The sequence below is a fragment of the Ornithorhynchus anatinus genome, chromosome 4, assembly GCF_004115215.2.
Source record: "Ornithorhynchus anatinus isolate Pmale09 chromosome 4, mOrnAna1.pri.v4, whole genome shotgun sequence".
Lineage (NCBI taxonomy): Eukaryota > Metazoa > Chordata > Mammalia > Monotremata > Ornithorhynchidae > Ornithorhynchus > Ornithorhynchus anatinus.
The window spans coordinates 98752974-98897152 of NC_041731.1; the positions used below are offsets into that span (position 1 = coordinate 98752974).

The window sequence follows — 144179 nt, forward strand, 5'->3', positions numbered from 1 at the left end:
TTTTTCCAGAAACATCAAGCTGGCACTCAACTAATCCCTATTACAAACCGTGGAGTCTCTTTTGACTGCAATTCTTCCTTTACAAATAAAATCTGCTACGATTAGGCCCTCAGAAAATCACATTTAAAAGGCATTTTTCTAAAGATAATTAGGTCATGAAAGCTTGCCCTGAACAACTGAATCTATTTTCCCCTCCATTGTTCTCTAAAAATGTGAATCTGGCCTTCCAGTTAACGAGAAAGATGTTGTGACAGAATACGAGGCTATTAACTTCCAGCAGATGGTCACTCAACCCGAAAACACGGTATGCATCAACGTTTAATGATATGGGTGTGTGCACAGAGACTAATGTATTTTCCATCTCTACGGCGATAGGCCCTCTAAAGAGAAAGGATGAATCCTCCATGAACTTAATCAAACACAAAAGTGAGCCTCTTAGACATAGCGAGGGCAAGTTTGGCTTAGCTCAGCTTTACAAATGATAAAGGATTGAAGCTTATGGAAATGAGGTCAGAAATCTTTTCCGGTATGCCTTAACTGGTAGAGATGGTTCCACGTGACCCTGGACTCATTAAATTCATCTCCTCTGACTCCGCGGGATCATACGCATACATCGTCGACCTTGGGATTTGATATTCCTGCCACGGATGCTGACGCTAACGATGTTACTACGAACATGAATGCACGCCCTGCAATCTTCTGTGCACGTGAAATGTGAGCAGTGCTTGAGGTTTCGTTTAATGTTGGAATTTGTTAAGCGCTTACTATGTGCAGAGCACTGTTCTAAGTGCTGGGGGAGATACAGGGTAATCAGGTTGTCCCACGTGAGGCTCACAGTCTTCATCCCCATTTTACAGATGAGGTAACTGAGGCACGGAGAAGTGAAGTGACTTGCCCACAGTCACACAGCTGACAAGTGGCAGAGCCGGGATTCGAACCCATGACCTCTGACTCCCAAGCCCGGGCTCTTTCCACTGAGCCACGCTGCTTTTGTTTGTAAGAACAGCCACTACTGGTGATTTTGCCCAGGTTTGTCTCGGTTCACCCAGAACGGCCTAGTGGAAAGGGCCCTGGGCTGTTGGCAGAAGACCCGGGTTCTAGTCCCTCCATCACTTTTCTGTTCTGTGACCTTGGGCAAGTTACTTAAGTACTTCAGTTTCCCCAACTGTAAAATGGGAGTAAAATACCTGTTCTTCCTCCCTCGTAGACTGGGAGTCCCTAACGGGTCAACGTCTTGCTCAGTCTGATTCTCTTTTACCTAGTCTGGAAGTTGGCACATAATATGTGCTTAATAAAGGTTTTTACTATCATTACCGTTAATCACAGGTCTGGTCAGCCCATCGGCAATGGTTATTTCCCACCAGCCAATGTTAGTGGCACACTATTTATTATGCTTCAGCTTGCCCAGCAGGGCCTAGTGGAAAAAGCACCAGCCTAGAAGTCAAAGGTCCTGGGTTCGAATCCCAGATCTTCCACTTGTTTGCCGGATGACCTGGGACAAGTCACTTCACTTCTCTGTGCATCATTTTTCTCAGCTGTAAAATGGGGATTCAAAGTTTGTTCCTCCTCCTACTTAGGCTGTGAGCCCCGTGTGGGACAAAGACTGTGCCTGACCTGATTATCTTGTATCTCCCCCTGCGTTTAGAACACTTTTCGACACAGTAAGCACTTAAGAAGTACCATAATTGTTATCCTCATGATTTCTTCAGTTTACCAGGTTTGCTGTCACCCCGTATCAGGTTCCCCAGGCAGATGACTTGTCCTGCTCAAATTCATCCTTAGCACATGGAAAGTCCTTGTGGAACTGCGCACCCGTTTAACACAGCTTCTGTGATGAGCTGTTCTTCCCGGCAGTTGATTTCCTTTAAAAAAACCAAACCAATTACAGGGCATTCGTTAAGCCAAGGACTGTTCTACGCACTGGGGTAGATGTAATAATCAATCAATCAAAAGTATCTTCTGAGTGCTTAGTGCACCCAGAGCACTGTGCTAAGCGCTTGGGAAAGTACACTGTAATAAGGTTCTTAGATATGATCCCTACCCACAAGGAGCTTAGAGTTAATAAGAGGAAAAATATGATAGATCAGACACATTCCCTTTTCAATCTAACGAGGAGGGAGGAAATGTATCTTATCACCACATTTACAGTTGAGGAAACTGAGACACAGAGAAGTTAGGTGATTTGCTCAAGGTCACACAGCAGGCAAGGGATGGAGGTGGGATTAGGACCAAGGTCTTCTGGCTCTCAGGCCCAGGCTCTTTCCACTAGATCAGGCTGCTTCTCATCATCTGGTGCTGTTGAGGAGCCTCTCCTAGCAGCGTGGCTCAGTGGAAAGACCCTGGGCTTGGGAGTCAGAGGTCATGGGTTCGAATCCCAGCTCCTCCACCTGTCAGCTGTGTGACTGTGGGCAAGTCACTTCACTTCTCGGTGCCTCAGTTACCTCATCTGGAAATGGGGATTAACTGTGAGCCTCACGTGGGACGACCTGATCACCCTGTATCTACCCCAGCACTTAGAACAGTGCTCTGCACATAGTGAGCGCTTAACAAATACCAACATTATTATTATATTCCACCTAGCTTTCCCTTGTTGTAATGATTTTGGAATTATGGGCAAACACAACCTTTACCATTCTGAGAAAACTTCTTGTTATGTAGAGAACTTATCCATCAACTCTGCTGTAGCGCACTCTCCCGAGCTCTCAGTAAGCGCTCAATAAATACTATTGATTGATGGATTGATTGAGTTCTGGCCTCACCACTTTCGGTCAGTGAAATTGGGTTAGGTGGCAAAAATGAGGAGAAGCAGCGTGGTCTAGTGGATAGAGCATGGGCCTGGGAGTCAGAAAGACCTAGGATCTAATACTGACTCTGCCACTTTTCTGATGTATGACCTTGGGCAAGTCATTTAACTTCTCTGTGCCTCAGTTACCTCATCTGTAAAATGGGGATTAAGACTCTGAGTGCCATGTGGGACAGGGACTGTGTCCAGCATGATTAGCTTGTCTCTACCCCAGTGCTTAGTAAAGTCCCTGGCACATAGTAAGCGCTTTACAACGCCCATAAAAAATCACTCCCTGAACAAAGTGCTAGAATTGCTTTCACCTTTTTAGATCCAAACGAGAATACAGTCACATTTCTTTAACAATCTTGGCCTGATAAAATAGGATTTCAGTCACCCATAACCATCTGTCACTCGCACTTCTGCAGCAATGGCTTTCACTGCTTTGCCGATAGCAAGAGACAGGGGTTTGCCGGTGTATAAGTGCTTAATACAGTTCTCTGCCTACTTTAAGCACTCAATAAATATCACTGATTGACCGGTTGGATGTAATCGGCAGCTTCCCTCTGTGCAGAGGGACAGAATCTCAGTCCCAGCCATCCTAACTCAGTGATAGCTGTCATCTGGACAACTAATTACCTTGTATCTACCCCAGTGCTAACCAGTGCTTGGCACATAGTAAGTGCTTAACAAATACCATTATTAGTAGTAACTCATTCAATCATAGTTATTGAGCACTCACTGTGTTCAGAGCATTGTATTAAGCCCGTCGAAAGGCAGGGACTGTCTCCATCTGTCGCCGATTGGTACATTCCAAGCGCTTAGTACAATGCTCTGCACATAGTAAGCGCTCAATGAATACTATTGAATGAATGAATGAATATTAAGCACTTGGAAAGTACAATTCAGCAATAGAGACACACCGGGCTTACAGTCTAGAAGGAGGTAGTGATACCGTGTCTACCTCCATCTGACTCCCTGCTCTAGGACTCCTGGGTTCCCAGGCTCCTGGACTCCAAAGCTTTTCTCATAGCATGGAGTGGGGGGACATGTGGTCTTCTTCCTCCGGTCAGAAATCCCCGTATTTTAATCCACATTCCTCTGAGCCCTCGGTTCTAAAGCAAGAGATTAAAAGGTCACGGGCCTTGGGTTTCTGATCTCCAAAGATTTAAATAGTGTCTATTGCCATGGCACCTGAACTCCTTACCTAGAGATCCCACCCAAGAACAAATCAGCAGCAAATGGTACCCCTGAGCGCTAACCACAAAGTCTCGATATAGAAAAGATTAAAGAGAGCCGATACAAAGGAGCCGCCCAGACACACTGAGGATCTCTTGGAGAATCATCACTGATAGCAGTCAGTCAGCCAAGCTTATTGTGTGCAGCAGCAGCGGGCCTTATTGGATAGACCACAGGCCTGGAAGTCAGAAGGCCCTGGGTTCTAACAATAATAATAATAATAATAATGTTGGTATCTATTAAGTGCTTACCATGTGCCCAGCACTGTTCTAAACACTAGGGTAGATACAAGTAGTCAGGTTGTCCCACGTGGGGCTCACAGACAATCCCCATTTTCCAGATGAGGGAACTGAGGCCCAGAGAAGTGAAGTGACTTGCCCAAGGTCACACAGCAGACAAGTAGCGGAGCCGGGACTAGAACTCACGACCTCTGACTCCCAAGCCCGGGCTCTTTCCACTGAGCCACGCCGCTGCTTCTCTAATCCAGGCTCCACCACATGTCTGCTGTGCGACCGTGGGCAAGTCATTTAATTTCTCTGGGCCTCAGTTACCTTATTTGCAAAATGGGGACTAAGAGTGTGAGCTACCTGTCGGGGGACAGGGACCGTGTGCAACCTGATTGACTTGTACCTACCCCAGTGCTTACAACAGTGCTTGACACACGGTAAGCGATTAACCAGAACCAAAATTATTATTATTGCAGAGCTCTGCACTTAGCATAGTATAATACAACAATAAACAGGCACATTTCCTGTCCACAATGAGTTTGCAGTCTAGACATTAATATAAATAAATGACGGATACGTACATAAGTGCTGTGGGACTGGGAGGAGGGGTGAATAAAGGGAGCAAATCGGGGAGATGCAGAAGGCAGTGGAAGAAGGGGAAAGGACGGGTGAGTCAGTTAAGGCCTCTTGGAGGAGATGGGCCTTCAATAAGGCTTTGATTGGCGGTGGGAGGGGAGTAATCGTCCGTCGGATATGAAGAGGGAGGGCATTCCAGGCCAGAGGCAGGATGTTGGTGAGAGGTGAGCAGCGAGATAGATGAGATCAAGGCACAGTGAGAAGGTTAGCGTTAGAGAGTGAAGTATACAGGTTGAGTGGTAGTGGGAGAGTAGTGAGGTGAGGCAGGAGAGGGCAAAGTGATTGAGAACTTTGAAGCTAACGTTGAGGAGTTTCTGTTTGATGCAGAGGTGGGTGGACAACCGTAGGAGCATTGTCTTTGATTATGAACCAAGGGCTGAAACTTAACGTGTCAAAAGAGAGCTCTTTAACTTCCCACCCAAACCCTGCCTTCCCTTTGACTTTCCCATCACTGTAGACGGCACCACCGTTCTTCCTGTCTCAAAAGCCCGTAACCTTGGCGTTATCCTTGACTCCTCTCTCTCATTCAAACAAGACATTCAATCCGTCACCAAATCCTGTCGGTCTCACCTTCTACAACCTCTATGCGTTTGATACCCAAATCTACAAATCCAGCCATGATCTCCCCTCTCTGCAGTCTCACATTTCCTCTTGCCTTCAAGACATCTCCACCTGGATGTCCTGCCATCACCTCAAGCTTAACATGTCCAAAACAGAGCTCCTTACCTTCCCACCCAAACCCTGGCCTCCCCCTGACTTTCCCATCACTGTAGACTGCACCACCATCCCTCCTGTCTCACAAGTCCATAAACTTGGTGTTATCCTTGACCTCTCTCATTCAAACAATATATTGAATCAGTCACCAAATCCTGTCAATCCCATCTTTGCAACACCGCTAAAATCGGCCCTTTCCTCTCCATCCAAACTGCTACCACGTTAATCCAAGCACTCATCCTATCCTGCCTGGATTACAGCATCGGCCTCCTTGCTGACCTCCCGGCCTCCTGTCTCTCCCTACTCCAGTCCATACTTCGCTCTGCTGCTCGGATCTATTTTCTATTACATGTCATCCGCCTCCTCAAAAAACTCCAGTGGTTGCCCATCCACTTCCAGACCCAACAAAAACTCCTCACCATTGGCTTTAAAGCAGTCCATCACCTCATCCCCTCCTACCTCCCCTCGCTACTCGCCATCTACAACACATCCCATGCACTTCACTCCTCTAATGTTAACCTTCTCACTAAGCCTCCATTTTGTCTGTCACACCACCAAACCCTAGCCCATGTCCTGCCTCTGTTCTGGAACATCTTCCCTCCTCTTATCTGACAGACAATTATTCTCCCCTGCTTCAAAGCCTTATAGAAGACGTATCTCCTCCAGGAAACCTTCCCAGACTAAGCTCCACTTTTCCTCATCTCCCAGTCCTTCTGTGTCTCCCTGACTTGCTCCCTTTGCTCTTCCCCTTTCCCAGCCCCACAGCTCTTATGTACATATCTGTAATTTCACTGATTTGTTTTGATATCTGTCTCCCCGCATGATACCGTAAGCTTACTTTATTGTACTTTCCCAAGAGCTGAGTATAGTGCTCCACACATAGTAAGCATTCAGTAAATACGACAATGAATGAAGGAATGAATGAACGGTCGCCAGGAGAAACAAAACTGGGTTTAGTGAGGGCCTGCTTTGGCAAGAACACGTTCTGCCACGTGTCACAGACCAGGGAATCACAGAGGGAACCGTGTCCTTCCTGCCGCTCCGAGGGGCAGAATCCATTTCTGACCCACAGCTGCCTCAAATCTGTCAGTCCATCAATAGTATTTATTGAGCGCTTACTGTGTGCAGAGCACTGTACTAAGCGGTTGAGAGAGTATAATACAACAATAAACCGATGCATTCTCTGCCAACAATGAGCTTACCGTCTAGCACATAGCCTGTGTGCTTCATTCTGGCTAATGAGGCCTCCTTACATCGTGAACTCCATGTGGGTTGTGGGCAGGGAGCACGTCTACCAACTCAGTTGAATCATACTCTCCCAACCCCTTAGTACAATTTGTCTTTGTTTTATGCCATCTAGTTGTCTCTGACCTATAGCGACGCCACGGACACATCTCTACCAGAACGGCCCACCTCCCTCTGCAATCGTTCTAGTCGTGTAACCAGAGAGTTTTCTTGGTAAAAATACAGAAGTGGTTTACCATGGCCTCCTTCTGCGCAGTAAATTTGAGTCTTTGCCCTTGATTCTCTCCCCATGCCGCTGCTGCCCAGCATGGGTGAGTTTTCATTCAGTAATATTTATTGAGCGCTTACTATGTGCAGAGCACTGTACTAAGCGCTTGGAGTTTTGACGTGTAGCAGATTGCCTGCCACTTGCTAGCCCCTGGCCAAGCTAGGAATGGAATGGATAGGCCTCTGCTTGACTCTCCCTCCTGTAGTCAAGATTGGTAGCGTAGTGGGAACTCACCAGGTGTGACCCTGAGAGGGGGGCTTAGTACAATACTCTGTACACGGTATGCGCTCAATAAATGCTGTAGATGATGAAGATGATGTAGGACAGGGATTGTGACCAATCTGCCAATCATCATAATAATGTTGGTATTTGTTAAGCGCTAACTATGTGCAGAGCACTATTCTAAGCGCTGGGGTAGATACAGGGTAATCAGGTTGCCCCTTGTGAGGCTCACAGCCTGAATCCCCATTTTACAGATGAGGTAACTGAGGCACAGAGAAGTTAAGTGACTTGCCCACAGTCACACAGCTGACAAGTGGCAGAGCCGGCATTCGAACCCATGACCTCTGACTCCCAAGCCCATGCTCTTTCCACTGAGCCAAGCTGCTTCTCTACATCATTTTTCTACACCAGAGCTTAGCCCAGTGCTTGGCAGTTAGTAAGGTCTAAACAAATGTCAATATTTCAGTCAGCCAGGCAATTGTATGTATTCATTCATTCAATCATATTTACTGAGTGTTTACTGTGTGCAGAGCACTGTTCTAAGCGCTTGGGAGAGCACAAAATAATAATAAACGGACACATTCCCTGGCCACAACGAGCTTACGGTCTAGAGATGAGCTTACTAAAGTTTGGGAGAGAACAATATAACAATGGACAGAAACAGTCCCTTCACAACAAGCTTTCAGCCTCGACTGTTGTCCATACTGCATTGAACTGGGCTGGAACAACTGTAATAATATCAATTGTGGGGTTTTTTCAGCACTTAATATGAGGCAAGCACTACGCTAAGCACTGGGGTAGATAGAAGTAGAAGAAGCAGTGTGCCTCAGTGGAAAGAGCACGGGCTGGGAAGTCAGCGATCAGGGGTTCAAATCCCGGCTCCGCCGCTTGTCAGCTGTGTGACTTTGGGCAAGTCACTTAACTTCTCTGTGCCTCAGTTACCTCGTCTGTAAAATGGGGATTAAGACTGTGAACCCCACGTGGGACAACCTGATCACCTTGTATCTGCCTCAGAGCTTAGAACAGTGCTTTGCACATAATAAGCACTTAACAAATGCCAACATTATTATTATTACAGAAGATAATCAGGTAGGACACAGGAAGATAATCAGGTAGGACACAGCCCCTCTCCCAAGAAGCAGCGTGGCTCAGTGGAAAGAGCCCGGGCTTTGGAGTCAGAGGTCATGAGTTCAAATCTCAGCTCTGCCACTTGTCAGCTGTGTGACCGTGGGCAAGTCACTTAACTTCTCTGTGCCTCAGTTACCTCATCTGTAAAATGGGGATTAAGACTGTGAGCCCCCCATGGGACATCCTGATTCCCCTGTGTCTACCCCAGCGCTTAGAACAGTGCTTGGCACATAGTAAGCGCTTAACAAATACCAACATTATTATTATTATTAATTTAAGTAGACTAGAGAACGGGTAAACAAAATTCCCATTAGTTAACTAATTAACTCCCATTTTACAGACGAAATAACTGAGGCACAGAGAAGCGAGTTGCCCAAGGATCCAGAGCAGAGGAATAGAGGAGCTGGGATTAGAAGGCAGGTCTTCTGACTCTCAGGCACATGTTCTCTCCTCTAGGTCGCACTCCTTCCCAAATTTACCCCAGATCCTACTACCGGTCAGAAAACCAATGAAACCCACCTCAATTCCACTTTGAGTAGTGGGTGGGTGGGCGGGGGAAGCCCAACTTGGTGGAAAGCAGCACGGGCAAGGGGAGTTTGCAGTATCAATTGAGAGCAGCCCCAGTGGCCCGCTAGGAATTCCCGCCTCTGTCTCGGTCTTTGTCTCCGTCTGCCTCAGACGTGATGAGCTCTCTCTGGTTTCTGCTCTAAGCCGCTGCAGCAGGAAGTTCTCTTACTTCCTGCCAGTGTGCCTCAGCTCTGGGCCAAACCTGAGTGAGAAAAGTGGAGTCAATTCAAGGTGTAGCACTTGCCTGCTGGGTGACCTGGGGCAAGTCACTGAACTTGTGGCTCAGTGGAAAGAGCACGGGCTTGGGAGTCAGAGGTCATGGGTTCAAATCCCAGCTCCGCCGCTTGTCAGCTGTGTGACTGTGGGCAAGTCACTTCACTTTTCTGGGCCTCAGTTACCTCATCTGGAAAATGGGGATTAAGACTGTTAGCCTCATGTGGGACAATGTGATTACCCTGTATCTACCCCAGCGCTTAGAACAGTGCTCTGCACATAGTAAGCGCTTAACAAATACCAACATTATTATTATTATTAACTTCTCTGTGCCTCATTTTTCGCATCTGAAAAATGGGGATTCACTACCCATTCTCCCTGGGAGCTCCATGTGAGACGAAGATTGTGTCCAACCTGATTATTCATTCAATCGTGTTTATTGAGCACTTACTGTGTGCCGAGCATTCTACTGTGTGCAGAGCACACAGTATCATTATTCATTCGTTCAATAGTATTTATTGAGTGCTTACTAAGTGCAGAGCACTGTACTAAGCGCTTGTAGTGTACAATTCGGCAACAGATAGAGACAATCCCTGCCCAATAACAGAGTCACAATCCAAACGGGGGAGACAGCAAAGCAAAATAGAGCAAAACAAAACGAGTAGTCTGGCATCAATATCATCAAGATAAGTAGAATCATAGAGATATACACATCATTAACAGTCGTGTTTATTGAGTGCTCACTGTGTGCAGAGCACTGTACTAAGTGCTAGGGAGAGTACACTATAACAATAAACAGTCACCGTCCCATGTGCCAGTCTCCAGATATTGTCACATTACCGGCCAGAGCAGGGTGGGGAACGGCAGAAGAGCAGCCTCAGCAGCAGCAACCCATGAGCTACGCCCTTCCAGGCTCTCAGACCCCCGAACAAATGCCACTAGAGCCCAGGCCTGGGAGTCAGAAGGTCATGGGTTCTAATCCCGGCTCTGCCATTTGTCTGCTGTGTGACCTTGGGCAAGTCACTTCACTTCTTTGTGCCTTAGATACCTCATCTATAAAATGGGGATTGAGATTGTGAGCCCCATGTGGGACAGAGACTGGCTCTAACCTGATTTGCTTGTATCCACCCCAGCGCTTAGTACACCTTCCCCACCACTGCAGACCCTGCCAGCTATGACTGCCGGCCTGAACTCCGCTCCTCTTCTCTCCCTCACCCGATTCAACCAATCGGTCAATCTTATTTATTGAGCATTTATTGTGCTCAGAACACTGTATTCATTCATACATTCATTCATTCAATCGTATTTATTGAGTGCTTACTGTGTGCAGAGCACTGTACTAAGCGCTTGGAAAGTACAATTCGAGTCGTCTACAATCGATGCCTAGAATTCCTTAACTCCCATTCTCTCCTAGACCCCCTCCAATCTGGCTTCCGTCCCCTCCACTCTACCGAGACTGCTCTCTCTAAGGTCATCCATGACCTCCTCCTTGCCAAATCCAATGGCTCCTACTCCATTCTGATCCTCCTTGACCTCTCTGCTGCCTTTGACACTGTCGACCATCCCCTCCTCCTCCATACCTTATCTCACCTTGGCTTCACGGACTCTGTCCTCTCCTGGTTCTCCTCTTACCTCTCTGGCCGATCATTCTCGGTCTCCTACGCTGGAGCCTCCTCCCCCTCCCATCCTTTAACTGTTGGAGTTCCTCAAGGGTCAGTTCTTGGCCCTCTTCTGTTCTCCATTTACACTCACTCCCTCGGTGAACTCATCCGCTCTCACGGCTTTGACTACCACCTCTACGCAGATGACACGCAGATCTACATCTCCGCCCCTGTCCTCTCCCCCTCCCTTCGGGCTCGCATCTCCTCCCGCCTCCGGGACGTCTCCACCTGGATGTCGGCCCGCCACCTAAAACTCAACATGAGCAAGACTGAGCTCCTCATCTTCCCTCCCGAACCCGGTCCGCTCCCAGACTTCTCTATCACCGTGGATGGCACGACCATCCTTCCCGTCCCGCAGGCCCGCAATCTCGGTGTCATCCTTGACTCGTCCCTCTCGTTCACCCCACACATCCTATCCGTTACCGAGACCTGCCGGTTTCACCTCTACAATATCGCCAAGATCCGCCCTTTCCTCTCCACCCAAACGGCTACCTTACTATTACGGGCTCTCGTTATATCCCGGCTAGACTACTGTGTCAGTCTTCTCTCTGACCTCCGTTCCTCCTCTCTCGCCCCGCTCCGGTCTATTCTTCACTCCGCTGCCTGGCTCATCTTCCCGCAGAGACGATCTGGGCATGTCACTCCCCTTCTTAAACAACTCCAGTGGTTGCCTATCGACCTCCGCTCCAAACAAAAACTCCTCACTCTAGGCTTCGAGGCTCTCCATCACCTTGCCCCTTCCTACCTCTCCTCCCTTCTCTCTTTCTACCGCCCACCCCGCACGCTCCGCTCCTCTGCCGCCCACCTCCTCACCGTCCCTCGGTCTCGCCTATCCCGCCGTCGACCCCCGGGTCACGTCCTCCCGCGGTCCTGGAACGCCCTCCCTCCTCACCTCTGCCAAACTGATTCTCTTCCCCTCTTCAAAACCTTACTTAAAAACCACCTCCTCCAAGAGGCGTTCCCAGACTGAGCTCCTCTTCCCCCTCTACTCCCTCTGCCATCCCCCCTTTACCTCTCCGCAGCTAAAGCCTCATTTTCCCCTTTTCCCTCCGCTCCTCCACCTCTCCCTTCCCATCCCCACAGCACTGTACTCATCCGCTCGACTGTATATATTTTCGTTACCCTATTTATTTTGTTAATGAATTGTACATCGCCTCGATTCTATTTAGTTGCCATTGTTTTTACGAGATGTTCTTCCCCTTGACGCTGTTTATTGCCATTGTTCTTGTCTGTCCGTCTCCCCCGATTAGACTGTAAGCCCGTCAAATGGCAGGGACTGTCTCTATCTGTTGCTGACTTGTTCATCCCAAGCGCTTAGTACAGTGCTCTGCACATAGTAAGCGCTCAATAAATACTATTGAATGAATGAATGAATGAACAACAGATAGAGATAATCCCTATCCAACAAGGGGCTCGCAGTCTAGAAGGGGGAGACGGACGACAAAACAGAAAAGTAGGCAGACTGTATTAAGCACTTGGAAGAGTACGGTATAACGGGGTTGTGTTCCATGCCCGCAATTCATTCATTCATTCATTCATTCATTCAATCGTATTTATCGAGTGCTTATTGTGTGCAGAGGACTGTACTAAGAGCTTGGGATAGTACAATATATCAATAGACTGACACAATCCCCTCCCAAAATGAGTTTACAATCTAGAGGGGGAATTTAGACTGCAGAGGGGCAGGTAGATATTAAATTAAATTCTGGATATGTACATAAGTGCGTTGGGCCCGAAGGTGGGGTGAATATAGGGTACAAATCCAAGTAGAAGGGTGATGCCAAAGAGGGAGGAAGAAGAGCAGATGAGAGTTTAGTCCCGGAAGGCTTCTTGGAGGAACTGAGATTCAAAGACCTTCTCCTTCCAGAGCAACTTGTCCCAAACCATCTTCATTACTTGTCCTTCCGGGGCCTCTCCAAGGCCCCCATTTCTTGTCCTTTGTTGGCAGCACTGACTTTCTCCAGAACCAACGATCTGTTCAGAAATCCGGTATCTGGTTTCCTCGGCCTTGCACAGCCCAAAGCCACTGGGAGAGCCAGGCTCCTCGCTCAGCTGCAGATTTGGAAGCCATCTGCTGCTCTCTAGTGGATTCACAGTGTGAAGAGCAATGCTGTTGTCACTTCATGGGGAGGAAAGGTTGGAGGTGTTTAGTTTAGTTTTGGGGGTTTTCTTAATAGTATTTGTTACTATGTGGCAGGCACCATGAAAAGCACTGGGGTATATTACAAGGAATTCAGCTCGGACACTGTCCGTGTCCCTCATGGGGTTCACAGTCTTAATTCTCTTTTTACCCGAAGTAATCGAGGCACGAATAATAATAATGATTGTATTTGCTAAGCACTTGCTAGATGCCAGGTGCTAAGCACTGGGGTGGATACGAGCAAATCGGGTTGAACACAGCCTCTGTCCCACATGGGGCTCACAGTCTCAATCGCCATTTTACAGATGAGGTCACTGAGGCTCAGAGAAGTAAAGTGATTTGCCCAAGGTCATACAGCAGACAAGTGGCAGAGCCGGTATTAGAACCGAGGTTCATTCATTCAATCGTTTTTATTGGGTGCTTGCTGTGTTTAAAGCACTGTTCTAAGCGCTTAGGAGAGTACAATATAACAATAAACAGACACATTCCCTGCCCACAACGAGCTCACGGTCTAGGTCCTTTTGACTGCCAGGCTGGGCTCAATCCTTCAGACCACTCTGCCTTCAGCATCCCCCCAGAGACACCCTGTAGGAGCACACGTGACTCCCATAAAATGGAGCTCGTCATTTCCATCAATCAATCTTTTTTATTGAATGATTATTTATACCACATCATGTTATGCTGTGTGCCTGTGTAAAGTGCATAATGTCACATTTATTACACTGTGTTTTTTTAAGCTTTTACCATATGCCTAGCTCTGTCCTAAGATCTGGGAAAGATACAAAACACAAAATCAGTCAGTCTCTGTCCCACGCAGGGCTCACCTAAGTAGGAGGGAGAACTGCAGATGAGGAAACTGAGGCACAGAAAGGTTAAATGACTTGTCCAAGGTCACACAGTAGGCACGTGGCAGAGGCAGGATTAGAACCTAGGTCCTCTGACTCTCAGGCCCAGGCTCTTTCCACTAGGTCATGCCCCTCCTTGTCAGCTATTTCCCACTGCTGCCAGAAGTAGGAGGAAGAGATGTAATATCAATCAATCAGTATCAATCCATCAATCAATGGAGATGGTCTTCTTTTCCTCTTCCTCCTTCTCAACAGTGGCATTTATTGAGCACTTACTATGTGCAGAGCACTGTACTAAGTGCTTGTGAGAATACACTACAACAGAATTAGCAACCAATAAATCATATTTACTGAGCATTTATTTTGTGCAGAGCTCTGAACTAAGTGCTTGGGAGAGTACAGTATAATAATAAAACAGACAGCAGCGTGGCTCAGTGGAAAGAGCCCAGGCTTGGGAGCCAGAGGTCATGGGTTCAAATCCCGCATCAGCCACTTGCCAGCTGTGTGACCTTGGGCAAGTCACTTAACTTCTCTGTGCCTCAGTTACCCCATCTCTAAAATAGGGATTAAGGCTGTGAGTCCCACGTGGGACAAACTGGTTACCTTGTATCTCCCCGAGCACTTAGAACAGTGCTTAACACAGAGTACACTCTTAACAAATACCAACATTATTATTATTATTCCCTGCCCATAATGAGATGAGATGGGGGAGACTGACATTAATATAAAAAATAAGTAATTTACAATATATAATTTAAAGATCGGTACGTTGCAGTGTGGACATATAGCATTTACTGAGCCCCTTTTGGTACCAGGTTTAGAAAAGTACAGTGGACACTCTAACCCAGTGAGATTTATACCTTCATTTAAAATTGGTGCCGCTGCTATGAATTGCCTAACATGATGCTCTAGGGACAAACGTTCGTTGTGGGCAAGGAACGTGTCTACCAACTCGGTTGCATTGTATTCTCCCAAATGCTTAGTACAGTGCTCTGCACACAGTGAGCGCTCAATGAATACCATTGATTGATCGGTCGATTGACTGAAGCATTCAAACCGGGCTCCCTCAGCAGCCGGGGACCTTTTGGGAGGCTTTTCCTTTGACTGCGGCCTGTAGGCTTTTTTCCCAGAACACCCAGTCAGGTTTTCCTCTGGCTGGTTAGGAGCAAACTTGATTCCCTCCAGCTGGCTTCCAATCCTGTGAAAGGTCTGCCAGTCTCTGGCCCTGTTAGTGATTTTCCTGTCCCTCCCTTTCTTTTCATTTTCAAAGTGCAAGTCAGGGGAGAAGAAATTATTTTTCTTGGAAGTTCCAGCTCGTCCATCTCGAGGTACCTCAGACTGAGGTAAGGTTGTTCCCTAGAGATTCCAGACGTGAAGGTCTCTTGTTCTTCCCTCCAAGATTCCCATCATATAGGATCCAAGGCCAGCCTGGATCTTTGCTCTTCTCTCCAAGATTCCTACTGACCAATTTTTTCCAGTGCCTGATTTAGCTCTGCTCTCCCTAATCCATGGAGAGAGAAAGCTAAGACCCCTGTTTGAACAGCAGCAGCCTGTGCCCAGGTAGTAGAGTAAGGTAACGGCTACCTTACTATTACGGGCTCTCGTTATATCCCGGCTAGACTACTGTGTCAGCCTTCTCTCTGACCTCCCTTCCTCCTCTCTCGCCCCGCTCCGGTCTATTCTTCACTCCGCTGCCCGGCTCATCTTCCCGCAGAAACGATCTGGGCATGTCACTCCCCTTCTTAAACAACTCCAGTGGTTGCCCATCGACCTCCGCTCCAAACAAAAACTCCTCACTCTAGGCTTCGAGGCTCTCCATCACCTTACCCCTTCCTACCTCTCCTCCCTTCTCTCTTTCTACCACCCACCCCGCACGCTCCGCTCCTCTGCCGCCCACCTCCTCACCGTCCCTCAGTCTCGCCTATCCCGCCGTCGACCCCCGGGTCACGTCCTCCCGCGGTCCCGGAACGCCCTCCCTCCTCACCTCCGCCAAACTGATTCTCTTTCCCTCTTCAAAACCCTACTTAAAAATCACCTCCTCCAAGAGGCGTTCCCAGACTGAGCTCCTCTTCCCCCTCTACTCCCTCTGCCATCCCCCCTTTACCTCTCCGCAGCTAAAGCCTCATTTTCCCCTTTTCCCTCCGCTCCTCCACCTCTCGCTTCCCATCCCCACAGCACTGTACTCGTCCGCTCGACTGTATATACTTCCGTTACCCTATTTATTTTGTTAATGAATTGTACATCGCCTTGATTCTATTTAGTTGCCATTGTTTTTACGAGATGTTCTTCCCCTTGACGCTGTTTATTGCCATTGTTCTTGTCTGTCCGTCTCCCCCGATTAGACTGTAAGCCCGTCAAATGGCAGGGACTGTCTCTATCTGCTGCCGACTTGTTCATCCCAAGCGCTTAGTACAATGCTCTGCACATAGTAAGCGCTCAATAAATACTATTGAATGAATGAATGGAGAGATATCTGGAATTTACTCCTAATAATAATAATGGTACTTATTAAGTGTCTACTATGTACCGAGCACTGTTCTAAGCACTGGGATAGACACAGGTTAATCAGGATGGACACAGTCCCTGTTCCACATGGGGCTCACACACTTACCCCTGTTTTATAGATAAGGTAACTGAGGCACAGAGTTAAGGGAGTTGCCAAAGGTCACACAGCAGACAAGTGGCAGAGCCAGGATTAGAATCCAGATCCTTCTGACACCCAGGCAGTGCTCGGCCCACTAAGCCACGCTGCTTCCCATAGAGGGTTTCAGATCCATTTGACTCTCTCTCTCCCAGTTTTTCTAGTTCTCTGTTCCAGATCACCAGGAATCAAGAGTCCTTTCTGGAGTCACATGCTATCAGAGCTGAAAGGGAATGGCAACGTGAAACCTCTAGACCCAAACTGGAGCCTTGAGGCTACCATTCATTCAATAGTATTTATTGAGCGCTTACTATGTGCAGAGCACTGTACTAAGCGCTTGGGATGAACAAGTCGGCAACAGATAGAGACAGTCCCTGCCGTTTGATGGGCTTACGCTCTGAGCATCCTAGGTAGACTAGGAATCAGCCATTCTGGAGCTCAGGAACCCACGCAGATTATTACTCATTCAGGCCCCATTCCCTCATGAATACGGCACTTAAGTCCATATCTGTAATTTATACATTTATATTAATTTTTATACTGTGAGCCCGATGTTAGGCAGGGATTTTCTCTATCTGCTGCCGAATTGCACATTCCAAGTGCTTAGTACAGTGCTCTGCACACAGTAAGTGCTCAATAAATACGATTGAATGAATGAATGAAGTAATTGATGTCTGTCTCCCCCTTTCTAGACTATAAGCTCCTTGTTGACAAGGAATGTGTCTTTATTGTGGTATTGTATTCTCCCAAGAAGCTTAGTACAGTTCTTTGCACACAGTAAGTGTTTGAGAAATACAAATGAATGTATCTATACCCAAGACCTGGGTCAATTGGGGAAGCAGCCGTGCAGAATGTTATGTGCATTTTCAAGATGATGGTCACACATGGGCGGGGCCAACCTGGACTCAGAGTTGCTTCTGGGTTGGAGAGAAGCATCTGGACTTAGTGGCTAGAACACAGGCCTGGGAGTCAGAAGTACCTGGGTTCTAATTCTAGCTTTTCCACTCGTCTGGTGTGGGACCTTGGGCAACTCAATTTCTCTGGGCCTCAGTTACGTCATCTGTAAAATGGGGATTAAGAATGTGAGCCCCATGAAGTCAGGGACTGTGTCCAACCTGTTTAACTTGTATCTACCCCAGTGTTTAGGACAGTGCTCGGCACATAGTAAGCACTTAACAAGTACCATGATTATTCATTCAGTAGTATTTATTGAGCACGTACTATGTGCGGAGCTCTGTACTAAGTGTTTGGAATGTACAATTCGGCAACAGATAGAGACAATCCCTGCCTCATGACGGGCTCACAGTCTAAACCGGGGAGACAGACAGCAAAGCAAAACAGAGCAAAACAAAAACAAGACCACATCAAGATAAATAGAATCAAGGAGATATACACCTTGTTAACAAAATAAATAGGGTAATAAATAATATATACAAATGAGCAGAGTGCTGAGGGGAAGGGGGAGAGGGGAGCAGAGAGAAATGGGGGGCTCAGTCTGGGAAGGCCTCCTGGAGGAGGTGAGCTCTCAGGAGGGCTGGGCAGAAGGCCCTAGCCAGTATCTATTCATATTAAAGTATTTTATTCGTATTACTGTCTTTCATTCATACTAATGTCTGTCTCCCCCCACTAGACTGTAAACTCATTATGGGCAGGGAATCCACGTGACTGCTTGTACTGTAGTATTCTGCACAAAATAAGCACTCAGTAGATATCACTGACCCATTGAACAAAGGATGGAAATAGGAGGTGTCTGGGGTTGTGGCCTTAACCCTAATGCTAGCCCTAACTCCTAGTCATGTCAGTGGCTGTGGGAGGAAGATTAGAGGAAGGAGGTGTGTACCAATCCCTGGCTGCCACACTGTGGCTTTGGTTTAATTGCCTTTTGGGGGTCCAGAAAGGAGGTACCCTCTGAGGGTGTCTGGGCCTCAGGGCTAATAGTAGGTGGCAGAGGCCAGGGGCTTGGCGCAGAGAGGGTCTGGGCAGTGGGTTTCTTAGCTGTAGAAGGCAGCCGCCTCCTGAATTGTCTGTGATTGGGTACTTTGGGAAGATAGCAGAGAATTCCCAAAGTGGCATTCCCCCAGTGCTGATAGGAGCGGTCAGAAGCTTGCCTGCTGCAGGGGATTCTGAGAAATGCTGCTCCGCCATCGGGATGGAGCCGCACCCAGACGTCCTACTGTCCTCCTCGCCGCAGCCAGGACTCCTGGCTTCTGCTCCCTCAGTGTGGGCACACAGATCTCCTCCTGGGAAAGTGCCAAGCCACCCAGATGTGCCTCTCAGACTATGCCCCCGTCACTGCTCCTGCCTCATAGCGTGTCATTTCTCCCGTCCTCCGGGGCCACGCTACAACTGGCTTCTGGGAAGGTGGGAGAAGAGAGGGCTGAAGGGGGGTCCATCAGCAATCTCACAGGGCCCAAAGTACAAAAAAAAAACCAACAAGTCTTGAAGCAGAATTTTTTTTATTTCTAGGGACAGTGGGAGGGGCAAAGTGGGCAGGGTGGAATGGCAGAAAAATGAAACAGAGATAATAATAATAATGTTGGTATTTGTTAAGCGCTTATTATGTGCAGAGCACTGTTCTAAGTGCTGGGGTAGATACAGGGTGATCAGGTTGTCCCACGAAAGGCTCACAGTCTTAATCCCCGTTTTACAGATGAGGTAACTGAGGCACAGAGAAAGTAAGTGATCTGCCCACAGTGACACAGCTGACAAGTGGCAGAGCAGGAATTCGAACCCATGACCTCTGACTCCCAAGACCGGGGTCTTTCCACTGAGCCAGGCTGCTCTTCTTGCGCAACAAGGGCTTGGGTGCCATCTTGCTAATAATAACAATAATAATGATTATGATTACTGTAGTATTTGGTAAGCACTTACTATGTGTCAGGCACTGTACTAAGCACTGTGGTCGACACAAACAAACCCGGTTAGACACCGTCCATGTTCTACATGAGGCTCACAGTCTCAATCCCCATTTTACAGTTGAGGTAACTGAGGTCCAGAGAAGTGAAGAGAGTTGCACAAGGTCACACAGCAGATAAGTGGAAGAGCGGGTTTAGAACCCAGGTCCTTCTGACTCCCGGTCCCATGTTCTATCCATAGTGTCCCAAGCAGTGGCCAGTATGAGTGGGCACACCCCTTCTACCTAAATCAGAGAAGCAGCGTGGCTCAGTGGAAAGAGCCCGGGCTTGGGAGTCAGAGGTCATGCGTTCGAATTCCTGCTCTGCCCCTTGTCAGCTGTGTGACTGTGGGCAAGTCACGTAACTTCTCTGTGCCTCAGTTACCTCATCTGTAAAATGGGGATTAAAACTGTGAGCCCCACCTGGGACAACCTGATCACCCTGTATCTACCCCAGCGCTTAGAACAGTGCTCTGCACATAGTAAGCGCTAAACAAATACCAACATTATTACCTGCCTTCCTGAATTAGCATTTGCCTTGCTTGGCAATCTGAAGCCGGCTCAGGGAAGTGCAACAGAAGTCAAACACTTGATCAGCAATCAGTGTCCTCCAAGAGCTTACAATAGGATGGGATGGACAGACAAAAACGAATCACAAATAGTGGGAGCAGGAGGAAAAACAAGTTTATGCTGTAATCAGAAGTAACACGAATGAATCAGGATGAAAGAACTGAATAAAGACTGGAATTGAATATACAAGTAAATCATCATAATAATTGTGAGATTTATGAAGTGCTTATTCTATACCAATCACTGCACTGAACACTAAACTCATCTCCCACTCCCCACTTTTCCTCATTTCCCTCGTCTTCTGCTTCGCCCTGACTTGGCCTCTTTGCTCATCCCCCAACCCTCTCCGTTTCACAGCGCTTATATATAGATCTGTAATTTGATTTATTTGTATTTACGACTGTCTCCCCCCTGCTAGACGGTGAGCTCGTTGTGGGCAGGGAACGTCACTGTTTGTTGCCGAATTGTACTTTCCCAAGCACTTAGTACAATGCTCTGCATCAAGTAAGCTCTTAATAAATACGGCTGAATTGAATTGGGGACCTGGATTCTAATCCCGGCTCTGCCACTTCTCTGCTGTGTGTCTTCACTGCACTTCTCTGTGGCTTAAATTACTTAAAGTAAAATGGGGGTTCAATGCCTGTTCTCCCTCTTAAATAGTCTGTGAGTCCTTTGTGGGAAGGACTGTGTCTGCCCTGATTAACTTGCAACCACCCTAGTGCTTCAAAAATTATTGACACATGATAAGTGCTTAACAAATATTATTATTATTTGCTAAGGAGAGGAATGAAACATGTAAATTCTGGAGTCTGCAAACTCCCTGTGGGTAGAGAATGGGTCTATCAACTCTCTTGCATTGTACTTACCCAAGCATTTAGAACAGTGCTCTGCACACAGATAATATTCAGTAAATATCACTGATTGATTGATTACTCAGGTGGGTGTTGGGTTAAAATTGATCAGAGAAGGTTTTCCAGAGAAAGTGGGATTTTAAATCGCCATTTCTTTGAAATATAATCCTGAGCTATGCTAAATGTAAGGTTAAATGCATCTCATTCATTCATTCAATTATATTTATTGAGCACTTACTGTGGGCAGAACACTGTACTAAGCGCTTGGAAAGTACAATTCAGCAATAAAGAGAGACAATTCCTGCCAACAGGCTTACCTCCTACATCATGGATTCAAACCTGTACATCTCCGTGGTCTTGAAGGCAAAATATTTCTCATATGCCAGCAACTCGACATAACTTAGGAGAAAAACAGTAGCATGAGGGGTAGTTTTTTAGGGCTGGTCTATCTCAGGTATAGTTCAATCTAAGACGATAAAGATTCAGAGTAGTTTTCTAGTAAAGCTAGGGAGACTAGGAAAGTACAAAATGGAAGGGTATTGATTCCAGGAGTACTCTGAGAACATTCCCATATCAGGGCCGACATGAAGAAGCAGTGTGGCCTGGTGGATAGAGCATGGACCTGGGAGTTAGAAGGACCTGAGTTCTAATTCCGACCCCGCCACCTGTCTACTGTGTGACTGTGGGCAGGTCACTGAACTTCTTTGGGCCTCGGTTACCCCACTGTAAAATGGAGATTAATACTGTGAGCTCCATGTGGAACATAGGCCGTGCCCAACCTGATTAGCTTCTGTCTACCCCCGTGCTTAGTACAGTGCCCAGAACATAGTAAGCACTTAACAAATACCAAAAAAAAAAAATGAAAACAACAAGCATGAATTTTCACTTGAAGGATAAAAGAAATTCCCAGAATTGGGAATCGGAATAAAATGTCATGGTAAACAGATGTCCCTTTCCTGCTGCGGGCAGGGGATGTGTCTGTTATGTTGTTATATTGTATTCTCCCAAGCACTTAGTACAGTGCTCTGCACACAGTAAGCACTCAATAAATACGATTGACTGGCTGAATAAATGAAAATAAGTTTTTTAAGGAAGGACGGGGAAAATGCCTGTTTTGCAAACCAAACTGGTAACTGGCAATGTGGCTTCTTATTGGTACAGGGCTCGGCTCAGGACTGACTCACGGGGAAATGGCAATCTCAGCTCAAGGCAACACGGCTCACTTGTAAAATGTGAGGGATCGCAGCAGCCCGAGCTGGCACCCGGCCATCTTGCCATTGCCCCCGGTGAAACATATCTCAGTCCAGGCAGCCGTAGTCAGCTCCCAACAATTACCGCAATTCATCCGGAGAAAAGCCGCCTCTTCAACCCTGCTGCCTGTGGGAGAGCCACCCAAATGCTTTATCTCGCAAAACATTTTTGGTCAAAAGGTCCCTTTATAGCCCCAAATACAAGTACCAATTCCAAGAACACCCCACAAGGGAAACAGAGTGGCCTAATGGGTAGAGACTGAGCCTGGGAGACAGAAAAAGCAGAAGCAGCATGGCTCAGTGCAAAGAGCCCGGGCTTGGGAGTCAGAGGTCATGGGTTCAAATCCCGGATCCGCCGCTTGTCAGCTGTGTGACTTTGGGCAAATCACTTCACTTCTCTGTGCCTTAGTGACCTCATCTGTAAAATGGGGATGAAGACTGTGAGTCCCACGTGGGACTGTGTCCAACCTGATTGGGTTGTATCTACCCAAGTGCTTAGTATAGTGCCTGGCACATAGTTTAACACATACCATTAAACCCACACACACAGAGACACACAATTCTCTCATTCTCTCTCTCTCTCTCTCCCTCCCTCCCTCTCTTGATCCTGGGCTTGTCGGCCTGTGTTGCACCGCCCCCCCGTAGAGAGAATGATACCTCATCTGGCCGAGGCAGGAGCCAGGAGGCAGGAGAAGCAGCACGGTGTAGTTGATAGAGAAGAGTCCTGAGAGTCAGAAGATCCTGGGTTCTAATCCCAGCTCGGCCATGTGTCTGCTGTGTGACCTTGGGGAAGTCACTTCACTTCTCTGGGCCTCAGTTCCCTCATCTGTAAAATGGGGATTGAGACTGCGAGCCCCACATGGGACAGGGACTGTGTCCAGCCATTTTATAGATGAGGTATCTGAGGCCCAGAGAAGTTGGCTGAAGATAGAAGGAGGATGGAGTCAGTGAAGCCAAGGTTGGATAATGTGTTGAGGAGAAGGGGATGGTCGACAGTGACAAAGGCACGCTCCAAGCCCTTGCCCAAGGTCATACAGCAGACAAGTGGTGGAGCTGGAATTAGAACCCAGGTCCTTCTGACTTTCAGTTTGGTACTTTCTCCACTAGGCCCCACTGCCTCCCACAGTCATTCATTCATTCATTCAATCGTATTTATTGAGCACTTACTGTGTGCAGAGCACTGTACTAAGTGCTTGGAAAGTACAATTCAGCAACAAATGAGAAAATCCCTGCCCACAATGGGCTCACAGTCTAGAAGGGGGGGCGACAGGCATCAAAACAAGTAAACAAGTATCAATAGCATCAGTATAAATAGAATTATAGATATATACACATCATTAAAATAAATAAATATAATTATAAATATGTACATATATACACAAGTGCTGTGGGGCAGGGAGGGGGTAGAGCAAAGGGAGCCAGTCGGGGCGATGAGGAGGGAAGGGGCAGCAGAGGAAAAGTGGGGCTTAGTCTGGGAAGGCCTCAAGAGGAAGAAGGGCATTCCAGGCTAGGGGTGGGATGTGAGCCAGGGGTTGACCGAGGGACAGGTGAGAATGAGGCACAGTGAGAAAGTTAGCACCAGGGGAGTGGAGTGTGTGGACTGGGTTGTAGAAGGAGAGAAGGGAGGTGGGCAAGGGGATGGAGACCTTTGAAGCCAGTAGTGAGGAACTTTTGCTTGATACGAAGGTTGATAGGCAACCGCTGGAGATTTTTGAGGAGGAGGCTGACATGCCCAGAACATTTTTTGAAGAAAGATAATCCGGCAGCAGAGTGGAGTATGGACTGAATGGGGAGAGACAGGAGGTTGGGAGGTCAGAAAGGATGCTGATGCCGTAATCCAGTCGGGATAGGATGAATGGTTGTACTAATGTGGAAGCAGTTTGGATGGAGAGGAAAGGATGGATCTTGGAGATGTTGTGAAGGTGAGATCGACAGGTTTTGGTGACAGATTGGATATTTGGGGTGAATGAGAGAACAGAGTCAAAATTGACACCAAGGTTGCGGCCTTTGGAGATGGGAAGGATGGTAGTGCCATCCACATTGATAGGGAAGTCAGGGAGAGGACAGGGTTTGGGAGGGAAGATAAGGAGCTCAGTCTTGGACATGTTGAGTTTAAGGTGGCAGGAGGACATCCAGGTGGCGATGTCCTGGAGGCAGGAGGAGATGCGAGCCTTGAGGGAGGGAAAGAGTACAGGGGAGGAAATATAGATTTGGGTGTCATCCACGTAGAGATGAGAGTTGAAGCCATGGGACAGGATGAGTTCACCAAGGGAGTATGTATAGCTGGAGAACAGAAGGGGACCAAGAAATGACCCCTGAGGAACCCCTACAGTTAGGGGATGGGAGGGGGAGAAGGAGCCCATGAAGGAGACTGAGAATGAACAGCCAGAGAGATAAGACGAGAACCACGAGAGGATGGAGTCAGTGAAGCCAAGGTTGGATAATGTGTTGAGGAGAAGGGGATGGTCGACAGTGTCAAAGGCAGCTGAGAGGTCGAGGAGGATTAGGATAGAGTAGGAGTCACTGGATTTGGCAAGAATGAGGTCATTGGTGAACTTTGAGAGGGTGGTTTCAGTGGAGTGGACGGGATGGAAGCCAGATTGGAAGGGGTCCAGGAGACAGTTGGAGGAGGGGAATTTGAGGCAGGGAGTGTGGATGACTCACTCCAGGAGTTTGGAAAGGAAAGTTAGGAGGGAGATGGGGTAATAACTGGAGGGGGCAGTGGGGTCAAGGGAGGGGTTATTGAGGATGAGGGGAAACGTTGGCATGTTTGAAGGCAGAGAGGAAGTAGACATTGGAGTGGACAGTTGAAGATAGAAGTTAAGGAGGGAACAAGGAAAAGGCTGAGAGTTTTAATAAGGTGGGGGGGAACAGGGTCTGAAGCACATGTGAAGGAGGTGGCACTTGAGAGGAGGGAGGGGATCTCCTCTGAAGATACTGCTGGGAAGGATGAGAAAATCGAAAAGGGGATCGAAAGGATGGGGGTTGGAGAAGGGGGAGGGGTGATTTGGGGGAGCTCAGACCTGTTGGTGTAAGTTTTCCTAATGAACTCGGTAGCCAGATCACTGGGGGTGAGGGATGGGGGAGGGAGAGAAGCAGTGGGCCTGAGGAGAGAGTTAAATGACTGGAACAGCTGATGAGGGTGATAAGCAAGGGTGTCAATAAGGAGAGAGAGATAGTTTTGCTGGGCAGAGGAGAGGGCAGAGTTAAGGCAAGAAAAGGTAAACTTTAAATGGACAAGGTTGCCCTGGTGTTTAGATTTCCACCAGCAGCGTTCAACAGCTCGAGTATAAGAGCGAAGGAGGCGGTCAGTGGAGGTAATCCAGGGATGTGGGTAGTGGTATGTGAGCAAAGAAGGGTTGGGGAGTGAGTGAGTTGAGTTGGATAGAGAGGGTGCAGTTGAGAACATCTATTTGGTCATCAAAAGTGGGTAGAGTGAGTAAGGAGGTTAGGTGGGGTGTGATGCACTGAGAGGGATGCACGGAGTCGAGATAGCGGAGGTCTCTGTGGGGGAATAATACAGATTTATGGAGGGAAGGAATGTGAGAGAGGAGGCAAGTGAGAAGGTTCTCACTTGCGGTCAGAGAGAGGGATTTCAGAGTTGGTGAGGGTGGAGACTGTGCAGCGGTCAGAGTTAATGAGATTGAGTGTGTGACCAAGTCGTTGAGTGGGTGATGTGGGCTGGAGCAAGAGGTTGGCGGAGTCAAGGAGTGATAGAAGATGGGCGGCAGAGGTGTCACCAGGTACGTCCATGTGGATGTTGAAGTCTCCGAGGATCAGAGTGAGCAGAGAGAAGGAGAGAAAGAAGGTGAGAAAGGGGTCGAAATGGTTAAAGAAGTTGGAGATGGGACCGGGGGGTGGTAGATGACGGCTACAAGAATCTGGAGGAGGTGGTAGAGGCGGGTGATATGGGCTTCAGAGGAGGGGAAGGAGAGGGAAGGGGGAGGAAGGATGGTGAGAAAGTGGCATCGGGGTGCGCGACGGAAGGCGACACCTCCTCCTTTCCCCGTGAGTCTGGGGGAGTGGGAGAAGGAGAGGCCTGCGCTGGAGAGAGCAGCGGGAGAGACTTGTCTTCAGGGGTGAGCCAGATTTCAGTGATGGCGAGGAGGAGGAAAGAGCGGGACAGGAACAGGTCAAGCATGAAGGGGAACTTACCCATAATGGATCAGGGGTTCCCCAGGCCACACTTGGCAGCAGCTGTGGAGGGAGGGGAGAGATGGGGAAGGGCGCAGGGGGGTGGGGAGGGTTTGGATGGGAATGAGTTGGCAGGGGCCTGGACAGTGGGAGGGGGATGAGGGGTGTGGCTGAGACAGGAAGACAGGGATTGGGTGCGGGTGGGGGGAGGGGAGGGAAGGGGTTGGATGGGAGGGGTTTGGCGGGGGCCTGTGCAGGGGGAGGGGGACCAGCGTTGGCACAGCTAAAGAGGGATTCCAGGGATGGGGAGGAGAAGTGGAATGGGGGCGGAGCAAGAGGAGGGGAGGAGCTGGGTGGGAGTGGGGATGGGGAAGGGGAAGATTCCAAGCGCTTAGTACAGTGCTCTGCACCTAGTAAGCACTCAATAAATGCTATTGAATGAATGAATGACTGGGATGGGCAGATTCATTCATTCACTCATTCAATAGTATTTATTGAGCGCTTACTAGGTGCAAAGCACTGTACTAAGCGCTTGGAATGTACAAATCAGCAACAGATAGAGAAAATCCCTGCCCACTGACGGGCTCACAGTCTAATCCTAGGAGCGGGGCAATTGAAAGGTCATAGTGAGATAATAATAATAATGATGGTATTTGCTAAGCGCTTACTAAGTCTTCGTGGACAGGGAATTTGTCTGTTATTTTGTTATACTATTTTGTTATATTTTCCCAATCGCTTAGAGCAGTGCTCTGCACACAGTGCTATGCTATTGAGGCCTGTTTACTTGTACCTGCTTTGTTTTGTTTTGTTGTCTGTCTTTCCCCTTCTAGTCTGGTCAGTAAACACAGCACTTTAAGCCCGTCAAACGGCAGGGACTGTCTCTATCTGTTGCCGATTTGTTCATCCCAAGCGCCTAGTACAGTGCTCTGCACATAGTAAGCGCTCAATAAATACTATTGAATGAATGAACAGCACTTAGAGCAGTTACCAATTACATAGTATTTGAGGAGCAGCGTGGCGCAGTGGAAAGAGCACGGGCTTTGGAGTCAGGGCTCATGAGTTCAAATCCCAGCTCTGCCACTTGTCAGCTGTGTGACTCTGGGCAAGTCACTTAACTTCTCTGTGCCTCAGTTCCCTCATCTGTAAAATGGGGATTAAGACTGTGAGCCCCACGTGGGACAACCTGATTCCCCTGTGTTTACCCCAGCGCTTAGAACAGTGCTCTGCACATAGTAAGCACTTAACAAATACCAACATAGTAAGTGCTTAACAAATACCATAAAAAAGAAATATTTCTCTAAAGCCAAAAGATAATTATGGTATTTCTTAAGCGCTTATTATGTGCCAAGCACTGTTCTATTCATTCATTCATTCAATAGTATTTATTGAGCGCTTACTATGTGCAGAGCACTGGACTAAGTGCTTGGAATGAACAAGTTGGCAACAGATAGAGATGGTCCCTGCCGTTTGACGGGCTTACAGTCTAATCGGGGGAGACGGACAGACGAGAACGATGGCGATAAATAGAGTCGAGGGGAAGAACATCTCGTAAAAACAATGGCAACTACATAGAATTGAGGTGATGTACATTTCATTAACAAAATAAATAGGGTAATGGAAATATATACAGTTGATCGGACGAGTACAGTGCTGAGGGGATGGGAAGGGAGAGGGGGAGGAGCAGAGGGAAAGGGGGAAAAGAGAGTTTAGCTTCGGAGAGGTGAAGGGGGGGTTCTAAGTGCTGAGGGGGGCATACAGGGTAATCAGACTGTCCCTCGTGGGGCTCACAGCCTTGGAGAAGCAGTGTGGCTCAGTGGAAAGAGCCCGGGCTCGGGAGTCAGCGGTCAGAGGTTTAATTGGTATTTGTTAATGGCTTGCTATGTGCAGAGCACTGTTCTAAGCTCTGGGGTAGATACAGGGTAATCAGGTTGTCTCATGTGAGGCTCACAGTCTTAATCCCCATTTTCCAGATGAGGTAACTGAGGCACAGAGAAGTGAAGTGACTTGCCCACAGTCACCCAGTTGACAAGTGGCAGAGGCAGGATTTGAACCCATGACCTCTGACTCTCAAGCCCATGCTCTTTCCACTGAGCCACGCCCTGCTCTGCCACTTGTCAGCTGGGTTACTGTGGGCAAGTCACTTCACTTCTCTGGGCCTCAGTGACCTCATCTGGAAAATGGGGATTAACTGTGAGCCTCACGTGGGACAACCTGATTACCCTGTATCTACCCCAGTGTTTAGAACAGTGCTGTGCACATAGTAAGCGCTTAACAAATACCAACATCATTATTATTATTATTATTAATCCCCATTTTACAGATGGGAGAACTGAGACACCGAGAAGTTAAGTGACATGTCCAAGGTGACACAGCTGACAAGTGGCAGAGGCAGGATTAGAACCCATGCCCTCTGACTCCCAAGCCCGGGGTCTTTCCATTGAGTCATGCTGCTTCTCTAACGGGTCGAGGGTCTCCAGTTTTCACTTTCTCTTTCAATTTGCCTTATGCTGTTTTGCATCCATCCTTGTTTCCAGAGTTACAGGAAAGTGAAACTGGCTGTGGAGACAGAAAAACACCCGCACCCCACACTATAAAAGAGTGGTGCCTGACAACAGTGGAAGCAGTGAAAGCCTTCTTGAAATAAAGGGAAGAGAATTCTTCGGCTTGAAACAGTGTTCAGCGGGTAAGGGCATTTCTTAATCTTCTCCTCAGACTTTAATATTGGAGATCGGGGGGGAAAGGGAAACTGGTCTCAAAAGGACTTGAAAGATGGTGGTCAGTTTTTGATGGGGTTCAGCGAAATCAATCAACCAATCTCTAACCTCAATCAACCAATCTCAGTCAATCAGTTTCCACCAGTGTAATTGTTTCTGGGGCTTAATACAGGGCAGTGCTCACCAAATGCCTAATAAATACTGCTAATACTATTTCTACTTGCATCCCCCCGGTGCTTAGAACAGTGCTTCGCACATAGTAAGCGCTTAATAAATGCCATCATCATTATCTTTATTACTAGTCAATCGTATTTATTGAGCTCTTGCAGAGCACTCTACAAAGCTCTGGGGAAAGTACTGTAGGACAGAATCAGCAGACACGTTCCCTGTCTGCAATGGATTTATCGTCCAGAGGGGGAGACGGACATTATTTTAAATACATAAATAATTTACAATATATAATTTAAAGACAGTTTTCACAAGTGCCCGGGGGGGTTGGGGGGGGGGTGAATAGCAAATATCCAAAAGTGACAGATCCAAGGGCAGAGATGATGCAGAAGGGAGAGATCTAGACTGTAATAAGCTCGTGGACAGGGAATTTGTCTGTTATTTTGTTATGCTGTTTTGTTCTACTCTCCCAGTCGCTCACAGCAGTGCTTTGCACACAGTGCTATGCTACTGATGCCTGTTTACCTGCTTTGTTTTGTTGTCTCTCTCCCCGCTTCTCGACTGTGAGTCCGTTGTTGGGTAGGGATTGTCTCTGTTGCTGAATTAACTTTCCAAGCGCTTAGTACAGTGCTCTGCACACAGTAAGCGCTCAATAAATACGATTGAATGAATGAATGAAAGTAAGCGCTCAGTAAATAAGATTGAGAACAAGCCGGGGAAAGGAGGGCTTAATCGGGGAAGACCGCCCATCTAAACCCTCATTTCCTCTTTTTCTCACTCCCTTTTGCATCACCCTGATTTGCTCCCGTAATACACCCCTCGTTCAGCCCCACAGCACTTATGTACATATTCCTAATTTATTTATTTCAATATCTGTCTCCCCTGTAGATGAGGAGCAGGGAATGTGTGTACATTATTGTATTAGACTTTCCCAAGTGCTTAGCATAATGCTGTGCACACAGCAAGCACTCAGTAAATATGATTGATTGATTGATTGAGATATGACCATTCTACAAGAGGATTAGTGCATTGGAGGCAGCAATTGAGTGACTCCCAGTAAATTCGGTGTGGGCAGGGAATGTGTCTATCGTTCTACTGTACTCTTAGTACAGTGCTTTGCAGGTAGTAAGTGCTCAATAAATATGAATAAATGAATGACTTTCCGTGGGAAATCAGGGTGGTTGTTGGGAGTGAGAATGGGAAGAAGTTAAGGACCATAAAGACAGTGTGATTCATTCATTCATTCAATAGTATTTATTGAGCACTTACTATGTGCAGAGCACTGTACTAAGCACTTGGAATGTACAAATCGGCAACAGATAGAGACAGTCCCTGCCCACTGACGGGTTTACAGTCTAATCGGGGGAACTTCCCGAGTTCCCGACTGATAGGAACTTCCCACACTTCCTGGGTTCTTCTCTTGCAATCCTTGCCTCACCCGGCTGGCTGGGGGGATGATGGGGACCTCCCCTTTCCCCCCATCCCTAAGAATTCCCCGGGTGAAGATGCTTTAACCCCCGAGACCCTGTCTCTTCCCAGGGTTACATGGGATCTGATACCTGGGTAAGTTGGCTAAGAAAGCTGTCTTGAACCCAGGCACTGAGACGGCCAGGATCTCTGCCTTAAGATCTATGGGGGGAGAGAGAGGGAGAGCCCAATAAGGAACTGAAATGTGCACCTGACCACTGGACAGTTGGCAAAGTTTTGACTCCAGCAGGAGTGAAAGCAGCTTTCATCAAATGTCAGTCAGTTTGTTTGATGGTACTTTTGAAGCACTTAGTATGTGTCAGACACTGTACTAAGTGTTGGGGTAGGTACAGAGAAGCAGCGTGGCTTGAGAGGATAGAGCACGGGTCTGGGAAATAGAAGGACCTGGATTCTAATCGTGGCTCTGCCACTTGTCTGCTGTGTGGCCTTGGGCAAGTCACTTGACTTCTCTGGGCCTCAGTTACCTCACCTGTAAAATGGTATTAAGACTGGCACATAGTAAGCGCTTAACCAATACCACAATTATCATTATTATTATAAGTTAATTAGGCCAGACACAGTCCCTGTCTGGCATGGGACTCACAGTCTGTCATGGCACCATTAAAATAAGTATGCAAAAGCCACGAGAATCATGGCACCTTTAAAAGAAGCAGGCAAAAGTCACAAGAATCTGCAGGATTTGGGGGGATCTGGAGTGTAGGGTGAGCCCCACGGGTTGTTTATGAAGAGTTTAGCCTCTTTGTGGCATCATTCAACAAAATTTTACATATTTATTTTTCACTGTAATTCTTTGTCCAAGCTAATATCAGTGGTATTTATTAAGGGTTCACTGTGTGCACATCACTGTACCTAGACCTGGGAGAGTACAATACAAGAGAGTTGGTCGACATGTTCCCTGCCCAAAATGAGCTTAATTTTGATTCTAATCCCCATAATTCTATTCATTAGCATCTCCGTCTTTTACTAAACATAAGCACTCAACTGGATAATATTATTGTGCTTTGTATTAGCAAATTGGCATAGGCACTTCAGGAATTAAAATATTTTTGTAAAGGACAAGATGATTTCTGTCAGATGAGTCCTTCAATGTGCTTGCAGAGAAAAAATATGGCCTAGTGGAAAGAGCACCAGACTTGAGAGTCAGGAGACTTGGGTTCTAATCCTGGCCCCTTGCCAGCTGTGAGACCTTGGACAAGTCATTTAATGTCTCTATGCCTCAGTTTCCTCATCTGTAAAATGGGGATTTAATACCGGTTCTCCCTCCTAATTAGACTGTCAGCCCTGCCTATATTGTATCCACCCCAGTGATTAGCATAGAGCTTGGCATGTGGTAAGCACTTAACAAGGACCGCAATCATTTACTAAACCTCAGTAAATACCAGGGCACCTCTCAGAGTTACACCAGGAGAGTTTCCAGTACTCTACCAGTCTTGACTACGGGAGGGAGAGTCAGGTAGAAGCAGATCCATTCCATTCCTAACTTGGGCAGTGGCTAGCAAGTGGCAGGGAATCTGCTAAAGTCAAAACTCACCCGTGCTGGGCAGCAGCGGCATGGGAGAGAGTCGAGGGCAGAGACCCAGGTTTACTTGGTGGAAGGAGGCAAAGGTAAACTGCTTCCGTATTTTTACCAAGAAAATTCTATGGATCCACTACCAGAACGAGGGCAGATGGAGGTGGGTCGTTCTGGGAGAGATGTGTCCCTGCGTCGCTATATGTCGGACACGACTCGACAGCAGAAGACAACCACAAGACAACAAATACCAGGGAGGTTACTTCTTAGCAAGGATGCAGATCTTGAGTACCATGTCTATCTAACTCTAGTAGCTAACACAGATCCCCATTTGCACTAATTGAATCTCAAAGAATACAGAGAGAATCGGTCTTCCTAACCGGTGTTGATGCTGCTCCCGGAATATTGGGTGAGAGTGAAACCTACAGGGCCAAAGCAGAAGCTAAAGTGCTGACTACACACGCGCACACCACACACCCACCGAGAACGCACAAAGATGCACGTTCTTTCATTGGTGGGCCGCCGAGTCTGTCATTTTCGGTATCTGCTGCTGTTTATGCTTTTGCAAAATACCGTCAAGGAACTTGGAAGGATGATGTCCCCAGACAGCTCTAATCAAGGACAGAATGATAATTACCAGCCATTTCCAATCTCCCCAGTTCTGAATTACCCCCCGAGGGCTGTGATACCCTTTGCCCCAGAAAACCCCGATCTGAGGACCCTCTCCACCTGTCCCTCGGTCTCTTCTAGAATCCCCAACAACTTCCCTCTTTTCTTAACTCAACTCCCTCGCCTCTTCATCCCTCTATATTGCTTGCATTTTCATCAGCTCTGGGTCCTACCCTGAGCTGCTGCTTCTATTCCAGCACTTTACGCACCTGAACGCTGTCGGTGGAAATCCAGAAACCAGGTTGACTTCTGACACTTCAGATCTACCCTATCCTGATATAAATTTGCTCTTTCATCTGCTCAACATTACTGTTCATCATCATTAATGGTATTTATCCAGCACTTACTCTATGCAGAATATGGAACTAAGTGGTTGGGAGAGTTCAATACAACAGAGTTAGCAGACTTGCTCCCTGCTCACAATTAGCTTACAGTCCAGAGGAGAGAGAGACTTCAATATAAATAATTCATTTATAATATATAATTTATTCCTTCCACACAGACATCCGTGAATGTTTGTTGAATTATTTTATTCCAAATCTTAATGATTTATTGTCTCTTTGTTTAATCTGGTTGTTTGCGAATCTAATATTTTTCTTCGAGTTCTAATTGCGGGCTGTAAGGTCGTTGTGGGCAGGGAATGTGCACAGCGTAGTGGATAGAGCACATGCCTGGAAGTCAGAAGGTCATGGGTTCTGACTCTGATCCCGATTCTGCCACTTGTCTGATGTGTGACCTTGGGCAAGTCACTTCACATCTCTGGTCCTCATTTATCTCATCTGTAAAGTGGGGATTAAGACTGTGAGCCCCATTTGGGACAGGGACTGTGTCCAAACCGGTTTGCTTATATCTACCCCAGTGCTTAGAACAGTACCTGGAACATAGCGCTTAACAAATACAGTAATTATTATTATTATTATTATAAATCTCCCAAGCACATAGTACGGTGCTCTGCACCCAGTAAACACTCAATAAATTCCACTGATGATGTTTATTATCTTTGTCTATCGGTCTCCATTAGAATTTAAGCCCTCAAGGGTAGGTGCTGTGCCTTCTGATATTATTCTAGGCTTGTACAGTGCTCTGCTCATTGTAAGTGCTCAGTGAAAGCTGTTCAATCACATTTTTTGAGCATTTACTGTGTACCCAGCACTGTACTAAGTAAGCTCTTACTGGGCAGGGAATGTGTCTTCTAAATCTGTTGTATTCTACTCTGCTGAGTGCTTAGTACAGTGCTCTGCACATAGTAAGAGCTGAATAAACACCACTGATCGATTACTGAACTGTTGATACGGTGATGATGATCATCACCTCTTGAACACAGCCCTTTCTGAACTGGCAGGAAGTCACTGACCTCACCAGCCTGTTAGAAGTTTGTGAATTTTTTCCACATCCTGTTCTCCCATCTCATTAATAATAATAACAATGATAATGGCATTTGTTAAGCACTCACTTTGTGCCAAGCACTGTACTAAGCACTGGGGTGGATACAAGAAAATCAAGTTGGATGCAGTTGGAGAGAGAGAGAGAGGCCCACAAGCTCTGGAAACAAGTTTAAATCCTTGCAGGCTGTGGTGTTTTGAAGGTGGGGAGAGTAATTGCCTGTCAGATATGGAGAGGAAGGGCGTTCCAGGCCAGAGACAGGATGTGGGTAAGAGGAGGGAGGAGAAAGAGAAAAGACTGAGGCAGAGTGAGAAGGTTAGCATTAGAAAAGCAAAGTGTAGGGTCTGGGTTGAAGTAGAAAAGTAGTGAGGTGACATAAGAGGGGTGAGTGATTGAGTGCTTTTAAGCTTTAAAATGCTTTAAAGTTTCTTCTCTGTAATAGAAACTCGTCTTACCTTGAATGATCAGCAGTGTGGTCCAGTGGAAAAAAGCACAGGCCTGGAAGTCAGAGGACTTGGGTTCTAATCCCAAGCTTTGCTACTTGCCTTGCCCTGTGACTTTGGGCAAGTTACTTCATTCAGTTGTATTTACTGAGTGCCTACTGTGTGTAGAGCACTGTACTGTGTGTAGAGAAGCAACGTGGCTTAGAGGAAAGAGCAGGGGCTTGGGAGTCAGAGGTTGTGAGTTCTAATTCCGGCTCCGCCACTTGTCAGTTGTGTGACTTTGGACAAGTCACTTAACTTCTCTGTGCCTAAGTTGACTCATCTGTAAAATGGGGATTAAGACTGTGAGCCCTGTGTGGGACAGGGACTGTATCCAACCCAATTTGCTTGTATCCATCCCAGAGGTTAGTACAGTGCCTGGCACATTATAAGTGCTTAACAGATACCATAAGTATTTATTATTCTCTGTGCCTCAGCTACTTCATCTGAAAAATGGGGATTCAGACCGTGAACCCCATGTGGGACAGGGACCAATCTGATTAACTTGTATCAACCCCAGTGCTTAGTATGGTGTCTGATACATAGGAGGCATTTAACAAATACTGTAAAAAAGTACATAACAGCATGGCTCAGTGGAAAGAGCCCGGGCTTGGGAGTCAGAGGTCATGGGTTCAAATTCCGACTCTGCCATTTGTCAGCTGTGTGACTGTGGACAAGTCACTTAACTTTTCTGTGCCTCATTTACCTCATCTGTAAAATGGGGATTAACTGTGAGCCTTACCTGGGACAACCTGATGACCCTGTATCTACCCCAGCGCTTAGAACAGTGCTCTGCACATAGTAAGCGCTTAACAAATACCAACATTATTATTATTACATAAAGCCAGTGCAGTGCCCTGGAGAGAGTTGGGCCTGTAGTTTCTGTGCTTTGACATTTTATTGAAGAATGACTTTCTGGAGCGGGTCCTTTTCTGAGCAGCTGTTCTGGGTTTGCAGGTTATTGTCGTGAGGACCATGGCCCCTGGAATGCTAATGTCCGGCCCTTTGTGCCTGCTGGAGAACAGCAACGGGAGAATGGTGCTGAACCAGGAGGCGTTGAAGATCCTGTCCGACATTTCCCAGCCTGTGGTGGTGGTGGCCATGGTGGGCCTGTATCGCACTGGGAAATCCTACCTGATGAATAAGCTGGCGGGACAAAACAAAGGTAAGTGTCATCCTGAGAGCCTTAACACTCACTTCCTTCATCTGCCTCCTGTGTTCCAGACGTTGGGGTAGAAGGAAGGAGCCACGTTTTCAGAGGTGAGGCCTGGAGCCACAAAGAGAACCACCTCTATGTCTAAACCCAGGTGGAAATTGTCTTTCTTTCCCTGTAAATCCTGGCATTTGGCTTCAAAGGGAGCAATCTGGATGCCCTTCCAGATGGGGAAAAAAATGAGATTATCTCCTGGATAATATTGTTCCAAACTCGACGAATGGGATATGAGGGAGGAATACAAAGTTTCCTGGGGCTCCATGAAGGCTGGTGGACTGATTGGCGCTGCCTGGTCTCAGAGCTGGTTCGCCCTCAACAGTCTGAGTGGACTCCTCTTCCAAACTTGCCTTCTAATTCAGGGAGGCCAAGCCCCAGCTGGTGAGTAACGGTGGCTCTTTTTCCGGGCCCTGGTGAGCCATGGCAACTCTTCTTCCCTGGACTTGGTGAGCCAATGTCGAATCTTCTTCCCCGGCCCTGGTGAGACACAGCAACTCTTCTCCCCCGGCCTTTGTGAAGCAGGGTAACTTCTTCCCCAGCTCTGGTGAGCCACCGTGACTCTTCCTCCCCACCTCTGGTGAGCCACCGTGACCCTTCATCCCCAGCTCTGGTGAGCCACCGTGACTTTTCTTCCCCAGCCCTGATGAGCCACAGTGACTCTTCTTCCCTGGCCCTGGTGAGCCAAGATGGAGTGTCCCCCTCCCAGACACGTGTGCCCTGTCCTCTCTTTCCTCCCCCACCCCCCACCTCGTATTGCTCCGGGCAGTGGCCTGAGCCCAGGTAGAAAGGGGTAGCAGCTGCTGGGCTACTGATTTGAAGGGCGGGGGAAGAAGGAGGACTCTGCAAAGAGTGTCAGCTTCACTCTCTGTCCCCACCCCAATTTAAGTCAAGCTTCCTGTCGCTGCCCCTCAAGAATCTCCAGTGGTTGCCCATCCACCTCCGCATCAAACAAAAACTTCTCACCACTGGCTTTAGAACACTCCATCACCTTGTCTCCTCACCTCTCCTCGCTACTCTCTTACTACAACCCAGCCCGCACACTTCGTTCCTCTAATCCTAACCTTCTCACTGTACCTCGATCTCTGCCTTGCTGCCGATCCCTCGCCCACATCCTGCCTCTGGCCTTTAATGCCTTCCCTCCTCATACCAGACAAACAGTTGCACTTTCCTCCTTCAAAGCCTTATTGAAGGCACCTCTCTTACAAGAAGGCTTCTCTGATTAAACCCTCCCCTTCTCTTCTCCTTTCTCCCTTCTGTGTCACCCTGACTTGCTCCCTTCATTCGTTGCCCCCTCCCAGCCTCATGGCATTTCTTTACTTATGTATTGGCTTAGTTGGTTAAAGTGCCTGTCTAGTAAACAGGAGATCCTGGGTTTGAATCCCAGTGGGGCCTGGGTTTATGGGGCGAGTCCTCTGTTGATTCGTGCTTATTAGGTTTCATCCCATTTGCGTGGCAAATAGGTTGATCACATTGCTTCTTGATTCTATTTAGTTGCCATTGTTTTTATGAGATGTTCTTCTCCTTGACTCTATTTACTGCCATTGTTGTCTGTCTGTTTCCCCCCATTAGACCGTAAGCCCGTCAAATGGCAGGGACTGTATCTGTTGCCGACTTGTTCATTCCAAGCACTTAGTACAAATACTATTGAATGAAATACTATTGAATGAATATTTACTTATGTATATTAATATCTGTCTCCCCATCTAAACTGTGAGTTCGCTGTGGGCAGGGAATGTGCCTGTTTATTGTTGTATTGTACTTTCTCAAGCGCTTAGTACAGTACTTTGCATGCAGTCAGCCCTTAATAAATAGCAGCGTGGCGCAGTGGAGAGAGCACGGGCTTTGGAGTCAGGGCTCATGAGTTCAAATCCCAGCTCTGCCACTTGTCAGCTGTGTGACTGTGGGCAAGTCACTTAACTTCTCTGTGCCTCAGTTACCTTATCTGTAAAATGGGGATTAAGACTGTGAGCCTCACGTGGGACAACCTGATGACCCTGTATCTACCTCAGAGCTTAGAACAGTGCTCTGCATATAGTAAGCGCTTAACAAATACCAACATTATTATTATTAATAAATATGATCGAATGAATGAATAAATGCTCCTAGCCCCAGCAGAGCCCTGGTACAGTCCTGAAACAATCTCAGCAGTGGAGTAGTCCTCTCAGGGTCCCGGCAAAGCCCCGAAACAGGCCAGGTCCAGTTCTGACACAGCCCCAGTGCAACCCTGACATAACCCATAAGAGCTCTGGCGTGGCACAGCTCGGAAACAGGCGCAGAATTGGCACGGTCCTAGCGTGACTCAGGCACAATCCTGAAATAGTCCCAGCACAGACGGGTAACAAATGCCATTTATAAAAATAAAAAGGCCCAGTAATGGCCCTGGTACAGCCCTGGCCAGGCCCTGGCAAAGCCCTGAAGACAGATGCCTGAATATGGAGTTTGTCATGGGTCGTGGAGCAGCTGTCACGCCTTTGCCTCCACCACCCCTCTCTCCTGGCCCCAGGGACACCAGCTCTCTGGTTTGAGATCGATCGACAGATCGATTGGTTTGCAGCTTTTCTTGGGCACCCTTGTTCAAACTCTACCTCATTCTTGACTCTCCCTCCTCCAAGCTTTCATTCCTGTTGTCCCCCTCCAGCCAGAAATTCCCTCCCTTCCCTAATCTTCCTGATGATTGTTCTCCCCTCCTTCAAAGACATCTTAAAATACTACCTCCTCCGGGAGGCCGTCCCCAGTTAATGTTCAACACCTAGACACAGCGATCCGTGGGCCTGGAAATCAGAAGGACCTAGGTTCCAATCCTGTCTCCGCCACTTGTCTGCTGGGTGACCTTGGACAAGTTACTTCACTTCTCTGTGCTTCAGTTACCTCGTCAGTAAAATGGGGATTAAAACTGTGAGCCCCATGAGGGACAGGGACTGTGTGGGGATTAAGACTGTGAGCCCCACGTGGGACAACCTGATTTACCTTGTAACTACCTCAGCATTTAGAACAGTGCTTGGCACGTAGTAAGTGCTTAACAAATACCATCATTATCATTATTATTATTAACCTGTGTCTACCCCAGTGCTTTAAACGGTGTCTGGCACAGAGTAAGTGCTTAACAAATACCATTAAAAAGATCAAAGTTACACTTAGCACTCATATATTTTATTTCTATCCTCAGCACTAATCCTGATCGGGTATGTATTTATGGTTTTCATTTTTATATTCAATTATTTATTAAGCAGTTTTCCTACTGACTCATTTCTACCTACTTCCTGTTATATCTTTCTCCTGCTCCCACTGTTTGTAAATAATTATATTTTTTTGTCTATCCTTTCATCCCATGAGGTTGTAATCTCTGGAGGGCAGTTATCCCGTCTTGCTTCTGTAATTCTCTTTTAAGGGCTTAGTATATCACTTGGCTCACAAAAGGCACTCAATGAATAGCACTAATGATGATAATTGGCCCACCTCCTGCTCTATCCCCTCCCTAATTTGGGGATAATGAGGAGAAGCAGTGTGGCCTATTGGAAAGAGCAAAGATCTAGGAGTCAGTGGACCCAGGTTCTAATCCCAGCTCTGCCACTTGCCTGCCTTGTGACCTTGGGCAAGTCACTTTCATCTCTGGGCCTCAGCTCTCTCATCTGCAAAATGGGGATTCAGTACCTGTTCTCCCTCCTACTTTGAATATAAGCCCCAAGTGGGACCTGATTATCTTGCATCTACTCCAGTGCTTAGTACTGTGCTCAACACGTAGTAAGCGTAGGGATTGTCTCTATCTGTTGCCAAGCTGTACTTTCCAAGGGCTTAGAACTGTGCCCTGCGCACAGTAAGCGCCCAATAAATACGATTGAATGACTGAATGAACAAATACTACAGTTATTATTATCGTTGTTGTTAATATTCCCACCTTCTCCCCATGGAGCTAGGCCCTTAGCAAACTGCTCAGGCAGGGGCTGACATATTCGAATGGGAATGATCTCTTCCCTTCTTCCCTTGACAGGATTCTCTCTGGGCTCCACAGTGCAATCCCATACCAAAGGCATCTGGATATGGTGTACCCCTCACCCCAAAAAGCCGGACCAGATTCTGGTTCTGCTGGATACCGAGGGACTGGGGGATGTGGAGAAGGTGAGTCAGGGGTCTCCATTCGTCCGGCCCTTCAGTTTCACTCCTCGGTTAGAGGGCTTCTCCAGAACTCTCCCTCTGAAGCCTGTGAGCTAACCAGCTCGCTATCCTGACCATTCTGTTTCCTCTCGGCACATGGCCCGTGAGTGGCGAGACGACGGGCCCACCCTGTCATCGGGGATGAATAAGGAGGGAAGAACAGACTTCCTGTTTTCTCCCTAATGGCTTCATTAGGATTAAGGTTCCCTAAGTTTGCACATATAGCTATCGGTCTGCCTCTGTCCACTCTGGAGGAGGGAGTCTCAAAGATTCCCGTATAGCTTAATTCCATATGACATTCCTTTGTTCGTGGCCTCTCTTTAGACTTTGATGTAACTATTCTCTTTCATTCCAGAAGAGGCCATTTTAGCTACACTGGCTTTATCTCATACTGAGAGATCAACAGTTCATGTTCTCCTTTCCAAGCTCTGGGTTATGTCCCCTTCGACATCGGTGCCTAGCTGTCTTCTGCGCTGGGTGGCATTAATTGAGTGTTTGCTGTGTGCAAAGCACTGTACTAAGTGCTTGGGAGAGTACAATACAACAAGAGACACATTCCTGCCCACAATGAGCTCACAGTCTAGAGGGGGAGACAGACAATAATATAAGTAAATAAATAGATAAATAGATGAATAAATTACAGATATATACAGATACACACATACATATATATGTGTTTATACATATATACATATATATATAATACACACCCACACACCCACATGCACATCCGGACACCCCCTCAGAGCTCTGATCCCCTTGTTTTTGCTATCATTACAACATCCCCAACTCAACAAGACCACCCACCTTTAACACCCTGTTGTGTGATTACAGAATGTGGGGCACCTTTATGTTGATCATATATCCATCTGCTTCATCTCACCTGTCAAACTGCAGATTTTTTGAGAGTCGAAAGCATGTTCCTTGATTAACCCAAACCCCGGGGGCGGTGGATGCAGTGGACCCTTGGGAAAGAGTTACGTTTGCCTAAAATCAAGAGTTCCGATCTGTCTTTTAGGGCGACTCTACGAATGACTCCTGGATCTTTGCCTTGGCGATTCTGCTGAGCAGCATGTTTGTGTACAACAGCATGGGCACTATCAATCAGCAGGCCATAGAGCAGCTCCAGTATCCTTTTCGTAATCCGGGAAATCACCAAGGAAAGAGATGACCGTCTCCATTTGCATTCCTTCTCTTCTTTGTCCTCTTTTTCCTCCTCTTTAAATCCACTAGGTTGCAAGCTCCTCCATTAGATTGTAAGCTCCTTACAGGCAGGAATCTAATTCACCAACCCCATTGTACAAAAGTGCTTAGGACAATGTCCTGCACATAGTAACGTTCAGTAAGTGCCACTGATCAATTGATTGCAATCATCATGATCATCATCGATTCAGACTTTTATTTTGAGTTTGGCAGCAAGGGCCAAGTGCATCAACACCCTCCTTTTTTTTTCCAGTGGTACCTGTTAAGCGCTTACTATGTGCCAGGCACTTACTAAGTGCTGGGGTAGATGATTATTATTATTAATCATATTTATTGAGTGCTTACTGTGTGTAAAGCACTCTACTAAGCGCTTAGGGGAGTAAAATATAACATCAAACACATTCCCTGACCACAAAGAGCTCACAGGTTGGACAACTTCCATGTCACAGTCTTAATCCCCATTTTACAAGTGAGGTAACTGAGGCGCAGAGGAAGAGAAGTGACTTGCCCAAGCTCATTCAGTAGACAAGTGGTGGAGCCAGAATTAGAACCCAAGTCCTCTTGACTCCCAGGCCTGTGCTCTGTCTGCTACACCACACTACTTCCGTTCTCTCCCTCACCTTCCCAGACTTATTTCTGCTCCTTTTCCTACACCCTGGGCTGCTCTAGTCTCCTGTTTTCCCAGACCCTTCCCGACCGGCCTCACAGGCTCAACCCAATTTCTGCTCACAGGGCCCCGTGGTATATTATTCTTCAGGACCATCTCCTTTCCTCATTCTTCATCCCTACTCCCCATCTTTTTTTAAAAAAAAATAGTATTGTTAAGCATTTATTATTTGCCATGTGCTATTTTAAGCCCTGGGGTAGATACAAGATAATCAGGTTGGACACAGTCCGGATCCCACATGGGGCTCACAGTCTTAATCTCCATTTTACAGATGAGGAAACCGAGCCTCAGAGAAGTAAAGTGACTTGCCCCAGGTCACCCAGCCGAAATTAGAACCTAGGTCCTGTGACTCCCAGGCCTGAGCTCTTTCCACTAGGCCGTGCTGCTTCTCAATCTCCTTTTTCTTTTCCTTCTTCTCCTCCCCTTTCCCGCTTCTGACACCTCTTCTAGAGAGGCAGAGGGAGGGACCAGCAGGGAGAGGTCAGTGAGGAGGAAGAGTGGAGATCTGGGTGTGGAGGTAAGAGACTCCCATCCCACTTGCCCTGGGTGTGTCCATTAGGGTATGTGTCTGTCTGTGGCTGTGTTGTACTTTCCCAAACGCTTAGTACAATGCTCTGCACACAGAAAGTGCTCAATACATACAGTTGATTGGATGAATGTCGACTTCTGGGAATGAAAGAGTTATTTTGCCTCCTTTGCACCCACGAGCATAATCTACTGAGCCCTGAACCAATTCCTTGCCAAACATCTTTTCCCAGGGTCCGTTTCCCGTGATAAGAGAGTAATAATAATAATAATAATAATGGTATTTGTTAAGCGCTTTCTATGTGACATACACTTTACTAAACACTGTGCTGGTTACAGGTGAATCAGGTTGGACACGGTCCCTGTCCCAAATGGAGCCCAATTTAATGGCAAGAGCACAAGCTTGGGAGTCAGAGGATGTGGGTTCTAATCCCAGTTCTGCCACATATCTGCTGTGTGACCTTGGGCAAGCTGCTTCACTTCTCTGTGCTTCAGTTTCCTCATCTGTAAAATGGGGATTAAGCAAGGTAACCTGAAAACCTTGTATCTACCTTGGTGCTTAAGTTTGTTAGCACTTAACAAATATCATAATAATTATTATTATTGTTATTATCAATCCCCATTTTACAGATTAGGAAACTGAGGCACAGAGAAGTGATGTGATTTGCCCAAGGTCACACAGCAGATATGTGGCAGAGCTGGGATTAGAACCCACTAGCTTTTGACTTCCAGGCCTGTGCTCTATCCACGACACCATGCTGCTTCCCAATTGCAGCAGGATGAAATCCCAAGGGAAATAGAAGTGCAGGGAAGCAGACAGAATTTTCCTTTTCCTTAGCCAGGAATCTAGCTTCGTGTCAGAGCTGACAGAGAAAATCAGGGTGAAATCCTCTCCCCGAGATGATGGCCTAGAGGATTCATCAGATTTTGTGAGCTTCTTCCCAGACTTCGTGTGGGCTGTGCGGGATTTCAGTCTGCTACTCGAGATGGATGGACATCACATCACTGAGGATAAATACCTGGAGAATGCCTTAAAATTCAAACCAGGTGCCAGAGAAATGGCTGCCACACCTGGGCAGAGTGGGTGGAAGAGTTGACTGGCTGGTCCTTCCAGTCGGGAGCTGGGGTCAGTTATTCTTTTCTGAGAGTGGGATGTAGCTGAAGCGTGAGAGGAGCTAGAGGAATCCAGGAACTTTGGACGTAGGATTCTCCGGTCCTAAGAATCTCCCCAATCATCAGTCAATCAACAGTATTTATTGAAAGCTAATGGTGCGCAGAGCGCTGTAATAAGCACTTGGGAAAATAAAATACCACAGAGTCCGAAGACATATTTCCTGCCTATGGCACTTATCCTGAACCAACCAAGTGCTTGCTACAATCCCTATTCTTTCTTTTCCTTCCATACTGTCCTTCAGGCAATCACAGAAGAGTTGGAGAGGCCAATATGTCTCGGGAGTGCATCAGACTTTACTTTCGGAAACGGAAGTGCTTCGTGTTTGACCAGCCGACATCAGAGAGAGACCTCTTGGCTCACCTCGAGGATGTGCGGGAAGACCAGCTCAGTCCTCAATTTCGGCAACAGGTTCAACACTTCTGTTCCTACATCTTCACTAATGCCAGGATCAAGAGCCTCAGTGAGGGGATCCAGGTCAATGGAACCCGTGAGTCTGTTTTCGCTCAGTATGTTCCTCCTCTTGATTCAGCTCACTAGTTCATCGTTTGTGTGAGTAGCCGTGTGTTAGCCATTCAGGGTCATCTTCCATGTGGTTATGCATGATGATGTGCCAACCTGTGTGTCAGATCGTATGTTTCTTTCCTAATAATAATAATAGTAATATTTGTTAAGAGTTTATTATGTGCCAGTAACTGTTCTAAGCGCTGGGTTCTTCAAAGCCTTATTGAAGGCACATCTCCTTCAAGATGCTATGCCCTCCTTTCCTCTTCTCCCACTCCCATCTGCGTCACCCTGATCGCTCCCTTTATTCATCCCCCCCTCCTAGCCCTACAGCACATATGTAAATATAAAGCACTTAGTACAGTGCTCTGCACACAGTAAGCGCTCAATAAATATGATTGAATGAATATCTGTCACTTATTTATATTAATGTCTTTCTCCCCCTCTAGACTGCAAGCACATTAGGGGCAGGGAATGTGTCTGTTTATTGTTACAGTGCACGCTCACAAACACTTAGTACAGTGCTTTGCACACAGTAAGCACTCAAATATGATTGAATCGAATCAAATACGATCAATTGATTGAGCACTTACTGTGTGCTAAGCACTGTATAAGGCACTGGGGAGAGAACAATTCAGTGAAGTTGATAGATGTGTTCCCTGCTCTTGAGGTTCTTAGGGTCTAGAGGAGAACACAGACACTGAATGAATGAATGAATGAAATTTACATAATTTATCTACATATATTGACATCTATCTCCCCTCCTCTAGACTGTAAGCTCATTGTGGGCAGGGAATATGTCTTTTTATAGTTGTTTTGTACTCTCCCATGCGCTTAGTACAGTGCTCTGCACTCAGTAAGCTCTCAATAACTACTACTGAATGAATGGAAGATAAATGAGTCCTAAGGAAAAGGAGAGGATATGGTACAAACATTTGCTCCCTCCGGGTAGGGCTGGGAGAGCTGGCAAAGACCTATGTCGATGCGATCGTCCGAGGAGATATGCCCTGTCTGGAGAACGCAGTGCTGACCCTGGCCAAGCTAGAGAACGCAGCTGCCGTTGAGAAGGCTACCGATCACTATGAGCGGCTGATGAACCGACAGGTGCAACTGCCCACGGAAACCCAGCAGGAGCTGCTGGATTTGCATGCGGCCTGTGAAAAAGAGTGTCTCCAGATTTTCATGAAGCATTCTTTCAAGGATGACAAGCGGGACTTCCAGAAATCTCTTGTGGTACTTCTTCTCTGATATTCCGTTTCTTCTCCGTTCTGATGGTGCTGACCTTTAGGCGGTTTGGAAGTCATAATCAGCTCCAAATTGGGCTGACTGGGGTGTGGGGTGGTGGTTCAGGATCTTTAATGACAAATGGGTATGGAGGCCTAAATTAATCATCCCATCCAGTTAACCCCATGTACTTTCCTTCTGTTGCTCACATTTCCTTTGTGTGAAGCAATGAATTGATTAATCTGTAAAATGGGGATTAAGACTGTGAGCCCCACGTGGGACAACTTGATTCCCTTGTGTCTGTCTACCCCAGGGCTTAGAACAGTGCTCGGCACAAGAGAAGCAGCGTGGCGCAGTGGAAAGAGTATGGGCTTTGGAGTCAGGGCTCATGAGTTCGAATCCCAGCTCTGCCACTTGTCAGCTGTGTGACTGTGGGCAAGTCACTTAACTTCTCTGGGCCTCAGTTCCCTCATCTGTAAAATGGGGATTAAGACTGTGAGCCCCGCGTGGGACAACCTGATTCCCCTGTGTCTACCCCAGCGCTTAGAACAGTGCTCGGCACATAGTAAGCGCTTAACAAATACCAACATTATTATTATAGTAAGCACTTAACAAATACCAACATTATTATCAATCTCATATTTATTGAGCATTTATTGTGTACGGAGAACACTCTACTATGTGCTTGGGAGAGTACATTATAATGAAGTTGGTAGACATGTTCCCTTTCTATAACAAATTTACAATCTAGAGGATGGGTTTAATGTCTCTGAAGGGTAATCTAGTGGAAAGAGCCTGGGCCTGGGAGTCAAAGGACCTGGGTTACAATCCCAGCTCTGACGCTTGTCTGCTGTGTGACCTTGGACACATCATTTAATTTCACTGGTCCTGTTTCCTTCACTGTAAAATGTGATTCATTACCTGTCCTCTCTGCCCATGTGGGACAGGACCTATATCTGACCTGATTAATTTGTGTCTATCCCAGTGCTTAGAAAAGTGCTTGATGCAAGGTCAGTGCTTAATAAATATCATAATTAATAATGATAATGTTGGTATTTGTTAAGCGCTTACTATGTGCAGAGCACTGTTCTAAGTGCTGGGGTAGTTACAGGGTGATCAGGTTGTCCCACGTGAGGCGCACAGTCTTCATCCCCATTTTCCAGATGAGATAACTGAGGCACAGAGAAGTGAAGTGACTTGCCCACAGTCACACAGCTGACAAGTGGCCGAGCTGGGATTCGAACTCATGATCTCTGACTCCCAAGCCCGGGCTCTTTCCACTGAGCCACACTGCTTCTCAATTAATAATAATAATAATTATTATTATTCCTACCCCAGGCACCCTTCAGGGGACCAGTTCTGACTTCCTGAAATGTCCCTACACACTCTGCAGCCTCTCCTCGCACTACTCCTAAGAGGTCTCTTTTCTGCCACATTCCCATCCTACCCAGCTTAACATGCCCCAGCCTCCTGAATTCAACTCCAAAGGGTAGAGCTACTTTCTCCAAGCCCGAACTGAAGGCCAAACTTCCACTCACGCCTCTCTCTCTCTCCTCTGGAAACTCCTAATTCTCCTTTTTCTCTGATTAGTAACCTTTCATGCCCACTGCAGGAAAAATTACAGAGGATAAAAGAGGATATCATGCAGAAGAATGAGCTGGTGTCTTTTGAACGCTGTAACGATGAGATCAAACGACTCTCAGAATCACTAAAAAAGCATATATCTCAGGGGAATTTCTCTGTGCCTGGAGGGTACAAATGCTACCTGGAGGAGAAGAAAGCAGTTGTGGATAAGTATCAAAAAGTGCCTGGGAAAGGGATAAAGGTGAGTAGGATCGCACTTGAAGCATTATGACTCTCTAGAAGTCTCCACGGCTCTTTGGGTGTGTCTGAAAAAACATGCGATCCATATCTCCCCACTCCTCGAGAACTTCCAGCAGTTGCCCATCCACCTCCTTAGCAAACAGAAACTCCTTACCATCGGCTTTAAAACCCTTAACCAACTTACCCCTCCTACCTTACCGCACCGAGCTCCTACTACAGTCCAGCCTGTACATTTCACTCCTCTAGCTCCAGCTTGCTCACTCTGCCTCAGTCTCGGACTATCTCATTGCCAACCCCTTTCCCACATCCTCCCTCTGGCTGGGAACTCCCTCTCCCTCCATAAATGCCAGACCACCACTCTCCTCACCTCCAAAGCCTTATTAAGGTCACATCTCCTCCAAGCTCCTTTCCCCAATTAACCCCTCTCTTTCCCGACTCCCTCTCCCTTCAACCTTCGATCTGTATTTGTTATTTTGAGCACTTGTTATTTTCTTAACACTCACTGTATGTACCCATAATTGATGTATTCATGTTAATCTCTTTCTCCTCTAGACTGCATTGTATTCTCCCAAGTGCTCAGTATAATGCTCTGCACACAGTAAGCACTCAATAAATATAATTTATTGATTGGGCAACAAACCTGGATAGCCAACCAGCAATGGAGATGTACTAACCTCCTAGTCCCGTACGCATGTTGCAGGAATGGATCAGCTCTCTCCCTCTTGCTGTGGGAAAGAACATTGACTAATAGAAGAGCATGAGACTAGAAGTCAGGAGACCTGGATTCTAGTCCCAGTTGTGCTCCTGACCTGCTGAAAGACCTTGAGCAAGTCACTTAACTTCTGTAGACCTCTGTTTCCTCATCCGTCCACCCTCCCTCTTAGATTATGAGAACCAAGTGGGGTACTGACTGTGTCTGATGTAATTATCTTTATTATTATTATTATTATTGTTCTTATATGTGTTAAGCACTCACTATGTGTCAAGCACTGTTCTAAAGGCTGGGGTAGATACAAGTTAATTAGGTCAGATGCAGTCCCTGTCCCATGTGGGGCTTACAGGCTAAGGAGGGAGAATAGGCATTAAACCCCATTTTACCGATGTGGAAACAGAGGCACAGAGAGGTTAAGTGACTTGCTCAAGGTCACACAGTGGGTAAGTGGCAGATCCAGGAGTAGAACCCACATCCTCTATCTCTCAGGTCCATGCTCTTTCAATTAGGCCATGCTGCTTTGTAACTATCTACCCAAGCACTTGGTACGGTGCTTTACACTTAGTCAGTGCTTAATAAATACTCTGACTGAGAGAAGACTTTGGAGTAAAGTGACATACGATCCTTTCAGCAACTGCTCTGTGTATGGGGACAACAGGGTGTCTCTTTCTTTGGTTGCCCAGGCAGATGAAGTCCTTCAGAACTTTCTAAAGTCAGAAAGCACAATAGAAGAGGCCATCTTGCAGGCGGACGAAGCGCTCTCTGAACAAGAGAAGGCCAGAGCAGGTACGGGTAGCATGGATATGGGAATGATATCACAGGGGGAAATCCATGGCTTTGAAAAAAGATGTCAGGAATGCTACAGATGATCTTCTTGTTAGAGTAGGCTTTGTTTCACACTCCCTTCAGAATCCTTGTTTGGACTCTGAAGAGAAAGTGGATTCATAGCTGAAAAACAGCCCAAATTCATTCCTACTCATCCCTGCCAAGGTTGCCAAGAATTTAGGTCAGTTTCTCATCCATCCCTCATAGCCAGTTTACTCTCTAGGACAGTGCTAAATGCATATGGATAATAATTATGGTATTTGTTAAGTGCTGAATATGTGTCAAGCACTTTTTTAAGCACAGGGGTAGATACAAGTTAATCAGGTCTGACACTCACCATATCCCACCTGGGTTTCACAGTCAAAGTAAGAGGAAGAACAAGTGTTGAATCCCCATTTTACAGTTGAGGAAACTGATACCCAGAGGAGTTAAATGACTTGCCCAAGTTCACCCAGCAGGCAAATAGCAGGGCGAGGATTAGAACCCAGGACCTCTGACTTCCAGGCCTGGGCCTTTTCCACTTGGCCACGCTGCTTTTTTTCTTTTTTCATGGTATTTGCTAAACGCATACTCTGTGTCAGGCACTGTTCTAAGCTCTGCGCTAGATACAAGTTAATCAGGTTGGACACAATCCCTGCCCCACATAGACCTGACAGGTTCAATTCCCATTTTATAGATGAGATAAATGAGGGACAGAGAAGTGAAGTGACTTGCCCAAGATCACACAGCAGACATGTGGCAGAGCTAGGATTAGAAGCCAGGTCCTTTTGATTCCCAGGCTTGTGCTCTATCCACTAGGCCACACTGCTTCTGACGTTCTATAAATGTGTTAGGTGATTGAGACTAGCCACACTCTCGACCCCAGAAGAGGCCGATTAATCTCCTTCCCCCTGGTATAATCTCTCGCTCTCCTTATCCACAATCCTTCACTGGGCAGCTGAGCGTGCCCGGAGGGAAGCTGCTGAAGAGGAACAGAAACTGCTGAAGCAGCAACAGGAGGAATTACAGCAAAGATTTAAAGATCAGGAACGGTCCTACAAGGAAAACATTAATCAGTTAAAGATGAAGCTGGAGGAAGATAGACGGCAGTTGCTGAAGAGTCAGGAAGAAGATCTCCAACATAAACTCAAGGTAAAGCTGGTTTGAAAAAGGAAATGGTTTACTGAGAAAGAGGTGCCTGAAAGGTCGAGAATAGCAAAAACTATGCCCCCAGAGAGCAAGGGTGTCTGAGTCCCTGACTCAAGTCTCCAAGATACGAGCAGAGAGGAAAATTCATTCTTTATTGCCCATCAGACCATCCATGAGTTCAGGACCAAAGGTTGGCCACTGTTTTTCCGTTGTTTGTACCCAAACTGCTTAGAACACTGATGAAAACCTGAGGTCCATCCAGTTTGCTTTCACAGCAACAACCCATTTAGTCCATTCTTTCTCTCCAGCTCTTTCATCTCTGAGAGGTGCTCCAGGGAGGATTTAGAGAAAATGTGAATCGCACGTAGTGGAAGAATGTTTCATCTTCAGAAGAATATTTCTCAAGGGACAACCTGTCCCTCGCCTCTTACCCGATCCTCACATAGATAGGATTCAGCCCTAAAGCAGGAAAAATGGGCAGATGCTTCACTGCAAAAGCTGATTCACAGTAAAAAAAAAAATAATAAAAATAAATCCCAAAAAAACCCTTTCATCCTTAGCAGACGTGGGATTTATGAAATATTTTATCTGTTTATTTCCCAAGGCCCTAGAGGATATGCTGAAGGAAGGATTTCAGAACAAAGCTAAGACACTGCAAGCTGAGATTGACAATCTGAAAAAGCAGCAGGAGGAAACTAGGAAGCCTTCTTTTATCTCACATTTCCTGGACATGCTTGGTTCGGGCATGACAGTGGTGCTGCCTGGTGTGGGTAAACTGGCTGGTCTCGGTTTAAGTGCCATCAGCCGTTGGCTCAGATAGCCATAAACATTCCAGGCCTTGGACTAGGCAGTTCGGCTTTGGGGAAAATTATGAGGGGTTTTTTTTTTTTGCTTGCTTCTTTGTTTTTTGTGGTATTAACTGAATGTTTACTATGTGCCAGGCACTGTACTAAGCACTGAGGTAGGTAGATGCTATTCAGGTTAGACACAGTCCATGTTCTGCATGGGGTTCACAGTCTTAATCCCCATTTTTCAGAGACGGCAACTGAGGCACAGAGAAGTTAAGGGACTTGTCCAAGGTCACACAGCAGAGCGTTGCAATGACTTTCCCATTGGAGCACAGCAGGGTGTGTGTTTTGTGTAGGGTTCCGCTTTGGGCTTCTCTTAAAATGGACAGGGAAGTTCATATTGAGATCAATTTCTTCAGTATTATCGGCCAGGGTTGAAACCCAAGGGGTCTCCTGCTGCTTTAATGTGGAAACTGACCCCTGGGACATGGCGGATGAGAGGAGCTGGTGGAACTGTTCAAATAAATAATAGTAATAATAGTGCTATTTGTTAAGCGCCAGGTGCCAGGCATTGTACTAAGCGCTGGGGTGGATACCAGTAAATCAGGTTGGACACAGTCCCTGTCCCATGTGGGGCTCACAGTCTCGATCCCCATTTTACAAATGAGGTAACTGAGGTGCAGAGAAATGGGGTGACTTGCCCAAGGTGTCACAGCAGATGAGTGGCGCAGCCAGTATTAGAACCCATGAACTTCTGACTCCCAGGTCCATGCTCTATCCACTACGCCATAAATAAAGAGCAACTGTAACCAGGGACTGGGTCTAGAAGGCTCTGCTTGTGATGGCCTTGATGGGGATGTGGATTTAGCAAAGTGCTAAAGAACAGACAGCTGCCGCCCCGGCCCAGTTTCTGCGCAGAGTCAGAGAAAGAAGGAGTATGTTGTACTCCCAATCTGTCATGGCCTCGTTTTTTGGCCTTATCCCCTAGTTCAATCAATCAGTCAATCAAGGGTACTTACTGAATGCTGACCGTGTGCAGAGAACTGTACTAAACACTGGGGGAGTACACTAGCATCAAGTTGGTAGGCATGTTCTTTAGCCACAAGGAGCTATCTCGACATAACCTACCTCATCCTCACTGACCTGTTGTCATATTAAGATCATAATGCTCAGGCACTAGTAAAGGACAGTTCTAGTGTTCATCATTCATTCATTTATTTAATCATATTTATTGAGCACTTATTGTGTGCAGAGCACTGTAGTAAGAGCTTGAGAGAGTACAATATAACAATAAAGAGATAGGCTCCCTGCCCACGACGAGTTTACAGTCTAGAGACGAGCTTACCGACAGCCCTTGGGGTCTTTGGACGCCCTTCCTGCATATAAAGTGCCCTTCCCATCAACCACTCCTTTTCTCACTGCATCAGAAGTGGAACGATGATTACAGAATCAGAGTTAGAGGCCACCTCCAAGAATCCCCCAGCCCCCTCCCCTTTCCATAGACGAGACCACCCCAATCTCATTATCATTGTTATCATTATTATTTTGATGATCATTATGTTCATCAAGCTCTTACTATGTATCAAGAACTGTTCTAAATACCACGGTAGAGACAAGGTGATCTGGTTGGATGCAGTCCCTATCCCAGGTAAGGATCATAGTCTTAATCCCCATTTTACAGCACGTAGTAAGTTCTCAATAAACACGTCCGTTAGGTTGATTGATCGATGAAGCCCATACCGTAAATCTCATCGAGAAGGAAAGCTTACTGTGGGCAGGGAACGTGTCTACCAACTGTTTTCTCCCAAGCGCTTAGTTCAGTGCTTTGCACACAGTATTAAACTCAGTAAATGATGATAATGATGACGATGATTAGGGCCACTGCCTATGCTGTCTCCCCCTTCCTCGCATCCTCTAGCTCTATTACAGGATGATCTGCTCCCCCCACTCCTTCCCCTAATATGTTCACCCTCACCCCCCATCAACGCAGCCCCTCACAATAAAGGAATGTCCTAAAAAGGTCTGAGCCGTGTTAATGTTATTCATTTATGTGTGTATTTATTTAAGCATCAAGGAGCTGCTATATTCAGTGAATGCTGCTAGCCTCGGCCCCCGGAGGTAGCAGGGAGCCACTTATTCACAGGGGGAACCCATAAGTCCTGGCTCGCCTTCCCCCAGCCCAGGGATGGATGGCAGTGGACAAATGGCCCGGAGGAACTGGGCATTCTGGGGGCACAAGAGGTGGAATCTTCCAGCCTCACAAATCAAACGGTCGGATCCAGACTTCACACCTTTGGCTACTTGGCTTTTGCCACAGTGGGACACTTTGTGGGGCAAACCGGCAAATAGGTATGGAGTGAAGAAGAGGCCATCTGGTTTTCCAGCTCTGCCACCTGTCCCTCCCTGCCCCAAATACCAGCTTGGCTTAGTGGTAAGTGTGTGGTCTTGGGAGTCAGAAAATGTGGGTTCTAATCCCACCTCTGCTGCTTGTCTCTGTGACTTTGAGCAAGCCACTTCACTTCTCTGTGCCTCAGTAACCTCATCGGTAAAAATAGGGGTTAAGATTGTGAGCCCCACATGGGACAGCCTGATTACCTTATATCTTCCCCAGTGCTTAGAACAGTGCTTGGCACATAGTAAGCCCTTAACAAATACCATTAGTATTATTATTATTATTACCATCCCAGCTGCTTTCTCGCCATTGTGGCCCCCTCAGTTACCCCACCCACACAGTATTCACGAGATTTGCTCTGACCTTCCTTTCTCTCTCTCGTTCTCTCTCCCTTGACTGTAAGTTTGTTGTGGGAAGGGAATATGACTGTTCATTGTTGTGCTGTACTCTCCCAAGCCATTAGTACAGTGGCCTGCACACAGTAAGCGCTCAATAAATATGATTGGCTGACTGTCTCTCTCTCTGTCTCTCCTTTAGACCCAGGCCCTCAGTTTCTGAGGCTGGAAGCCCTAACCCCTTGGTTACCTGGCCCTGGGCATGTGCAGCTCCAGAGCGGGGCCCAAATCTTTCATCTCCCCACCTTATCCCCCAGCCCTCGTGGCCACCCACTGTCTCCTTGGCACTAATGCACTGAAATACCCTCACTCCCCTTACCACTTATGGGGTACACAACAGGGGTGCATTTTGCGTGAAATGTCCCTACTTTTAAATGGTATTTAAGTGCTCACTACATGCCATGAACTGTACTAAGTACAGGCTAAGTACCTGTACTTAGCCTGATTACAAGCTAATCAGGGTGGACACAGTCCATGTCCCACTTGGGGCTCCCAGTCCTAATCCTAATTTACAGATGGTATAACTGAGGGCCAGAAAAGTTAAGTGATTTGCCCAAGGTCACATAGCAGACGTAGTGGAGCCCAGATTAGATCCCAGGTCCTACTAACTCCTAGGTCGGTGCTCTATCCACTAGGCATGCTGCCTCTCACTTGGCCACTAGTTGGATTGGATTATGAATGTATCTGGGAGCTCAAGAAACCTACACACCCCTTGTAGAATGGGTTGCACTATGACCCAATAAAGAGCTGTGTGTCCTATGACTGAGATCTGCGAGTCACACAATGCAATCTGACACTGGCTTGGTGTCCACTTCGCTGTCCGCTCTCCACCCCCACAATCCATACACGTCCCCGGGGAAGGAAGCTATACTCTAGAGACCCCGCCCTAAGTCTGAACCGCGGGGCCTCGTTCCCCACCATCCACCATGGACATCAGCCCAGGAGGAAGGGCCTGGGAGGCCTCTCTCCACTATGAGGGTCAGCTTTGGAGAATGACCCTGGGCAGCCTCTCTCCGATGCCCCAACCACAGAGGTCAACTTCAGAGGATGACTCTGGGGTGGCCTCTGCTCAGCCCCCACTGTGGGAGTCAGTTTCGAATCTGGAAAACCCTGGGTGACTTCTCTCCACTGTCCCAACTATGGAGGTCAGCTTTGGAGGATGACTCTGGGCATCCTCGCCCCTCTGCCTGTGCTGAGAGGATCAGGTCTGGAAAAGGACTCTGGGAGGCCTCTCCTTGTTGCCCCGGCTGTGGGGATCAGTTCTGAAGGGCCATTTTGGGCGGCCTCTCCCCACTGCCCCTGCAGATAGGATTGGCTCTGGAGGAGGACTCTGGGTGACCTCTCCCTTTTGCCCTGACTGCGGGGGTCACTGCCCCTGCCTGGGAGGTCAGCTCTGGAGGTGGGCTCTGGGTAACATCTCCCCAGGCCTCTACCATGGGGATCAACTCTGGAGAAGGGCCCTGGGTGGCCTCTCCTGATTCCCTTCCTGCCCCTGCTGCAGAGATCAGCTCCAGAGGAGGATCCTGAGCATCCTCTCTCCCATCCTAGGGATCACCTCCAGACCACACCCTGAATGGCTTCTCCCCACTACCCCCACCATGGGGGTCAGCTCCAGAGGAGGAAACTGGGTGGCCTCTCCCTGCTTCCCCTGCTGCCCTTCCTGCCCCTGCTGTGGAGATCAGCACTGGAGCAGGACCCTAGGCAGAATCTCCTCCGAAGCTGACCTCCAAGGTAGGGTGGTGTTGGAAGAGAGTCTGGTTGCCTGGCCCCTAACTGCTTCCCCTCCTGTGGAGAGCAGCTCTGGAAGAAGACCTGGGCAGTCTCTCCCCCAACATCACATTGCCATGGAGGTCAGCTCTGGGGGAAGGCCTCTCTACCTCCTTAGTAATCAGCTCCAGACAAGACCCTGAATGGCCTCTCCACATTGCCCCCCACCATGGGGGTCAGTCAGCCCTGGAGGAGGGCCCTGGGTGGCCTTTCCCCACTGCCCTTGCTGCGGAGGTCATGCCTGGAAAAAGACACCTGAGTTCTCCTAGAAGGGTGGGATCCCAGTTTGCTAAAGTCCCAGTCTTCCCTCATCAGAAAAATGGGGATCCAATCCCCATTAGAGAAGCACTGTTACCTAGTGGGTCTGGAACTCAGAGGACCTACATATTAATCCTGCCTCTGCCACATACTTGCTGCATGATTTTGGGAAAATCACTGAAATTCTCTGTGTTTCAGTTGCCTTAACTGTAAAATGGAGATTAAGACTGTGATCCTCATGTGGGACATGAACTGTGAAAAAACTGATTACCTCGTATTTACTCCAGTGCTTAGTACAGTGCCTGGCACTTAAGTACTTAAATATTATTTTTAAAAAACAAAAAAGGCCCTTGTTTTCCTGCTTACTTCAACTATGAAGCCCATGTGGGATATGATTATCTTGTATCTTTGTATCTATCCCAGGGGTCTAAGTGGATAGAGCATAGCGACCCATAGCGACTCCATGGAAACACCCTCTCCAGAGCAAGAGGGTTGCTCATAAACCCTCATACCAGAACAACTGTCATAAAGTTGTTCTGGTATATGTATCTGTAGAGTTTTCTTGGTAAAGACATGGAATGGGCTTCACCATTCCCTTCTTCCACTCAAAAAAAAACCTTGAGTCACTGCCATTATCTTTGACCAACATTTTGGTCACTTAATCATCCTCCTTTGACTCTTTCCCTTGCTGCTGCTGCCCAGCACAGGTAAATCGACTTTGAGGCTTCGGCTTAGAGCTATGCCATATAGGACTACTCATAACGGCAAGGTCTAAGCCGAAGCCTCACATGCTCCTGCCATGATAAGGCATCAATTCATAGGAGAGTTAAAGGGGACACAAGTAAGAAAGGGACACAGAAGGGAGAGGGAGTAGGGAGAAATGAGGGCTATCCCCTATTTTCACATCCTCCACCAGCCCTCAAAAGGAGCTCCCCCACCCGCTCTCAAAATGGAACCCTGTCACCTGTACCTGTGGCCCCATCCTTTCTCACCTTAGAGCACTTGCACCCACTCTTCTTCCCTTCCCAACTGCCATCTTCATCTTCTTACTCTCTGATGGTTTCATGTTCTTTGCTTTCAAATACATCGGTGTCTCCTCTGTCCTAAAAATAAGTCTCTCAACTCCAGTGCGCCATCCGACTACCGTCCCATCTACCTCTCACCATTCCGATCCACCCCTCCTGCCTCCACTTCCTCTCCTCCAACTCCCACCTTGATGGTCTACTATCTGGCTTCCACCCCCCTCACTCCACAGAGACTGCCTTCTCTAAAGATGACCAATGATCTTCTAGGAAAATCTATCAAGATAATTCTGTCCTAGTCCTCTTTGACCTCCTGGCTGTCTTGTCTTTCTAATACAGTTCTCTTCTGGTTCTCTCCTTAACACTCTGCTCCTTTCACTAACTGTTTCTCTGATTCCCACTCCTACCTGGTTTCATGGGGGGCGGGGTGTGTGTGTGTGTGTGTGTGTGTGTAAGTGTTTTCCCAAGGCTGCACTCACTCCCTTGGGGAACTCATCCATTCTCCCAGCTTCAACTACCACCTTTATGTGGTTGACTCTCAAATCTATTTTTCAAGCCCCAACCTCTCCTCTCTGCAGTCTTACCTCCAGGACAGCCCTATATGGTTGTCCCTCTGGGAATTGAAGTCCAATATATCTAAAACTGAATTCATCTTCCCAACCAAATCGTCTCCTCCACCTCACTCTCTCATTACCATTGACACCACCACCCTCCTCTTTGTCTCTCAGGTCCACGACTTTGGCAACAACAATAATAATAATAATAATAATAATGTCGGTATTTGTTAAGCGCTTACTATGTGCAGAGCAATGTTCTAAGTGCTGGGGGAGATACAGGGTAATCAGCTCGTCCCACATGAGGCTCACACTTAAATGAGGTAACTGAGGCACAGAGAAGTTAAGTGACTTGCCCACAGTCACACAGCTGACAAGTGGCAGAGCCGGGAGTCAAACCCATGACCTCTGACTCTCAAGCCCAGGCTCTTTCCACTGAGTATCCTTGACTCCTCCATCTCTTTTAACCCCACATTCAGTCTGTTCCCAAATCTTGTTGGCTTTTCTTCCACAACATTTTCAGAACTAATCCCTTCCTATCTAATATAAATGCCCACCCTTCTAGTCAAGACATGTGCCGGTCCCATCTTGACTATTGCATCAGCCTCCTCACTGTTCGCACTGATCGCCCACTTCGTACTTCAATCCGTTGCCCAAATTATTTCTCTAAAAAGTGATACTTCACATATCTTCCCATCCACAATTTGCACCCCTCAGCCGGCAGCTTCACCCAACTGTGGGTTGTTGCTTCACTGGAGACAGGCCACCAGACCCCACATCCCACATCCCTGGGAATTCCCCTCAGCCTCCTCTTCTCCCGTCAGGAGGGTGAGGAAGAAGAGGTAGCATGGGCTCCCCAGTTCCACAGCACTTACTCATTCATTCATTCATTCAATCAATTGTATTTATTGAACGTTTACTGTGTACAGAGCACTGAACTAAGCGCTTGGAAAGTATAATTCAGCAACAGAGAGACAATCCCTGCCTGCAACAGGCTCATGATCTAGACTGGGGGAGACAGACATTAAAACAACTAAATGAGGATCAATAACATCAATATAAATAAATAGAATTATAGGTATGTATACACCATTAATAAAAATAAATCAAATTATAATTATAAATATGTACATATATACACAAGTGCTGAGGAGCAGGGAGGGGGGTAGAGCAAAGAAAGTGAGTTGGGGCGATGGGGAGGGGAGAGGGAGTAGAGAAAAGGGGGGGGCTTTGTCTGGAAAGGCCTCCTGGAGGAGGTGAGCTCTCAGTAGGACTTTGAAGGGGGGAAGTGTGCTAGTTTGATGGATTCGAGGAGGGAGGGCATTCCAGGCCAGAGATAGTACGTTGGCCAGGGGTCAACGGCGGGACAGGTGAGAACGAGGCACAGTGAGAAGGTTAGCATCAGAAGAGCATGTGGGCTGGGATGTAGAAGGAGACAAGGGAGGTGAGGTAGTAGCAGGCAAGGTGAAACAGAGCTATGAAGCCAAGGGTGAGGAGTTTTTGCTTGATAGGAGTTTTTGCTTTATAAGTGAAGAGTTTTTGCTTTTTTAAGGTCTTTCTTCCCTTTTAGCCCCTGTGAGCAAGGATTGTCTAAACTTACTCCGTTCTATTGTACTCTCCCAAGCTTAGTACATTTCTCTGCACACAGTAAGCTCTTAACAAATACCACTGATTGACCGATTCACTGGATGACAGAGGCCTGCCTGGGACTCTCTACCACTTTATTTCCAACAGTCCCCAGCTCTCTTCATTTTGAGAACCCTTGTGCGATCACACCTCCTAAGGCATACAACCATGCGTCCGGCAGGTCCTTCCAGAAGGCCACAAAGGATTCTGTCTTCCAGAAGCCCACGAAGGAGACTTAGAATGAGCGGCCAGAGAAATAGGAGAACCAGGAGAGGATCGTGTCAGTGAAGCTGAGGTTAGATAATGTTTCCAGGAGAAGGGGGCGGTCAACAGTGTTGAAGGCAGCTGAAAGGCCAAGAAGGTTATCGACCTTTGTCCTTGAAATTTCACCATTAATTACCCCACACTCACCTCCACTGCACCGACATACAAATGGTGGAGCGGGGTTAAGAACCCCGGTCCTTTTGACTTCTAGGGCCTGGCTCTATCCACTAGACCATGCAGCTTCTATATGCGACTTATCTGCAGTGTGACCTTGGGCAAGTCACTTAACTTCTCTGTGCCTCAGTTATCTCATCTGTAAAATGGGGATTTAGAGTGTGAGCCCCATTCATTCATTCATTCAATCGTATTTATTTATTGAGTGCTTACTGTGTGCAGAGCACTGTACTAAGCGCTATGTGGGACAGGGAATGTGTCATTCATTCATTCATTCATTCATTCATTCAATCGTATTTATTGAGCACTTATTATGTGCAGAGCATTGTACTAAGCGCTTGGAATGTACAATTCGGCAACAGATAGAGACAATCCCTGCTCAATAACAGGCTCACAGTCTAAATGGGGAGATAGACAGCAAAGCAAAATAGAACAAAACAAGTAGTCTGGCGTAGATATCATCAAGATACATAGAATCATAGATATATACACATCATTGTATATATCAATGCGTCCATCCCGATTAGTTTGAATTTACCCCAGCACTCAGTACAGTGCCTGGCACATAGCAATCGCTTAACAAATACCATAAAAAATAGTACAGTAGTAAACTAGAATGTACAGGAGTGCTATGAGTCACTGCAATCTCACATATGACTTGGAAAGAAGAAAATTAATTAGGGAAAGACTTTTGGAAGAGATGAAATTTAAGAAGGGTTGAAAAAATAAGGCAAAAAGTGGCCTAGTAGATTTGAAGGGGTAGTGTTTTCCAGGCAGAGGAAATGGCTTGAGAGAAGAGCCAGACAGAGGAGAGAGCAAGGAGCAGTGAAAAGGTTTACTTGGGAGGAGAATGCAGTGAGCTGGAGAAAAGATTGCTGGCAGAGGACCTTGAAAAATAATTGTGGTACTGATTAAGTGCTTTTCTGAAATGAGCACTAGGATATATACAAGATAGTCAGATAGGACACACTGTCTATATAGTATCTCATTCCCATTTTGCAGATGAGAAAACTGAGACCCATATCATTCATCGATTTGTTCCAGGTCACACAACAGGCCAGAGACAGAGATGGACCAATATCTCCATTTTCTTTAAACTAAGCCACACAAGGAGAGTATGGGAAGGCTTTTGGATTTTGGGGTAGAATACAATTATCATTACTATTATCATTATTATTAATGATAATAATAATTATTATTATTATAGTAAGTTGTAGGAAGATGATTTGAGCTGCAGGGTATTGTATAGACTGAGGAGGGAAGAAGTTAAAGGCAATGAGACCAGGGAAGAGGCTGCACACGAAATCACTCAATAAACACCATTGATTGGTTGATTGAGAGATACAATCCGTGGACCTCCACAGGGTTTACAATCTAAAAATAACTGACAGAGAGTTTAGATGAATAGTAGATGAAATAGCCTGAGAGTCAGAAGGACCTGGGTTCTAATTTTAGCTCCGCTACTAGTCTTCTCTGTGGGCTGGGTGGTAGTAGGAATTCAGTGAGACAAATTAGGAGTGGAGAGAGATGCAGCATGGCATAGTGGATAGAGCACGGGTCTGGCAGTCAGAAGGTCAGGGGTTCTAATCCCAGCTCCACTACTAGTCTGCTGTGTAACCTTGGGCAAGTCACTTCACTTCCCTGGGCCTCAGTGTCCTCATCTGTAAAATGGGGGTGAAGATTGTAAACTCAAATTGGAACATGGATTGCATCCAAACTAATTTATCTTGTATCTAAATCTGATTTATCTTTTATCTACCCCAGTGCTTAGAACAGTGCCTGGCTCTTAGTAAGTACTCAACACATAGCATAATTATTATTAGATGACTGAGTGCAGTCTTATTCATTCATTCATTCCATCATATTTACTGAGCACTTACTGTGTGCAGAGCACTGTACTAAGCCCTTGGAAAGTACAATTCAGCAATAAAAAGAGATAATCCCTGTCCACACCGGGTTTACAATCTAGAAGGGGGGAGATTATTATTTTACTCTCTTATTATCTTGCTAAGCACAACCACTAATTTGGGCTGTGCCCAGAGTAAATCCTGAGCTGCCAGCCAGTGCCCAGTCAGATGAACAGCAAGATATGCTAGGTGAGGGGAATGGGGCCCGAGATGCAAACATCCCATAACTGATCTGTTTCTCCTCACCATCAGCTGTTTTCACTTTCAACTTGACTCAGTTGTTAACAGAAAACAATTCTGACTATGGTCACAGAAATAATGGGCAGGGAGGGATTAATGTTGATATCATGCAGGCTTTAATACCAGGCCTCTGGTTTCCTGGGATCTCAACCAGCCTTGAAAAGTGCATCACCTTACACACATGACCTTACAGAGATAAGTTATGCAAGGCCAAGAGGGCCATGTTTTGGCTGTTAAAGGGGATGCTGCCCTTTAAATTGCAGGGAATGAGCAATAGGACAGAGGAGTCTGACTGTCCTAGAGTTCATGGGGACTGGGGAGGGAGGCCGTGGTGGGCAGGAAATGTGTCAGTTTAATGTTTTATTCTCCCAAGAGCTTAGCACAGTCCTCGGCACACAGTAAGTGCTCGATAAATACAACGGAATGAATGAATGAAATTCAATCGTATTTATCGAGCGCTTACTGTGTGCCGAGCATTGTACTAAGCGGTTGGGAGAGTACAATTCAACAAAAAATTGACACATTCCTTGCCCACAATGATCTTACAGTCTAGAGGGAGGAGACAGATATCAATACAATTAAATAAATTACAGATTTGTACATAAGTGCTGTGGGGCTGGGCGGGGGGAAGAACAAAGGGAGCAAGACAGGGTGATGCAGAAGGAAGTAGGAGTTGAGGAAAAGTGGGGCTTCATCTGGGAAGGCCGGACGGAGGAGATGCGCCTTCAAAAATGCTTTGAAAGATGAGGGACAGCAATCAGATTTGAGGAGGGAGGACAGTGCTGATCTGAGGCAGGATGTGGGCTAGGGTGTGGCAGCGAGATAGACGAGATAAAGACAGTGAAAAGGTTAGCACTAGAGGAGTGAAATGTGCGGGCTGGGTTGTAGAAAGAGAGTAGTGAGGTGAGGTAGAAGGGGGCAAGTTGGTGTGATGCTTTAAAGCGAATGGTGAGGAGTTTTTGTTTGATACAGAGATAGATGGGCAACCCCTGGAGCTTTTTGAGGAGCAGGGTGACATGTCCTGAACGTTTTTGTAGCAAAATGCTCTGGGCAGCAGAGTGCAGTACGGACAGGAGTGAGGACAGGCGGGAGGCTGGGAGGTCAGCAAGGAAGATGATGCAGTAATCCAGGTGGGATAGGATGAGTGATTGAATAAACGTGGCAGCAGTTTGGATGGCGAGGAAAGGGCGGATTTTAGGGATGTTGTGAAGGTGTTACAGACAGGATTAAGTGATGGACTGAATATGTGGGTTGAATGAGAGAGAGGAGTCAAGGATAAACCCTAGGGGACAGGCTTGTGAAACAAGATGGATGGTGGTGCTGTCTACAGTGATGGGAAAGTCAGAGGGAGGACAGGGTTTGGGTGGAAGGATAAGGACCTCTGTAGTGCACATGTTAGACTTAATAATGTTGGCATTTGTTAAGCGCTTACTATGTGCAGAGCACTGTTCTGAGCACTGGGGTAGATACAGGGTAATCAGGTTGTCCCACATGAGGCTCACAGTTAATCCCCATTTTCCAGATGAGATAACCGAGGCGTAGAGAAGTGAAGTGACTTGCCCACAGTCACAAAGCTGACAAACAGCAGAGCCAGGATATGAACCCATGACCTCTGACTCCCAAGCCCGGGCTTTTTCCACTGAGCCACGCTGCTTCTAACCACATCCTGCCTCAGATCCGCAGTGTCCTCCCTCCTCAAATCTGATTGTTCTCCCCCATCTTTCAAAGCACTGTTGAAGGCTCAAGTTGAAGACTTGAGGTGACTGGAGAACATCCAATTAGAGAGGTCTCAAAGGCAAGAATTCTTAGATAGTTTCTTTAAAATTGCCTCTTCTGTCTCCTCTTCCTTCTTGGCCAAGCCTCCCTCCATCCCCAATTAATAAAACTAATGATGACATTTGTTAAGCACTTACTGTGTGTCCAGCACTGTTCTAAACTCTGGGGCAGATGCAAACTAATCAACTTGGACAAAGTCCCTGTCCCACATGGAGCTCACAGTCTTAATACCCATTTTTCAGATGAGGGAACTGAGGACCAGAAAAGTGAAGTGACTTGCTCAAGGTCACACAGCAGACAAGTGGCAGAGCCAGGAATAGAAGCCAGGTCCTTGTGACTCCCAAGCCTGTGCTCTATCCATTAGACCACACTGCTTCTCTAAATCCCCAACTTGTGCTAATTACCACCCTGGCTCTGCATTTCATGGGTCCATGAGGAATCTGCATTATTTCTTGATCAAGGTAGGTCATTAACAGATAATCAATAGAAAGAAAAAGTAGATTTAGTGTTTGAAGAGGCAGTCTGGAGACTGAGTGAAGAGTCAGACGTCTTCCCTTGGAGCAGAGGCAGCTGTGGAGTGTCACTATGACGGGGCCGGGGGGAAGAGGGACTCCTGCCACCCTACCCTTCCTCAACCACCCAACCCCCGACAGCTACCTTCACTTTAGGAAGGAAGTGGGGAGGAGAAGCCTGTCAGGAAATGGTCCTCTGCCACTGCAAATGCCCCCCGCCCCCAGCTACCAAGGCTTCTCCTCTGTCTTTGCAGCCATTCTAGACAGATCTAGTCTGTCTTGTCACCGACCCCTCGCCCAGTCCCTCTGTCCTGGAACGCCCTCCCTTCGCATATCCAACAGATAATTACTCTACCCCTCTTCAAAGTTTTATTGAAGGCACACCTCTTAGATGATCCATCAAAGGCCCACAGCCCTGAATATAGCTGACCGTGGTTTAAGAAAAGATTAAAACCTCGAGTATTGTAACCGTTTGAGGGAATTCTCTTCTTAAGCTATGGGTACCCCACTCTCTCTCCTATGAATCAATGCCTTATCGTGGCAGGAAAGTTTGAGTTGCTGATGAAGTTTGGAGCCATGCCATTGAGAGATGCTCTCTCCCTAGGATTATACCTAATGGAAAGGTCTAAACGAAGAGTCAGACAGAGTTGATTCATCTATGCTGGACAGCAGCGGCATGGGAAAAAATCTAAAGTGGATGCCCAAGTGATCAAAATGTTGATCAAAGACAACAGCAGAGACTCAAGTTTTTTACAGCACGGAAGAAGGCAGTGGTAAATCACTTCCGTACGATTTACCAAGAAAACTCTATAGATAAACATACCTGAACGACTACAGCAGAAGATAGTATATTCTGGAGAGGATATGTCCCTGGAGTCTCGATGAGTCAGAAACCCCTGGACGGCATTTGAAGAAGACCCCACCCTTGGCCATGATAGGATGTCAGTAGCTATTAGACCTCAAAGTGAAGGGAGCTGCAAATTCTTTCCTTTCTCTGCAGTTTCTCTCTCTTTATCTACTAAGTGTTGGGGTAGATACAAGCTAATCAAATTGAACACAATCCATGTCCCACATCGGGCTCACAGTCTCTATCCGCATTTTACAGATGAGGTAACTGAGGCTCAGAGCAGACAAGGTCACACAGCAGGTATGTGCTGGTGGTGGGATTAAAACCCAGGTCCTCTGACTCCCAGGCCATGCTCTTTCCACTAGGCATCACTGCTTCTCATCCAGGTAATTATTCCACAGAATTGGTGAGATAACTCCCCCAAATCAAATCTACAGACCACAGGCCTTGCCATATCCAAAACCCTCTCAAAAGCCCATTCCCTCCAACATGCCTTCCCTGACTAATTATTGGCTTCCCCAGTCATAGACTCATTAGCCATTTCTAGCATTTATGTATTTATCCTCAGCACTTCTGTATGTTTATTTGATTGTACATTCAATTACTGGGTTCTATTCCCGGCTCAGCCACTTCTCTGTTGTGTGACCTTGGGCAAATCACTTAACTTTTCGGTGCCTCAGTTACCTCATCTGTAAAATGGGGACTGCGAGCCCCATGTCAGGTACGGACTGTGTCCAACCTGATTAGCTTGTATCTCCCTCAGCCCTTTAGTACAGTCCCTGGCACAGTGTAAGTGCTTAACAAATACCATTAAAAAAGCAAAACAAAACAAATCAAAAAAGATTATTTTGTTTCAATTTTTTTCCTTTTATTCTGTCACGCATGTTTCTGCATCTACGCTGTAGTCCCTGTACTGTTCACTGGCTTAAAGCATGCATCTAATTTACTCTCAGTTTCACCTTCCTCTCAAGTGTAACTGTCATTCAGCTTTGAAATCCTGAAAGGACTCATGACAGAGGGGCAGTCTTCAGAAGCAGAACAAACAAAGAGAGTGAAGGATCTCCAAGACTGGAAAGGAAAAACAAAGTGTAAAGAAAGCAAGAGGAGCAAAAATCCATTGTGGAAAAGGCCTGTGGCTATGAGGAAACAATCAGTTTGAAGCAAAGTGGAACTGGTAGGAAATGCTTTCTAATTTCTCTAAGAAACTTTCTAAACCAGAGGCTTTCCTTTCTTCTTCTGTCTCCTACGCTTCGATTTCCTTACCCCCGCCTTACCTTCCCAAGTCCAAGTCTTTTTCAGGGAAACATTATTAATCACTGCCCAAACAGCCTAAGAATGATTGGTTGTCAATTTTTTTAAATGGTATTTCTTAAGTTCTTACTATGTGCTGTACTAAGTCCTGGGGTAGATACAAGCTAATCAGGTTGGATACAGTCCCTAGGCCACATGGGTCTCACAGTCTAAATAGGAGTGAGAACATGTATTAAATCCAGTCAATTAATCATATGTATTACTCTGCTGCCTAGATTATCTTTCTGTTCCTCTGGTGTATATATCTATGATTCTATTTATCTTGATGGTACTGATGCCCGACTACTTGTTTTGTTGCCTGTCTCCCCTTTTAAGACTGTGAGCCCGTTGTTGGGATCGTCTCTATCTGTTGCCGAATTGTACATTCCAAGGCTTAGGACAGTGCTTTGCACATAGTAAGCGCTCAATAAATATGATTGAATGAATGAATAAATGAATAAATAATAATAATAATGTTGGTATTTCTTAAGCGCTTACTATGTGCAGAGCACTGTTCTAAGCGCTGGGGTAGATACAGAGTAATCAGGTTGTCACACGTGGGGCTCACAGTCTTAATCCCCATTTTACAGATGAGGTAACTGAGGCACAGACAAGTTAAGTGACTTGCCCACAGTCACACAGCTGACAGGTTGCAGAGGTGGGATGAAATGGTGCTAACCTTCTCACTGGGCCTTGATCTTGCCTGTCCCACCATCCACCCTTCCCCCTTTCCTTCAAAGACCTACTGAAGGCTCACCTCCTCCAAGAAGCCTTCCCGGACTAAGCCCCCCTTTTCCTTAGCTCCCTCTTCCTTCTGCATCACCTCTACTCGCTCCCTTTGTTCTTCCCCTCTCCCCACCCCACTGCACTTATGTACATATATATATATACAATTTTATTTATTTATGTTGATCCATGTTTACTTGATTTGTTATGTATATCTCTATAATTCTATTTTTTTTATATTGATGTCTGTTTACTTGTTTTGATGTCTGTCTCCCTCCTTCTAAACTATAAGCCCGCTATGGACAGGGATTGTCTCTACTGCTGAAATGTATTTTCCAAGCGCTGAAGTACAGTGCTCTGCACACAGTAAGCACTCAAAAATTCAGCTGAATGAATGAATGCAGAGCAATGTACTAAGCACTTGGGAATGTACAATATAACAATATAACAGATACATTCCCTGCCTACAACCAGTCTACATAGGGAGAGAGACATTAATATAAATAAGTAACAGATAAATAACGAATGTGTACATAAGTGTTGTGGGGCTGAGGGGGGATGAATAAAGGGAGCAAGTCAGCCTTCTGTGAAATGGTGGCAGAGGCTGCTGTAAAATGGCTGTGAGGAGCAGAGGTTTCTGTTACCCAATGTCGCTATACAGAGGGTGTAAAATGGAGTTTCAGAGTCTCCTGCCTTTGGGCAAAGCCTCAAACATGAGGGAGGTTAGGTCTCAGGGAGTTTAATAGAGTCAAAAAACTCTCTTAGGTCTGAGACGGGCACTCAGATTTATTGAGTGCTTACTGTGTGCACAACACTGTACTAAGCACTTGGGAGAGTACAATACATCAATAAACAGACCCATTCCCTGCCCACGACAAGTTTACAGTCTAGAGGGGGAGACAGACAGTCATATACATAAATTACAGATATGTACAAAAGTGCTGTTCGGCTGGGAGGAGGGATACATAAAGGGATCAAGTCAGGGCTACGCAGAGGGATCACGAGACGAGGGAAGGGGGCTTAGTCAGAAAAAACCTCTTGGAGGACATGAGCCTTCAATAAGGCTTTGAAGGGGGTGGGGGAAGAGTGATTATCTGTCAGACTTGGGTGGAGGGGGGTTTCCAGCCCAGAAGAAGGACGTGGGTGAGGGGCAGGTGGCGAGATAGATGAGATGGGGTTACAGTGAGAAAGTTAGCATTAGAGGAGTGAGGTGTGCACGTTCTGGGTTGTAGTAGAAGCATAAAGTGGTGTGGGAGAAAGGGGAGAGGCGATTGAGTCCTTTAAAGCCAATGGTGAGAAGTTTTTGTTTGATGCGGAGGTGGATGGGCAACCACTGGAGTTTCTTGAGGAGATGGGAAACATGTCCTGAACGTTTCTGTAGAAAAATGATCTGGGCAGCAGAATGAAGTATGGACTGGAGTGGGGACAGACAGGTGGCAGGGAGGTCAGCGAGGCGGCTGATACGGTAATCAAGGCGTGAGGGGTTAAGTGATTGTATTAACATGGTAGCCATTTGGATGGAGAGGAAAGGGCGGATTTTAGCCATGTTGTGAAGGTGGAACTGACAGGATTTTGTGACGGATTGACTACGTGGGTTGAATGAGAGAGAGGAATCAAGGATAGAGCCAAGGTTACAGTGGTGCTGTACAGATAGATGGTGGTGCTGTCTACAGTGATGGGAAAATCACAGGGAGGACAAGGGTTGGAAGGGAAGAGAAGGAGCTCTGTTTGGGGCACATTAAGCTTGAGGTGATGGGAGGACATCTAAGTAGAGATGTCTTGAAGGCAGAAGGAAATGCGAGACTGCAGAGATCAGGGTTGGAGATGTAGATTTTGGTGTCATTCGCATAGAGATAGTAGTTGAAGCCAAGGGAATGAATGAGTTCTCCAAGGGAGTAGATGGAGATAGAGAATAGAAGGTGACTCAGAACTGAACCTTGAGGAACCAACACAGGTAGAGGGTGGGTGGTAGAGGAGGAGCCCATGAAGGAGATTGAAAATGAGTGACCAGAGAGATAAGAGGAGAACCAGGAGAGGACAGTATCAGTGAAGCCAAGGTTGGGAAATGTTTCCAGGAGAAGGGGGTGGTCCACAGTGTCTAAAACAGCTGAGAGGTTGAGGAGGATTAAGATGGAGTAGAGGCCGTTGGATTTGGCAAGAAGATCATTGGTGACTTTTGAGAGGGTGGTTTCTGGGGAGCGAAGGGGACAGAAGCCAGATTGGAGAGGGTCGGGGAGAGAACTGGAGGAGAAGAATTTGAGACAGCAGGTGTCGACAACTCTCTCAAGGAGTTTGGAGAGAAATGGTAGGAGAGAGATGGGATGATAACTGGAGGGAATCGTGGAGTCAAGGGAGGGTTTTTTTAGTATAGGGGAAACAAGGACATGTTTGAAAGCAGTGGGGAAGAAGCTTTTGGAGAGCAAACAGTTGAAGATAGTGGTTAGGGAGGGAAGAAAGGAGGGGACATTTTACAACCGAAGAAACTGGGGCATAGAGAATCAGTCAATCAATCAACGGTATTTATTGAGCACTTACTATATGCAGATCACTTGAGAGTGTAATAATAATAATAATAATTATGGTATATGTTAAGCACTTACTATTTGCCAGACACTTCACTAAGCATTGGGGTAGGTACAAGATAATTGGGTTGGACACTTCACTCCTCCCTTCCTGTCCCACATAGGATTCATAGCCTTTATCCTCATTCTACAGATGAGGGAACTGAGGCCCAGAGAATTGATTTGGTCAAGGTCACACAGCAGACAAGTGGCAGAGTTGGGATTAGAACCCATGACCTTCTGACTCCCAGGCCCGTGTTCTATCCACTAGGCCATGCTGCTTCCCTACGGAATCAGCAGACGTGTTCTCTAACCACAAGTCCCACAATAAGAGGCAGAGGTTGGATTAAATTCCCAGGCCCATGCTCTGTCCATTAGGTCACACTGCTTCCCAATAGAGTTGTTAGGCACGACCCCTGCCTTCAAAGAGTGACATTCTAGTGGAGGAGACAGATATTAAAAACAACTGTAGATTGGGAAGCAGTAGAAATCTACATAAGTGCTGTGGGGTTGGGGAGGGAGTGGATATCAACATGCTCATTAGGAACAGAACCAAATGCATAGCTGGGAGAAGAGCTGGGAAGATGAAGCTAGTTAGGGAAAGATTTCTGGAGGAAATATGATGTTTATAGGGCTTTGAAGATGGAAAGACTGGTGGTCTAGTGAATATAAGAGAAGCATAATGGCCTAGTGGATAGAGCTGGGATTGGGAGTCAGGAGAACCTGGGTTCTAATTCTGGCTCTGCCATTTGTCTCCTGGGTGATCTTGGGCAAGTAACTTACCTTCTCTGGGCTTCAGTTCCCTCATTTTTAAATGGGGATTAAGACTGTGAACCCCATGCGGGACAGGGACTGCTTCTAACTTGATTAGCTTGTATCTGCCCCTATGCTTAGACCAGTGCTTGACTCATAGTAAGCATTTAACAAATATTACTATTATTATTATAATTATTATTATATGAGGGGGTGGGGAGCTCCAAACAGGAGGGAGGATATGAGCAACAGCTGGATGGCAAGAGAGATGAGATCAAGGCACAGTAAGTAAGTTGGTGTTAGAGGAGTGAAAAGTCCAGGCTGGGTCGAAGTGGGAGGAGAACCAGATTAGCCAAGAGCATATCTGCTGGGCTACACTATGATGTGTGATCTGAGAGAGCAAGATGGCCTGATGAAAAGAGCATGAGCCTGAGAGTCAGGGGATATGGGGTTCGAAACCCAGATCTACTACTTTCCTGTTGTGTGACCTTAACAAATCACTTAACACTCTATGCCTCAGTTTCCTCAGGGGTTAAATAAGGATTAAATATCTATAATCTCACCCGCCTAGACAGTGAACCCCATGAGAGAGCTTGGAACAATGTGGTAGCAGTTTGGATCGATCGATGGATCAATCGATGTCATTGATTGAGCACTTACTGTGGGCGGAGCATTGTCCTAAATGCTTGGGAGAGTATCATATAACAGAGCTGGTAGACAGATTCTCTGCCCACAGAAAGCTTACAGCCTAGAGGGTGGAGAGAAAAGGGTGGATTCTACAGCTTTTGCAGAGGTAGAACCGACAGGATTTGGTGAATCTTACCAGCAAAAGAAAATTTGGATTAAATGAGAAAGATAAGTCGAGGATAGTGCCAAGATAAGATGGGCTTGTGATACGGTGGGCGGGGAGAGGGTAATGTCTACAATACTGGGAAAGCCAGTGGGAAGAGCAGATTTGCGTGGGAAGGTGAGTTTTCTTCTGCCCATGTTAAGGTTGAGGTGCCTGTGGGACATCTAAGTAGAGAGATCCTGAAGGCAGGAGGAAATGCAAGAAAATGAGAGAGAAATCAGATCTGGAGAGGTAAATTTGGGAATCATCTGCTTAGAAATGGTCGTTGAAGCCATGGGAGAGAACGAGTCCTCCAAGGGAGTGGGTGTCTATGGAGAATAAAAGTGTCTCATAAGTGAGCCTTGAGGGACTCCCATTGATTGAGGGCAGGAGCCAAGGAGGAGTCTGCAAAAGAGACTAAAAATGAGCAGCCAGAGATATGCTGAGATAGGATGAGAAGCAGCATGGCCTAGCAGAAAGAGCATGGGCCCGGAAGTCAGAGGACATGGGTTCTAATCCCAGCTCTGCCACATGTCTACCGTATGGTCAAGTCAATTAACTTCTCTGTGCCTCAGTTACCTCATCTGTAAAATGGGGATTAAGACTGTGAGACCCATGTGGCTCACAGAGTTTGGCAGAACAGTGTTTGGCACAAAGTAAAGTGCTTAAGAAGTACCACGATCATTATTATTATTAGGAGGAGGAGAACCAGGAGAGGACAAGTGTCAGTGAAGCGGAGGTTAAGTGAAGCCGAGGTTACATAATGTTTCCAGGAAAAGGGGGTGAGAATTCGAGGAGGATTAGGCTGGAGTAGAGGCCAGTGGATTTGGAAAGAAAGAGGCCATTGATGACCTTAGCAAGGGCAGTTTCTGAGGAATAAAGGGGAGGGAGCCAGATTGGAGGGGATCAAGGAGAAAATTGGAGGAGAGAAAATGGAGGCAGCCCATGTAAACTTCTTGTTCAAGGAATTTGGAGAGTAGTGGTAGGAGGGGTGCAGTAGAGTCAAAGGAAGTTTTAGGATAGGGGATACCTGGGCATGTTTGAAAGCAGAGGGGAAGGAGCTACTGCACAGTGAGTGTCTGAAGATGGTGATCAGGGAAGGAAGAATTGAGGGGGCAAAGGTTTTGAGGTGTGAAGGGATGAAGTTGGAAGCACAGCTGGACGGGTGAACTCTAAGAAAAGGCCAGAGATCTTCTCTTGAGATCAATTGATCAATTGCATTTATTGAGCACTTACTGTGTGCAGAGCACTATACTAAGCACTTGGGAGAGTACACTATAACAATGATAGGCATGTTCCCTGACCACAGCAAGTCTAGAAGGGGAGACGGACAATATAAATAAATTACAAATATGTACGTAGGTTCTGTGGGGCTGAGTATGGGGTGAATGAAGGGTACAGATCCATGTGCAAGGGCGATGCAAAAGGGAGCAGGAGAAGAGGAATCAGCATGGCCTAGTGGGTAGTGCACAATCCTGGGAATCAGAATATCTGGGTTCTACTCCCAGCTCCATCACTTGGCCGCTGTGAGACCCTAGGCTATTCACTTGACTTCTCTGGGTCTCAGTTACCTCTTCTATAAAATAGGGATTAATACTGTGAGCTCCATGGGGAACGTGGACTGTATTCAACCAGATTAGCTTGCATCTGCCTCAGTACTCAATACAGTGCCTGGCACATAGTAAGTGCTTAACAGATGACACTTTTAAAAAAAAAAAGGAAATGAGGTCTTAGTTGGAGAAGGCCCGTTGGAGGAGATATAATTTTAATGAGGTTTTGAAGGTGGGGAGAGTGACTGTCTGTTGGATATAAAGGGGAAGGGAGTTCCCGGCCAGTAGCAGGATGTGGGCAAGGGGTCAGCAGTAAGATAGATGAGATCTAAGTACAGTGAGTAGGTTGGCATTAGAGGAGTGAGGTATGTGGGATGGGTTTTGGTAAAGAATCAGAGAGGTAAGGTAAGGAGGGGGAAAGCAGTGTTGCCTAGTGGATAGAGCACAGCTCTGGTAGTCAAAAGGACCTGGGTTCTTATCCCGGCTCCGCCATTTCTATGCCGCGTGACTTTGGACAAGTCGCTTCACTTCTCTGGGCCTCAGTTACCTCATCTGTAAATTGGGGATTAAGATTGTTAACAAGAATTGGGCCATGGACTGCATCCAACCTGATTTATCTTGAATCTACCCCCCACCGCCCCCCCCCCCCCCGCTTAGTACAGTGCCTGGTACATAGTAAGCACCTTAACAAACACCATTTTTTAAAAAAATCACGACTACATCATAAGCAGCACATTGTCACTCTACATAGAAATGCATGGAAAACATAAAATAGAAATAAAGATGCGGTCACACCCTTCAAGATCTTGCAGTCCAATTTGACGGAAAATGAGGAGGGAAGAGACTGGAGACTATGGGATATTATTTTGCATTTCCCTACACAAAAAGCGACTCCTACGTTGACCCACGCACTGAGAGTCACAAACCTCAGGAGGAATATGGCCTGGGAATAAACCCGGGTAATGAATCGTTAGTGCCGCTTCCTAATCTGAGCATCTCCTTTGTGTTTCCAGGTTACCCATCCCATAAATCATGGCCACCAAGGAGATCATGCCCGCTCCCCTGTGCCTAATTGAGAACTCCATCAATGGCCAGCTGACAGTGAATCAGAAGGCGTTGGCCATCCTGTCTGACATTTCCCAGTCTGTGGTGGTGGTGACCATCGTGGGCCTGTATCGCACTGGAAAATCCTACCTGATGAACAAGCTGGCAGGACAGAAGAAGGGTGAGTAGCCTGCTCAGCTACAGCATTCTTTCACTCAGAGATCTCCTGAAGGGCCTCAGCCATCTGGAAAACAAATAGTAACAGACAGTTCCTCCTTACCCTTAGCTTCAGATTTTGTTAATAATTATGGTGATTGTTAAGCAATTACTGTGTGCCAAGAACTTTACTAAGCACTGGGGTAAATACAAGATAATCAGGTTGGCTGCAGTCCCTGTCCCACATGGGGGTCACAGTCTAATTAGGAGCAGGATTTAATCCCCATTTTACAGATTAGGCTCAGGGAAGTGAAGTGACTTGCCCAAGGTCATACAGCAGAAAAGTGGCAGAGCTGGGATTAGAATCCAGGTCCTGTGACTCCTAGGCCTGCGCTCTTTCTACTAGACCATACATTGGGAAGAGTCAAGACTCTTCCACTGTGGAGAGGAAGTGAGGCAGAGTTGAACTGGATGACTCTTGGGATACACTTTAAGATCATTATTAGGGATGGGGTATTTTTCTATGGAAAGAAGGGTAAAGTTTCTCACAAGCTTTCCACTAGGCCATGCTTTAGGAAGAGTCAAGATTCTTCCACTGAAGAGAGGAAATGAGGTAAAGATGACGTGGCTAACTCTTGGGATATACTTTAAAATCATTATTAAGGCTGGGGTATTTTTCTAGGGAAAGAAGTGCAAACCTTCTCACAAGTCTTTGTTGCTCTTTGAATTGGCAGCCAAGACTGTAACTGGATGAACTCCTGGGTTAATTCCCTTTGCTCCAGTGGCAATAAAACAACCCTGGAACTGTAGATCAACTCAGACCCTCTCTTATCATCAACTATATTTTTCCCCCTTATTTTTTTCCTCACCCCAGGATGGGGTATTTCCCATGTACTAACAGCAAAGATTGGCAAACAACAGTCACCCAGTGCTCAATAGTGCCCAGAGCCCATGTGGCTTCATTGTGCATGCAGTTTTCCATTTTCCTTTGCAGGCTTCTCTCTGGGCTCCACAGTGCAGTCTCACACCAAGGGAATCTGGATGTGGTGTGTTCCTCATCCCACAAAGGAAAACCTCACTCTGGTTCTGCTGGACACTGAGGGGCTGGGAGATGTGGAGAAGGTGAGGAAGCAGGAGACCATCATCCTCATTTCTGGCTCAACCCCCTCCTCTAAATTGCAGCTTCTCTAGATATAGGCCTCCTTGGATTGGATACAGATTAACCTATTTTTCACTAAATGTATTTTTCATGGTATTTATTAAGCGTTTACTTTGTGCCAGGCACTGTACTAAGTGCTGGGGTACTTAAAAGCTAATCAGGTTAGACACAGTCCATGTACCACCAGAGGCTCACAGTCTTAATCCCCATTTTACAGATGAGGTGATTGAGGTACAGAGAAGTGAAGTGACTTGCTCAAGTCACACAGCAGATGAACGGTGAAGTTGGGATTAGAACCCGGGTCCTTCCAGGCCTATGCTCTAACCATTAGACAATGCTGCTTCAACATGAAGCAAAGCAAATGGACATTACCCAGAGTTATTGACACAAATGTAGTTCATTTCCAGAAAAGGTCCATTTATTTTGTTTCTCTCAATCAGGATCCCGGGGTTTTTACTCCTGTCCCATCCTACCCTGACGGACCTTCACGCACCAAGCATTCGTTCTCGGGATCTGGGAAGTGCTTGGGCGTGGTATTTGGTCACATCCAAAGGTTTGTTCTGCTTTGTAGGGGAATCCCAAGAATGAGACCTGGATCTTTATCTTGGCTGTTCTCCTGAGCAGCACACTTGTGTACAACAGCGTGGGAACTATCAATCAGCAGGCCATGGACCAGCTCCAGTATCCTTTCAGTGTTTTCAGGGAAATCACCGAAGCCGGACAATGTTTGATTCACTCCTCCTTAGTTGTCCTTCTCCTGAATCAATATAACAGAGCAAGAAGCAGTATGGAGGTGATTAAGGATACGGGGGAGCAGAGGATGTAAAGACGGATGATAGGACGTGGCTTTTTCTCCCTCTTTTCCTTAGCTGGATCCCCAGCTATGTGTCAGAGTTGACAAAACACATCAGGACCAGAGCTGGGCCCAGTCTTGATGGGGTAGATGACTCGGCAGAATTCGTGAGCTTCTTCCCAGATTTTGTGTGGACTGTGCGCGATTTCACCTTGGAGCTGAACCTAGACGGTCACCCCATCACTGAAGACGAGTACCTGGAGAATGCCCTACAAATAAAGAGAGGTCCTTGGGTCATGGGTGGGATTCTCAGATTGAGTAGTGACCCTCAGGAAAAGAATGAATAGGGCTCAGATCTGGCCAAAATATAAAATTTTCCAGCAGCACTCCTTTATTCTGAGAGCAGAGTTTGTCCAATTTTGGAATAAATAGCCAGAAGTTTGGACTTCAGTACTCCTCTTTCAGGATTTAGGAACCATTCCAGTCCCATTCTTTCTGTTTTTCTCTGTCCAGTGATTAGCCACTCCTAAACTTGCCCTCTACAGGATATGAAACTATGTTGGATGAGACCTAAAGAAATGCAGGAAATGGACAGAGCTTGGATCAGGTGACCCACCTTGCTTTAATTTTACAACCTTGCTGTTTCTCCTCCCTCAGAGACTGTGGAGAAAACCAGAATGCATAATCTGCCCCAGAGGTGCATTGTGAAGTACTTTCCGACCAAGAAGTGTTTTATCTTTGCTCAACCTACAACCAGGAAAAATCTTCCTAAGCTCGAAGAGCTCCAGGAAAATGAACTGGAACCTGAGTTTGTGGAACAGACAGAATGCTTCTGCTCCTACATCTTCCAAAATGCCAAGGCCAAGATGATTCAGGGGGGCGTAGTAATCAATGGCACTCGTAAGTCTCCCTTACCTCAAGACTTTTTAATATTATTACTACTTCAACCTATTTTGAAGCATTGGCATAGAGATGAGAAAGCCCTATCATACTCTTTCTTATTGGGTTTTAGAACTAGAAATCTCATTACCTCGCCCCACTCTTTATCCCAGGAAGCAGCATGGCTTAGTGGAAAGAGCCCGGGCTTGGGAATCAGAGGTCGTGGGTTCTAATCCCAGCTCCACCACTTGTCAGCTCTGTGACTTTGGACAAGTCCCTTGATTTCTTTGTGCCTCAGTTACCTCATCTGTAAAATGGGGATGAAGACTGTGAGCCCCATGTGGAACAACCTGAAAACCTTGTATCTACCCCAGCGCTTAGAACAGTGCTTGGCACATAGTAAGCGCTTAACAAATACCATCATTATTATTATTATTATTATCCTGCTGAGTTCCAAAATCTATGTGAAGACAGTTAATATCTCTCCGAAGTACCATCAACGCCAGATTGGTAACTCTTCTAATCTTTTCTCCACTCCCTTTGGTGTCACCCAGATTTGTTCTCTTTATTCACCCCGCACCCTCAACCCCATAGTACTAATGTAATTTCATTTATACTAATGCTGTTTCCCTCGCTACACTGTAAGCTTGTGGGCAAGAAACATGTTTATCAACTCTGTTATACTGTACTCTCCCAAGTGCTTAGTAGACTGCTCTGCACACGGTAAGTGTTCAGTGAATACGATCGCTTGAATGATTGACATTTTTAAGGGTATTTATTAAGTGCTTACTATGTGCCAGGCATTCATTCATCCAAACATATTTATTGAATGCTTACTGTGTGCAAAGCATTGTTCTAAGTGCTTGGGAGAGTACAATATATCAACAAGCAGACACATTACCTACAGACAATGAACTCAGGTACTGTACTAAGTTCTGGTGTAGATACAGGACAATCAGGTTGAAAACAGTCCACATTCCACATGGGGCTCACAGTCTTAAACTCCATTTGACAGATGAGGGAATTGAGGCCCAGAGAGGTTAAATGACTTTCCCAAGGTCACACAGCAGACAAGTGATGAAGCTGGGATTAGACCCCAGGTCCTCTGACTCCCAGATACTTGCTCTTTTCCACTATTCTCAGCTTGTTGTCCTTGTCCTGGTCACAAGGTCTATAGTTCAGAGGGCTTACAATATTTTTGTTGACTTTGGAATTTCTACCCACAAGATTCCATGATACTCCTATTGTCTGATCGATCAATCAATAAATCAGTCAGTGATATTTATGGAGGACTTTTTCAGGGTACTTTTGGTATTTGTTAAGCACTTAACTATGTGCCAGACACTGTACTAAGCACTGGGGTTGATACAAGCTAATCAAGTTGGACCCAGTCCATGTCCCACATGGGGCTCACAGTCTTAATGCCTATTTTAGATTTGAGACAACTGAGGCCAAGAAAAGTGAAGTGACTTGTCCAAGGGTCACACAGCAGACATGTTGTGGATCCAGAATTAGAACCCAGGTCTTTCTGACTTCCAGGCTTATAGTCTATCCACTAGGCCACAGTGTGGGCAGAGCACTGTACTAAACAATTGAGTTGAGAGTACAATTGCCTTGATAGATAATAATGTTGGTATTTGTTAAGCGCTTACTATGTGCAGAGCACTGTTCTAAGCTCTGAGGTAGATACAGGGTCATCAGGTTGTCCCACGTGAGGCTCACAGTCTTAATCCCCATTTTACAGATAAGGTAACTGAGGCACAGAGAAGTTAAGTGACTTGCCCACAGTCACACAGCTGACAAGTGGCAGAGCTGGGATATGATTGCTTCCCTCAAGGAGCTTTTACTGGTTTTACTGTCCAGTGAATATTTTCTCCACCACCAAGTCTCAGAAATAACCATTATAATTGTGGTATCTTTTAAGCATTTACTATATGCCAATCAAGAGTGCTATACACTTGGGAGAGTACAAAATAACACAGTTGGCAGAAGCATTCCCTCACCACAGTGAGTTTACAGTCTAGTTTACAGTGCCGAGCTCTGTAGTTAGCACTGAGAGAGACACAAGATAATCCAACCAGACACAGTCCCTGTCACTGACTAAATTGGGTGGAGAACAGTTATTTAATCCCTATTTTACAGATGAAAAAACTGAGGCTCCGAGAAGTTAAGCGACTTAGCCAAGGTCTTACAGCAGGGAAGGGGTGAAGCAGGGATTAGAACCCAGGACCACTGACTCCAAGGCCTGTGCTCCTTCCATTAGACCACGCTGCTGTGCATATGTTGCTGTTTAGACCTACAGCTCTTCATACAGAGTCCAGCACCTTGAAGATCTTTGGTGAATATTAATTGAATATTTGTCTAAATCAGGGTTCCCCAGTATCGTGAAGGCAATGCTTTTTTTCTCAGAATGAAAAAAGGCATCTCTGAAGATCATGAGCAGTGGGCATTTTCTCTGAGGATGTCAGCCCTCCAGTGCTAACCATTCAAGTTATTCCTGTTCCCCTGACTTTCTCGTTCATCTTTATTTCCAGGGCTGAAAAGCCTAGTGGAGACCTACGTAGAGGTCGTCTCCAGTGGTGCTGTGCCCTGCGTGGAGAATGCAGTGTTGGCCCTGGCAGAGATTGAGAACTCAGCTGCAGTTAAGAAGGCTGTAGCCTGCTATGAGAATCGGATGAGTCAACTGAAGTTACCCACAAACACCCTGCAAGAGCTGCTGAACTTCGATGCGGTCAGTGTGATGGAAGCCCTTGAGGTCTTCAGGCAGTTTTCCTTCAAGGATGAAGATCAAAGGTTCCAGAAGGAGCTAAAGGTAATTTTGCTCTTCCAACATAGACACTTTGGTCCGTATGGGGGAAAGGATGGGATGGAAAAGGTGAAAAGAAAACCTTATTTTAGAGAAGTGGTCATTTAAGGAAAGGGAATGAGGAATTATTGATCTGGGCTAAACTGTCTCTTCAGCACTCAGAGGAGAATGCTTTGAGAGTGTTTTGGGATCAGTGGAAGATTGGGAAGAACTTTCCGGATTGAACTGCTTCCAGGAGACGACTCACAGTCCTGATCCACCTTCACAGACTTTTTGTTTTTCTGCTGGTATTTGTTAAGTAAGCATTTATTATGTGCCCCACACTGTACTCAGATCTGGGGTAGATACAAGTCACTTAACTTCTCTGTGCCTCAGTTACATCATCTGTAAAATGGGGATTAAAACTGTGAGCCCCACGTGGGACAACCTGATCACCTTGTATACCCCCCCCCCCCACAGCTTAGAACTGTGCTTTTCACATAGTAAGCATTTAACAAATACCACCATTATTATTATTATTACAAGCGAATCAGGTTGTCCCACATAGTGTTCAGTCTAAATCCCCTTTTTACAGAACAGGTAAATGAGACACAGAGAAGTTAAGTGACTTGCCCAAGGTCACACAGTAAGCAAGTGACAAAGCAGGGATCCAGTTCTTCCCCAGACCCATACTCTTTCCACGAGGCCATGCTGCTTCTAAACTTGTGTCCACACCTAGATTTTATTTTCACTAATGAACACATTTTCAGAAAGTCTAAATGAGAAGCTGCTTTTTTTGGTCTTTATAGTCACCTTTCCTCCACATCTGCCTTTTGTTTCAATGTAGAACCAGCTGTTAGAAAAGAAGGAAGACTTCTATATGAAGAATGAGAAAATGTCAGCTGACTATTGCTGGGCCTTGATTCAGAAAATTTTCCAACCTCTGGAGGAGGAGTCAAAGATAGGGGCTTTTTCCAAACCAGGAGGATACAGCCACTTCCATCAGATGAAACAAAAACTCAAGATGAAATATAACGAGGAGCCAAACAAAGGGCTGCAGGTGAGCGAGCTCTCACTTGCTATTTTGGTCCTGGGGACTGCCTGTGAGTAGCTCTTCTTTGATCTGAATCCTGTAGCAGTCAGTTCCGACCTGGTCCATGAAATGTTTGGGTGAACCTCCATTTTTTTCTGTCTGACAGAGGAGCTTGCTGCGGGCAGGGAATGTATCTATCGGTTCTGTTATATTGTACTCTCACAAATGCTTAGTACAGTGCTCTGCTCACAGTAAATATTCAACAAATGACATTGACTGATTGAGCAACGTATTAGTGGGAAATGCTCATCCCTGGCTGCTGGGGCCATGTTGCAGCTCACACGATTTCTATGTGCCAGGTGGGTATTAATCCCAGGAAAACATTACTTTGTCTGTTCAAAAGGGGAATTTACGAACTTTCAAATTCGATACGAGCCTGTCTCTATGTGGAACTGTCTTCGTTTGAAGTCAGGTTCACCTGGATGAAATACAGTGGAATAGAGAAGAGTGGTCTGTTGCTGGTGTGGAAACTGACTCAAGATGAGGCAATTCCATCTTAGCCTTTTGGAATCCATTTTATGTGTTCTGACTTAACCTTATTTTATATGCTGTAATTTAACCTTGCATAAGCCCCTTCGCCCAACCCTCCCATCTGTGAAAACGAGATAAAGCAGGAAAACAAAAATCATGCACCGTCAAGAACATAAGCAAAAAACCGAGATCACAGAATCATCCACTGGTCACGATCAGAAGTGAGAAACAGGATTATTAGAACAACTTCAGAGATGGGGACTCACACCTGATTTGCTCTCCTGTCACTACCACCAAGTGTCCCGCCCCGACCTATAATAGACTGTTCCTCTTACCTCTGTGGCTGTCAAGGCCGAACTTGCTTTTACAGCAACAGACTCCGTCTGTCCTCACCCATACAGATCTGCATTGCTATTACAGTGATAACTCCCTTGTCTGTGCTGCTTCGACTTGACTCTTTTCTAAGACCTGACACCAGGCCCGTGCTCTGCACATAGTAAGTGCTCAATAAATAATATAGAATGAGTGAATGAATTCCAGAAAGGTGTTCAGGAGGGAGGCAGGAACCGTGTCACTCAAAAATCAGTCCATCAATCAGTGGTAGTTATTGAGTGCTTACCGTGTGCAGAACACCGTACATAGCTCTTGGGAGAGTACAATACAGAAGACTTAGCAGACACGTTCCTTGCCCATAATGAGCTCACAGGTGGGATGGTTCTGGGAAAGAGGAACAACAAGGCAATGAAAAGGGGGAGTCATACCATCTGACAACCCCAACTAAAAAAGTCTTTTTTTTTAACCCCAACTCACTATTTTGCATTTCTGACTGATTGCCTCCCCGTGTCCAGGCCAAGGAGACACTTCTAAAATATTTGCAGTCCAATGATGCTATAGAGGAATCAATATTACAGGCAGATATACTGCTCTCAGAAAAGGAGAAGGAGATTGCAGGTAAGGAGCTGATGAATGGGAATGTGGTCTTGTGGAGGAAGCATGGGTAAGAGAGTCCAGAGAACTGGGTTCTACTTCTCATTCAGGCTTGTGGCCTGCACTATGACTCTTGCTAATCACTTATTTTCCAAACCTCAGACTCCTCATCCGTAAATTATAATGACCCCTGTCACGATCCAACCCGATGAGTTTATTGTGTGGAATTGCTTTAGAAAAAAAATCAAGATATTTTTATGAAAGGAGCCTTAGATGACATTAAGTCTTAGGGCTTTTGATTTACCAGGACGTGATTCCCTTGGGCTACTTAGAATTCTGTCTTCTCCTTAACTCTGACTCAAGGCATATGCATTTTGTTGTCTACTGGTTACAGACTTTCTGAGGGAAATCTTTAAGGGCTGCCCAGAAAAGATTGCTCCATCCAAGGAGGAGGCCTACCAAATAAAGGGATAGGAGGCAGGCACAGTGGAGTATTTTTTTAATGGTATTTGTTAAGCACCTACTACATGTCAAGCACTATTCTAACCCCTTAGGCAAATGCAAGTTTATACCATTAGACACACTCCCTGTCCTACAAGTGTTCACAGTTTAAGTAAGAGCAAGCAGTAGTTGATTTCTGCACTTTTTGTTTTCCCATCAGTGGAAAAGGCAAAAGCTGAGGCTGCAGAGCAGGCAGCCAAGCAGCTCCAGGAAATGCAGGAGAAGAATCAGCAAATACTGGAGCAGAAGGAGAAAAGTCACCAGGAACATTTGACACAACTGACCCAGAAGATGGAAGAGGAGAAGCAGCAGATGATGACAGAGCAAGAGAAGGTCTTAAATTTGAAACTGGAGGTAATTCATTCATTCAATAGCATTTATTGAGCGCTTACTATGTGCAGAGCACTGTACTAAACGCTTGGAATGTACAAATCGGTAACAGATAGAGACAGTCCCTGCCTTTTGACGGGCTTACAGTCTAATCGGGGGAGACAGACAAAAACAATAGCAATAAATAGAATCAAGGGGATGGATGAACATCTCATTAAAACAATAGCAAATAAATAGAATCAAGGTGATGTACATCTCATTAACAAAATAAATAGAGTAATGAAAATATATACAGTTGAGCAGATGAGTACAGTGCTGGGGTGATGGGAAGGGAGAGGGCAAGGAGCAGAGGGAAAGGGGGTAAAAGAGGGCTTAGCTGAGGAGAGGTGAAGGGGGTGTAAAGGGGGAGCAGAGGGAGCAGAGGGAAAAGGGGAACTCAGTCTGGGAAGGCCTCATGAAGGAGGTGAGCTCTAAGTAGGGTTTTGAAGAGGGGAAGAGAATTAGTTTGGCGGAGGTGAGGGGGGAGGGCGTTCCAGGACCATGGGAGGACGTGGGCCAGGGCTCGATGGCAGGATAGGTGAGAACAGGGGACGGTGAGGAGGTGGGCGGCAGAGGAGTGGAGCGTGCGGGGTGGGCAGTGGAAAGAGAGAAGGGAGGAGAGGTAGCAGGGGCGAGGTGATGGAGAGCCTCGAAGCCTAGAGTGAGAAGTTTTTGTTTCGTGCAGAGGTCGATAGGCAACCACTGGAGGTTTTTAAGAAGGGGAGTGACATGCCCAGAGCGTTTCTGTGGGAAGATGAGCCGGGCAGCGGAGTGAAGAATAGACTGGAGCAGGGAGAGAAAGGAGGAAGGGAGATCAGAGAGAAAGCTGACACAATAATCCAGCCGGGATATTATGAGAGCCTGTACCAGTAAAATAGCCGTTTGGGTGGAGAGGAAAGGGCGGATCTTGGTGATAATTATGTCCAAACTGATTACCTTGTATCCACTCCAGGGCTTAATACAGTGCTTGGCACATAATAAGCATTTAATGAATATTATTATTATTATACATCATCCTCAATCCAGCAATAGTCTTTTTTTACTCTTCTGGGTTGAGGGTGTTTGAATTGGTTAGTGGTGAGAGACCAGGGGGAGATTCTATGGGATTTTATCTCTGCTCTTGTTATCTCAAGTTCTTAGATTCCTTTTATGTTTTCACAGGAGCAGGAAAAATTAATGCAAGAAGGGCTCGAATATGAAAAAAAACAACTAGAGGATCAGATTATCTATCTCCATGAGCAGATCGATAATGTTCGCAAGTCATCACATTGTGTCATACTCTGAAGATCTTTTTCACCCTTTTTCAACCAGTTCTACAGAGAAATTCCAATGGAAAACTTTTAACACTCAAAATAATAATAATCAGTATATGCTAAGACACGCAAACCATGCATCATATTTACATTTTTCAGTGCAGATACCAGCAATTTACCAACATTAAGTCAATTATATTTACTGAACACTTACTATGGGCAAATCACTTCACTTCTCTGTGCCTCAGTTCCTTCATCTGTAAGATGGGAATATCATTTTGAGCCCTATGTGGGACATCGACTGTGGCCAACCTGTGTTCTTTGTATCTACCCTTGGGCTTGGAACAGTGCCTGGCACATTGTAAGTACTTGACCATACCATAATAAAAATACAGAAAAAAAAATTCCCCTCTCTTGGTACCGCAAGTAAATACTTGATGGCACTCATCTCCACAATTCCCACAGAGACCTTCCTCTAAGAATCAATCAAAGGTATTTATTGAGTGTTTACTGTGTGCAGAGCACTGTATTTACTGCTTGGGAGTGTCTAATCTAACAATCTAATGGACACATTCCCTACCCACCAAAGCTTCCAGTCTAGAGGCCTTTAGTTGTTGAGCTGGTATAAAAGAACAGCGAGCTTCTGCAGCTGACCCACTTCTTCTTGGACCAAGGACGGCAGGCAATAGCGAGCAAGGATTCAGCGTGATGACATGCTACGGTGGTCCCCCGTGGCACAGGATGAGCCCGAATTGGCTATTATTTCTCTGTGACTCTCTGGATTATTCTGCGCCGGCATGAGCTCTCTAGTAAAGATGTGTAGTGTTGCTAGACTGATCTCCGTGTGGTTTGTGCTATTCTCAGCGGTGTCCATGGAACCCAAACCTGAACCCACCACCCCTGAGTTGAATGGGGAGGGAAGAGTGGGGGGCAATTTAAACACCACCCAACACTTAGCACAGTGCTTGGTTTCCCCCTCTAGACTGTAGACATATTATGGGCGGGGAACAGGTCCAGCAACTCGGTTATATTGTTCTATTATAATCTCCCAAGTAGTGAGTACAGTGCTCCACACACAGTTAGCACTCAATAAATATGATTGATTAAGTTCTTAATAAATACCTCAAGCATTATTGAATGCCTACTGTACTTTGGAGCATACAATTAAAGGAGAAGCCAAAATCCCTGCCCTCATGGATCACAAGATGTAGTGAAGAAGGCAGATGGACACCAATTATATATCACAAATATCTCTTTTGATAAAACTGTTTAAAACAAAAACAAACAAAAATGAATGAATAAATAAATGAAATAAATAAATGGAACAGATCAATATATACATTAATGCTAAGGATATAATTATTATTAATGATCAACTATCACCTCTACGCTGATGATATCCAAACCTACAACTCCAGTCCTGATCACTCTCCCTCTCTCCAGAGGCAGATAGTTACCACTTATATAGCACAAATATCTATCTAGGTATAACTGTTTAAAACAAAAACAAACAAAAATGAATGAATGAATGAAGGAATAAATGAAGAAATAAATGGAACTGATCAATATATACATTCATGCTAAGGATACTAAAAATTATTATTACTGATCAACTACCAACTCTATGCTGATGAGATCCAAACCTACACCTCCAGTCCTGATCTCACTCCCTCTCTCCAGTCTAACATTTGCTCCTGCCTCAAGATATCTCTCCTTGGATGTCCTCCTGTCACCTCATACTTAGTACATTTAAAACAGAGCTCTTTATCTTCCCACCCAAACCTTGTCCTCTCCCGACTTTCCCATCACTGTAGTCGGCCCCACCATCCTTCCTGTCTCACAAGTTCATTCATTCATTCAGTAGTATTTATTGAGCACTTACTATGTGCAGAGCACTGTACTAAGCGCTTGGAATGTACAATTTGGCAACAGATACAGCCAATCCCTGCCCAATGATAGGCTCACAGTCTAATCGGGGGAGACAAACAGCAGGACAAAACAGAACGAAACAAAAAGAAGAAAACATTATCACGATAAATAGAATCAAGGGGATGTACACCTCATAACAAGTCTGTAACCTTGGCGTTCCTTGACTACTCCAGAAACTCCAGTGGGTGCCCATCCACCTCCACATCAAAGAGAAACTCCTCACCATTGGCTTCGAGGCACTTAATCATCTTGCCCTCTCCTACCTCACCTCACTATTCTCCTACTACAACCCAGCCCGCACACCCCATAGCCCTTATGTATGTACATATCTGTAATTTATTTATATTAATTTCTGTCTCCTCCTCTAGACTGTAAGCTTGCTGTGGGAAGGGTATGTGTCTGTTTATTGTTATATTGTACTCTCCTAAGTGTTCAGTGCTGTGTTCTGCACACAGGAATTGCTCCTCTAATGCTAACCTTCTCATTCTACTTCGATCTTGTCTATCTCAACGCCAACCTCTCATCCACAACCTTCCTCTGGCCTGGAACTCCCTCCCTCCTCAAATCTGCCAATTACTCTCTCCTCCTTCAAAGTCTTATCGAAGCCACGTATCCTCCAAGAGGCCTTCTCTGACTAAGCCCTTCCTTCCTCTTCTTCTTTCTTCCACGTCACCCTGCCTTGCTCTCTTCATTCATTCCCCTGTGTCCCAGCCCCACAGCCCTTATGTATGTACATATCTGTAATTTTTTATTTATATCAATTTCTGCCTCCCCCTCTAGACTGTGAGCTTGCTGTGGGAAGGGTATGTGTCTTATTGTTATATTGTAATAATAATAATGTTGGTATTTGTTAAGTGCTTACTATGTGCAGAGCACTGTTTTAAGCGCTGGGGTAGATACAGGGTAATCAGTTTGTCCCACATGAGGCTCACAGTTAATCCCCATTTTACAGATGAGGTAACTGAGGCACAGAGAAGTTAAGTGACTTGCCCACAGTCACACAGCTGACAAGTGGCAGAGCCGGGAGTCAAACCCATGACCTCTGACTCCGAAGCCCAGGCTCTTTCCACTGAGCCACGCTGCTCCTAAGTGTTCAGTGCTGTGCTCTGCACACAGGAATTGCTCAATAAATATGATTGAATGAATTGAATGAATGAATTCTCTGTACCATTTAGGCACTTGGTATTCACCTCACCCTCTTCCCCAGAGCACTGATGTACAGATCCATAATGTGTGTGTATATATATACATATTTCTAACTATATGTGTATTAGATATATGTATATATATAAATTATGGATCTGTACACACATGCATATGTATCTCAAATTATGGATCTGTAAATACACATAGATATGTATATATGAATATATATACACATGAGTGTGTGTGTGTGTATCAATATCTGTCTCCCTATCTACACTTGAACCTTCTTATGGGCAGGGAACATGTCTACCAACTCTGTTGTAGTCTTCTCTCCCAAGTGCTAAATACAGTGCTCTGCACACAGTAAACACTCATTGAATACCATTGATTAACTGATTGATGAATTAATTGGGTTTCCCCTCAACAGATCATCCTTTTCTAACCTAACTAGGGAGGCAGTGAAGAATTCTAGATCCCCCTTTGCCAACCTACAAGCGACACATACATTATTTCATATAATGCAATGACATCATAAGAACACATTTATGGTATCTATTGAGCTCAAAGCACTTAACTAAACTGCCGGAAGATCCAAAATACATATTCCCTGCCCTCGAAGGGTGCACGGACTAGCCTTCCCTGACTTCACCTTCTTTATCCTGACCCCCTCTCCCTTCTGCATCATCTATGCACTTGGATCTGAACCCTTTGGGCATTTGCTATTCACCTCACCCTCAGCCACACAGGACTTATGTAAATGTCCATAAATGATTTACTTTACTTTAACATCTGACTCCTCCTCTAGGCTACAATAATAACAATTGTGGGCAGGGAATGCGTCTACCAAAACTGTTGTACTGTCCCAAGCTGTTACTGTGATGCTCTCCACCCAGTAAGTGCTCAATAAATACAAATGATTAATTCATTCATTCAATATATTTATTGAGCATTTACTATGTGCAGAGCACTGTACTAAGCGCTTGGAATGTACAATTCGGCAACAGATAGAGACAATCCCAATGATGGATTGATGGATTGACTGATTAATAGTAGTAGCAGTTATAGCATTTATCAGGCACTTACTGAGCAGTGTGCTGTACTAAGCCATAGAAACAAGTGCATTGGTGGCTCTTAGACTTGGTCCCTGGCCCTTGAAAGGCTCACAATCTAAGATTCAAGTGTGGACAGTGGACTGGAGACAGACAAATAAGGACAGGTGAAATCATCACTAAAACAACATAAAATGGAGAGACAAATACAGCAAATAAAAATGAAAGCAGTCCTGTGAGTAGTAAAGCAGAATTTCTGGTTCCTTGAGGCTCAGAGCCTAACAGCTACACCTGTAGCTCAGTGACTGGTACAGCGAAGTCATACTTCACATATCTCCCCTTTCCTCGATGAGCACCTCCCAGCCAGCAGCCCACTTTCACCAAACTCTGGGGTCACTCCGTGTGGGAGACAGGCCACCGGCCCTGCATCCTTCAACAATCCAGCCCGCACCCTTCGTTCCTCTAGTGCTAACCTTCTCACTTTGCCGCAGTCTCACCTGCCTTGCTGCCAACCCCTGGTCCACGTCTGCCTCTAGTCTGGAATATCCTCGCTGCTCAAATCCATCAGACAATTACTCTCTCCCCTCTTCAAAGCCTTATTGAAGACACAGCTCCTAAAAGAGACCTTCCCAGACTAACCTCACACCCTGACTTCTTTCCTCTTCACCCACTCACTTCTGCATCTCCCTGACTTGCTCCCTTTGTTCTTCCCCCATTCTAGCCCCACAGCACTTATGTTCATATCTGTCATTTATTTGTTTGGATTGATGTCTGCCTCTCCCCTCTAGACTGTAAGCTCATTGTGGCAGGGAATGTATCCATTTTTTAATAATAATAATAATTAAGATATTTGTTAAGCACTTACTATGTGCAGAGCACTGTTCTAAGCGCTGGGGTAGATAGAAGGTAATCAGATTGTCCCATGGGGGCTCACATTTTTTAATCCCCATTTTTACAGATGAGGTAACTAAGGCACAAAGAAGTGAAGTGTTTTGCCCAAAGTCACACAGCAGACAAGTGGCAGAGCCGGGATTAGAACCCATGACCTCTGACTCCCAAGCCCATGCTCTTTCATTCATTCGTTCAAGAGTATTTATTGAGCGCTATGTGCAGAGCACTGTACTAAGTGCTTGGAATGTACAAATCGGTAACAGATAGAGACAGTCCCTGCCCTTTGATGGGCTTACAGTCTAATCGGGGGAGACAGACAGACAAGAACAATGGCAATAAATAGAATCGAGGGGAAGAACATCAATAGCAATAAACAGAATCAAGGTGATATACATCTCATTAACAAAATAAATAGGGTAATGAAGATATATACAGTTGAGCGGACAAGGACAGTGCTGAGGGGATGGGACGGGAGAGGGGGAGGAGCAGAGGGAAAGGGGGGAGAAGAGGGTTTAACTGCGGAGAGGTGAAAGGCGGGTAGAGGGAGCAGAGGGAAAAGGGGAGCTCAGTCTGGGAAGGCCTCTTGGAGGTGAGTTTTAAGTACTAAGCCACGCTGCTTGTATTCTCTCAAGCACTTAATACAGAGCTCTGCACACCGGAAATGCTCAATAAATGCAAATCAATGAAGGAATTAATGAATTGAATGAATGAATGGAAGGCAGAAATCTGAGCACATTTCTCACGGTCCCTAGCTGCTGTTTAATAATGTCACCTCTTAAGCAGCAACACCAACAGATGTGATTCTTTTTATTTCCTTTCATTTTGTGGATAATGTGCACTCTACCTTCGGAGCAAATCACTGCATCCCTGCAAGTTACTCACCAGTCATTTCTGCAGCAAACTTGAGGGTTGGTCACAGAGAAGTTCAGTCAGTTGCCCAAGGTCACACAGCAGACAAGTGGCAGAGTGGAATTAGAACCCAGGTGCTTCTGAATCCCAGGTCTAAACTCTATCCACTAATCCACTGTTGACTGCTATCTTCAGCCATTCATTTTTCAATTGCTTCTTCCCCAGTGCTTTCAAATATATCTATGTAACCCTTATCCTAAGAAAACCCTTAAGCACAGAGTTCTCTCCAGTTATCTCCTCATCTCCCACCTACCTCTGCTCCCCAAACTTCTTGAGAGAGTAGTCTATACCTGCAGCCTAAACTTCCTGTCCTCTAGTTCTTGACTCCAATCTCTCTTCTGCCATTACCATTTGTGATGAGCCCCCATCAAACTGCCTTGTTAGTGACTGTTTACAATCCCACGAACAATAACCAGGGAGAGACTTTGCCAAGGCAATGATGGGTTTTACTCAAAGCAGGTGACTGTGGGCCTAGTGGGGGCGGAGTGTGGTGGGAGGTGTGGTTTTCTCTCCCTGTTCTACCCAGTAACAGGCCTAAACCAATCAATGATGGCTATGTAGAGCCACAGCTGTCACTCCTAAGGCAGATAAAAGGTGGTTAGGTTGAGGCTTGTTTCTTTTAGGAGGTATGAAGGGAAATACCTATAGCAGAAGTACCAGGAGAGCAGAATTTGAAAGCAGAAGGAAGAAGCACTGGCAGAATGAGTTCCTTTGACCACAGACTGGTATTGGACCCTTGGTTGAGTGAGTGTGTGTATGTGTCATTCCCTTGGTAAGTCTAAGTAAAAACTTTCTACAGTAACCTTGTTGATCAGAAGTGTGGTTTGACCTCTATGTGTCACTGAGGCTCTCCTGATCCAGGAAGGTGCTGTTTGGTACAAATTGGTGGCTTGTGACACCACCCCACCAAAACTGCCCTCTCAAACGTTACCTATGATCTCCTTTTTGTGAACCCAGAGGCCTCTGCTGCAACCTAATCCTCCTTGACCTCTCGGCTGCCTTCAACAATGTGGACCACCCCCTCCTCATAGAAACATTATTTAACATTGGCTTCACCGACACCGTCCTCTCCTAGTTCTCTTTCTGTCTCTTTGGCCACTTTTGCAGAATCTCTCACAGACCCTTCCTCTGCCTCCTACCTTCTAACTGTGAGCATCCCTCACGGGTCAATTCTGTTTTCCCTTCTACTTTACAGTTACACCCACTCCACTGGGGAACTCATTTGCTCCCACAGCTACAACTACCATCCCAATGCAGATGATTCCCAAATATTGCTACTACTTATTTATTCACTGAGTGCTTACAGGGTGCAGAGCATAATACTAAGCATTTGGGAGAAAGCAATATAACAGCCAACAGTCTCATGCCCTGCCCACAGTGAGATTATATTCTAGAAGGGGAGACAGATATTAATGTGAATAAATACATTACAGATATATACACACGTGTTATGGGGCTGGCAGTGGGGATGAATAAAGGGAGTAAGTGAGAGTGATGCAGAATAGGATGTGGGAAGAGGAAAGGAGGGTTTAGTCAGGGAAGGCTTCTTGGAGGAGTTATGCCTTCAATAAGGCTTTGAAGGGGGAGAGAGAAATTGTCTGACAGATTTGAGGTAGGAGGGTGCTCCAGACTAGGTGCAGGATGTGGGCAAGAGGCCGGTCGCAAAATAGACGAGATCGAAGTAGAGGGAGAAAGTTGGCATTAAAGGAGTGAAGGGTGCGGGCTGAGTTGTAGTAGGAGAGTAATGAGGTAAGGTGGGAGGGGGCAAGGTGATTGAGTGATTTAAAACCAATAGTGTGGAATTTTTGTTTGCTACAGCGGTGGATGGGCAACCAGTGGAGTTTCTTGAAGAGTGGGGAAACATGTCCTGATCATTTTTGTAGAAAAAATGATCTGGGCAGTAGAGTGAAGTATGGACTGGAATGGGGAGAGAAAGGAAATGGGGAGGCTGGCAAGAAGGCTGATTCAGTAATCAAGGCTGGAGAGGGTAAGTGATTGCATTAATGTGGAGGCAGTTTGGATGGAGAGGGAAGGATAGACTTTAGCAATGTTGTAAAGGTAGAGCCAACAGGGTTTAGTGATGCATCGAATATGTATATTGAGAGAGGAGTCAAGGAAAATGCAAAGGTTATGGACTTGTGGACAGGAAGGGTGGTGCTGCTGTCTAGTTAGGGGCAAGTTAGGAAAGTTAGGGAAAAGTTAGGAAAGTTAGCAAGTGGGAAAGTTAGGGGCAGGACAGGGTTTGGGTGAGAAGATAAGAAGTTCTGTTTTAGACACATTAAGTCTGAAGTGATGGGAGGACATTCAAGTAGAGGTGTCTTGAAGGCAGGAGGAGATGTGAGAATGCAGAGAGGGACAGAGATCGGGGCTGAAGATGTAGATTTGGGTATCATCCGCACAAAGCTGGTAGTTGAAGCCACGTGAGTGAATGAGATCTCCAAGGGAGTGGGTGTTGATGGAGAATAACAAGGCAACCAAACTAAACCTTGAGGGACCCCCACAGTAAAGGGGTGGGAGGCAGAGTAGCTCATAAAGGAGACTTAGATTGAGTGGTCAGAGAAATAAGAGGAGAACCAGGAGAGGATCGTGTCAGTGAAACTGAGGTTGGATAATGTTTCCAGGAGAAGGGGGTGGCCGACACTGTTGAAGACAGCTGAGATTTCGAGGAGAGTTCTTGACCTTTGCCCTTGAAATTTTACCGTTAATTACTCCACCCTCACCTCCACAGCGATGACGTACAAGTGGCGGAGTGGAGACTAGAACCCAGGTCTTCCTGACTCCAAAGCTCTTGCTCTACCCTCCAGGCACGCTGCTTCTACTTGCCACTTGTCTGCTGTGTGACCTTGGCCAAGTCGTTTAACTTCTCTGTGCCTATCTCATCTCTAAAATGGGGATTAAGAGTGTGGTTCCCTTGGGGGATAGGGACTGTGTCCATCCTGATTAGCTTGTATCTACCCCAGCACTTAGGACAGTGTCCAGCATATAGTAAGTGCTTAACAAAGACCATAAAAGATAGTACAGTGTGTAAACTAGAATGTACATGAGTGCTAAGAGTGACTGCAATCTCAATATATGACTTGGAGAGAAGAAAATTAATCAGAGATAGCCTTTTGGAGGAGATGGGATTTAAGAAGGGTTTAGAAGATAAGGAGGAATGTGGCCTGATGGATTTGAAGGGGGAGAGTTTTCCAAGCAGGGGAAGATGGCATGAGAGAAGAGCCAGAGGGGGGAGAGGAGAGAGTCGGGGGCAGTGAGAAGGTTCACTTCGGAGGAGGGTGTAATGAGGGCTGGGGAAAAGATTGCTGACAGACAGCCTTAAAAAATAATTATGGTATTAAGTGCTTACTCTGTAATGAGCGCTGGGATATATGCACAAGATAATTAGATAGGACACACTGCCTATAGTGTATCTTATTCCCATTTTTCAGATGAGAAAACTGAGACCCATAGCATTAATCGATGGGCAGAGATGGGATGAGAAATTGGACCAACCTCTCCATTTTCTTTAAACTAGGCCACATAGGGAGCATTTGGGCGGGCTTTTGGAGAATATTGAAGCTGTAGCTTAGTAGTTTTTGCTTGAAGAGGAGGGAAATGGCCACCATTGGAGGTTAAGAAGGGGAGAGATGACAGCTGAATAAAGTTTATCTTGTATCTACCCCAGCCCTTGGTGGAGTGCTTGACCCAGAGTCAGCACTTAACAAATACAATTGTCATTACTTTTATAGCTATTAATGATAATCATAATAATTATGATTATTTCAGTAAATTGTAGGAAGATAATCTGGGCTGCAGAGTGTCGTGTAGACTGAAGAGGGAAGAGGTTGAATCCAATGAGACCAGTGAAGAGGATGATATAATAAACTTCTCAGGAGATGGTGAGAGCTTGAACCAGGGTAGTGGCTGTTTGAGTAGGACGGAAGAAGCTGATCTCCAAAATGTGGAGAGAAACCTTACAGGATGAAGGGACAGACTGAACATGAGGATTGAAAAAAGACTGCGAAGTCACCATTCAGAGTTTGCTTGTGAAAATGATATGGTGTTTATTCATGCTTGTAAATTTTTCAAATATTAATTATTTATTCATCTTTTGTCACTCTCACCTCTGTTCTAGTACCGATTTTCTCCTTTTTCTACCTCCTGCTGTCACTCTCAACATTTTTTTTGACTCCCATAGAGAGTTTCAACTCTTTGACTCAGTTGTTGCTCAGTAAATTTCAGGTAACCCTAAATGAGCCAGATTCTCGGAAAAATTTTCCTGCCATACTTTTTAGTAATATGTTAACAGAAAATAGAAAGAGCAGTAGTATGCACTGAGTACATACTGCGTGCATATGTCGAGTTCCCAGTTGTCGACTCGTTCCCCGAGATTACATAGAGGGTTCGTGTCTTGGGGCGGCTGAGGGAATTTGATCACCACGACTTAGATACTAGATATTTTAATATACCACATGAAATCAACAGAAAATCAAAAATTCAGCTATAGCAAAGAAAACAAGTGTACCCTGCCCAACCCAGGCATAGAGTTTTCCTATCTTGAGATGATCAGTCCCATCTGGTGTTCAGGTCTTTAACGAGCTCGACTGGCATGGGAGTCCTTGGCCAGAAGGTCTGCCGGGGCGAGGTTAACTCTGTTTTCCCTTCAGAGGACAGTGAGCAGCAGACCAGCCTTATTGCCTTATACTATTATAGTATATATTATATATAATATATAGTATATTATACTATTATAAGCTCCTTTCATACTATTCTTGTTGAACGTATCATTGATCTTCCAGCTATGCCCTAATCTATCACTAACAAATAGTTGTTTGGCTTCTGGCATTTGTGATTACAGTGTGATTTTCTTTCTTCTCTGGTTTTCCTTTCTTCTCCCGATTGCTAAACCAGAGTCCCTTCCAGAAAGGCAAACAGCAGAGTATAGGGTGAATCAATAGTTACAAAAATACAAGGAATGAAACAATATGTATTATCATTTGGCCTTCGTTTGGAGCCTATCTGTCTGGCTGCGATCACAGGAAGCGATATGCCGAAAGGCATGAAGTTTAACATATTGTCTGTGCAATGGGCAAAATGCACTCCTTAACATAGCACTGTAATAATAATAATAATGATGGTATTTGTTAAGCACTTACTGTGTCCCAAGCACTACTCAGAACTGGGAAAAAAATATTCCAGCAGTAGACTTTAAGCATCTCATGGTCAGGGAATGTGTCATGGCCTGGTAGTCAGAGGACCTGTGTTCTAATCTCAGCTCCACCACTTGCCTGCCATGTGACCTTGGACAAGTCACTTAGCTTCTCTGTGCCTCAGTTCCCTCATCTGCAAAATGGGGGTTAAGACTATGAGCCCCATGTGAGACAGGGTCTGGTCCAACCTGATTAGCTTGTATCTACCCTATCAATTTAGTACAGCGCCTAACATCTAGTAAGCCCTTAATAATTACCATTTAAAAAACAACAACACCTGTTACATTGGACTCTTCCAAGCACTCAATAATAGTACTCTGCACACAAAAATCACTCAATAAACATCACTGATTGGTTGATTGAGAGATACAATCCCTGGACCACCAAATGGCTTACAGTCTGAAAGTAACTGGGGGAGAGGATAGTTGAAATAATATGGATAGAGCTCAGATCTGGGAGTCATAAGAACCTGGGTTCTTATTTCAGCTCTGCCACTCGTCTGCTCTATAGGCTGGGTTGTAGAAGGAATTCAGTGAAATAAACTAGAAACCGGGGAGAGATGCAGCATGGGCCTGGCAGCCAAAAGGTCAGGGATTTTAATCCCGACTCCACCACTTGTCTGGTGTGTGACCCTAGACAAGTCATTTCACTTCTTTATTCCTCAATTACCTCATCTGTAAAATAATGATGATATATTAATGTGCCAAGCACTGTTCTAAGTACTGGGGTAGATACAAGGTAATCAGATTGTCCCACGTGGACTCACAGTCTTAATCCCCATTTTAGAGATGAGGTAACTGAGGCACAGAGAAGTAAAGTGACTTGCCCAAAGTCACACAACTGACAAGTGGGGGAGCCGGTATTAGAATCCACAACCTCTGACTCCCAAGCCCGGGGTCTTTCCACCACACCACACTGCTTCTCTGAGGATGAGGATTGAGACTGTAAACACCGTGTGGGAGAGGGACTGTGGCCAGCCCGATTTGTTTGTATCCACCCTAGGACTTAGTACAGTGTCTGGCACATTTTAAGCATTCAACAAATACCATAATAATAATAATAATTGGAATCAGTATAATAATAAGCAGAAGCATGGTTTAGTGGATAGAGCAAGGGCCTGGGAGTCAGAAGGTCATGGATTCTAATTTCGGCTCTGCCATGTGTCTGCTGTGTGACTTTGGGCAAGTCACTTTACTTCTCAGGGCCTCAGTTCCCTCATCTGTAAAATGGGGATTGAGACCGTGAGCGCCTTGTGGGACAGAGACTGTGTCCGACTCGATTTGTCTGTATCCACCCCAGCGCTTAGCAGAGTCCCTGGCACATAGTAAGCACTTAACAGATACCATCATCATCATTATTATTATTATTCTCTGTGCCTCAGTCACTTCATCTTTAAAATGGAAGTTGACACTGTGAGCATCATGTGGGACAAGGACTCTGACCAACCCAAATTGCTTGTATCCACCCCAGTGCTTAGTACAGTGCCTGGGACATAGTAAGCACTTAACAAATACCATCGTCAAGATGATTGAATACAGCCTTATTATCTTGCCACCCCAGCACAACCACTTATTTGGGATGTGTCCAGATTTAATCCTGAGCTGTCAGCAAGTGTTAAATCTTGAGCTCCCAGCAGGTACCCAGCCAGGGCTAGGAATATGTGTAGACCAGGGGAAGGAGCTCAGAGGTATGGACTTCTCATACTGATCTGTTTCCCGTCACCATTGTCTGCTTTCAGTTTCTATTTCATTCATTCATTCAATAGTATTTATTGAGCGCTTACTATGTGCAGAGCACTGTACTAAGCGCTTGGAATGAACAAGTCGGCAACAGATACAGTCCCTGCCCTTTGATGGGCTTACAGTCTAATCGGGGGAGACAGACAAGAACAATGGCAATAAATAGTCGAGGGGAAGAACATCTCGTAAAAACAATGGCAACTAAATAGAATCGAGGCGATGTACATTTCATTAACAAAATAAATAGGGTAATGAAAATATATACAGTTGAGCAGAAGAGTACAGTGCTGAGGGGATGGGAAGGGAGAGGGGGAGGAGCAGAGGGAAATGGGGGGAAAAGAGGGTTAAGCTGCGGAGAGGTGAAGGGGGGGCGGTAGAGGGAGTAGAGGGAGAAGGGGAGCTCAGTCTGGGAAGGCCTCTTGGAGGAGGTGAGTTTTAAGTAGGGAAAGTCACAGGAAACGAGGCTGGCTGTGCTCACAGAAATAGCCCAGGAAACGATTAATACCAACATCATGCAGGATTTAATAGCAGGCCTCTGGTTTATTGGAGCCTCAGCCATCCCCCAAAAGTGCATCACCTGACAAATTTATAATAATAATAACAAGAATAATTATGGCAGTTAAACACTATGTGCCAGGCACTGTACTAAGCACTGAAGTGGATACAAGCAACTAGGGTTGGACATAGTCCCTGCCCCTCGTGGAGCTCACATTCTCAATCCCCATTTTACAGATGAGGGAACTGTGGCCCAGAGAAATGAAGGGATTTGCCCACGATCACAGGGCAGAGAAGTGGTGGAACTGGGATTAGAACTCATGACCTTCTGTCTCCCAGGCCCATGCTCTATCCATTACACCAGGCATGAGTCCTTCTTAAATGAATTGCAGCAAGACTGCCTGGGCCATGGTTTGGCTGTTAAAGGGGATGCTGCCCTTTAAATTGCAGGGAATGAGCAATAGGAGAGAGGAGTCTGCCTGTCCCAGAATTCATGGGGATTGGGGAGGGAGGCTTAGACTGTTTCTTGAAAATCATTTCCTCTTTAGTCTCATCTTCCTTCTCAGCCAATCCTCCCCATATTCTTAACAGTAATAATAATAATAAAAAGATGGCATTTGTTAAGTGCTTACTATGTGTCAAAGACTGTTCTAGCTTCTGAGGCAGATTCAAGCTAATCAGCTTGGACACAGTCCCTGTCCCATAGGGGGCTCACAGTCTTAATCCCATTTTACAAATGAGGAAACTGAAGTCACTTGTCCAAGGTCACACAGCAGACAATTGGCACCAGGAATAGAACCCATGCCCTTCTGACTCCCAGGCCTCTGCTGTATTCACCAGGCCACGCTGCTTCTCTAAATCCCCAACTTGTGCTAATTACCACCCCAGCTCCCTAGCTCTTCATTTCATGCCTCCATGAGGCATCTGGGTTATTTCTTGGTTGAGGTAGGTCACTAATAGATAATCAGAAGAAAGAAAAAGTGGATTTAGTTTTTGAAGAGACCGAGCTTAGAGTCAGACATCTTTCCTTGGAGCAGAGGTGAGAGGGGGGTGTCACTATGAAGGGTGGGTGGGAAAGAGGGACCCCCACCACTCCACCTTTTCTCAACGACCCACACCCCGACAGCCACCTTCACTTTAGGAAAGGAAGTGGGGAGAAGACTGACAGGAAATGGCACTCTGTCATGGCAAGGGACCCGCCCGGCCCTGCTATCAAGGCCTCGCCTCCATTTTTGCAGCCTCTTTACTCCACTGTCCCTCGATCTCATCTATCTCACCACTGACCCCATGTCCCTCGTCCTGCCTCTGGCCTACAATGCCCTCCCTCCTCATATCTGATAGACAATTACTATCCCCTGCTTTAAAACCTTACTAAAGGCACAACTCTTTCAACAGGCCTTCCCTGACTAAGCCCCCCCCTTCCTCTTCTCGCTGTCCCTTCTGTGTTGCCCTTACTTGCTCCCATTATTCATACCCCCTTTGCAGCTCCACAGCATTTCTGTACATATCTGTAATTTTTAAAATGTATATTAATGTCTGCCTCCCACCATCTAGACTGAAAACGCATTGTGCACCTGGAATGTGTCTGATATATTGTTTTATTGTACACTCCCAAGCACGTAGTACCGTGCTCAATACACGGTAAGTGCTCAATAAACACATTTGTCTGACTGGTGCCTTTGCAAAGACATCAGTGAAGGTTATGTGAGGAGGGCCCCCATTAGATGATCCATTCTCAGGCCCAGACTTTAGCTACTACAGCCCTGAATGTAGCTGACACTGGTTTAAGAAAAGACTAAACCCTGAGTACTGTAACGGTTTGAGGGAATTCTCTTCTTAAGCTATCAGTACCCCACCCCAGGCAAGATAAGATGTCAGTGGGTATTAGACTTCAGAATGAAGAGAGTTGCAAAGTCTTTCCTCTCTCTGCAATCTCAAAGTTAGGCTGTGGGGTTAAGTCATGGTTGTTGGCAATCACCACTTTTATTCCAAGTGTTTCCTGCTGGGACCATGTCAGCCGTAAAAAAAATTGCATGGAGAAATGAAATAATTATTTCATAATTCAGGAAATACCCTCCTTCGGCCTCTTCTTCCTTCTTTTCCTTCTTCTTTTTGGCATTTATTGAAAACACCCTGGATACAGGCTTAATAATAACATGGAAAAGTACAACAGAGCACAAGATTTGTTCTCTTCACACAAAAGCATACTCTATAACAGGGGAGGCAGATATAAATATACTTACAAGTATTTACTTACTATCTGCCCAGTCCTCCCCACAACTTTCCTCTTTGTTCAGTCACTCAATTATTCAATCACATTTATTGAGCACTTACTGTGTGCAGAGCAGTGTACTAAGTGTTTGAGTGAGTACAATATAAGGATAAACACATTCTCTGCCCACAGTGAGCTTAGAAAGGGGAGACTGTCATTAATATAAATAAATTACAGATATATACATAAGTGCTGTGCGGCTGGGAGTGGGGATGAATCAAGGGAGCAAGTCAGGGAGATGCAGAAGAGAGTGGAAGAAAAGGAAAGGAGGGCTTAGTCAGGAAAGGCCTCTTGGAGGAGATGTACCTTCAATAAGACTTTCTTTGTCTCATAAGACTGCAATTTTGCTATTATGCTTGACTCATTTCTCTTATTCAACCTGCATGTTCAATCCATTCCCAAATCCTTCCAAGTCTATCTTCACAATATCTCTGGAATCCATCCCTTCCTCCCCATTCAAATGGCTACTACATCAATCCATATTAATTAATTCATTCAATCACTTTTATTAATTTTATTACTTTATTATTATTATTTATGTACTTATTATTTTGAGCACCTACTGTGTGCAGAGCTCTGTACTAAGAGCTTGGAAAGTACAACAGATAGAGACAATCCCTACCCAACAACAGGCTCACAGCTTAGAAGGGGGAGACAGACAAGAAAACAAAACAAGTAGACAGGCATCAATAGCATCAAAATAAATAGAATTATAGATATCTACACATTCATAAAATACATAGAATAATAAATATGTACACAAGTGCTGTGGGGGGGAGGGGTAGAGCAGAGGGAGGGAGTAGGGGCGATGGGGAAGGGAGGAGGAGCAGAGGTGTTGCCCAGCTCATTTTTCTAAAGAAAAAAACATTCAGTCTATATCTCCCCACACCTTAGAAGTCTCCACTGGCTGCCCATCCACCTCCACATCACACAGACACTGCCTACCGTCCATTTTAAGGCACTGAAGCCACTCTCAAAACACAGTGCAGCAGGGCTGAAGTCAGTCAATAAATGGAATTTATGGAATGCTTGCTCTGGGCCGAAGACTCTACCAAGCACTAGGGAGAATACTAGACAGAATACCCGCCATCAAAGAGTTTACAGTTTATCAAAGGAGACAGCATTTATAATAAATTACAGCTAGGTGAAGCAGTAGGGTATAAGATTGTGCGTACGTGCTGTGGAGGGGATGCAGTGAGTAGCAAAGGGCTTTAGGGGGTATAGAGAGTTTCCAGGCCTCTACCAGTTTTGACTATGGGAAGGAGAGTCAAGCAGAGGCCTGTCCATTCCATTCCTAGTTTGGCCAGTGACTAGCGAATGGAAGGCAATCGGCTACAAGTCACAACTCCCCCGTGCTGGGCAGCAGCGGCATGGGAGAGAGTTGAGGGTGGAGACTCAAGTCGACTGTGAAGAAGGAGGCAGTGGTAAACCACTTCTGGATTTTTACTAAGAAAACTCTGTGGATCCCCTACCAGAGCGATTACAGGTGGAGGTGGGGCGTTCTGGGAGAGATGTGTCCATGGTGTCGCTATGGGACAGAGACCACTAGACAGCATAAGACAAGACTTGAGTGCATAAATGACCTAGGAGGGAGGGGAGAATAGGGAGGAGAATGAAAGTTTAGACAGGGATAGCTTTTAGTAAGGCTTGAAGAGGGAGAGTGGTGGTCTGTTGAATATGAAAGGGGAGGGAGTTCTAGGCAGGAGGGAGGGTGTGAATAAGGTGTGGGACAGGGACTGTGCCCAACTCAAGAGCACGGGCCTGGGAGTCAGCAGGTTCTGGATTCTAATGCCAGCTCCGCCGCATGTCTGCAGTGTGACCTTTAGCAAGTCACTTCAATTCTCTGGGCCTTGGTTCCCTCATCTGCAAAATGGGGATGAAGACTGTTAGTCCCATGTGGGACAGGGACTGTGTCGAACTTGCTTAGCTTGTATCTACCCCAGTGCTTAAAAGGCTTATTAAAAGCACATCTCCTCCATGAGGAGGTAGGAATGTGTCTACCAACTCCATGTGTCTACCAACTCCATTGTATTGTACTCTCCCAAGCACTTATTACACTGCTCTGCACAGAATAAGTGCTCAGTAAATACAGCTGATGGATTTACTGATTGAGAAGGAGGGGCAGGGAGTCTCTATCCTCCCCACTATCCCCACCCCTCCCCACTTCCCACCCCCCATCATAGAAACAGCCTGAAGCACAGCAGAACAGCTCCCTGATGTAGAAACACCACCACCTCCAAGCACACACACCAACACATCACCTCTGCTCTATGAGATTTCCGATTTTCCATTTCAGCTAATCCCCAAACTGCCTCTTATTACTAAAGTAATTATCTGTAATGTATTTCTTTATATTCAGCATGGCTCAGTGGAAAGAGCACGGGCTTTGGAGTCAGAGGTCATGGGTTTGAATCCCGGCTTGGCCACTTGTCAGCTGAGTGACTTTGGGCAAGTCACTTAACTTCTCAGTGCCTCAATTACCTCATCTGTAAAATGGGGATTAAGACTGTGAGCCCCAACTGGGACAACCTGATTCCCCTGTGTCTACCCCAGCGCTTAGAACAGTGCTCAGCACATAGTAAGCGCTTAACAAATACCAACATTATTATTATTATATTCATGTCTGTCTCCCCCTCTAGACTATAGGCTTATTGTGGGCAGGGACTGTGGGACTGTGTCTGTTATATTGTACACTCCCAAGCACTTAGTATGGTGTTCCAAAATTAGTAGGAGCTCAATAAATATGATTGGCTGAATGACAGCCTCTTAAACACCAGAACCCATTTTTCTACTCTCTATTCATATTCCTCTCAATATTCTATTCTGTTCCAGGCCCTGTACTAAGCAGTGGGTAGTAATCAAGTTGAACACAGTCCATGTCCACATAAGGCTCACAGTCTTATTCCCCATTTTACAGTTGAGGTAACAGGCATAGAGCAGGTAGGTGACAAGTTCACACAGCAGGTATGTGCCGGTGGGGCGATTAGAACCCAGGTCCTATGACTCCTCCCCTCTCAGGGTCACACCTGGAGAGTTTTCAGTACTCTACCAGTCTCGACTAGGGAAGGAGAGTCAAGCAGACCTGTTCCATTCCTAGCTTGGCCAGTGGCTAATGAGTGGAAGGCAATCTGCTACAAGTCAAAACTCACCTGTGCTGGGCAGCAGCAACATGATAGAGAGTTGAGGGCGGAGACTTGAGTTTACTGTGTGGAAGGAAGCAATGGTAAATCATGTCCATATTTTTACCAAGAAAACTGTATGGATCCACTACCAGAACAATTGCAGATGGAGAGTGGGGCGTTCTGGGTAAGATGTGTCCATGGTGTCGCTATGGGTCGGAAACAACTTGACGGCGTAAGACAAGACAAGACCTCGGACTCCCAGGCCCATGCTCTTTCCGCTAGGCACACTGCTTCTCATCCAGGTAATTATTCCATAGAACTGGTAAGATAACTCCCCACGTCAAATCCAACAGACCCCATTCAAAACACTCCCAAAAGCCCATGTCCTCCAATATGCCTTCCCTAAATAATTTTCAGTGTCCCAAGTCAGACAAACTCATTAGCCATCTCTAGCATGTATATACTTATCTTCAGAACTTACTAATATATGTTTATTCAACTATACATTCAGCTACTGGGTTCTAATCCCAGTTCCACCACTTCTCTGATGCATGACCTTGGGCAAGTCACTTAACTTTTCTGTGCCTCAGTTACCTCATCTTACTGGAGATTGAGACTGTGAGCCCCATGTGGGATATAGACTGTATCTAACCTAATTAACTTGGATCTACCCCAGCCCCAAGTACAGTGTCTGGCATGTAAGAAGGGCTAAACAAATACCATTAAAGCAAACAAGCAAACAAGCAAACAAAACTCCCCAAAATTATTGTCTCAGATTGTTTTCTCCTTCTTTCTGTGTCCTACACATTTACATAACAAAGTTATAGTACCTGTACTATTCTCTGACTCAGAGCATGCATCAATTTTACTTTCAGTTTCATCTCCTCTTGAGAATCACTGGCATCCAGATTTGAAAAGACTCAAAACAGAGGGGCAGTTTTCAGAAAGGAAGCAAGAGGAGCAAAAATCCAGTATGAAAAAGGACCTGTAACTATGCGGAAACAATCAGTTTGAAGCAAAGTGGAACTGGTAGGAATTGCTTTCATCTTTTTCTAAGAAACTTTCTACCCCGGAGGGTTTCTTTTCTCCTGCCTCCCAACTCTCCTATTTCCTCCCTCCACTCTCTTAGAGAGACTGGGGGTGTCTTGAGCACATCGTGAAGAGGGAGGGGAGATGACTGTGCTTTGTGGGGACCCCAGTTCAGTAAAGAGGGATGGCTTTTACGACCTGGTGCCATTAACTCTTGGCTATGAGAATCAATGAGCAGTTGGAGAAGGATAAGCCCAGATAATGCACTTCCCTCTCTTTCCCAGCTCTGTAGTCTGTCTTCTTTGTCTTTTCCGGGCAATTTGCTGTGGGGACGGAATGTGTCTATTTTTATAATGTACTCTGCCAAGAACTTAATACAGTGCTCTTTACATAAATTAATCTTTCAATAAATATGATTGAATTGAATGAATGAATTACCTTCCCACCTCCAAGTCTTTTTCAGGGAAACACGATTAAACCACTGTCCAAAGAACCTGAGAATTGATCGGTTGCCCATTTTTTTACATGTTCCCTTTGCTCTACCCACCTCTTCCTGCTCCACAGCACTTGTGTGTGTGTGTGTATATATATATATATATATACATATATATATGCATATAGCTATAATTCTATTTATTTATATTTATGCCTGTTTACTTGTTTTGATATGTATATATCTATAATTCTATTTATTTATATTAATACCTTTTACTTGTTTTGATGTCTGTCTTCCCCCTCCTAGACTAAGCCTGATGTGGGCAGGGATTGTTTGTCTTTATTGCTGAATTGTACTTTTCAAATACTTAGTACAGTGCTCTGCACACGGGAAGCACTCAATAAATATGATTGAATGAATGAATGAATGAGTAAATGCTTACTATGTGCCGGACACTGTGCGAAGCACTGGGGTAGATGCAAGCCAATCAGGTTGGATATAGTCCCTGTCCCGTATTTGGGGCTCACAGTCTAAGGAGGAATGAGAACGGGTATTGAATCCGATCAATCAATCGTATTTATTGAGTGCTTAGTGTGTGTGCAGAGAACGGTATTAAGTGCCTGGGATAGTCCAATATAACAGATTTATTCCCTGCACACAATTAGTTTACAGTCTAGAGGGGGAGAGAGACAATAATAGAATAAATTACGAATATGTACATAAGTGCTGTGGAGCTGAGAGGGGGGATGAATAAAGGGAGCCAGTCAGTTTTCTATGTAATGGTGGCTGAGGCTGTCGTAAAATGACTGTGAGGAGCAGAGGCTCCCATTAGCCAGTGTGGTTTTACAAAGAGTGTAAAATGGAGTTTCACAGTTTCCTGCCTTGAGTGACCCTTTGTTCAGAGTTAAATTTGTTAAATGTTAAGTCTCATGGAGCTTAGTAGAGTCAGAAACTTCCTTAGACCCTGAGGCAGGCACTCAGTAGTCATTCAGTTGCATTTACTGAGTGCTTACTGTGCACAGAACACTGTAGTAAGTGTTTGGGAGAGTGCAATTCAGTAATAGACACATTCCCTGTACACCAGGAGCTTACAGTCCGAAGAGGGAGACAAACAGTTTTATGGGAGATGAATCAAGGGAGCAAGTCAGGGTTACGCAGAGGGGAGTAGAAGGAAAGGAAAGGGGTCTTAGGGAAGGCCTCATGGAGGAAATGTGCCTTCAATAAGGCTATGAAGTGAGTGAGAGTCATTGTCAGATTTGAGGAGGGAGGGCATTCCAGCCCAGAGGCAGGATATGGATGAGAGGCCAGAAGCGATTTAGAGATATAGACGGATGGGGTACAGTGAGAAGATCAGTGTTAAGGAGTGAATTGTGTGGGCTGGGTTGTAATAGGAGACTAGCGAGGTGAGATAGGAGGGAGAGAAGTGATTGAGTGCTTTAAAGCCAATGGTGAGAAGTTTTTGTTTGAGGCAGAGGTGGATGGGCAACCAGTGGAGTTTCTTGAGGAGAGGGGAAACATGTCCTGAATGTTTTTGTAGGAAAATAATCTGGGCAACAGAGTGAATAATAATGATAATAATTATGGTATTAAGCCCTTACTATGTGCCAGGCACTGTACTAAGTGCTGGGGTGAATATAAGAAATCAGGTAGGACGCAGTATGGACTAGAGTGGGAAGAGACAGGAGCTTGGGTAGGTCAGCAAGGAGGGTGATATGGTAATCAAGGCAGAAGAGGTTGAGTGATTGTATTAACATGGAAGCAGTTTGTATGGAGAGGAAAGGGCCAATTTTAGTGATGTTGTGAAGGTGAAACTGACAGTTTGTGATGGATTGACTATGTGGGTTGAATGAGAGAGAAGTCAAGGATAGCGCCAAGGTTATGGGCTTGTGAGACAGGAAGGATGGTGGTGCCATCTACAGTGATGGGAAAGTCAGGAAGAGGACAGGGTATGGGAGGGACTAGAAAGAGTTCTGTTTGGGCTTGTTAAGCTTGAGGCGATGGGAGGACATCTAAGTAGAGAGGTCCTGAAGTGAGGAGAAAATGCGAGACTGCAGAGAGGGAGAGAGATCAGAGCTGGAGAGGTAGATTTGGGTGTCATCCGCATAGAGGTGTTAGTTGAAGCCATGGGAAGGGAGTGGATGTAGATGGAGAATAGAGGAAGACCCAGAGCTGAGTCTTGAAAGCGCCTCACAGATAGGAAGTGAGAAATAGAGGAGGAGCCCACAAAGGAGACAGATAATGAGCAGGTCAGAGAGATAAGAGGAGACCCAGGAGAGGACAGCGTCTGTGAAGCCAAGGTTGGATAATGTTTCCAGGAGGAGGAGGTAGTCGTCGGTGCCGAAGGCAGCTGAGAGATCGAGGAGGATTAGGATGGAGTAGAAGTCTTTGGATTTGGCGAGAAGGAGATCACTGGTGACCTTCGAGAGGGCGGTTTCTGTGGAGTGAAGGGGACGGAAGCCAGATCAGAGGGGGTCCAGGAGACAGTTGGAGGAAAGGAATGATCAATCGACCAATCAATGGCATTTATTGAGCACTTACTGTGTGCAGAGCATTGTCCTAGGCACTTGAGAGAGTACAGTACAACAGAATTGGTAGACAAGTTCACTCTTCACAACAAGCTTACAGCCTAGAGGGTGGAGAGAAAGGGGTGGATTCTACATCTTTTTAAAGGTAGAACCAAAAGGATTTGGTGAACCTTACCAACAAAGGGATATTAGAGAGGTGAGTGTCAATTTACTATTTAATATTTAAGAAATATTAGAGAGGTGAAGAATATGAGAGAGGTGAGTTGAGGATAATCTCAAGATAATATGGGCTCATGATACAGAGAAGATGGGGGGAACGTCTACAATAATGGGAAAGCCAGTGGGAGGAGAGGATTTGGGCAGGAAGATGAGGAATTTACTTCTGCCCATGTTAAGTTTGAGGTGCCTGTGGGACATCCAAGTAGAGAGATCCCGAAGGCAGGAGGAAATGCAAGAAAAGGAGAGAGAAGTCAGGTCTGGAGAGGTAAGTTTGGGAATCATCTGCTTAGAAATGGTAGTTGAAGCCATGGGAGAGAATGAGTCCTCCAAGGGAGTGGGTGTCGATGGAGAATAAAAGTGACTCAGAAATGAGCCTTGAGGGACTCCCATAGATTGAGGGTGAGAGGCAAAGCGGGAGCCTGCAAAAGAGACTAAGAATGAGCAGGCGAGAGATAGGAGGAGAACCAGGAGAGGACAGTGTCAGCGAAGCTGAGGTCGAGTGCTGTTTCCCGGAGAAGGGAGTGGTTCACAGTGTCGAAGTCTGCTGAGAACTTGAGGAGGATTAGGATGGAGTAGAGGCCATTGGATTGGGCAAGAAAGAGATCACCGCGACTTTAGTGAGGGCAGTTTCTATGGAGTGAAGGGAGTGGGAGCCAGATTTGATAGGGTCAAGGAGAAAATTGAAGGAGAAGAAGTCGAGGCAGCAGTTGTAGACCTCTCGCTCAAGGAATCTGGAGAGGAATGATAAGAGGGAGGTGGGGTGCAAATTGGAGGGTGCAGTGGAGTTAAAGGAAGTCTTAGGATAGGGGATAGTTGGGCATATTTGAAAGCAGAGGGGAAGGAGCTACTTCCGAATGAGTGCTTGAAGATGGTGGTCAGGGAAGGAAGAAAGGAGGGGGCAAAGGTTTTGAGGTGTGAAGGGATAAGGTTGGAGGCACAACTTGAGTCTAAGAGAAGGCAGGAGATCTCCTCCTGAGATCCATCAGTCAGTAGAATTTATTGAGCGCCTACTGAACGCAGAGCACTATACTAAGCACTTGAGAGAGTACACTATAACAGGGACAGATGATAGATTCCCGGTCCACAACAGGCCTAGAGGGGGAGACAGACATTAATATAAATTACGGATCTGTACGTAAGTTCTGTGGGGCTGAGGGTGGGGTGAATAAGGGGTACAGATCCAAGGGCAGGTGCGATGCAGAAGGAAGAAGAAGAAGAAGAGGAAGCAGCATGGCCTGCTAGATAGAGCACAGTCCTGGGAATCAGCGTAATCTGGGTTCTAATCCCAGCTCCATCTCTTGTCTGCTGGATGACCTTGGGCAAGTCCCTTAACGTTTTTGGGCCTCAGTTCCCTCATCTGTAAAATGGGATTTAATCTGAGTTCCATGTGGGATATGGACTGTGTCTAACCAGATTAGCTTGTATCTGCCTCCAGCACTTAGTACAGTGTCTGGCACATAGTAAGTAATAAATGCCATAAAAAAAGGAAATGAAGTCTTAGTTGGGGAAGGCCTCTTAGAGAAGATATGATTTTAATAAAGATTTGAAGGTGAGGAGAGTGACTGCCTGATATGATGGGGGAGGATGTTCCAGACCAGTAGCAGGACATGGGCAAGAGGTCAGCAGCAAGATAGATGAGATCCAGGAATAGTGAGTAGGTTGGCATTAGAGGATTGAAGTGCATGGAATCTGTTTAAGTAAGAAATCAGAGGTAAGGTAGGTGGGAAAAAGCAGTGTTCTCTAGTGGGTAGAGCACAGGCCTGGGAGTCAAAAGCACCTGGGATTTTATACTAACTCCCCCATCGATTTGCTCTATGACTTTGAGCAAGTCTCTTAACTTCTTTGTGCCTTAGTAGCCTCACCTGCAAAATGGGGATTAAATTGTAAACCCAAATTGAGACATGGACTCATATATCTACCTAAGCACTTGAATACTATGCAAAAAAAAAAGATATGGCAACTTCATATCCACATCATCAGTCTACGCAGAAATGCATGGGAATCATAAAATAGAAATAAAGAAGTGGTCACACCCTTCAGAGTCTTGCAGTCTAATTTGATGACAAGTGAAGAGGGCAGAACTTTAGATTAACAGTGATGAGATAATATTTTGTATTTCCTTCACAGAACACGACTCCTATTTTTACTCACACACTATCACAACTGAGACTCACAAGGCACATGGGGAATATGGCCTGAAAATAAATCCAGATTTCATGGAATAAGTTGTTGGTGCTGCTTCCTAATCTGAGCATCTCCCTTTTGTTTCCAGGTGACACATTCCAGTAATCATGGCCACCAAGGAGATCATGCCCGACCCCATATGTCTAATCGAGAACTTAAGTAATGGTCAGCTGGCGGTGAATCCAAAGGCGCTGGCCATCCTGTCTGGCATTTCCCAGCGTGTGGTGGTGGTGACCATCGTGGGCCCATATCGCACTGGGAAATCCTATCTGATGAACCAGCTGGCGGGACAGAAGAAGGGTGAGTAGCCTGCTCAGAGCTACAGGTTTCTTTCATTCAGAGATCTCCCAAAGGGCCTCAGTGTTCAGGGAAATACAGAGCACGAAGCAGTTTCTCTTTCCCCTGACCTTGCTTTTTGTTAAAAATTATGGTATTTGTTAAGTGTTAACTCTATACCAAGAGCTGTAGTAAGCACTGGGGTAAATTCAAGATAATCAGGTTGGATGCAGTCCCTGTCCCACATGGGGCTCCCAGTCAAAGTAGGAACAGGATTTAATCGCCATTTTACAGATGAGGAAACTGAGGCACAGAGTGATGAAGCAACTTGCCCAAGAATCCAAGTCCTGTGGCTCCTAGGCCTATGCTCTAGGAAGAGTCGAGACTCTCTTCCACTGAAGAGAGGAAATGTGGGAAGCTTTACACATCTTTCACTAGGAAAATATCCCACCTCTAATATCCCACCTCTTACAGTGTTTCCTAAGAGTTACCCAGTTCATCTTTGCCTCAGGTCTCTGTTGTTCTTTGAGTCAAGGTTGAAATTGGAGGAATTTGCACTTCTCGGTTAATTCCCATTGCTCCAGTGGCAATCAAACAACCCTGGCATTGTAGATCATTTCAGACGCTGTCTCATCATCAACCATATTTTTCTTACCACCACGGGATAGGGTATTTCCTGGGTATCATCAGCAAAGATTGGCAAATAATTAGTCATCCAATGCCCTTCAGTGCCCAAAACCCATATGGCTTTCCATTTCCCTTTGCAGGCTTCTCTCTGGGCTCCACCGTGCAGGCTCACACCAAGGGAATCTGGATGTGGTGTGTTCCTCATCCCACAAAGAAAGACCACACTCTGGTTCTGCTGGACACCGAGGGGCTGGGAGATGTGGAGAAGGTGAGGAAACAGGAGACCATCACTCCAATCTGGCTCAACCCCCTCCTCTAAGCAGCAGCAGCCCAATCTGGACTCTGGTGAACTGCTCTAGATAAAATCTCCATTGGGACCAGGAATGTCTTGTCCTGGACATTGGATCCAGATTAACCATTTTGCACTCGATATATTTTTTCATGGTATTTATTAAGTGTTTATTATGTGTCAGGCACTGTACTAAGTGCTGGGGTAGATGGAAGCTATTCAGGTTGGACACAGTCCCTGTCCCACATGGGGCTCACGGTCTTAATCCCCATTTTACAGATGAGGCGGCTGAAGTACAGAGAAGCTGAGTGACTCAGTTCAGGTCACACAGCAGATATGAGGTGATGCCGGGATTAGAAACCTTGGCCGTGTGACTCTCAGGCCCGTGCTCTATCCATCAGATAACATTTCTTTAACATAAAGCAAAGAAAACGGACATTACTTAGAGAGTTATTGACTCAAATTTTGGACACTGATAGATCTGTTCGTTGTATTTCCCTCAGTCAAGATTCCAGGCTTCAGACTGACCTTCACCCTCCAAGCGTTTGTTCTAGGGGTTCAGGAAGAGCTAGAGATCTTGTATTTGGGTCACATCCTAAGCTTTGTTTTGCTTTGTAGGGGAATCCCAAGAATGACTCCTGGAACTTTGCTTTGGCTGTTCTCCTGAGCAGCACACTTGTGTACAACAGCATGGGCACTATCAATCAGCAGGCCATGGACCAGCTCCAGTATCCTTTCAGTGTTCTCGGGGAAATCACCGAGGCCGGAACAGAGTTTGATTCACTCCTCCCCGGGTGCCCTTCTCTCGAGTCGATTTAACTGAGAGCAAGAAGCAGAATGGAGACAGTTAGGGATACTGAGGGAGCAGAGGATGTAAAGAGGGATGATAGGATGTGGCTATTTCTCCCTCTTTTCCTTAGCTGGGTCCCCAGCTATGTGTCAGAGTTGACAAAACACATCAGGACCAGAGCTGGGCCCAGTCTTGATGGGGTAGATGACTCGGCGGAATTTGTGAGCTTCTTCCCAGATTTTGTGTGGACTGTGCGCGATTTCACCTTGGAGCTGAACCTAGACGGTCACCCCATCACTGAAGACGAGTACCTGGAGAATGCCCTACAACTAAAGAGAGGTCCTTGGGTCACGGGTGGGATTCTCAGATTGAGTAGCGCACCTCAGGAAAGGAATGAAAAGGGCTATGCTCTGGCCAAAATGTAGAGTTTTCCAGCAGCGCTTCTTTATTCTGAGAAAGGAGTTTGTTTAATTTGGGAACAAATGTAGCCAAAAGTCTGGACTCCTGTATTACTATTTCATGATTTTGGAACTTTCCAGTCCTATTCTTTCTGTTTTTCTCTATCCAGTGATTAGTCACTCATAAACTCGCCCCTGTGAGATATGAAAGTATGTTAGATGGGACTTAAACAAAAACAGGAAACGGACAGAGATTGGATCTAGGGACCCACCTTGCTTTAATTTTACAGCCTTCCTGTTTCTCCTCCCTCAGAGACTGATGAAGAAGCCAAACTGTTTAATCTTCCGCGGCGGGGCATTCGGCAATTCTTTCCAACCCACAAGTGCTTTGTGTTTGTCCCACCGACAAACTGGAAAAAGCTCAAGAAGCTTGAGGAGCTCCAGGAAAGTGATCTGGAAACTGAGTTTCTGGAACAGGAAGAACGCTTCTGCTCCTACATCTTTCAATATGCCAAAACCAAGACAACGCAGGGGGACATAGTAATCAACGGGACTCGTAAGTGTCCCTTTACCCCAAGCCTTTTTAATATCACTATTACTATGACCTATAACGAAACTCTGGCAGTAGAGATCAGAGAGCCCCAGATGTACTCTTTTCTATATGGGCTAGAAAACCCGTGACCTAGCCCCACTTTTCATCCTGCTGACTTCTTCTGAAATCTTTGTTAAGACAATTGATATTGTCCCTAAGTACCATCAACCCCAATTTGGTCGCTCTTCTAATCTTTTCTCCCACTCCCTTCTGCATCATCCAGATTTGTTCCCTTTATCCACCTCCCCCCCAGCCTCACAGTTCTTACATACATTACTTGTAATTGATTTCATTGATATTAATGTCTGTGTCCCTCTCTACGCTGTAAGCTTGTTGTGGGCAAGAAGTGTGTCTACCAACTCTGTTATATTGTACAGTCCCAAGGGTTTAGTACAGTACTCTGCACCCAGTAAGTGCTCAATGAATACAATTGATTGATGGGTTGATTGATTAATTTTTAATGGTATTTTTTAAGTGTTTACTAAGTGCCAAGCACTGTACTAAGCTCTGGGGTAGATACAGGACAATTAACTCCCACATGGGGCTCACAGTATTAATTCCCATTTGACAGATGAGGGAACTGAGGCCCAGAGACATTAAGTGACTTTCCAAGGTCACACAGCAGACAAGTGGCGGAGTCAGGATTAGATCCCAGATCCTCTGACTCCCAGGTGCATGCTCTTTTCCACTATTCTCTGCTCGTTGTCCTTGTCCTGGTCACAAGACCTACAGTTCTGATCCATTACAATATTTTTGTTGACTTTGGAAATTCTACCCACAAGTTTCCAAGATACTCCTACTGTCTGAGCGGTCAATCAATTGATCAAACAGTGGTATTTATTGAGCACCCTTTAACTAAGCGCTTAACTATGTGCCAGACACTGTACTAAGCACTGGTGTAGATGCAAGCTAATCACGTTGGACACAGTCCCTGCCCCACATGGAGCACACATTCCTAATACCTATTTTACATCTGAGGTAACTGAGGCACAGAGAAGTGAAATGACTTGCCCAAGGTTAAACAGCAGACCCATGGAGGTGTAGAGATTAGAGCCCAGGTTCTTCTGACTGCCAGGCCTATGTTCTATCCGCTAGGCCACACTGTGTGTGGAGCACTCTTCTAAACATTTGGGAGAGTACAATACAATAGAGTTCATAGATATGATTGCTCTTCTCAAGGAGGTTACAATCTAGTTGGGGAGATTAGATGTTTATAGTTTTACTGTCCACTGAATTTTTTTCCCCTCCACCAAGTGTTAGAAATAATCATTATAACTGTGGTATTTATTAAGCATTTACTATATACCACTCAAGAACACTATTCTAAGTACTTGTGAGGGTACAGTACACAGAGTTGGCAGAAATGTTCCCTGCCCACAGCGAGTTTACAGTCAGACTTGCAGTGCCAAACGCTGTACTAAGCACTGAGAGAGAGAGATGATCTGGCCAGACACAGACCCTGTCATAATCAAAGTAGGAGAGAGGATAGATATTTAGTCCCCATTTTCCAGATGAAGAAACTGAGGCACAGAGAAGTGAAGTGATTTATCTAAGGTCACAGAGCAAGGAAGTGGCAGAGCTGGAATTAGAACCCAGGACCTCTGACTCCGAGACCTGTGACTCCACTAGACCACGCTGCTGTGCATGCATCACTCTCTATATGTGCAGCTCTTCATGTAGAGTCCAGTACTTGTAGACCTTTGATGAATATTAATTGAACAGTCGTCTAAATCAGGGTTCCCGAGTATTGTGAAGGTAATACTTTTCTTTTTCTCAGAGCAAAAACAAAGGCATTTCTGAGGAACAGAAGCAGTGGGAATTTTCTCTGGGGATGTCAGCCTTCCAGTGCTAGCCAGTCAAGTTATGCCCGTCCCTCTGACTTTCTCATTTGCCTTTATTTGCAGGGCTGGAAAGCCTAGTGGTGACCTATGTAGAGACCATCTCCAGTGGTGGCTTGCCTTGCATGGAGAATGTAGTGTTGGTCTTGGCAGAGATTGAGAACTCAGCTGCAGTTAAGAAGGCCCTAGCCTGCTATGAGAAGTTGATGAGTCAACTGAGGTTCCCCACAAACACCTTGCAGGAGCTGCTGGACTTTCATGCGGTCAGCGAAAGTAAAGCCCTTGAGGTCTTCATGGAGAGTTGCTTCAAGGATGAAGGTCAAAAGTTCCAGAAGGAGCTAGGGGTAATTTTGCTCTTTCAACACAGACGATTAGGTCCGTATAGGGAAAAGGATGAGGTGGAAAAGAGAAAAGAAAATCTTTCTTAGAGAAGTAGACATCGAGGGAAAGGGAATTGAGGAATTATGGATTATTTTGGATGGTATTTGTTAAGCACTTACTATGTGCCAAGCACAGTTCTAAGCGCTGACTAAACTGTCTTCTCAACACTCTGAGGAAAATGCTTTGAGAGTGCTTTGGGATCAATGGAAGACCAATGGAAGACCTTCTACTATGTGCCAGACATTGGACTTAGTTTGGGGGGAGATACAAGCTAAAACTAAAATCAGTTTAGGCACAGTCCCTGTCCCACATAGTGCTTAGTCTTAATCCCCATTTTACAGATGAGATAACTGAGGCACAGAGTAGTTAAGTGACTTGCCCAGGGTCGCACAGCAGGCAAGTGACAGAGCAGAGATTAGATCCTCGTTCTTCTGACTCCAAGCCCATGCTCTTTCCCCGAGGCCATGCTGCTTCTAAACTTGTGCCAAAACCTAGATTTTTTTTCATCAATGAACACATTTTCTGAAAGTCTAAGTGAAAAGCCATTTTTTTTGGTCTTTAATAATAATATTAGCGGTAATTGTTTAGTGCTTACTATGTGCCAAGCACTGTTCTAAGTGCTGGAGTAAATACAAGGTAATCAGGTTGCCCCACATGGGGCTCACAGTCTTAATCCCCATTTTACAGAAGAAGTAACTGAGGCACAGAGAAGTTAAGTGACTTGCCCAAGGTGATACAGCAGACTAGTGGCAGGACCGCGATTAGAACCCACATCCTCTGACTCCTAAGCCCATGTTCTTGCCGTTAGGCCATGCTGCTTCTTTGATTTACTGGTGCCTTTCCTTCACACCTGCCTTTTGTCTCAATGCAGAACCAGCTGTTGGAAAGGATGAATGACTTCTGCAAGAAGAATGAGAAAATGTCAACCGATCATTCCTGGGTCTTGATTCAAAAGATTTTCCAACCTCTGGAGGAGGCGGTAATGAAAGGGACCTTCTCCAAACCGGGAGGATACACCCTCTTTCTTCAGATGAAACAAAAACTGAAGAAGAAATATAACCAGGAGCCAGACAAGGGTCTACAGGTGGGCTCTCACAGGCCATTTTAGTCCTGGGGCCTATGTGTTGCTCTTCTTTGATCTGAATCCCATAGGTGGCCAGTACTGACCTTGTCCCCGAAGTGTTTGGGTGAATGTGCATTTCACTAAAGCCTCAGTTTTTTCTGCCTGGTGGAGAAGCTCAGTACGGGCAGGGAATGTTATAGTGTACTCTCCCAGGCTCTTATTACAGTACTATGTTCAGGATAAGCGTTCAACAAATCGCATTGATTGATTGATTGTCTGAGCGGCATACTAGTTGGAAATATTCCTCCATAGCGCTCTCCATGTTGCTGGGGACACAATTTTCATGAGCCAGATGGGTCCTAATCCCAGAAAAATATCTGTCCATTCAAAAAGGGAATTTCCAAACTCTCAAGTGCTAGACCTATTTCTCAACATCTTCCCCAGGAGCCCATCTTTTTCTATACGGGACTTTGTTTACTTCAACTCACCTTGATGAAATGCAGTGGAATGGAGAAGGGTGGGCTGTTGCCAGGGTGGAAACTGACCAAACTAGGCAACTAATCTTATTCTTTTGGAATCCATTTTGTGTGCCCTGGCAATTTAGCTAATTCTTTTGGAGTCTGTTTTGTGTGCTGTAACTTAACCTTATTTTATGTGCTGGGACTTAATCTTGCATAAGTCCCTTCACCCAACCCTTCCATCTGTGAAAATGAGATAAAGCAGAAAAACACCAATCCTGCGCTGTCAACGAGCTAAGCAGAAAACCAAGAGTAGAGAATCATCCATTGGTCATCATCAGAAGCGGGGAAGACAACATACTAGAACAACATCCGAGATGAGGACTCGCACCCACTACCATCAACCATCATAGACTGCTCTTTTCGCCTCTACGGCTGTAAGGGCCGAGTTTGCTCTTACAGCACCAGACTGTCTGTCCTTGCCCATACCGATCGCTATTACTATTGCAATAATAACCCCCTTGGGCTGTGTTGTTGTGACTTGACTCTTTTCTAGAATGTGACATCAGGCACATGCTAGAGGGGTGTTCAGGTGGGAAGCAGAAACTCTGTCACTCAAAAATCAATCAATCAATGGTAACTACTGAGCGCTTACTCTGTGCAGAGAACTGCACTATTCCTGTAAATTCCTCTCCTCCAATTGTCTCCTTGATCCCCTCTCATTTGGCTTCCATCCTCTTCATGCCATAGAAACCGCCCTCTCAAAGGGCACTAATATCTGCTTCTTGCCAAATCCAACTGCCTCTACTCCATCCTAATCTTCCTTGACCTCTCAGCTGCCTTCAACACTGTGGACTGCCTCCTTCTTCTGGAAACATATCTCTCTGGCCATTCATTCTCAGTGTCCTTCTCTGGCTCCTCCTCTGCCTCCTACCCCCTAACTGCGGGGCAGGGGGGCCTCAAGGCTCAATTCTGGATCCCCTTCTATTCTCCATCTACTCCCACTCCCTTGGAGAACTCATTTGCTCCCATGGCTTCAACTACAACCTCTATGCAGTTGATACCTAAATCTGCACCTCCAGGACTGGTCTCTCGCCCTCTCTCCAGTCTCGCATCTCCTCCTGCCTTCAAGACATCTCTACTTGGATGTCCTCCCGTCACCTTAAATTTAACATGTCCAAAAACAGAGCTCCCTATCTTCCACCCAAACCCTGCCCTTCCTCTGACTTTTCCATCACTGTAGGTGGCACCACCAACCTTCTTGTCTCATGAGCCCATAACCTTGGCCTTATCCTTGACACCTCTCATTCAACCCACATATTCAATCCATCGCTAAATCCTGTCGGTCCAACCTTCACAACATCGCTAAAATCCACCTTTTCCTCTCCATCCAAACTGCTACCACGTTAATGCAATCACTCATCCTATCTCGCCTGCATTACTGCATCAGCCTCCTTGTTGTCCTCCCAGCCTCCTCTCTCTCCCCTCTCCAGTCCATACTTCCCTCTGCTGCCCGGATCATTTTTCTACAAAAACATTCAAAACATGTCACCCTGCTCCTCATAAAACTCCAATGGTTGCCCATCCATCTCCACATCAAATAAAAACTCACCATCGCCTTTAAAGCACTCCACCATCTTGCCCCCTTTTACCTCACCTCGCTTCTCTCTTCCCATGACCCAGTCTGCACACTTTGCTCCTTAGGTCCTCACCTTCTTATGGTGCCTCGATCTCATCTGTCTTGCTGCTCGCACCTAGCCCTCATCCATCGTGGCTTATGGAAAGACCCCGGGCTTGGGAGTCAGAGTTCATGGGTTCAAATCCCGGCTCTGTCACTTGTCAGCTGTGTGACTGTGGGCAAATCACTTCACTTCTCTGTGCCTCAGTTCCCTCATCTGTCAAATGGGGATTAACTGTGAGCCCCACGTGGGACAACCTGATGACCCTGTATCTACCCCAGCGCTTAGAACAGTGCTGTGCACATAGTAAGCGCTTAACAAATACCAACATTATTATTATAATCCTGTCTCTAGCCTGGAACATCCTCCCTCCTCAAATCCGACAGACAATTACTCTCCCCTCCTTTAGAGCCTTATTGAGGCATATCTCCTCTGGGCAGCCTTCCCAGACTAAGCCCCACACTTCCTCATCTCACACTCCCTTCTGTATCACCCTGACTTGTTCCCTTTGCTCTTCCACCCTCCCAGCTCTATAGCTTTTATGTACATATCTGGCATTTTTTATTTATATTCATATCTTTCTCCCCCATTTGTGGACTGTAGATATGGAATTTGATTGTTCATTATTGTATTGTACTTTCCCAAGTGCTTAGTACAGTGCTCTGCACACAGTAAGTACTCAGTAAATGCAATTGAATGAATGAATGAATGAATGCATACTAAGTGCATTGGGAAGTTTAATACAATAGAATTAACAGATATATTCCTTGCCCATAACGAGCTCAAAAATGGGATGATTCTGGGTTTCCAGAAACAGGGACAACAAGGCAATGAAAAGGGGGAGTCATCCCTTCTGACAACCCCAACTAAAAAAAGTCATTTCTCTTACCCCAACTCTCTATTTCACATTTCTGACTGGTTGCCTCCTTGTGCCCAGGCTGAGGAGACACTTCTAAAATATTTGCGGTCCAAGGAAGATATGGAGGAAGCAATTTTACAAACAGATAAGTTACTCTCAGAAAAGGATAAGGAGATGGCAGGTAAGGAGTCGATGAAATGTAGCATGATCTAGTGGAGAATGCTTGTGAGAGGGACTCCAGATTTCTGGGTTCTACTTCTTATTCAGGCTTGCGGTCTGCAATGTGATGTTTCATTAATCACTTGTTTTCCAAACCTCAGATTCCTCATCTGTAAATGCCTGCCAACAGGCGTGTTGTAAATTGTTAGAGTTAATGTGAAGTTGCTTTATGAAACAATCAAGATATTTTTAAGAAAGGAACCCTATACAGCATTATTAAGTCTTAGGGTTCTTGATTTACCAAAACTTGATTCTCCTGGGCTGCTTCGAATTCTGTCCAGATTTCTGTCTGCTCCTTAGCTCGGACTCGAGGCGTATGTATTCTGTTGTTTACTGGTTTTGGACTTTCCGAGGGAAATCTGTAAGGCCTGTCCAGAAGAGCTTGCTCCATCCAAGGAGGAGCTATAACAAATAAAGGGATAGGAGGCAGACACAATGGAGTAGGTTTTTTTAATGGTATTTGTTAAGTGCTTACTACATGTCAAACACTGTTCTAACCCCTGAGGCAAATACAAATTTATCACTTTGGACACAGTCCCTACTTAGTCCCATTCTAAGTAGGAGCAGAAAGTGCTTCATTTCTATTCTTTTTGTTTTCCCATCAGTGGAAAAGGCAAAATCTAAGACTGCAGAGCAGGAAGCCAAGCTGTTACAGAAAGTGCGGGAGAAGAACCAGCAAATGCTGGAGCAGAAGGAGAAAAGTTACCAGGAACATGTGAGACAATTGACCCGGAAGATGGAAGAGGAGTGGCAGCACATGCTGGCAGAGCAAGAGAAGGCCATAAGTTTGAAACTCAAGGTAAACATAGACCATCCTCAATCCAGCAATTGGCCTTTCTTCCTGTTCCCAGTTGAAGGTGGTTTGAGTTGGTTTGTGGTGAGAGACCTAGGGGCAATTCTACAGTGTTTTACCTATGCTCTTGTTATATCAGCTTCTCAGATTCTTTTCTCTTTTCCACAGGAGCAGACAAAATTAGTTCAGGAAGGGCTCCACAATGAAAGCAAGCAAATACAAGTTCAAATTCATTGCCTCCAGTCGAACTGTAGGAGTAGCTCATCTAAGTCATCCTGCATCATAATCTGAAGATATTTTATCAATAGTAATCACTTTTCCACATCACCCTATGTCATGGTCCAAAGATGTTTTATCTTATCTTTAGCACCTCTGATGTTAACCTTCAACACTGTGCCTCCATCTCATCTATCTCACAGCCGACCCCTCGCCCTCATCCTGCATCTGGCCCGATAAACCATCCCTCCTCCAATCCGACAATCACTCTCCCCTACTTCAAAGTCTTATTGAGGGCACATCTCCTCCAAGAGACCTTCCCTGACTAAGCCCGCCCTTTCCTTCTCTCCCACTTCCTTCTGTGTCACTCTGACTTGCTCCCTTTGATCTTCCACTCCTCCGAGGCCCACAGTACTGATGTAAATATCTATAATTTATAGATTATAAATTATAATCTATAGACTAGACTGTAAGCTCGTTGTGGGCAGGGAATGTGTCTGTTTATACTGTACTGTACTCTCCTAAGCACTTAATACAATGCTCTGCGCACATGAAATGCTCAATAAATATAATTGAATGAATGAATGAATGAATGAACTCATACATCCGGGTTACCCTGTGTCACAGTCTGAAGATCTTTTTCACCTTTTTTCAACCAGGCCTACAGTGGAATTCCAAAGGTAAACTTTTAACACTCAAAACAGTAGTAATTAGTGCATGCTAGGGCATGCAAATTGCATCATAATCACATTTTTCAATGCAGATGCCATCATCTTACCAACAGTCAATCGTATTTATTGAGCACTTACTGTGGGCAAGTCACTTCACTTCTCTGTGCATAAGTTCCCTCATCTGTAAAATGGGAATAACCTTATGAGCCCCATGTGAGACATAGACTGTGTCCAGCCTGATTTCTTTGTATCTGCCCCAGCCCTTAGAATAGTGTCTGACACATACTAAGCACTAAACTAATACCATTAAAAAAAGGCAGAAAAAAACCAAAACATTCCCCTCTCTTGGTGCTGCAAGATGGTACTCATAATGCCCAGGGACACCATTCTCTATCAATCAATCAAGCAATCAATCAACTGTATCGAGCACTTACTGTGTTCAGAGCATTGTACTCACTGCTTCGGAAAGTACTATACATAAAAATATTGCAGACGCATTCTCTGTCCACCACAAACTTTCAGAGAAGATGTCTCTACTTGTTGAGCTGATATAAAATAATAATAATAGCAATTATGGTATCGGTTAAGCGTTTACTATGTGCCAAGCACTGTACTAAGCACTGGGGTGGATACAACCATATTGGGATGGACACAGTCCCTGTCCCACATGGGGCTCACTGGCTCAATCCCCATTTTACAGATGAGATAAATGAGGCACAGAGAAATGAAGCAACTTGCCCAAGGTCACACAGCAGACCATAATAATAATGATGGCATTTGTTAAGCGCTTACTATGTGCAAAGCACTGTTCTAAGCTCTGGGGGGTATAAAACGTCATCAGACTGTCCCACGTGGGGCTCACAGTCAATCCCCATTTTACAGATGAGGTAACCGAGGCACAGAGAAGTCAGGTGACTTGTCCAAAGTCACACAGCCGACAAGAGGCAGAGCCGGGATTAGAAAGGAGCACTGATCCCCTGCAGCCGACCGGTTCCCTCCACCCGGACCGAGGCCAACAGATGTTGTCATTCAGCGTGGTGATGACCTACGGTGGTCCCCCGTGGCACAGGATGGGTGCTGATTGGCTACTATCTCTCTGTGCCTCCCTGGATCATTCTGGGCCTGCATGAGCTCTCTAGTACAGATTTCTAGTGCTTCCATACTGATCTTCATCTTTGTGCTGTATTCGGCAGTGCCCCTGAAACGCAAACCTGAACCCACCACCCCCAGGTTGAATGAGGAGGGGAGATTGGGGGGTGATTAAAACACTACCCCAGCACTTAGCATGGTGCTTGGCTTCCCCCTCTAGATTGTAAGCATGTTGTAGGCAGGGAATGTGTCAACCAACTCTGTTATATTGTGGTATTGCCCTCTCCCAAGTGCTTACTTAGTACAGTGCTCACAGTAAATGCTCAAAAATATGATTGATTGATAGAGTGTTTAAAAATACTTCAATCATCATTATTAAATGCCTATTTTATGCAGAGCACTGAACTAAGCACTTGGGAGCATACAATTAAAGGAGAAGCCATAATCCCTGTCCTCATATATCTCACAAGCTAATTCATTCTGTGGTATTTATTGAGTGCTTACTACTTGCAGAGCACTGTACTAAGCGCTTGGAATGTACAATTCGGGCAACAGATAGAGACAATCCCTGCCCAATGACGGGTTCACAGTCTAACCGCTAATGAAGGAGGCACATTGACAACAACTGGATATCACAAAAAAGGATTCAGATAAAACTGTTAAAAATGAAAAGGAAAGATGAATGAAGAAATAAATGGCATAGATCAGTATATGCATTAATGATAGGCATAATAATTATTATTATAATTAGTGATCAACTACCACCTCTCTGAGGATGATACTCAAATCTCCATCTCTCCCTCTTGATCTCTCTCCCTCTGCAGTCTTGCATTTTCTCCTCCCTTCAAGACGTCTCTACTTGTATGTCCTCCCGTCACCTCAAGCTTAACATGTCCAAAACAGAACTCTTTATCTTCCCACCTAATCTCTGTCCTCCCCCTGGCTTTCCCATCCCTGTGGACCGCACCACCTTCTTTAGTGTCTCACAGGCCCGTACCTTGGCGTTATCCTTAACTCCTCTCGTTCAACCCACATAGTCAATCCATCACTAAATCCTGTCGATTCCAACTCCACAACATCACTAAAATCATCCTTTCCTCTTCATACAAACTGCTACCTCTTTAATCCAGTCACTTGTCCTACTCCACCTTCATTACTATATCAGCCTTCTTGCTGACCTCCCTGCGTCCTGTCTCTCCCCACTCCAGTTCATACTTCACTCTGCTGCTCTGATCATTTCTCTACAGAAACATTCAGGACATGTTTCTCCACTCAAGAAACCCCAGTGGTTGCCCATACAACTCCACCATCAAACAGAAACTCCTCACCTTTGGCTTTGAAGCATTCGATCACCTTGTCCCCTCTTACCTCACCTTGCCTCTCTCCTACTACAGCCCAACCTGCACTCTTTGCTCCTCTAAGGCGAACCTTCTTACCGTACCTTGATCTCATCTAGCTCGCCACCGATCTCTTGCCCACATCCTATCCCTGGCCTGAAATGCCCTCCCTTCTCAAATCTGACAGACCATTACTCTCTCCCCCTTCAAAGCCTTATTCATTCAATAGTATTTATTGAGCACTTACTATGTGCAGAGCACTGTACTAAGCGCTTGGAATGTACAATTCGGCAACAGATCGAGATAACCCCTGCCCATTGACGGGCTTAAAGTCTAATCGGGGGAGACAGACATAAACAAGACAACTTCATCATAATAAATAGAATCAAGGGCATGGACACCTCATTAACAAAATAAATAGGGGAATAAAAATCTATACAAATGAGCACAGTGCTGAGAGGTGGGGAAGGGAGAGGGGGAGGAGCAGAGGGAAAAGGGGAAGTTCAGTCTGGGAAGGCCTCTTGGAGGAGGTGAGCTCTCAGTAGAGCTTTGAAGAGGGGAAGAGAGTTAGTTTGGCGAAGGTGAGGAGGGAGGGCATTCCAGGCCAGAGGTAGGATGTGGGCCAGAGGTCGACGGCGGGACAGGCACGAACGGAGGACAGTGAGGAGGTGAGTGGCAGAGGAGCAGAGTGTACTGGGTGGGCAGTAGAAGGAGAGAAGGAAGATGAGGTAGGAGGGGATGAGGGGATGGAGAGCTTTGAAGCCTAGAGTGAGGAGTTTTTGTTTCGTGCAAAGGTTGATAGGCAACTACTGGAGGTTTTTAAGGAGGGGAGTGACATGCCCAGAACGTTTCTGCAGGAAGATGATCTGGGCAGCGGAATGAAGAATAGACTGGAGCGGGGAGAGACAGGAGGAAGGGAGGTCAGAGAGAAGGCTGACACAATAATCTATCTGGGATATTATGAGAGCTTGTACCAGTACGATAGCCCCTTATTGAAGACACATTTCCTCCATGAGGCCTTCCCTAACTAAGCCCTCCTTTCCTCTTCTACCTCTCTCTTCCTCCAAGCCCTGACTTGCCCTCTTCATTCCTTCCCCCACCACACCCCCACAGCACTTATGTACATATCTGCAATTTATTTCTTATTTAATTTGGTATTTGTTAAGCGCTTACTATTTACCAAGCATTGTTCTAAGTGCTGGGTAGATACAAGATAATTAAGTTGTCCCACATGGGGCTCACAGTCTTAATCCCCATTTTCCAGATGAGGTAACTGAGGCACAGAGAAGTGAAGTGACTTGCCCAAAATCACACAGCTGGTAAGTGGCAGAGCCAGGGTTAGAACCCACGACCTCTGACTCCCAAGCCCGTGCTCTTTCCACTGAGCCACGTCCCCCTCTAGACTGTAAGCTAGTTGTGGGGAGAGAATGTGTTTGCTTATTGCTGAATTGTCCTCTCCCAAGTGCTCAGTACAGTGCTCTGCACACAATAAGCCCGTTTTTGGGCAGTGATTGTCTCTATCTGTTGCCGAATTGTACACTCCAAGTGCTTAGTACAGTGCTCTGCACATAATAAGCGCTCAATAAGTACTATTGAATGAATGAATCATTGCTCAGTAAATACGACTGAATAATTGAATGAATTCTCTGTAGCCTTTAGGCACCTGGTATTCACCCCACCCTCAGCCCCAGAGTACTTATATAGAGATCCATAATTTTAATGCATACCATATTATTAATGCACATCTATATTAAAATTATGGTTCTGTATACACACCTATAGATCTCAAATTATGGATCAGTACATACACATCCACAAGTACATGTACATATATATGTGTATATATGTGTGTGTGCATTTATCAAAGCCTTTCTCCCCCTCTAGACTCTAACCTTTTTGTGATTAGGGAGCGTGTCTACCAATTCTCTTGTATTGTGCTCCCCCAAGTACTAAATACAGTGCTCTGCATGCTGTAAACGCTCAATAAATATTGTTGATTGATTGATGATTGATTGGGTTTCCTCTCAATAGATCGTCCTTATTTAGCCTACCTAGCTTGCCAGTGATGGCACTGGAGAAGTCAAGATCCCTCTTTGCCAACCTAGACTTGTTTTGTTTTTTTCTGTTTTGCTCTGCTGTCTGTCTCCCCCATTTAGACTATGAGCCTGTTATTGGGCAGGGATTGTCTCTATCTGTTACCCAATCGTATTTTCCAAACTTTTAGTACAGTGTTCTGCACCTAGTAAGCGCTCAGTAAATACTATTGAATGAATGATATGAATAAAGCAACACACATATACATTACTTTATATAATGTAGTGACATCATACAAACATTAATGGTATCTATTGAGCAAAAGCATTTAAGTTCCTGGGAGATTCAAGATACATATTCCCTGGCCTCAAGGGGTTCACGGCCTTAGCTTGAGAAGCAGCGTGGGAGTCAGAGGTCATGGGTTCTGATCCCCTTTCTGCCACTTATCAGCTGTGTAACTTTGGGCAAGTCACTTAACTTCTTTGTTCCTCTGTTACCTCATCTGGAAAATGGGGGTGAAGACTGTGAGCCCCACGTGGGAAAACCTGATCATCTTGTACTACTTCAGTGCTTAGAACAGTGCTTGGCACATAGTAAGCACTTAAATATCAAAATTATTATTATTATTAGCCTCCCCTGACTAGGCCCTTTTTACCCCAGCGCCCTCTCCTCACCCTCAGCCGCACATGTGCATATCCGTAAATGATTTATTTTATGGTAATGTCTGTCTCTCCTCTAGACTAGAATCTCATTGTGGGCAGGGTATGTGTCTATCACATCTGCTGTACTGTACTCTTCCAACCACTTAGTACAGTGCTCTGCACCCAGTAAGTGCTCAGTAAATACGAATGATTGATAGTTATAGCAGTAATAGTGTTTATTCATTCATTCATTCAATCGTATTTATTGAGCACTTACTAGTTGCAGAGCACTGTACTAAGCGCTTGGAATGTACAATTCGGCAACAGAGACAATCCCTGCCCAATAACGGGCTCACAGTCTAAACGGGGGAGACAGATGGCAAAGCAAAACAAAACGAAATAAAAACAAGACAACATCATCAAGATAAATAGAATCAAAGAGATATACACTTCATTAACAAAATTAATAAGGTGATAAATAGTATCTACAAATATGCACAGTGCTGAGGGGAGGGGAAGGAGGAAGATCAGAGGGTGGGGAGGAGGGAAGGGGAAGAGGAGCAGAGGGAAAGGGGGAGCTCAGTCTGGGAAGGCCTCTTGGACGAGGTGAGCTCTCAGTAGGGCTTTGAAGAGGGGAGAGAGAGTTAGTTTGGTGGATGTGAGGAGGGAGGGCATTCCAGGACAGCGGTAGGATGAAAAATATGGAACACTTCACGAATTTGTGTCATCCTTGTGCAGTGTTTATTAGGCACATTCTTAACAGTGCACTAAGTCCTAGAATAACAACAATAATATTAATAATTATGGTATTTGTTAAGTGAATACTATGTACCAAGCACCATTCTAAGCGCTGGGGTAGATACAAGTTAATCAGGTTGTCCCCTGTGAGGCTCACAGTCTTAATCTCCATTTTACAGATGAGGTAACTGAAGCACAGGGAAGTTAAGTGACCTGTCCAAAGTCACACAGCTGACAGGTGGCAGAGTGGGGATCAGCACCCACGACCACTGACTCCCAAGCTCACGTTCTTTCTGCTAATTCTTTCGATGATACTTCAGTGAAATGAGTACACTGGTGGCTATTAGACATCGTCCCTGCCCTTAAGGCTCTCACAATCTAAGATTCAAATGTGGATAGTGAACTGGAGACAGACTAATAAGGACAGGTGACATGATTAATCACTAAAACAAGGTTAAAGGAAGGCAAATACATCAAATAAAAATAAAAACAGTAGAGTGCTGTGAATGGATAAGCCGAATTTCAGGTTCCTCATAGCTCAGAGCCTGTTACATCTATAGCCAGTGACAGCTAGAGCAACGTCATACTTCACACATCTCAACCCTCCTAAATGTGCACCCCTCAGTCAGTCATTCATTCATTCTTTCATTCACTGGTATTTATTGAGCGCTTACATTGGGCAGAGCCCTGTACTAAGTGCTTGGAATGTACATTTCAGCAAAAGATAGAGACAATTCCTGCCCAACAACAGGCTCACAGTCTAAAAGGGGGAGACAGACAGCAAAGCAAAACAAGGAGTCAGGCAACAATACCATCAAGAGAAATAGAATCATAGATATATACACATCATTAATAAAATAAATAAAGTAAATAATATATACAAATATACACAAGTGCTGTGGAGAGGGGAAGGGGGTAGAGCAGAGGAAGGGAGTAGGGGGAGGGGGAGAGGGGTGGAGGGAAAGGGAGGGCTCAGGCTGGGAAAGCCTCCTGGAGGAAGTGAGCTCTCAGTAGGGCTTTGAAGGGGAGAAAAGAGTTAGTTTGGAGGAGGTGAGGAGGGAGGGCATTCCAGGTCACTGGTAGGACGTGGGCCAGGGGTAGACGGCGGGACAGGCCGTGCATCTGGCAGGTCCTGCCCTTCTGGAAGACAGGAATCTGGGTGACATGACCTCAAGGTCCCTAACTGCTCTTTAATAATGTCACTTCATATGCAGCAACACCAACAGATGTGGCTCTTTTAATTTCCTTTCATTTTGTGGCTAATGTGCACTCTATCTTCAGAGTAAAGCACTGCATCCCTGCAAGTGACCCAACTTATGTTCCGGCAATAAACTTAAGGGGCGGTCCATTAATTAATACTAGGGTGTCAATGCTTGTCAGGTTTGGAAACAATCAATCCATCAGTGTTATTTATTGAGCACTTATTGTGTGCAGAGCACTGTGGTAAGGGCTTGAGAGACTACAATAAATTTAGTAGACGTGATCCCTGCCCTCAAGGAATTTACAGTCTAGCGGTGGACGTGTTCTGCTGCATTGGATGGATGCATGAATGAGTGAATACATTGATGGGTGGATGGATGGGTGAATCAGTCAATCCGTCAACCAATCAATGGTACTTACTGAGTGCTTACTCTGTGCAGAGCATTGTAATAAGCACTTGGGAGAGTACAACAGAAATGGTTGAGCCCCTAACAAGTTTACTGTCTAAGCGGGATGAATGAATGAATGAAAGAGTAATAACAATTACGATATTTGTTAGGCGCTCACTATGTGCCAGGTATTGTACTAAGCACTGAGGTGAATACAAGCAAATCGGGTTGAACACAGTCCCCGTCCCATGTGAGGCTCACAGTCTCTATCCCCATTTTACAGGTAAGTAACTGAGGCCCGGAGAAGTGAAGTGACTTGCCCAAGCTCACACAGCAAACAAGTGGAGGAGCCAGGATTAGAACCCATGACTTTCTGACTCCCGGGCACCTTACTATGTGTAAAGCACTGTTCTAAGCGCTGGGGAGGATACAAGGTGACCAAGTTGTCCCATGTGGGGCTCACAGTCCTAATGTCCATTTTACAGATGAGGTAACTAAGGAACAGAGAAGTTAAGTGACTTGCCCAAAGTCACCCAGCTGACAAGCGGTGGAGCCGGCTTTTGAACCCATGACCTCTGACTCCCCAGCCCCTGCTCATTCCACTGGGCCACACTGCCTCTCTATCCAGAGTACGCCAAGAATTGGGCAGTGCCGTGACCCAACCTGAGGCCGTCTGGGCCCTCTCCCTCCTTCCCCTCTCTTCTCCCTCCTTTCTCCCTCATGATTGGGTCATCTCCTAGGGTCCCACGGCTGGCTTAGTAGCCCCCAGACCACCCCCGAGGGGAGGATGGGCAGTCAGACAGGCAAGGGGAATGGGTGAGGAGGAACATAGGCGGCTCCGTTAGGGAGCTCTGTCACACTGGTGGCTATTAGACATCGTCCCTGCCCTTAAGGCTCTCACAATCTAAGATTCAAGTGTGGATATGAAATGGATATGATCCAATCTGGAACATAGGCGGCTCTGTCACAGACACACTCCACGCCCACGGCGTGCTCTGGCTGACACACGGCTACCCGCGGCCAGCTTGAGGATGGGGCCCATCAGCTGATTTCTGGGCAGGAAGCAGGCAGTTTGGGGTCTGAAAGAGGCGGGTGGGCTTGTGTGCCAAGCAAACGATCGACCGTTTCTCTGAATGACTGGAGCTCTCCTTACAGTTTCTATTTGAGCTTCTTTCCAAATATAATTTGGTTTTGAATTCATTTAAGTACATTTTGAAATCCTGAAATGTCCTAAGGCAGAGGAGCAGAGTCACCTGCGGAAACGTACTCAAGGAGAGTAAAAGGGAGGAAAGGAAGAGTAAAAAATCAAACTTCAAATGAGTAAAGGAAGTGAGAGAAATCATTGTGAAGCAAAGTGGAATAGGAAAGAGCTGCTTTTAACTTTCTGCTCTGAGAAATCTTCTTCCAAGAGGCTCCCTTTCCCCTCCCTCTCTTTCAGTCCTATCCTCTTCCTCTCCTTCCTCATTCCCCAGTTTTAGAAGCTAGCAGGCGTGAAGCATCTTGAGCCTGTCCTGCCCCGAGGAAGGAAACAATTGTGTTGCCTGCAGCTCTTGGCAAGGCAAATGGTGAGGTGCGGAGCGAAGGAGGAGTCAGTGTGGAGCTATATTACTTAGAATGAATGCAAGAAATGTGTTCTATGACAAAGGCCGAGCACGTGCTCTCCGACTTTTTGTGGAATCTGAGAAGCGGCAATGGGGTGGTATAACGATAGGATGAAATTTCCTTTACACGAACAGTCTTTCGGGGCATCTCTCTGGGTCTTTCTACTTGGTTTTTCAGCCCGTTGTTTCATTCAGATTTTTTCCCGTGGCGAAAGCTAAACATCGTGTCTATCGATAACATTAATTTTAAAGCAATAATCTATGAAATCTGGTCCCTTCAAATGCCATGGGTTCGAAGATCCCTGAGTTCCTGGCTAAGAGTGTATTGCTCACGGGAGACTTAACTACTAAAAGCCTCTCTAAAAATGAGAGTAGTTGAATGAATAGTAGAAACAGAACAGATGAATGGAGATAAAACCTCACTGCAAAGAGATGGGTTTTAAGCTTGACTGAGCTAGCTCGAGGACCGCAAGAGAAGAAGATTGCTGAAAAGGGGCTTGGGGGTCTGGACAGCATGAGCTCCCTCAGTTCCAAGCCCGACTTGTCCCTGTTGGAGAAGAGCCTGGATCGTGGAAGAAGAAGGGAAGATGATGCCACCTGGGAAGACAGAAAGCTCACTGTGGGCAAGGAACGTGTCGGCTAACTCTGTGGCATTGTACTCTCTCGAGCGTTTAGTACAGTGCTCTGCACATAGGAAGTGCTCAACAAACACTACTGATGAGGATTTGGGCAGCAGTGGGGTATGTCCTCAGAGGTGTTGTTTTTAGAGCAAGGTGGGGCTGTGCCTCAGGATGTGGCCATTGTTTTCCCGGCACTGGAACAGCAGTTTTTGAATTTATTGAAGAAACTGCAGTTTCTAGGATTAGGATTTAGAAAGATAGTTTGCCCTTTTTCAAAGACCTACTTAAAAGGGAACAAGCAAACTTCTAAAGAAGCTCCTTAAAAATTGAAATTTTAAAGGGAAATCTGAAATTAAGATTGAATAGGAAATTAATATATCGATCCTGAGATTTTCCTCAATTTCTAAGCTTTTGAGTTAGTGCGTCTTTCAATAAGATCAGCGCTCCTGATGTAAGATAAGGCTACTGATGAAATCATCTAGAACACAATTAAATTCTGCTGGGTTTAAATCACTCAATCAACTTGCCCCCTTCTATCTTTTTTTTTAAATGATATTTTGTTAAGCGCTTACTGTGTGTCGAACACTGTTCAAAGCTGTGCAGTTAATTAGCTCTGACACCGTCCCTGTCCCACATGGGGCTGACAGTCTAAGTCAGAGGCATATCACGTATTTAATCCCCATTTTACTTTTGAGGGAACTGAGGCACAGAGAGGTGAAGTGACTTGCCCAAGGTCACACAACAAGCAATTGGCAGAACTGGGATTAAAACCAGTTTCTTTGACTCCCAGGCCCGTGCTCTTTCCATTAGGTCATACTGCTTCTCCATCTTACTGACCGCTCCTTCTCTTTTCATTCATTCATTCATTCAATAGTATTTATTGAGCGCTTACTATGTGCAGAGCACTGTACTAAGCGCTTGGAATGTGCAAGTAGGCAACAGATAGAGACAGTCCCTGCCCTTTGACGGGCTTACAGTCTAATCGGGGGAGACAGGCAGACAAGAACTTCCTCCTGTTCTCCCTCCGCCTCCTCCTCCTCTCCCTCCTCTTCCTCATCAACAAAATCAATAGTAAGCGTGGCTCAGTAGAAAGAGCATGGGCTTTGGAGTCAGAGGTCATGGGTTCGAATCTCAGCTCTGCCACTTGTCAACTGTGTGACTGTGGGCAGGTCACTTAACTTCTCTGTGCCTCAGTTACCTCATCTGGAAAATGGAGATTAAGACTGTGAGTCCCATGTGGGACAACCTGATTCCCCTGTGTCTACCCCAGCGCTTAGAACAGTGCTCTGCACATAGTAGGCGCTTAACAAATGCCAACATTATTATTATTATTATCATATGTAGTACACTGTACTAAGCTCTTGGTAGAGTGCAATACAGTAGAGTTGGTAGACATGTTCCCTGCCCACATAGATCTTTCAGTCTAGGGGAAGAGCCAGACATTCATATAAATAAATAATTTTTAAGATATAGTTTATAGGCATGTACATAAGAAGCAGCATGATTTAGTAGAAAAACCGCAGACTTGGGAGTCAGAGGATTCGGGTTCTAATCCCAGCTCCGTCACCAGTCTTCTCTGTAACCTTGGGCAGGCCACTTAACTTCTCTATGCCTCAATTACCTCATCCGTAAAATGGGGATTAACACTGTGAGCCCCATGTGGGACAACCTGATCACCTTGTATCTACCCCAGCACTAAGTACAGTGCTTGGCACATAATAAGTGCTTAACAAATATCATTATTATTATGGTTATTAAGTGTCATGGGGTTGACAGTAGGGCAAGTATTAAATGTCCAAAGGTCACAGATCAAAGTATATGGATGACACAAAAGGGGAGGGAGCTGGGAAAAGAAGGCTTCCTCGAGGAAGTGCTCTGCACATACTAAGCACTCAATAAATACAAGTGATTGATTGATTGATGGAGGAGGGTGTTTCCGGCTAGAGGGTGGTTGTGGGACAGGGGTCAGTGATGAGATAAATGAGATTGGAGCACAGTGAACAAGCTGACTCTAGAACAAATGTGTGGGGCTGGACTGCAGTGGGAGATCACTCAGGTAAGGTAGAAGGGAGTGAGCTGATTGAGGGCTTTAAAGCTAGTGGTAAAAAGCTTCTGTTTGATGTGGAGGTGGATGGGCAATTATTGGAGGTTGTTGAAGAATGGGGAGATATAGGCTGACCTGATCATTTTGAGAAAAATGTTCCATGTAGCAGAATGAAGTATGGACTGAGATTGGGGAATGACAGGCAGCAGGGAAGTCAGAGAGGAGAAAGATGCAGTAGTCAAGACGGGATGGGATAATTGCTTGGATCAGTGTATTAGCAGTTTGAATGGAGAGGAAAGAGCAGATTTTAGCAATGTTGTGAAGGGACAATCAAGAAAATTTGGTGACGGATTGAATAAGAGGGTTGAATGAGAAAGATGAGTCTTGGACAACATCATGGTTACTGGCCTATGAGGTAGAGAAGATAGTGGTGTTGTATACAGTGATGGGAAAGTCAAGGGGAGGACACGGTTTAACTGGGAAGATAATGAGTTCTGTTTTGGACATGTTAAGCTTGAGGCAACAGGAGGACATCCCAGTAGAGATGTCTTGAAGGCAGGAGGAAATGCGAGACTGCAGAGAGGGAGAGAGATCAGGACAGGAGATGTAGACTTGAGAATCATGAATCATATGTATTGAGATAGTGGTTGAAGCCATAGGAGCAGATAAGTTCTCCAAGGGAGTGGGTGTAGATGGAGAATAGAAGGGGACCCAGAATTGAGCCTTGAGGGGCCTTGAGAAGGAGCAGCCAGAGAGACAGGAGGAGAACCAAGAGAAGATGGTGTTACTGAAGCTAAGTTTGGATAATGTTTCCAGGAGAAGGGCTTGGTTGACAGTGTCAAAGACAGCTGAGAGATCAAGGAGAATTAGTATAGTGTAGAGGTCACTGGATTTGGAAAGAAGGAGATCATTTGTGACCTTTGACAGGGCAAATTCTGTATTAAGAGGGTGGAAGCCAGATTGGAGGGGATCAAGGAGAGAACTGGAGGAGAGGAAAGAGAGATGGCGGATGATAACAACTCTCTCAAGAAATTTGGGGAGGAATGGTAGGAGGGAGATGGGAGAATAACTGGAGGGAGCCTTGCGGTCAAGAGAGGGTTTTTTTTTAAGATAGGGAATTTGTAAGCTGGTTTGAAAGCAATGGGGAAGTAGCCATTAGAAAGTGAACAGTTGAAGATGGTAAGAGCTCCCAAGAGCTTAGGACACTGCTCTGTGCACAGTAAGCGCTCAATAAATTCGATTGAATGAATGAATGAATGACTCTAGATTGTAAACCCATTGTGGGCATGGAACCTCTCTATTATTATTATTATTATTATGTTGGTATTTGTTAAGCGCTTACTATGTGCCGAGCACTGTTCTAAGCGCTGGGGTAGACATAGGGGAATCAGGTTGTCCCACATGGGGCTCACAGTCTTAATCCCCATTTTACAGATGAGGGAACTGAGGCACAGAGAAGTTAAGTGACTTGCCCACAGTCACACAGCCGACAAGTGGCAGAGCTGGGATTCGAACTCATGAGCCCTGACTCCAAAGCCCGTGCTCTTTCCACTGAGCCACGCTGCTTCTTACACTGTATTCTCCCAAACATTTAGTACAGTGTTCTACACAATAAGCGATCAGTAAATATGATTGAATGTCTGACAGGAAGCAAGAGCCTGGGGGCTACTGGAGATGGTGATGACATTTTGGCTTTCCATACAACCAAATCCCTCAAATATGAGAGGTACAGGTTATAGGATGAGAATTGCCCTGAAAATGCCAGGAATGAGACAATGAATTGTTGCCCCAGTCCAAACATCAGTTTTGTGTTTCCAACTTACTCATCCCATTAATCATGATGACCACCACGCCGATCACGCCTGCCTCCATATGTCTAATCAAGAACTCCGTAGTGGCCAGCTGGTGGCGAAACACCAGGCGTTGGCCATCCTCTCTGTCATTTCCCAGCCTGTGGTGACCATCGTGGGCCTGTATCACACTGAGAAGTCCTACCTGATGAACAAGCTGGTGGGACAGAAGGAGGATGAGTAGCCTGCTTAAAGCTACAGTGGTCCTTTCACTCAGAGATCTCCCGCAGAGCCTCAGCCATCTGGGAAACAAAGAGCAACAGGCAGTTTCTCCTTACCCTTGACCCCAGTTTTTTAAGGAAGAGTCAAGACATTCTTCCACTAAAAACAGGAAATGAGGCATAGATGAATTGGATAACTCTGAGGATACACTTTAAGATCATTATCAGGGATGGGATATTTTTCTAGGGAAAAGAGTGTAAAGCTTCTCACAAGTCCAAGTTATTCTTTGAGGTGGCAACCAAAAACATAATTGGAGAAATTGATACTCGTGACCTCTGGGATGAATGCCCATTTTTCTAGTGGCAATTAAACAGCACTGGCTCTGTAAATCATCTCAGACCACCTCTTATCATCAACCATATTTTTTGCCCATATTTTTCTCCCCACCACAGGATAGGGTATTTCCCGCATACTATCAGAAAAGATTGGCAACTAACAGTCACCCAACACCCATGTGGCTTCATTGTGCATGCAGCTTTCCATTTTCCTTTGCGGACTTCTCTCTGGGATCCACAGTGCAGGCTCACACCAAGGGAATCTGGATGTGGTGTGTTCCTCATCCCATACAGAAAGCCCTCACTCTGGTTCTGATGACCGAGGGGTTGGGAGATGTAGAGAAGGTGAGGAAGCAGGAGACCATCACTCCATTTCTGGTTAAACCTCCTCCTTTAAATAGCAGCCCAGCCTAGTCTCTGAGTGAACTTTTCTAGATATAGGCTTCTCCTCGATGGTGATAACCCACAGCCCTGTATTACCTACTCAGTACGCTTCCTCCACTTCTGTATCTGAGCTGAGGACCGTGCCTATCTTGTGTTTCTACAGTTCATTCTCATCCGCTTGAACTCTGACCTCTCATCCCCACAATAACATTATTTCTCCATCCTTACTGACTTTCATGCCCGTTATCCACATCAGCTGTTTCAAACATTTAACTCCTTCCTCAAAACCCTGGTCCCGCTGCCCCTCAATCTCCCCTGCCCCTAATGGCCTGGCCACTTCATAAATAAAATTCAAACCACTAGTCATGATCTCCCTAAAATCTCTTCTGCTCCTCTCCAACCCCTTCCTCCTCCTGGCCCTTTCTTCACTCACCCATCTTTCCCTCTCCTGCCTCCTCTCAAAATTTACTTCCTCCTCCTGAGCCTCTAATCTTATCCTTTCACACATTATCAAAACACTGGTCCTCTAGCTTCTTAATAATGAATAATAATAGCAATAGTAATGAAATACTTGTTAAGCACTTACTATGTGCCAAGCACTGTTCTAAGTGCTGGGGTGGATACAAGTTGATCAGGTTGGTCACAGACCCTGTCCCACATAAAGCTCATACTCAATCCCCATTTTACAGATGAGGTAACTGAGGTTCAGAATAGTGAAGTGACTTGTCCAAAGTCATACAGCAGACATGTGGCAGATCAGGGCTTAGAAACCGGGTCCTTCTGACTCACCGGCCTGTGCTGGATCCACTAAGTCATTCCTGACCCACCGTCTTCAGCGATTCATTTTCTAATGGCTTCTTCCTCACTGATTTCATGTTCATGTATCCTTTACCCTAAAAAAAACCTTTTCTTGAGCACAGGTCTCTCTAGTCATAACCCCATCACCCTTCTACCATTCCTCTCCAAACTCCTGGAGAAAGTTGTCTACATCGGTTGTCTATGCTTCTCTCCTGTTATTCTCTCCTTGACCCCCTCCAATATCTCTTCTGCCCCCTCCACCCCACCAAAACTTCCCTCTCAAAGGTGACCAATGATCTCCTTGCAAAATCCAGGGCTTCTACTCCAACCTAATCCTCCTTGACCTCTCGCTGCCACCTTCTACCGGAAACGTTATTAATATTGACTTCACTAACACTGTCCTCTCCTAGTTCTCTTCCTATCTCTTTGACCACTCCTTTGCAGAATCTTTTGCAGGTTCCTCCTCTGTTTCATTCATTCAAGCATATTGATTGAGCACCCACTGTGTGCAGAGCACTGTACTAGACAGCTGGGAGAGTACAATACAACCCTAAACAGAAACATTCCCTGCCCACGATGAGCTTACAGTCTGGGGGGAGGGGAGACAGTCATCAATACAAATAAATAAAATGACAGCTATGTACCTATGGATATTTTTCTTATAATAAAATATAAGAATATAAGGGGCTGGGAGGGGAACAGCTGAGGGAGCACGCCATGGTGACGCAGAAAGCAGTGGGAGATGAGGAAAGGTGAGGCTTAGTCTGGGAAGGCCTCTTGGAGGAGATGTGCCTTCAATAAGGCTTTGAAGTAGAGTAATCATCTGTCGGATTTGAGGACTCCCACTTCTAACTGTGTGAGTCTCTTGATGGGTCTCTGGGTCTCCTTCAATTCTCCAGCTACACCCACTGCCTTGGAGAATTCATTCGCTCCCATGGCTTCAACTACCATCTCAGTGCAGATGATTCCCAAATCTACCTACTACTCCAGCCTTGACTTTTCTCCTTCAATCAATCAACCGATGGTACTTATTGAGCACTTACTATGAGCAGAGCTCTGCTCTCTACTAAGTGCGTGCAAGAGTATAATGTAACCCAATTAGCAGACATGTTCCCTGCTCATCACGAGCCTTCTTTGCAGTCTTACATTTCTTCCTGCCTTCAGGATATCTCGACTTGGATGTCTTGCAGACACTTTAAACTTAACATGTCCAAAACGGAACTCCTCATCTTCCCACCCAAACTCTGTGCTCCCCATGACCTTCCAATCACTGAAGAAGACACAACTATCTGCCCTCTGTCACAAGCCTGGAGCCTTGGCATTATCCTCCACCCATCTCTTTCATCCATTCAGCCCGTCATCCAATTCTGTCGTTTCAACCCTCACAATGTAACTAAAAGCTATCCTTCCCTTTCCATCCTAACTGCTACCGTGCGATCTTGTCTATCTCGCCAGCGACCTCTCGCCCACATCCTGCCTCTGGCCTGGAACGCCCTCCTTCCTTATAAACGAAAGACAAATACTCTCCCCCACTTCACAGCCTTATTGAAGGCACATCTCCTCCCAGAGACCTTTCTTGACTAAGCCCTCCTTTCCTCTTCTCCCACTCTCTTCAGCATCACCCTGACTTGCTCTCTTTATTCATCTCGCCTCCCAGCCCCACGACACTTATATACATATCACAAGCAGCAAGGCTTAGTGACAAGAGCACAGGCTTGGGAGTCAGAGGACCAGGGTTCTGATCCCGAGTTCTGATCCCGACTCCGCCACTTGTCTGCAGTGTGACCTTGGGCAAGTGACTTAACTTCTCTGTGCCTCAGTTACCTCATCTGTAAAATGGGAATTAAGACTGTGAGCCCCACGTGGGACAACCTGATTACCTTGTATCTCCCCCAGTGCTTAACACACAGCAAGTGCTTAACAAATACCATAATTATTATTATATCTGTAATTTATGTATTTATAATAATATGTTGGTATTTGTTAAGTGCTTACTATGTGCAGAGCACTGTTCTGAGCTCTGGGGGAGATACAGAGTAATCAGGTTGTCCCAAGTGAGGCTCACAGTCTTTATCTCCATTTTACAGATGAGTTAACTGAGGCATAGAGAAGTTAAGTGACTTGCCCGCAGTCACACAGCTGACAAGTAGCAGAGCCAGGATTTGAACCCAGACCTCTGACTCCCAAGCCTGGGCTCTTTCCACTGAGCCACGCTAATGTCTGTCTCTCCCTCTACACCATAAGCTCATTGTGGGCAGAGAACATGTCTGATTATTGTTATATCATACTTAGTACAGTGCTCTGCATATAATAAGGGCTCAACAAATATAGTTGACTGTCTAAATCCAAGCAATTATCCTATCACACCTTGACCACTGCATCAGCCTCCTCGATGACCTCCCTACCTATTCCAGTTCTTATTCCACTCTGTTGCCTGGGTCAGTTTTCTTTCATTCAGTTCATGTCTCTCCACTCAAGAACCTCCAGTGGTTGCCCATCCACTTCCACATCAAACAGAAGCACCTAAACATTGACTTTAAAGTCCCAGCTCTGCCACTTGTCAGCTGTGTGACTGTGGGCAAGTCACTTAACTTCTCTGTGTCTCAGTTACCTCATCTGTAAAATGGGGATTAAGACTGTGAGCCTTACGTGGGACAACCTGATTATCCTGTATCTACCCCAGCGCTTAGAAGAGTGCTCTGCACATAGTAAGTGCTTAACAAATACCAACTTTAAAGCAGTCATTCAGCTCACCCCCTCCTACCTTGCCTCACTGATCTCCTACTAGGCTCTGCATCTCGATCTCGTCTATCTCACCACCAATCCCTTGCCTATGTCCTCCTTCTGGCCTGGAACTCCCTCCCACTTCTTACTGTAATAGTAATATCTGTTAAGAGCCTACTATGTGTCAAGCTCCTCTCTAAATAAATGCGATTAATTTTAAGCACTGGGGAAGATTCAAGATAATCGGGCCAGTCACGGTCCCTCTCCCACAGAAGGCTAAGAGTGGAAGAAGAGGAGGAGGGAAAACAGGCATTGAGTCCACATCTGACAGATGAGGAAACTGAAGTACTGAGAAGTTAAGTAACTTGCCCAAGGTCACACAGAGGCATATGGCGGAACGGGATGTCGAACTCAGGTCCCCGGACTCCCAGGGCCACGCTGTGTCCATTAGGCCATGCTGTTGCACACTGCTCGTAGATGACCGACCACCGGTCTCCCTACCATCAAAATTTTGTTAAAATCACAACATCTCCAAGAGGACTTCTCCCACTAAGCCTTCATCAATAGAATCTTGATTCTATTTATTGCCTTGATTCTATTTATTGCTATTGTTCTTGTTTGTCTCCCCCCCGATTAGACTGTAAGCCCGTCAAAGGGCAGGGACTGTTTCTATCTGTTACTGATTTGTACATTCCAAGTGTGTAGTACAGTGCTTTGCACATAGTAATCGCTCAGTAAATACTATTGAATGAATGAATGAATGAATGAATGAATGAATGAATGAATGAATGAATGAAGTCACCCTTATTCACTCTCCCTTCTGTGTTGCTTTTGCATTTGGATCTGTACCCTCTAAGCACCCCACCCTCAGCCCCACAATACTTGCCGTACCTTTGTACATGAGGATCAGCGTGGCCTATGGATAGAGCACGAGTCTGGAAGTCAGAAGGGCTTAGGTTCTAATCCCAGCTCCTCCACTTGTCTACTGTGTGACCTGGGGCAAGTCACTTCACTTCTCTGGTCCTCAGTTACCTCATCTTTAAAATGGGGATTAAAGACTGCAAGCCCCATGTGGGAGATGGTCTGTCTCCAACCTGATAAATATGTATCCTCCTCAGTGCTTAGTATGGTGTCTGGCACAGAGTAAGTGCTTAACAAGTACTATTAAAAATAAAGAATCCATAATTTATTTTAATGCCCATCTCCCCCATTAGACTGCAAACTCCTTGTGAAAAGGGAGCTTGTCTAGTAACTCTGTTCTCTTGTACTCTCTCAAGAGCTTAGTACAGTGTTCTGTGCCCTATAAGCGCTCAATAATGTTTGATTATTATCTTGTGCTAGATATAGAAGCAGATATAGAAGATATATAAATGTATATGATATAGAAGCTATAGAAGCTAGAGAAGCAGCATAGTTTAGAGGAAAGAACATGGACTTGGGAGTCCTCTGTCATGGGTTCTAATCCTGGCTCCACTGCTTACCAGCTGTGTGACTTTGGGCAAGTCACTTAACTTCTCTGTGCCTCAGTTACCTCATTTGTCAAATGGGGATTAAGACTGTGAACCCCACTTGAGACAACCTGATTACCTTGTATCTACCCCAGTGCTTAGCACAGTGCTTGGCACATAGTAAGCGCTTAACAAATACCATCGTCATCATTATTATTATTATTATATAGGACCCAGGTGAGTGTTTTGACACTATCTTTATTGAAAATGAAGCCAAGTCAGTGGATGTAAACCAGAAAGTTATTGGCAGAATATGTACGTATTAGATAAGCTCCTTTTATTTAATTTCCCTCAGCAAAGGTTCATTCAAGAGTATTTATTGAGCGCTTACTATGTGCAGAACACTGTACTAGGCATGGCTCAGTGGAAAGAGCCTGGGCTTGGGAATAAGAGGTCATGGGTTCAAATACTGGCTCTGCCACTTGTCAGTTGTGTGATTCTGGGCAAGTCACTTAACTTCTCTTTGCCTCAGTTACCTCATTTGCAAAATGGGGATGAAGACTGTGAGCCTTACATAGGACAACCTGATTACCCTGTATCTAACCCAGCACTTAGAACAGTGCTCTGTACATAGTAAGCGCTTAACAAATACCAACCTTACTAGGCACTCGGTTCCAGAGTAAAAGCCTAGAATCCCAGCCTGACAGTCGACTGCTCACCAAGAATTGGAGTCCAGGAAGTGCTAGGGGAGTGGTATTTGGTCATATCCCAAGGTCTGTTCTGCTCTGAGGAGAATCCCAAAAGTGACATCTGGCTGTTCTGCTGAGCAGCACACTTGTGTACAACAGCGTGGGCTCTATAAATCAGCAGGCCATGGTCCAGCTCCAGTATCCTTTCAGTATTCTGGGGGAAATCACCGAGGCCAGAACAAAGTTTGAGTCACTCCTCCCTGGTTGTCCTTCTCCCTAGTTGATTTAACTGAGAGCAAGAAGCAGAATGGAGGCGGTTAGGGATACAGAGAGAGCAGAGGATGTAGAGAGGTTTGATAGGATGTGGCTGTTTCTCTCCCTTTTCCTTAGCTGGATCCCCAGCTATGTGTCAGAACTGACAGAACACATCAGGACCAAAGTCGGGCCCAGTCTTGATTGGGTAGGTGACACAGGGGATTAGTGAGTTTCTTCCCAGAATTTGTGTGGACTGTGTGCGATTTTACCATGGAACTGAACCTGGATGGTCACCCCATCACTGAAGACGAGTACCTGGAGCACGCCCTTTAAACTAAAGAGAGGTCGTCGGGTAATGGGTGGGATTCTCTAATGGCACGGCCAACCCCAGGAAAGGATTTCATAAGCCTGAGTTTTGCCCCAGAATTGGGTTTTTGCCAGCTTTTGCTTATTCTGACAGGGGAGTTTGAGCCAATGTTTGGAATAATTGTGCTTCCGGAGTCAAGTTAATTCATCTTTTGGGGGGAGGGCTTACTTGTCTAACAGTTAATCATCATCCTAACTCCTGGTGTACCAGGAAGATAGACTCAGTGAAGCCTACAGTACTATTATAGTATACTATACTATAGTATACTATAGGGTAGCAGCATGGTGTAGTGGATAAAGCACCGGCCTGGGAGTCAGAAGGTCATGGGTTCTAATCTCGTCTCTGCCACTTGTCTGCTGTGTGATCTTGGGCAAGTCACTTTACTTCTCTGGGCCTCAGTTACATTATCTGTAAAATAGGGTTTGAGACTGTGCACCCCATGTGGGACAGGGGCTGTGTCCAACCCAATTTGCTTGTACCCACCCCTGTGCTTAGTACAGTGTCTAGCACATAGTAAGCGCTTTAAAAATGCCTTAATTATTATTATTGAAAAATGCAGCCTGAGCCCGGGGAAGCATTTTAGTTTTAGAAAAGTAGCATGTCCTAGTGGATAGACCATAGGCCTGGGAGTTAGAAGGAACTAATTCTAATTCTGGCTCTGTCACTTGTCTGCTGTTTAACCTTAGGCAGGTCGCCTAACTTCTCTCATCAGTAAAATGAGGATTAAGACTGGGAGCCCCTTGTGGGACAGGGACTGGATCCAATCCGATTAGCTTGTATCTGTCCCAGCACTTAGAACAGTGTTTGACATTGTTTGGCTTAACAAATGCCATCATTAGCATCATTTAGCTTACCAGTTATTCTTTTTCTGCTCTCTCAGAGACTAATCAGGAAGCGAAACAATTTGACCTTCCCCAGCAATGTGTCCGGCAGTTTTTTCCAACCAAGAATTGCTTTGTGATCAGATCGATCGACCACCTGGAAGAAGCTCGTCAATCTTGAGGAGCTCCAGGAAAATGAGCTGGACCCTGAATTTGTGGAACAGTCAGAATACTTCTGCTCCTACATCTTCTAAAATGTCAACACCAAGGTATTTCAGGGGAGCGTCGTAATCAACGGCACTCATAAGTCTTCCTTGCCCCAAAACTTTCCATCTACTTAGGGACAGCATTGACAGAAAGATGACAGTATTGGCTTCAAAGCTCTCCATTCCCTTGCCCCCTCCTACCTCACCTCCCTTCTCTCCTTCTACAGCCCAGCCCGTACACTCCGCTCCTCTGCCACTCACCTCCTCACTGGGCCTCCTTCTCGCCTGTCCCGCCGTCCACCTCTGGCCCATGTCCTACTTCTGGCCTGGAATGCCCTCCCTCCTCACCTCCACCAAACTAGCTCTCTTCCCCCCTTCAAAGCCCTACTGAGAACTCACCTCCTCCAGGAGACCTTTCCAGACTGAGCCCCCCTTTTCTTCTGCTTCTCCTCCCCTTCCCATCACCCCCACTCTCTCCCTCTGTTCCCTTCCCTCCCCCATAGCACTTGTGTATATTTGTACATATTTATTATTCTATTTATTTCATTAATGATATGTATATATCTATAATTCTATTTATCTATTTTGATGCTATTGATACCTGTCTACTTGTTTTGTTTTGTTGTCTGTCTCCCCCTTCTAGACTAGGTGTCCGTTGTTGGGTAGAGATTGTCTTTATCTGTTGCCAAATTGTATTTTCCAAGTGCTTAGTACAGTGCTCTGCACACAGTAAGCGCTCAATAAATAAGATTGGATGAATGAATGAAATGGAGTTAAGGTCTGGATGGGTTAATAGAAAAGTTATCATCTTATCCAAACCTTACCTCCTCTTTTCATCTCCTGAGTTATTTTGATTATCTACCAGGAAATCCCCCATGATTACTACCAAACCCAGTTTCTCAACTCTTCCAATTTTGTCGATAATAATAGCTATGGTATTTGTTAATCAGTCAGTCAATCATATGTATTGAGTGCTTACTATGTGCAGAGCACTGTATTAATTAAGCACTTGGGAGAGTACACTATAACAATATAATGGACACACTCCCTGCCCACGATGAGCTCACAGTCTATGGGGGGAGACAGACATTAATATAAATAAGTAAATTACAGGTATGTACATAAGTGCTGTGGGGCTAGGAGGGGGATGAACAAAGGGAGAAAAACAGGGTGAAGCAGAGGGGAGTTGAAGAAAAGGACAAGAGGGCTTTGTCAGGGAAGACCATTTGGAGATGTGCCTTCAATAAAGATTTGAAGTTGGGGAGAATTAATGTCTGTCAGATTTGAGGAGGAAGGGAGTTCCAGGTCAGAGGCAGGATGTGGGCGAGGGGTGGGTGGTAAGATAGATGAGATCATGGTACAGTGAGAAGTTTAGCATTAGAGGAGCAAAGTGTATGAGCTGGGTTGTAGCAGGAGAGTAGCGAGGTGAGGTAGGAGGGGGTAAGGTGAGCGAGTGCTTGTTAACTAGGGTAGATACAAGATAATCAAGTCCCACTTGGGGCTCACAGTCAAAGTAGAAGAGAGAACAGGTATTGAATCCCCATTTTGCAGATGGGGGAACTGAGGCACAGAGAAATTAAGTGACTTCCCCAAGGTAACACAGCAGATAAACAGCTGAGCCGGGAATAGAACCCAAGTCCTCTGACTCCCAGGCCTGTGCTCTGAAACCTAGGCCATGCTATTTGTTGATCATTACCCATTTACTTTCTTTGTTTCAGTCTTGGAGTATATAGTATATTCCTTTTAAAATATTTTGTTTAAATGTGTAATTTCTACGCAAGTGATTTTATGATATTCTTCTTGTCTCTCACATATATATTATTTCTGTCTCAGGGTCTTTCACATATTCCCACTTCCTATCTAAATGGTAACACTGATTTTTCCTGATTATTTTTTCCCTTTCTGCTAAATCTCTATGAAAGGCTCTCGGTGCATAATGCATGATGTGACCTGGAAGGAGGAATTTAATCAGGGAATGCCTACTGGAAGAAATAGGATTTTAGATTGGTTTTGAATCTAAGGAGAGTTGTGGTCTAGTGGGTTTGAAAGTGGACAGTGATCCAGGCAGGAGAAGGGAATGAGCAAGAGTAAACTAGTCTCTAGACTATAAACTTGTCCCTAGACTGTAAGCTAATTATGGGCATGGAATGTATCCATTTATTGTGGTATTGTACTATCCCAAGGATTTAGTACAGTGCTATACACACATTTAAGTGTTCAATAAATATGATTGGATGAATGAGTGAGTGAATGAACGAAGAGCAAGGAAAGGGAAAAGGGGGCTCAGCCTGGGAAGGCCTCCTGGAGGAGGTGAGCTCTCAGTAGGGCTTTGAAGAGGGGAAGAGAGCTAGTTTGGCAGATGTGATTAGGGAGGGCATTCCAGGCCAGAGGTAGAATGTGGGCCAGGGGTCGACAGTGGGACAGGCGTGAACAGGCAGGACAGGCCAAAGCAGGAAAGGCAAGAGGAAGAGACAGAAAGAAGGAAAATTTGGGAGGGGAAAAAAATGTAATATAGGGAGTCAAGGGTGAGGAGATCTGATAATTAAGAAGTAAGGAATTGGTATAGAATCTTGAAGCCAATGGTCAAGAGTTTGTATTTGATGTGGGGCAAACTGGGTAACCCCTGGAGGATTTTTGAAGAGTAAAAAAACGCTTCCTAAACAATATTTTAGAAAGATAATCCAAGCCACAGAGGGTAGTAGGTGGAAGAAGGGGGAG

At 45.7% G+C, this 144179-nt stretch overlaps 3 protein-coding genes and 1 pseudogene across 4 annotated transcripts; all 4 read left to right on the top strand.

Moving 5' to 3' along the window:
* The first annotated feature begins 28759 nt into the window (after positions 1 to 28759).
* LOC100092431 (guanylate-binding protein 4-like) lies at positions 28760 to 50724 on the top strand. Its single transcript, XM_039911878.1, has 11 exons — positions 28760 to 28909; positions 35598 to 35805; positions 39839 to 39966; positions 41021 to 41130; positions 43248 to 43444; positions 43813 to 44058; positions 45025 to 45305; positions 46909 to 47121; positions 48516 to 48618; positions 49595 to 49788; positions 50390 to 50724. Exons 2-11 carry the CDS (start codon positions 35616 to 35618, stop codon positions 50603 to 50605), a joined length of 1878 nt encoding a protein of 625 aa, XP_039767812.1. The 5' UTR covers positions 28760 to 28909; positions 35598 to 35615; the 3' UTR covers positions 50606 to 50724.
* A 14549-nt stretch (positions 50725 to 65273) lies between these two features.
* On the top strand, positions 65274 to 84283 carry LOC100090725 (guanylate-binding protein 1-like). Its single transcript, XM_029064159.2, has 11 exons — positions 65274 to 65481; positions 73030 to 73241; positions 74211 to 74338; positions 74947 to 75056; positions 75257 to 75453; positions 75826 to 76068; positions 78582 to 78859; positions 79680 to 79892; positions 81245 to 81347; positions 81985 to 82178; positions 83355 to 84283. The coding sequence occupies exons 2-11, from the start codon at positions 73049 to 73051 to the stop codon at positions 83475 to 83477; spliced, it is 1782 nt and encodes a 593-aa protein (XP_028919992.1). The 5' UTR covers positions 65274 to 65481; positions 73030 to 73048; the 3' UTR covers positions 83478 to 84283.
* Positions 84284 to 103072: 18789 nt separating this feature from the next.
* LOC100092145 (guanylate-binding protein 1) lies at positions 103073 to 119849 on the top strand. Of its 2 annotated transcripts, XM_029063338.2 has the most exons (11): positions 103073 to 103216; positions 108669 to 108880; positions 109624 to 109751; positions 110391 to 110500; positions 110705 to 110901; positions 111274 to 111516; positions 113457 to 113734; positions 114643 to 114855; positions 117909 to 118011; positions 118655 to 118848; positions 119011 to 119331. In XM_029063338.2, the coding sequence occupies exons 2-11, from the start codon at positions 108688 to 108690 to the stop codon at positions 119131 to 119133; spliced, it is 1782 nt and encodes a 593-aa protein (XP_028919171.1). In that variant the 5' UTR covers positions 103073 to 103216; positions 108669 to 108687; the 3' UTR covers positions 119134 to 119331. The 2 variants fall into 2 exon arrangements, with proteins under 2 accessions (XP_028919171.1, XP_039767815.1); XM_039911881.1 differs by lacking the exon at positions 103073 to 103216 and having other exon boundaries at positions 108674 to 108880; positions 119011 to 119849.
* Positions 119850 to 133294: 13445 nt separating this feature from the next.
* LOC114811261 lies at positions 133295 to 141509 on the top strand (annotated as a pseudogene).
* The last annotated feature ends 2670 nt before the right edge of the window (positions 141510 to 144179 follow it).

What these genes read in the sequence shown, in the direction of transcription:
- LOC100092431 (XM_039911878.1), top strand. Translation starts at nt 35,616, where the DNA reads ATGGCCCCTGGAATGCTAATGTCCGGCCCTTTGTGCCTGCTGGAGAAC. An exon ending in CAGGCCATAGAGCAGCTCCA is followed by an intron (nt 41,131 to 43,247) that starts GTATCCTTTTCG and finishes CCAGGAATCTAG; the next exon opens with CTTCGTGTCAGAGCTGACAG. An exon ending in TGCCTGGGAAAGGGATAAAG is followed by an intron (nt 47,122 to 48,515) that starts GTGAGTAGGATC and finishes TTGGTTGCCCAG; the next exon opens with GCAGATGAAGTCCTTCAGAA.
- LOC100090725 (XM_029064159.2), top strand. Translation starts at nt 73,049, where the DNA reads ATGGCCACCAAGGAGATCATGCCCGCTCCCCTGTGCCTAATTGAGAAC. An exon ending in AAAGGAGAAGGAGATTGCAG is followed by an intron (nt 81,348 to 81,984) that starts GTAAGGAGCTGA and finishes TTTTCCCATCAG; the next exon opens with TGGAAAAGGCAAAAGCTGAG. An exon ending in TCTTAAATTTGAAACTGGAG is followed by an intron (nt 82,179 to 83,354) that starts GTAATTCATTCA and finishes ATGTTTTCACAG; the next exon opens with GAGCAGGAAAAATTAATGCA.
- LOC100092145 (XM_029063338.2), top strand. Translation starts at nt 108,688, where the DNA reads ATGGCCACCAAGGAGATCATGCCCGACCCCATATGTCTAATCGAGAAC. An exon ending in GGCTGGGAGATGTGGAGAAG is followed by an intron (nt 109,752 to 110,390) that starts GTGAGGAAACAG and finishes TTTGCTTTGTAG; the next exon opens with GGGAATCCCAAGAATGACTC. An exon ending in AAAGGATAAGGAGATGGCAG is followed by an intron (nt 118,012 to 118,654) that starts GTAAGGAGTCGA and finishes TTTTCCCATCAG; the next exon opens with TGGAAAAGGCAAAATCTAAG.